Source organism: Protopterus annectens, chromosome 2.part1 (genome assembly GCF_019279795.1).
Source record: "Protopterus annectens isolate FY-2018-M chromosome 2.part1, PAN1.0, whole genome shotgun sequence".
In the NCBI taxonomy this organism is placed as follows: domain Eukaryota; kingdom Metazoa; phylum Chordata; order Ceratodontiformes; family Protopteridae; genus Protopterus; species Protopterus annectens.
Genome location: NC_056729.1, coordinates 44,616,010 through 44,760,188, shown reverse-complemented (window position 1 = coordinate 44,760,188; position 144,179 = coordinate 44,616,010).

Here is a 144,179-nt window from a genome sequence, read left to right as displayed (position 1 = left end):
TAACTGTGATACTCTGTGCCAGTTGGCTGTAGCCTCTTTGATTCTACCTTTGGCTGCTTCTTTCAGACTTCCCTTTTCCTGAATTACCCCTCTAAGATACTTGAAACATTAACCAGTTCCACCATTTTCTCATCTATCTCAGTTTTCAGCTTCTTATGATTTCCATATTTGCTGCCATGAAAACAATCTTGTCTGTACTCAGTTTCATCCCATATGCTTTCTGGTTGGCATTCCTTTACCCAATTATTTGTTAAAGTTTCTATTCAGAGTCTGCTTGTAATGCCACATCATCTGCATAAAACAGCTTTATTGATTTGCCCCATCTGACCTTTTGCAAATGTAATTCTTCACCGGTATGAACAGGAGCATGTTAATAGTTGAGCAATGATGCACATCCACTCACAATGGGATCCCCTTTGTGAGTATGAACACGGTTTATGCTTGAGTCATTGGGTCCTTTTCCTTATCCTGCACTAATTCTACCAGTGTTTCCAGGACTTTGGACCATTGCGGAGATGCCTAAATCAGCTTTCATGGACCATGTCATATGCATTCTCAAAATCTAGGAATGCCCAATTGGACTCTGTCCTCATATACATCTCCTTCCGTACTGTCTATTTGACTGCAGTTATTGGGTCAGCTGCATCCTGATGTGAATGCAAGCTCTTCACCTCCCATCTTACTTTCTGTTGTTCTGTGCATTTATGTATCAGTCATTTTCTCCATCACCTTCATGCACTGTGGCAGAAGCCTGATACCACTGCATTGCCTACAGTTGTGAATGTCCCCTTTGTTCTTGAATGCTGGCACAAGAATGCTTATTCAGCAATCATATGTGGTATTCCTTTCTCAACATATTGCTACGAGTACTGTCAGGAGCCATTTCTCCCCTAACATCTCCATTTCATCTTCCATGACATAATCATAGCCTGCTGCTCCACCAGACTTTATTTTCTGCAGTACTGTTCTTAATTCATCTAGAGTTCTTCTTTTTTCATCATAAACTGCATATGGGGCAGTACAGCATCGGTGGGGACCTCTTACTTCAGAACCTGCTGGAAGTAATCCTTCCATCTACCTTTGATGTCATATGGATGTGTGAGCAGGTTGCTGCTGGCATACATTATGAATGGTGTCTGTTGACTATCTTCTTTATCTTTCTATCATTTGTTTATGCCATCTGCTGAGTCACTTTGCAGAAGCTGGTGGAGGCCTGTAGATGCCTTGTTGTGTGCTATTACAACTGCTCTCTTAGTTTCCTTGTTAGCCAGTCAGTGATCCTTCTTAGCCCAGTCCATAATTTCTCTCCATGGCTGGCTTTTTGTGAAGTACTTTTCTACTACTTTTCCACTTTGTTTCCTTGATACAGAGGATGTCCACTCTTATCCTTACCATTATGTCATCCACTTCCAATTTGCATCCTGTCAGGGAACCTATATTCAGTGTAGCAATTCTTAGTTCATGTTTAGCACGTTGATTGGTTTTATGTCATCCTTTGCTCAACAGAGATATCCCAAGTAATCAAGCTGGGCAACAGGACACTGTCTGGCCAGTATAGGCCCACGGCATGGATTCCTGGCATACTTCATATGCTTACACATACCAATGCCCATATTTGACAACATTTGGTCACCATGTCCAAATCACTGTCTGACAATTTTTTCAAAGTTGTGTGACTAGCCCTGACGTGATGTGCAATTTGTAATCCATGTTCTCTTATTTAGAGGATACTCCACACCCAAGTCAATGCCTAAAGCAGTCAGTCTACACAAATGTTCCCCAATTAATATCATTTAAACTCTTTAGTGCTGCCCACAACACTATTCAATTTTGGGTGTGATCTGTTGGGATACCTGTCAAGTTTGAGGTGGAAATACCCAGCATGTTTTTGGGAAGTAGCAGTAATACCAGAGAGACAAGGGAAGAACATGAAAACTGTGTACAGGCATTGACTTGCTGAAGGATAGGCTCAAACTATGCCATTTGTGCTAGAGAGATGAAGACCTTAACCATTTTGCCAACCATACCTCTTATGTCTAACAAATGTCTGTCTTCACATTAATAAAACAGAATGCCTGAGAAACAGAGAAAGATGAAGGAGAAGTTCTCCTAATCAGAGAATGACATCATGCTGCTAACCTTCCATGAACATGGTTAGTAGAAGCTCATTACAGATAAGTGCAACTGAGCATTCTGCCAGTGGCCTGGCAGGACCTTGTTGCAGAGGTCATTGCTGTCAGTGGCCATAACCATACACGAGAGCAAATACAACATAGTGCCAGTGACATGGTTCTATTATGCCTGTTTGGTTCATAGGTTCATATGATGATACTAGGCTATTGGCCTGGAGGCCCTTATAAGCCTAGCCAAAAATTTCACCTATTTTCCCACAAAGTCAGCACCTGTTTTCCCTCTCCAGCAGGGACACAGGTGGGATCCCAGGGCTATATTGTCTGTTTCCCATCCAGTCTTCCAGGTTCCTCTTAAACAGGGCTAGTGAGGTACTCTGCTTGACATGGAGAGGGAGTCTATTCCACAGATGGGGGAGTCATTGGGACACAAATCTATACTGCCAACAAGTTCTATTAATGTCACAGACCAGGTTGAGGCCTTGCATGCAGGTTGCGTGAGTAGAGTTTGACTTACGGATATGCAGCAACTCCATCAAGGCTGAGTCTAAGACAGCCTTGTATGCAAGACACAGGTCACCTCTAAGCAGTCTGTATGAGACTGAGGACAATCCATCTTCCAATAAAGCAAAGGTCCATGGATGGAGGTAATTCCTAACTGACACAAAGACATTCCTTGTACACCTGTCATGGAGGGGGATGACAACTCTCTCATACCCAGTTGAGGACTTAACTCTGGGGCAAAACACCATGAGTGTCAATGAGCAATGTCCCCTATAAGTATTATATATACTGTATATATACATATATATATAAAATATTGTAGTACAGTACAGCCTACAAAGCAAAACTGTACCTATACTAAGTATGGCAATTTTGCTACCACCGTCATGTCAAGGCTTCAGTTGTAATATCAGTGTGCACAAGGTATGTGGCCTATACAGTCTGTATGCCATTCTGTTTTATTGCAGTAGCCTCACTGGTATTTGAAAGTATCAGAAAGTAACACTATAACACTTCCGTGTGTTTGTTTTCACACATGGTTCAGTGTCTGGGTTTTCCACCATGAATGCTGGCATGCCTGCCTAATGTCAGGGAAATTTCTGAGCCTGACAATGACAGCCTGCTGCTACAGTGGTAGTGTCAAACATGGTTATATTACCTCCACCTTTCCTACTGCTCCATTGGCTCTACAATGCACTTCTCAGTCTCAAGATTCCACAATAGGATAGGATACGGATTGGTTGACATATCAATGTAGGGTGCACCCCGTTCCCCTGTGGATCTGAGAGCAATGAGTGCTGGCAGCTCCCATGAGGGTGGGGAGGAGAGCTGGGGCTGGTGTAGTGGTGGCAGTTTATGTCACGGTTCATTCCCCACACCTGAGATGTCTTCATGGCCACCACGCAACAGATATACAGCACCATCATTCAAGAACAGTCTGATGCTACTACAGCCACTGCACAGCTGGTTGTTGTAGTACATGGCCTGCATGATGACATAAAAGAGGGATTTGCAAATTTTTGCACCTCAACGTGCCTATGTACAGCTGTACACCATGGATATCACCATTCTCAAGGCTTCCCTTCTCATGAGATGTCCACCATGGGATGGTCGGGAGATGATCTAGGCCCTGTAGCACAATCAACTACCAGTGCTTTGGGTGCACTGTGGATGCAGACAAGGATGGGGGTGTATGTGCTGAACCTACCATAGGCACATCTGATTGTTCACACTACCAACTGAGGATCCTGCCAACATTTCTCACAGAGCCTGGCTGACATGGATGGGGGCATGTACACTTAGCACAAATATGTTTTGAATTCTCACTGGATCTCTTCCACAGAACAAAGCTCAATGCAGCAACTTCTGGAGCTGTGTCCACAGACATACACCCACACATACATCCACCCATCACCACCAACCACCTTAGCCTGACTAAACCACACAGAAGACACCACCCCCTTCCTTAACAGTCTTTCCAGCTAACCACACTCATTAGGCCATGGCACACATACATTCACCCACCCCACAAAGTCTGTTTTCTGACATCCTCCCCTATGCACATGATAACAACTGTGCTCTGCCCTCAGTGCTTTCTTACCAGGGAAGTCTATGTCTGATGCACAGCATGGCCAATCTATGCACATATCATTGCTAATCTTTGCTATAGCTAATCTGACCCATAGCTGTGAACTTAAAGTTACCTTTTAGCCAGTGCTACGGTACTGTAACATGGTCATCTCATGCACCTGGGTCTGCCACAATCTCCTAACCAGACCCACATCTATTGCTGACTCTGGCACATCCTCTCCTTCCATGGCAATCCCCTGTTGTGATTTTTGAGTGCCAACATGTTGTAAATACTGCACACAAAATGAATATTTTGCGGCACACACATATACACACACACAATATAAATATATATATATCTATATCTATATATCTATATATATATATATATATATATATATATATATATATATATATATATATATAAATATATATATATATATATATATATATATATATATATATATATATATATATATGTCGACTTCTGTTCTTGGAAAACACACTTCTTCAAAGAACAGAGACCTGAGACCCACTTTAATGAAGATGCACTTAACCGAAAGTGGGCTTTCATGAAAATCAGTTAACCAAATCATGGTACAGCTGGAATAAGGAAATATATCTTTTTTCCCCACTGTAGTATGATCTCAAAGTTAGTATATATAAGTAGCGGAGGTGTGTCTGGCAAAGTGAAACACATTTTTGCAGGGGGAGCCCCCCAGCACCTCCATGTGGGGGAGTGCACCCCCACACAACACTACTTATATATATATATATATATATATATATATATATATATATATATATATATATATATATATATATATACTAACTCCAAGATTGCACTATAGTTGGGAAAAGGATATATTTCCTTATCCCCACTGTACCGTAATTTGGTTAACTGATTTTCACAAAAGTGCACTTTCTGTTACTTGCACTTTCATTAAAGTGGGTCTTGGCTCTCTGTTCTTGAAGAACATAAGTAGACCCATATATATGTGCCAAATGTGGGAGTCATGGGCAATAGCTGTGCGGTGCACTACTACATTGCATGTTAGACTCTATGCATTGTAGATCAACTGAGAGTCGACTCAGTGGAATCATCTGTAGTTGATATGCTGTTGTCCATGTGTCTTGGGTGGGGGTTTGACGTTAGTGTGAGTGCAGTCATTGGCTCCCACCACCTCTGAAAAATGGACTGTGTCATACAGCTCCTTCATGGTGATATTTCTTTTCTCTGTAGTGCATGGGACCCACATATGCTACCACATGAGCTGTGGCATGGCATCAAGAAAATGTTGAAATATCCATAAGGCAGATTTGCATTCACCTATACCCTCATTATAATGATTATAATGCTGCTCAGTTCTAGTTCATTATATACTCATATACATGCTATTCCATCTACAATATTTCATGGTGTAGCACTACACTAAGTATGTTTCTGAATTACCCTACCCTGCACGGTCACTCTCATTGCACAACTTCATATTTCACACTGCATTATTTGTTTCTGAATCCTAGCTTCAGTTTTTAGATTAATTATTTGAACAGAAATTAGATATTAAATATTGAGAATACATGATTTATTTATTCTTTGCTGACTGGGTTGATCGTAAAAGGCTATTAGTCTCTTTCCGGAAGAGATTGAGGTAGTATTTATGCTAGTTGGTGAAACTTGGCAAGAGCATCGAGAAACTTCTCCTACTGTTTTCCATATGGGACTCTCTTTGCTGTGGCACTCCCTATCTTCTGCTCTGGGTGTATAGTCAGCTTGGAAAAGTAGGAAGGTAGTTTCAGTCAACAGGGAGGTTGGATAAGATAGCAGCAAGGGTTTTTTAGATTATGGTGCTGTTATTCAGACAGCTGATGTATTAGAATAATTTGAGAAGGAGAAGTTGAGAGGAGAGTATGGTGTGACAGAGATGGGGGAAAAGGCAGTCGAATGTATTCAAAGGCAGGTTAAAGTGTTGGATGCAGTAAATACTGACTCTGAAGACTTGTTGTAACAATATTTATTTGAGTCAGAAGCTACAACACAAGGTTGTGTTGTTACATCCCTCCAGTCGGGAGGGTTGCAGGATGATATATTGTTGGACATGGTGGAGGAAAGTGAGCCAGAAAATGGAAAGGACATCTCATAGCAAGAAATGATGGAAAGGATACAGAAGGAAGAAGTGAAGCAGAGTGTGGATATGCAGGTGGGAAAAAATCATATGCCGATATGGTGAAAGAAGGGATGCATGGTAAGAGGAAAGTGAAAGAAAACAGTTGAAAGAAAAAAAGACTGTTTTAGGTTCAGACTGAAAAGAAGGAAGATGCAGAAATGGACAGATATAAGATATGGGATTAAATATTTAAGACACTTGGATTTAAACCAAATGAGGTAAGAGTGTTTGTTCATATTCAGAAGGAGACTTTTTATGACATTATTTTTGAGACTGGGCAGATAATGTAGAAATTTATAGAGGAATATGAGAAAAAGAAAACTTGTTCACTGTGGAACTTATATATACTCAAGCCCTTCTTTAGGGAAACTAAGAAAAAAATTAATATTAAATTCAGGACTGAAGTTGAAAAAGAGACTTTAAAAAAGCACTTATTAAATGTATGCAATGATGTATTGAATTTATCCACCGTGTATGATAATAGGGGTTTATTGACTGGGGTATGGCATTATAATGTGATATTGAAACTGGAAAACCATAGTATCATGCATATTCCAAGTATTATTAATGTTGAAGGAGACAGAGGTTGGTTAGATATTGAGGACAGTCAAAATGTGCTTTTTGTGTGGAAACATGCATCATTTAATTAATAAAATTGAGAAAAGAAGATGTTTTACATGTGGAGTATAGGACATGATGCAATGAATTCTGAACCAAAATGAAATAAATGTAAGAAAGCAGGGCATTTGTGGAGAATGTGAGGAAAAAGGAAATGAGGTGGATTTGGACATAATAGAGGAAGTAGTGGAACAAGGTAAAGAAAGATAAAGTTATAAAAAAGGAGTTAGAAGCAGTAGAAATGGAAAAAAGATAGTAGTGCTATGGATAGAGAACAAATAATAAATAAAAGATAGAGCAAAAGAAGATTTAAATATAGAAAATACTGAAGAAGAGTCAGAGTTAAGTGATAGTGATAATGTTAAATGGAATATAGATACACTTCTTTTTCTTTCTGCTGCTCCTGTTAGTAGTCGCCACAGCAGATCATCCATTTCCATTTCTTCCTGTCTTCTGCATCCTGCTCTGTCACACCAACCACCTGCATGTCCTCTCTCATGACATCCATGAATCTTATCTTAGGCCCTCCTCTTTTCCTGTTACCTGGCAGCTTCATCATTAGCATCTTTTCCCCAATATACTCTGCATCCCTCCTCAGCACATGTCCAAACCAACGTAATCTTGTCTTTCTGGCTTTGTCTCCAAACCTTCCAACCTGGGCTGACCCTCTAATATACTTATTCCTATTCCTGTCCACCCTCATCACACCCAGTGCAAATCTTAACATCTTTAACTATTCCATAGCCAGCTCTAACTCCTGCCTTTTTGTCAATGCCACTTTCTCCAACCCATATAAGATAGCTGGTCTCACTACCCTCTTGTAGATCTTCCTTTTCACACTTACTGGTACTCATCTGTCACAAATCACTCCTGACACTATTCTCCACCCATTCCATCCTGCCTGTACTCTCTTCTTCACCCCTCTTCCAGACTCACCATTACTCTGAACTGTTGATCCCAAGTATTTAAACTCATCCACCTTCACCACCTCTACTCCCTGCATCCTCACCATTCATCTATCCTCCCTCTCATTCACACACATATATTCTGTATTAGTCCTGCTGACCTTCATTCCTCTTCTCTCTAGAGCATATCTCCACCTCTCCAGGGTCTCCTTCACCTGTTCCCTACTCTCACTACAGATCACAATGTCATCTGCAAACATCATAGTCCTCTACTCTTTCCCATAACTTCATGCTGTGACTGATCAATTTAATCCCTCTGCAGTTACTACAGCTCTGCACATCACCCTTATTCTAAAAAATCGGTACCAAAACACTTTTTCTCCATTCCTGAGGCATCCTCTAACTTTCCAAGATTTCATTAAACAATCTAGTTAAAAACTCCTCTGCCATTTCACCTAAACACCTCCATGCTTCCATATGTATGTCATCTGGACCAACAGCCTTTCCATTCTTCATCCTCTTCATAGCTATCCTTACTTCCATATAGATAAACAAAAAAATACATTCTGTTGATAAAAGGGTGTGAGGAAGGAAAAGGAAGAATATAGAAGACCTTAAAAAAGAAAAAAAGAAAGGGAAAGGATGAAAATATATTACTTAAGATAGAGTTACATTAAAGTTCTATTATTAAATGTGAATAGTTTTAAGAAATTGGAGAGAAGAATAGAAATATTGGAGTGGTGTAAAAAGTTAGATAGTGATATTAATATACTAGAAGACATTAGATTGTTGACAAAATTAGAAAAAATGTCACACATAAGTGGAGTGGGGTAAAAATGCTATATGGGATTAGATGTTACAATTGTTACAACAGGTAAAATTACTGTTATTGATATAAGATGGGATGGATGGAACACGTTATTAGAATTATTGCAGTACATGCATATGCACTAAAAAATACAGAGATGAGATGTTTAGAAAAATAATCCAATATGTAACAGTTAATATGGAGATAATTGTAGCGGGGGGGGGTTAACTGTAACTTAAGAGAACAAAACAAGAAGACATATGATATCAAATTATTAAAAGACATTATAAAATATGGACAGTTAAAATTTTGAAATCTAGAGACTTGGATATATAGAACAGGAGAAAAAAGAAGAGAAATTGACTATTTTTTTGTGTCAGAAAGTTTAGTAATAGTTAAACAAGCGGTACTACTGACAGGATTTTCAGATTGTAGGGCAATTTGGATTATAGTAAAAGGAAATGTTGACTGTATAAAAATAGGGAAATGTATAAAAAGAATAAATTAAGTAAAATGGGATGCTACAAGGAACAAAGATGGTATGAGATTATGGTGAGATCATGTAGAGATTGGGGAATTTTATAATGACTGGTCAGAATAGAATATTTATTGTATAAACAAAGATATTTTTGAAAGGAAAAAAGAAGAAATTGCACCATATTTAAGTAAAATAATTAAAGAGAATAATAGTGTAATGAGAGAAATGAAAGATTCTTCAAATAAATGCATAATACACAGGAGGAGATTATGAATATAGTAGAAGAATATATTAGGGTATTATTTAATGGACAAAGAAGAAAGACATGGAAGGAATGGAAGATATGTACTTTTTCTGGCATGGACAATAAGGACTTAAAAAATAAAAATAAAAGAACTAGACAGGTGTTAAGAGTACTGACTTTAGATTCAGCTGCAAAACCAGATAGAATAGAATATAGGATGTATAAAAATGTGACTGTAGAGCAAAGAAAATGGTTTATAAAGGTGTTAAGTGAATGACTGAATAAAGGTTTTATGTATAAAGAGCTATGCATAGGTGTTATTAGATTTATATGGAAAAAAGAGAGAAAAGAGAAATACAGTACTGGAGACCAATTGTATTAAATAATCCAGATTATAAGATGTTTATGAAAATTTTACAAAAAAGAATGGAAGAAAAAGTACATAATGTAGAAATGAACATGTGTTCAGTATAAAAGGTAAAAGAGTTCAAGATTTGTTATTAATAATTAAGGAATTAGTAGATGATATAGTAATTAGAAAGATTCTGGCAAAAGTTATGATGGGTGATTTATACTAAACTTTTTATTCAATTCATGCTTCAGTATTATGGGATACTTTTGATGTATACAGTAGAAGCAAAAAGATTAAAAATGTGTGTATTTCAGCATATAATTATAATATGGTGAAGATTATGATAAATGAATGGTTTAGCAAAGATATATAGTTAGAGAAGGGTATTAGACAAGGTTGTCCATTGAGTGGTACATTATTTGCATTAGTAATGAATGCAATATCTACGTATATGACTAAGGAGATGGTTGTTATGAGTTATACTTCTAGTGATGGGATAAAAATGCCTATTTTATTAAATTACGGAGATGATATTGTTATTATAGCAAAATATACATCGAGTATGTCTGTACTGATAAAGCAAATGCAAGAGATTATTCAGGTAATATGTTTTGTATTAAAAAAGACAAGAGTCAAGGTTTAGGATCTGAGTAGAAGATTGGGGAATTAAATTTAGTATGATAGAAATTAAAATTCTGGACAGCCTTGGGGGGGCGTGGCCAAGATGGGCTCTGAATAGCAGCAATTCTCTTCAGCTCTGTCTGTTTAAAATTTGTATGACAGGATTTTTATAGTAAATCTTATTGGAGGAACTTACAGTCTGAAGTAATAAATTCCTCTCATCTAGTTCTATGACTACATATAACAATTCTGAAGAAATTTTGATTTTTTCCTGTCAAGAATATTTTGGATACTATATCTATCTTCACTGACAACAGAATGGCTACATCAAAAGCAGTACATCAAGAATCTTCTCTAAAGAAGGACTTACATTCTTTACTCATTACTGTACAAGAATTATCTACCAAAATAGATAAAATGGATTTAAAGATTGATATCTTTAAACAAGACTGCACTAAACAGATGGAAAAGATACACAAAGATCTGCAGTTACAAAAATCTCAAATTTCAGGTATTGAATTAGCACTAAATGACATTGACAGTAGAGTACATAAAGATGAGAATAATATAGACTTTCTAATAAAGCAAAATACATACCTACAATCCAAAGTGGATGATTTAGAAAACCGGTCTTGAAGAAACAACATTAGAATATTTGGCTTACCAGAAAACATAGAGGGAAACAATCTGTCAAAGTTCCTGACAACGTGGATACAAGAAGTACTAGACCTACCAGAAGCCTTGTCATATGGTATTGAAAGAGCGCACAGATCTTTTGCTTCATCTAAAACAAGTAAGAATAACTCTCCTAAGTCTGTAATTGTAAAATTCTTATCTTCATATGACAAAGAACTAGTGCTAAAAACAGCTTGGGCAAAAGCTCCTACTAAATTAAATGACAACATCATTAGTTTTGATAATGATTACTCTTCAAAAGTAATAGCAAAAAGAAAACTTTTCCTACCTTTAATCAAAGAACTCAAAAAGGCACAAATAAAAACTCATATTTTATTCCCAGCCAGATTAAACGTTTTTTTACAGGATGGTATCAAACTTTTGATGATTTAGATACAGCCCTTAATTTTGTTAACGCTAACAAAATAATTGAAAAGCTAGAAGATATGGAATGGGCAAGTGCAAGTCTTAAAAGATTAGCTGAAAATGACAACTGGAAGTCAGTCAAAAAAAAAGAAGCTAAAGAAATAAGGATTTGCTCCATTAATATGAAACTTTAAATCTAAACATAAGACTTTAAAGTAAATTCACAGTTGCAATCACATGTAAGTGTAATATTCTCTTCTCCCTTTTTTCTTTTTTTACTGTACTAAATATGTATGTGTGTTCATGTACTACATACTGTTAGCATAAATATGGTTATGTATGTTGAATGTGTTTAAAAATTTAATAAGAATACTATTGAAAATGTTCTTCTGGTATAAATGAAAGACAAGGGGAAATGAAAGCTGTTCATATGATCTTGTGTGAAATAGAGAGATCTGAATGTGGACGTTAATGTAATTACGAATAATGTTAAGCTTTCAGGGCTAGGATGTATGTAGAAACCATTCTGAATCTAATGTATTACTAATATCTATGCAAGATTAATGGGACTGCTTCTGTTTAATAATTATTACTTTAGCGATTGAACATACAATACGCGTATAGTCATTAAATGATGCATCTACATTTTAATATCTTGTTGATAACCCCTGAGAGACTCGTGCACTTTCCAGCTTTTTTTTTCACATACCAGTTTTGACAGTTGTTCCACTCGGACTCAAGAGACTAAAAAAAAAAAAAAAAATTCAAGCATTATTTGTTCCCGCTTTACTCAGAACAGCTTTGAAATCCAGCTCGAGAGGCTTCGTTCATTATAGGAAGAAGAAACATCCTGATGTCATCATTCTTGACTGTGCGACACAATTTTTATGAACTTTAACCTTATGGGTTAGTCGCACTGTCTTTTTAGAATGTTGAACTGCGGTTTCACCATAAATAAGTATATAAACACAAATAAACAGTTTAAACACTTTCATACATATAAACACATACATAAAACATATTAATACACAATAATCTTCATTTTGTAATCCCCTACCTGCATTTGTAAATATAGTTAATATAAAAACTACACTATATCAGATAACTTTATATACAGTGCTAAAGTGTACTAAATAACATAAATACATACTATGAAACATTCGTTGATTGTTAATGTATTTCACATAAACTTCATATATACAAAATTACTAAATGTCATATAAGAAAAAGAAATGCCAGCATATGTTTATGACAATCTTATCTGTAATTCTATGATTGTTAAACAGTTTATGAATAGTTTTAATTATGTTTCCTGTCTGTTGTAATTGCTTAACAATAATTGAACTTCAAGCACAGATATAGTAATTGGATATATTATATTAAATGTAATAGTAATTTAATGAATAGTTTAAAAGGGAAAGGGGGATAGAGGGAAGGAAACAGTGAAGAATATATACATTTTTTTTCTCTTTCTTACAGAAAATAACACTTTTTGACAGTAGCTGAGTTATTGTTGCTATTTGTTAGGAGGATAATTTGAGTGATATATGCTACTCGAATTAGGAGTATATAACTCCAGGAAGGGTTTTGCTAGACTTGTTATATTGATGTTTTGTTACAATGTTATGTTTTTCTTTTTTATGACGTTCACAATAGCAACATATTTTGAGACTCTTCAATATGTCTATGATTTGATAAGTATGTTTTCTAGCATTAGTGCTTACCAGAGAGGAATACAAGTGATTTACCTTGTATATATTTATAACACACAATATAAATGTTTCTTTTAAAGGGTATTTCAATAAATATTAATAGTCTAAATAATCCTTGTAAGAGAGGAAGCTTGCTCAAATATCTTAAAATACATAAATCACATCTTGTCTTTTTACAAGAAACACATCTAATATCCACAGATATTGATAAGTTAAATACCAGATATTATTCAATCTTAACAAGTTCAGAACACAGTGAAAAGAAAAAAGGAGTAGCTATTTTAGGGAATAAAACACTTCCCATGCCTAAAATACTAGAAATATACAAAGATAACAAAGGTATGTTTTGCTCAGTCACAATAGAACTAAATAAAAAAATATATACTTTAATAAACATTTATTGGATTCCAGGTATTGGTTCAAACACTGTCAAATTGCATTTAAATAAAATAGTCTTGCTAAAGGTAATTTAATTATAGCAGGTGATTTTAATTGTATATTAAGTGAAGTAGATACTAACTCCTCAGCAAAAAGAACAATTTCAACTTCAGCTAAATTACTATTGGACTTTATGCAATCTTTTATTTTAAAAGATATAAATAACTTTGCAGATGTAGATTCACTTCCATTCACTCACTATTCCCATAGACATAAAACAAACTCCAGAATAGATAGAATTCTAATATCAAAAGAATTAACAGATGATTTAATTAAAGTAAAGGTTATTTCATGTCCCTTATCTGATCACAACTCAATAACTTTTGAACTACTAATCAAAACAAACCACACTGTTATGATTAAAAGAATACCAGCATACATAACTAATTTGAAAGAATTTAAAGAATTTTTACTCTTAGAGATACAAGACTTTATCACATTAAATAATACTAATAATGTTTCTGAAGTTTATATTTGGGATGCCTTAAAAGCCTTCTTATATGGGAGAATTCTCTCGTGGTATAATAATAAAAAGAAATCCTGGGACAAAGAATTATTAGATCTACAAGGTAAATTAGACAAGCTAAAACTTAATTTAGATAGTAATACTGATAGACAAAACAAAGAGAAAGAAATAAGTAAACTAAATACAAAATACCTGGAGATCTTAAACCATAAAACAAAAATCAGAATAGAGAAATTTAAATTCATAACCTTCTCAACGAACCCTAGATCTTTAAATATCTTAGCAAATAAAACATAAAGACTTAATAAATTTAATCATATTAAGGAGATGTATTCCCCAAAAAAGAAGAAACTTGTGTCTAATATACACAATATTTTACTGGAATTCAAAGAATTCTTTTATAAGATAAATCAGAACTCCCAGATAATGGATTCAAAAGATTTGATTAAGACATTTATAATAAAGTATACTAAATATAGATTATCAAGAGATCAAACTAATAATATAGATAAACCTATTTCTTTACAATATATACAAAACCAGATAACAAAATTTAAATTACACAAAGTCCCCGGGAATGATGGCATTATCCCAGAATTATATAAATTATTACCTAAATCTGCTTTAAATATTCTGCATAAAGTATTTAATATTTCTGAAAGCAGCACATTCATACCCCCTTCTTGGAAATATACCTTTATCTCACCAATAATCAAATAAAACAGAGATCCTACTAAGTGTTCTTCATACAGACCAATCTCTTTATTAAACATAGATTATAAAATGTTTATGTCCATATACGCTGAGAGATTAAAAAGTTTTTTGCCATCACTAGTAAATGATGATCAAACAGGTTTTATTGTAAATAGAACTACTTATGACAATATAAGAAGAACAATAAATTTGATAGATTCAGCAAAAACCTCTAATAAAACTTTAACTTTAATAGGTTTAGATATAAATTGTGCCTTTGATTCAGTTAATTGGGACTATTTATTTATTTTGCTAGATGAGTTGAATTTCTCAGATAAGTTTATAAATCTTATAACAAACTTATATAAAGGGAGTCAGGCATATATCAAAATTGGCACTGTCATATCAGAAAACATTCCTATTACAAGAGGGACTAAACAGGGGTGGCCTTTATCCCCCCTTTTATTTACATTGATCATGGAACCATGGGCCAATTTGGTAAGAGATGATGAAAACATTGAAGGTTATAGGTTAAATTTAGATACTTCATCTAAAATTCAATTATTTGCTGATGATATTCTGATAACAGTAGGAGAAAACTACAGATCTATTCCTGCCATACTTGAAAATATTAATAAATTCCAAAAAATATCAGGTTTAAGTTTTAATAACAATAAAACTCAGATCATCCCTATTAATCTAAAACAAAACACAATTCAAAAAAAGTATAAAAATCTTATACCTCAAAATAATCAGATAACATATTTAGGAATTGTGATTACCAATAACATAAAATATATCATTCAATTAAATCTTAATAATTGTTTAAGTAAAATTGAAGATTCTATAAAAAAATTGAATAATTTAATCTTTTCCATGGATGAAAGGCTTTCTATTATAAAAATGACTATTCTTCCTAAAATGCTTTACATTATTCAATCACTTTTATTAATTCCCTCTAAAATGATAATTAAAAGATTTAATTCTTTGTTATTGAAATTTTTATGGTGTCCTAATAAATCCAGAATAGCTTTGCAACATCATATAAATGACTGGACAAATGGTGGTATAAGATTTCCTAACTTGGAACTATATTCTCTATCCTCAATCATTAACATAGTCTCTTTTCTAATTGATAACACATATTCTTCTAAATGGAAACAATATTTAATCTCGTTAGCATGGGACTCTTCTAACAAACTAAACATACAAAAAACACTAATGTTAAATAATCCTATTTTGTGGGTATTAAAAGATATCTTTACAGTACATTCATATAAATTAAATAAATCAAACTATTTGCTACTCATCCTTAAAACATTTAGGAACTTTATTTTTAAATACACTAATTACAAAACATGGATTTTCCTGCTTTTCCCAATTGCTTTTACTCAAGGAATATTAATCACGACTGATAATACAAAAATGCTATTATTCAAAGAGAAACATTTTGTTTATTGATCTCAATTAATAGACAAAGATAGGACAAAGTCTGTTGAGGAACTAACATTTGAATATGACTTCAACTCTAACTCATGGCTTTACATACAGGAATGTAAAAAATATATTATAAATAATTTGGATCTAATTCCCTTATATTTAATATATCCATTACCTAAAATAATTTTATTTATGACTACACTTATTCAAAATATAAACATTGACAAAAACAAATTAGAACACATAAACAAAATACTTAGAAATGATACAAATTTTCACACTGATAAATATTGGGAATATTTCAATAAAATGAATAACTATGCTCCTAAAGATCAAGACAAACAAAATATACTAGAATCAGCCTACTACACTACATCTTCCCTAAAGTGGAAGTTATACACCTGGAAATATATGCATAGGTCATTTATAACACCTCACATTCTAAATAAAATTAACAAGAACATCAATGGTTGTTGGAGATGCAAAGAAGTATTGAAAGCTGACTGGTCTCATATGTTCTATGACTGCAGTCTTCTAAAAAAATACTGGGAAGATATAAATAGTTTTCTTCAAGGTTTACTTACAGATAAATTCTTGATTTCTAAATCTTTAATTATATTTAACACTCCAATACATCAAAGTGTTAAAAAATCCAAATATACATTAATATGGAATATCTTAGCAGTAGCAAGGAAAATTATAACAATTAATTGGAAATCAGAAACTTCCCCTACGTTTCAAGAATTTAAAAATCTTACTGAAGTTTGCAGTCTGGAACTTTTGACCATTAAGTCAAGAACTAATAGAAATATGTCTAGAATTAATATGTGGGAAAATTTACTAAACTTGCTAGAAAATTATTGATTGTATATGAACAAATCAATAATTTAGTTTGACATTTATGTGAACATCATTTGTAAATAGTTATGTTGTTAGTTAGATATAGAACGATTGTGTTTTTTTTAAGATTGTTAAAAATGGAATACTCTATGTAATATATTTCTTTATTCAAATTTTAATAAAATTCTTTTTCAAAAAAAAAAAAGAAATTAAAATTCTTGGAATTAATTTTGGAAAACAAGAAGTGATAGAAATTAAATGGAAAGAGAAAACAGAGGAAATTTTGTTATCTAGAATTACTTATTTAGCTGGTGTTTTCAGTATTCCTTCGAAGTTAGAAAAAGAAATATATAATATTATTTTCACCTTTTTGGGGATCAAGATTTAACCAGTTAAGACAGGGGTTTTGTATATGAAAAAAGGTAAAGGAGGATTGGGATTAATTAACCCTATAGTGCATACAGCTTCTTTGAACTTATATAATATAATGAAATGTTTAATTGACAATAAAGGGTTCTTTATTAAGAAAACATCAAATTTGAAGTATAAAACACAATGGTTATTATTTTTCAGCTCAAAAAAAGAAGAATGTGTTGTAACAAGGAAATGGAAAATTATCAAGATAAGATTATCTTGTAAAAAATAAATGTGAAAGAAATTAAAAATGAAAGAAAAGAATGATATAATAAAATTATGGAAAATATTATGGGATATATATCCATGGAAAGATTTAAATATAGAAAAAAAAGAATGGTATAACTACAAGAATGACAAGCTGTAAGAGAAATATAGAGTGTCAAGATTTTTTATGGAGGTTGCGATACCCAAATTACTGGTAAAGGAAATTATTACATATAAAAGTATAAAAGATATAGTTTGTTTATATTGTGGTGATTTTGAAACTGGTATACAGGTTTTAGAATGTAAAAGAGTCAAAACATTATGGAAAAAAATTCTAGATAAGTATGTGGAGGAATTAAAAGACATGTGTGATTTAAATATGGATATGACTGAATTTGGGTTTTATAAAACAAAAGTATGGCACTAGGTGATTTGGTCATGTTGACTAATGTCACCAAAAATAGGTATGGGTAGTTACTGGTGATAAGTGGGTTGAGGACATGGCCTACTCTGACCCATGCCAGGGACCCGTGCTAATGATGGGAGGGATATATGTGCCCCTATTGGCCAGTGTGTGTGCCCGCCATAAAGCCCAGCAGCCCTAGGTCAATAAGCTACTGGCTGGCCTGTGTCTAGTCGCCCAGCCTGTGTTACCTGGGATAGCTCTGTTGAGCAAAAGCTGGATGTAAAATCAACCAAACTGCCAAACATGAACTGAGAATTGCTATGCTTAATGCAGGTTCACTTACAGGATACAGCTTGGAAGTAGATGACATGATGATATGGAGGAGGCTGGACATCCTATGTATCCAGGAGACAAGATGGAAGGGCAGTGCAGCAAAGCCACTTGGCTTGGGATCCAGAATCTACTACTCAGGTGGAGGGCAGGCTAGAAATGCTGTAGGAATTGTGGTGAGAGAGAGGCTTCAGAAGGCAGTAAGGGATATAATCAGAAATAATGACAGACTTATGGCAGTCAGACTCCAGTGTAATGATAGGGCAGTATTCATAATCTCAGCCTGTGCCCCATAGCAGGGTTGTGATAGTGAGGAAAAGAGTGCATTCAGAGAGCAGTTGCAGTACCTACTAGATAAAGCAGGACAACATGAATTGGTGTTAATAATGGGTGACTTGAATGCACATATTGGGACAGACAGAACAGGATATGAGGACTGGTTGGGTCCAGATGGATGGGGCAACAGGAATAAAGAAGGAGAAGCCATCCTAGACTTCTGTCTGGCAAATGGCTTGATAGTAGCCAACACATGGTTCAGAAATAGAGACAGTCACAAGATCACATACAAGAATAGTGAACATGTGACTCAGGTAGACTTCCTCCTAGTAAGGAAAAGGCACTGGGGCAGAATCCATGATTGCAAAGTCATCCCCAGTGAAACAGTTGGCCCACAGCATAAACCACTAGTTGCCACAATCAGCTGCAAGCAGTGGTCAGAGAAGGCTCTAAGGTCAGCAGAGACCAGGCTGGAGACCTGGAAGTTGACTGGGCGAAAGTACAACAGTTCAAGGAATTACTCAGGGCTATAGCACCCCAAGAAAAAAAAGGAAATAGGTGGAGTTGAAGAAGAATGGCAGCGCCTAAAAACAGCATGTGTTAGGACCACAGAAAAGATATGTGGCCAAGCCAGGTATGGAAATAAGGTACATGAGGAAAGCTGCTGGTGGAAAATGAGTGCAGGAAGAAGTGGGATATAGAAAAGACTGACCAGGCTAGGAAGTACTATTGGTTGGCTAAGAAGGAAGCTAAGAAAGAAGTTTCAATAGGAAAGAATAGGACATCGGAGGCATTGTGCCAACATCTGGAAAGGGACTAAGTAAGGGGCATAAAGAACTATATCAGGTTGCAAGACAAAGACAGAAAGATAAAGAAGATAGTCAGACACCCTTCTTAAAGGATTCCAGCAACAACCTGCTCACCACCCCAGAGGACATCAAAGGCAGATGGAAGGAGTATTTCCAGCAGCTTCTGAATGAAGAAAACCCCACAGAATCTGTACTGCCCTAGAAATATTGTACGATGAGAGAAGAAGAGGAGCTCACCCTAGAAGAAGTAAGAACAGCACTAAGGAAGATGAAGTCAGGGAAAGCAGCAGGCTCAGATGAGGTCACAGCAGATATGATAAAGATGCTGGGTGAGATAGGGGAGAAATGGCTCCTGATGGTACCAATAGCAGTGTGGAGAGAAAGGCGCATCCCAGATGACTGGAAAATAAGTATACTCGTGCTAGAGTACAAGAACAAAGGGGACATCCACAACTATGGGCCATACAAAGGCATCAAACTCCTATCACATTGCATGAAAGTTCTGGAGATGGTGATTGATAAACAGATATGCAGAGTAGTAAAATGTAAGATGTGAGATGAGCAGTTTGGATTCAGATCAGGATGCAGCACAATTGACCCGATGTTTGCATTGAGACAGATATTTGAGAAGAAGCTAGAGATGAGGAGGGAGTCCAAATGGGCATTCCTAGACTTGGAGAAAGCACATGACAAGGTCCCAAGAAAGCTGATCTGGGCAGTACTGCAATGGTTTGAAGTTCCAGAAACATTGGCAGAATTAGTGCAGGCTATGTACAAGGACACAATGACTCAAGTACAAACAGTGTACGGACTCACAGAGGGGTTCCCAGTGGGTGTGGGTGTACATCAGGGTTCAGCTCTGAGTCCACTGCTGTTCATACTGGTGATGGATTACATTAGCAAGCAGGCTGGAGGGGATGGATTAACAAAGCTGCTGTATGCAGATGATGTGGCATTACAGGCAGACTCTGAGCTAGAACTTCAGCAAATGACAGGAGAATGGAATGTAAATCTGAAGGCACATGGGATGAAACTAAGCATAGATAAGATGGTGGTAATGGCAGCAAATTGGGAAAATCAGAAGAAGCTGAGAATAGCGATAGAAGGGAAGATAGTGGAACAGGTAAACAGCTTCAAGTATTTGGGCGGAGTAGTTGAGGAGAAGGGTAGTCTGAATGAAGAGGTCAAAGCTAGAATCAGAGGTGCTGCAGTCAACTGGCATACAGTATCAGGTATACTCTATGACAGAAGAATGCCATAAAAGTTGAAAAGTAAGGTGTACAAGACAGTGGTGTGACCAGTACTACTGTATGGTACAAAAATCTCGGCAGTAAAGGCAGAACAGTTGAAGAAGCTAGAGGTGATGGAAATGAAGTGCCTGAGAAAGGTGATAGGATCCACACTGTGGGACAGATGAAGAAATGAGGACATAAGAGCAGAAGCCAAAGTAGCTCCAACTGCAGAAAAGATCAAAGAGAACAGATTACAGTAGTTTGGGCACATGTGTAGAAAACCAGAAGACAATCTGGTGAGGAAGATTTGGGACAGACAGGAAGAAGGTAAGAGGAAGCGAGGATGTCCAGCAAAGAAGTGGCTGGATTGTGTGAAAGAAGATCTGCGACAGTCAGGCATGAGTGTTGAAGAAGGCAAGAGTGTGGCACTGAATCGAGAGAGTTGGTGACAGTTAATAGGATCCCCCGACCCCATGTAGATAAATGGGAAAAAGGGGGCTGATCATGATGATGATGAAAGCAAAAGTAAAAAGGAGGTTGAAAAAATTGATAAAAATGTTTCATATATTATGGCAAATTTGGAATCAGAGATTGAAGGAAATCATGTTTAATGAAAAATGGGATTTAGTGATGATATGAAAAAAGATAAGGTTTTGGCTGTGGAAATTGGAGTGGGGGTCAAAACAGTAAACATTTAGTGATGTTTTTGTATGTATCACATAAAGAAACTGAAAAAGGAAAAATGTGGACTTACGGCTTAGAAATATTGTATATAACAAACACTAGAAACTATGTATATATAATGTAAATAACTTGGATGTAAATGATTATGATTGTTTATACGTATATTATGGCTGTTTTTACTAAAGGACCCCTACTATGTTTTGATCAGGGCCACTGTGTCTTTTATTCCCACCTGAGCTACCACCAACTCAGGCAGATGGGGCATCTGAAGGCTGATACATTGAGGAGTGTAGCATCCTCTTATACACTGCAGTGCAGTATCAGCAATCCATTTACCTTTTGTGGAAATAGACCCCATAATCTTCTGCACTAAAGGTGAGTTTGCAACCTGTTGCACCACTGACTCTGCTACATTGCCATTTGTGACTTGTGTTTCAACATTTAAGTTTCTTAGTAATATTTGATTCTCTGTACAACTGTAGTGTGATCTCAGAGATTTGGTATACTTAGGGGGTGTGTGGGGGGAGTAGTCCCCCATCTGGGTGGTTTAGGGATGACATGGTTTGGGTATTCTTTCTTTTTGGATAAGTGGTTTCTTACCCTGGGAAGATCTTAGTAGTTCTGGTCCTTCTATGAACTGAGTTCAATATTTTCAGCCTCGACAAAATGGGATTTGATATGTTGGCACTTTGACAAAGTAAGGTAAAACCATATATATATATATATATATATATATATATATATATATATATATATATATATATATATATATATATATACACACACACACTGTATATATATATATATATATATATATATATATATATATATATATATATATATATATATTATATATGGATCTACTTTAAATTCTCGAAAAGTCAAAATGTTGAGTTGCAAAATGGCGAGACGGAAATGACGAACGTTTACATTCATGAACATCTAGATCATTGTAAGATTTCACCACGAAAGGAGTCAGTTGGCCAGTGAGATGAATTTTGCCCATTTCTTCACTCTAGTGTGATCTCGGAGTTGGTATACTTAGTTGGGGGTTCAGGGCCACTTGGGTGTGTTTTCTTTGTTTAGGTTTGTTTTTACGTTTTGTTGGATGATTGTTTACTTACCAGGGGAAAATTTATGATGATCTGGACATTTGTGAATATAAACGTTCTCTGTTTCCATCTCACTGTTTTGCAACTCGACATTATGGTAATTTGTTGTTTTGATATATAGCCATCTCTCTCTCTCTCTCTCTCTCTCTCTCTATATATATATATATATATGTGTGTGTGTGTGTGTGTGTGTGTGTGTGTGTGTGTGTGTGTATCAGAATTTGCTTTTTTTTTTTTAGTCTCTGTTTGCTTTGTTTATTTCTCTTATATTGGGATTTGCAAGACTGGGTCTGAGAGTATGCTATCCATCTGGTGAGTGGCAGTAAGAATTTGAACCTTAGGAACCAACAAACATTGCTCAAAAGAAAATTAAATTAAGAGACAACAGACAAAAAACAGGCAAATCACTAAGTTCAGAACATTTTGTAGAAGTTAAAGTAATTCAGTAACATTTGTCCAAATGAGTTCCACAGGCTTGTTTCTTCTTAATTCACAAAAAAAACTGTATTTAAACAGAGAAAATGTCAAAGAATGCATAAGATGAATGCCTTCACCTACAAATTTCTGGTGATCTGAGGAATACCATGTAATATGTGTGAAAACCATCGTCTTGTGTCTTCTTGTATGTTTTTTTCTGTGGCATAAACCATTCCTGGATTAAGAAGAAACTGGCCTGTGGAAATCTTTTTGACAAAAGATATTGAATACTTCAACTTCTACGAACACCTCTCAACCAAATGTTTCCGAGTACACATGTATTGCCTCTGAAATAAGTTTCCTTATGAACTGTAAGGCTTTCAGTAAGGGCCACTTTTTATACTTCCAATTCATTCTTACTGGATGTGACACACTTCCAAAGGTAGCCCATTTGCATTCCCCATTTATCTGTTCTTTCACTGTCATTAGGGACTGTTGATGGCTGTCTCATTATATTCTGAATAAACAACATCTATTAAAGTAATTTTATGGGAGATGGAGCACACGAGGTCTTTGCAAAACAGATCTGCAGCTTGCTATCCCTTTGTAACTGCAGAAACAGGCACGCTGCATTAGTTACAGTCACTTCCTCTACCAGCAAGCTAAGTTTCTTGTACATTTTCGGGGGGGGGGTATAGATTGCCACCAGCTACTTTGTAAGTATTATGTAGGTTAAATCTTTTACTAGAAATGAGAGCATTTTTAGACCAGTATTCATAACGTATAAATATTTAACCTGAAATTGTATTTTAAGTTGTAAAGTCTTGATTATTCATGGACAGCAACCCATGTACACTGGTCATATAACTTGCTCAGAGTCACACAGTACGTACATGGAAACTGAGACACCCATGAATTCAGTATGAAGCTGACAACTCCTTCCCTTAACTGTCTGCATTAAACTGCCAGATATCAGCAAGTAGCAACATCTTTTGTGTGACAGTGGATGGTGCCATATGAACAGAAGTAGTTTGGAAGGAAAACAGGTTCTTCCCACGTAACAGCAAGAGGAAGAATGGCACTGTCAATCAAGAACATTGTCTCAAGTTATGATTTAATCATTTGTGACTGGAATTATGTTTCATTTTTATGAGGCATCCTGAATTTGAGAAATGAAATATTGCATAAACATTACTTTACAAGTGTGGTTTTGTAATCATGACTTCTATTTTTTTTTTAAATCCAGGTCATATCAAGGGGAAATATGATTGCCAGCAGGCAGTTTCAAGTGTCACTTAGAAAAACAGTTGGTGAGTATCTGTTATCATTTGTAGAAATCATTTGCAATGAACAGTATGATATGGAGAAGGAAGTCAAACCATTTTCATATAAGACACGTGGTTACAAGAGTGTCCTCCAGTAAGTGGTCTGGTCGTTTTGTGCCGGTACAGAAGTCTGCAGTTCTTACTCAGTCACCATTTCTCCATTACTCCAGGCTAATCCATCTCTTTCCCTCACTACTAATGACCTACTCCCAAACTAATCTATGCACATGATTTACTCGAGTATAATCCACTTCATTCCCTCCCTACTAATCTCCTCCTCCTAAACTAGTCCACCAGCTATCACAGCAACGTTATGGATACTATGCACTTTTCTGTCACTTGCATTTTACTCATTTTATCAGAGGACAAATATAAGGACTAATCATGACTGACCCACTCTAGTCTATGTCATGTTACTCAAATGTACTCTAAGAAAGTCATGTTACTCAAATATACTCTAAGAAAATACTATTTATCCTAAGAAGCTTATTTCAATACATGTATGAATGTAAACTGTAAATACTATACTTTTCTGTTTAGATATTAGATTTTATTCTTTAGACTGTAGATTTTCACTGTATTCTTCCATAAAAAACAATCTGTATCAGATGTGTAACCAAGTTATAAATGTGGAGCTTTTCACCCCGGGCCTCCACTAAAAGCAGGTTATGTAACCCAGACAGACTATCTCAGTAAACAAATGTCAAATAAATAAATGATTAATGCATTTCATATTCTTTAGGATGTTACTGCTCATTGGAATTAATTAACCCATTCGTTTCTAGAGTGTCAAGCTCAGTGTGTTCCCCTGCAAACCTGCAACACTATATGTTCAGCAGAAATCAGTGCTACAGTGGCTAGAATGGTGCCAGTCTTCCAAAGCCTTCAGCTTCCACCACACATGCACCCAGGCTGCTATCAGCTTGAGATCCTCTATGGAGAAAACAGCAGCCTGGGTGCCAAAAAGCTTCAGTACTTTCTTGCTGCCTGTGAGAGTTTTGCTCCAGGGCTTCAGAGGACCAATGTTCAGTTCCTGTCTTCCTTTTCTGGACAGATAAGTTCCCTTTGGGAAGCTTCTTCCAAACATTTTATTTATTTATTTTTGTATAGAAATTATACCAGGTCTCTTTAAGACTACTATTATTTAGCTTATGTTTACAGTTTTGGCAGGACTGTCTTGTCTGACAGGCTGTTTTAAGGAGTGACTGTTTATGCTTAAATTAGGCCACTAATTTGTAGAAAAAGTGTGCTGATTTTTTACTAAACTGTACTTTTATTGGGGATTGTATGTTTTAAAAGAAACATTAAGAGTTTTTGGTGCTAGTGTACATTTTTGTGACAACTTACCCATTTACCGACTTCTCTGACCAGCTTTTACTGGGGTTCAGGCTTCATTTTCAGAGGGAAAATGGAAATACTTATTGGTTCCACAGTTCTTCCTTCCACCATAACAAAAAAGAAGAAATCTGCAGAGGATCCCTTACCTACAGAGTGGGCTCAGTCAATTCCTCAGCCACTGGTGGATGACTCTGTGGTGGTCAGTAGTTAATACTTATTTATCTGGAACTCTCTGGTGTTTGTAGTCCTTTAACCACCTTGGTCAGGGGGTTAACCATGTACTCTGCCACTGTTCTGGTATTTTTAGCAGGCATGCAAGTTACAGGAGGAGGGAGTCCATCCCTGTGTAATCATGTGAAGAAACCTGTTCCCTGGTATAAGGTACCATCATCGAGTTGGTACCCTAATACAGATGTCCTTGGGGGGAAAAAGTTATACATTTATTTTTATCTAACATTTTGTCTGCTGATAAGGGAAATTTTACTAATTTGGCTAAATATTTATTGTAGGATTTAAAACTTCTGGAAAATGACTGGAATTTTTGTAAAAAAAATAAGTCAGTTTCCTCAGATTCTGAGGATTCCCTGTCAGAAGAACATGATATGGATAGGACATCTTCTGTGGGTTTTTTTCTACCCATATCCAAGATTTTGATTCTGTGAAAAATGTATTTATTTATTTAACATTTGTTTACCAGGAAAGTCTGACTTGGAACAAAGCCAATTTTCAGCAGTGACCCAGGGAGAAACATTCCAGACTTATGTCTTTGTAACATGGGAGGAACCAGAGTACCTAGAGAAAACCCACACAAACACTTGGAGGACATATAGACTGCACAGAAGGCACTCCAGCCGAGAATCAAACCAGAGAATCTCTTGCTGTGAGGCGACAGCAATACTGCTGCACCACTTCTGTATCTCCTGTAAATGAATTTTAATTTTCTGACACTGTGTGTAGAACGAATAATTTATTTCAGTGGGAGCAAGTTGACATTCTTGCATGCTTGAGTTAATATAATGACATTTTACAAGTGGATGCACTACTGCTAACTCCTATTCCTCCTGTTTTGCAAGTCCTGGAGGATGTTTTAGACTGTACCTGCAATATGCCTGACAGTCAACCTTCAGTACTTAAAACAGGAGACAGATTTTATAAGGGTCCTCAGTCTTAAAGTATTTTTTCTAATCCCATGTCAGACCCAGTTGTTTTTTCTGTTTCTAGTCCAGTTATTGCTGAAAACCTGATTAATGCTAACAGTTCTCTTGTGTGAAAGAATGGAAAGGCTTTTCGCATGTCTGGGAAGAGAATGTATTCCTCTACAACATTAGCCTTCAGAATTCTGAATTATCAGGCTCGTGTGTTGAAATATATATTGGTTTGTTCTGACACTCTGAGGAACATTTCTACCACATTTACATCTTCAGAAGGTAGGTCCTCTCTGAATTCTGTTATTACTCCTTTTTCACAGGTAACAAAGCATTCTTTAAAGAGTATGATAGTGCGAACTCTGTATCCAGGGCAGCAGGTAATGTTACTGTGATGAGGGATTTTGATTGGATACCTAATCAGAAGTTTTCTGAGCATGTTAAATCTGAAATCTTAAATTCTCCTTTGGATAAGGAGGTTGTATTTGGTCCTTCTGCTATCCAGGTACTCAAGCAATTTGATGAAAGAGGGAAATTATTCAGGAGAATTACAAAGATTATTCAGCCCTTCTGCTCAAAGTCTACAAGAACCTCTGGTTTCCTTTCCAGAAAATAAAACAAGTCATCCCAGCAGTCTTCTGGCAAACAGAATTTTAAGAAAAAGTGCAAAGAAGAATGTAACAAAAAGGAACCAACTTTCCAGAAAAGGGGAATAACCATTACTTTAGAATGAATATTGCTGGATTCTTCCCCCTTTCCCCTCCCTGTCACTCCTTCAAATATGTCCTAGAACATAGGTCTCTATATTTCTGTTTTGCATCAGATTGTCTCAGACAAATGGGTTCTTAATGTGCTCAAGGAGGTTACAGATGGCAATGGAAAAGCCTATGTCTTTTTGTTAAAACAGAAGTTTATTGACTTTTCCAATAATACTGAACAGGTAGATGCAAAAATATGGAATGGAGCAGAATTATACAAATTATATACATTACATACAAAGCCCAACATTCAAATATTTTACTCAAAAGCTTTTTTCAATGATTTCCATATAATTGAGTGATGCCATTGATATACCTTGCAAGTACCAACAAGCCAAAAAACCTAGAAACTACAGAAGAGTGAATCTTGAACATTACTGCTTCTCCTTTAAACTTTATTTTTGCTGGGGGTGAGCCTCCCCTGCATTCCCCAATTTAGGAGGCAAGTTCCTAATACTCCAACTCCAAGATCACCATACTTTGGAAAAAATGGAATATTTTGGGAAATGGCCATCTTTGACTTAATATATTTAAGTCTATATTTCTGGCCATTCAGTCTCAGTTTTTCAGGACTCACTCCAGCTGGTCCAAACACTTCAAATGGTTACCATTGCAAATATAATTAAATGTTAAAGGTGAAGATAAGAAGAAATTGTAAAATAATCAGCCATAACTACAGAGAAATTGCTTCCAATATGAGGGAGAACATGTAAGGGGTCACCACTTTTAAAATAATACATAATGTTCCCTAAGTGCTTTCTAAGAAGATTATCTAAAAATCCCCAAGGGTGGAGGTTACTTATATTTACAAAGCTTAGCACCCAGAAGTTTCCCAAGAGTAGTCAAAACCCAGGAGATCTCATACTGAGAGTGATTAGAACTCAGGCTTGACATCAAAAATCCAAAATTTCAAATCTAGTGAGGGAGATAACTCCAAGATATCCCATTGTGTGGAAATCAAAAGTGACCATTGCTTTCTGATAATATGGTAATCCCAAAATATATGCAGGTGATCTGTCCCCTGTTGACAACACCTCAAACATTTCTCATCTGTTTTCAGCCCCAACTTCAATTGTATAGAAGAGGTGAAGTATCATCTGACCAAAAGGTGGATCTGTTGATCCTAGTATGTAGGCCATCTACCTAACAGCTGTAAGACTTCCCATACTTGACTCCATTGTTGAAGGGTCACATTAACTGACGCCTGAGTTATCCAATGGCATAGAACCAGATGCTTTAAGACCAACACTTTACTAGTCCTCAAGTCCTTATAGATAAGCCCAATCCTACCCGAGCTACCACTGCCCCACTTCTTCCACAGGAGAACTAATGCCTTTTCTTGGGAGGAACAATTTACCGAAACCAAATCTGCCGTATCTGGCTTTCTGAAAACCAATCAGAGGATTCTAAGTAAAATGTTGTGCATAAGTTGACTAGGTTTCTCGGTAGACATGAAGTGCAGGGCTTCTAAGATATGTTCCCATAGCCCAGTGGTGCTGGGTCTCTTAATTCAACAATTTACATATAATGGGGTGATGTCAAATACTGTTACTGGACTCCCTCTCCCATAAGTGTTCACTAATCCTCATAGATCCATAAAATAGATAATCAAGACATTCTTGTGATATATCAAAGGGCAGGTCAGAACAGAGGTCATCAGGCTTAGGGATTGCTGCTGAAATCTCACCTGCTTTATGCAGAACAATACTGAACTTAGAGACAAGGGCATGGCTGGTGAGTTGGGGAACCCTATTCTCCCATGAAATCTTGGTAAGTGTGCCATGGATGCAGCCATACTATAGCCTGTACACCCTAAGACTGCACTGTCTATAAGATCTTGAATGTGAATCAAAAGGATATGTTCCAGAAGTATTAGAAGATTCCTAAGCAAGTATAAAATGTAAGGAATAATCATAATCTAGGACACTCTTGCCTTGCATAGTATGGACTGAAAATAAGCCACCTTGGAAATGAGCTGTAGGGTTTTCTCCAAGAGCTCCCTCATAATTAGCTTCAATCATGTTACAAAGATTGGGTCTGAAAATAGCCCCAAATACCTGACATTAGGATTGAGTGCAGTATCACCAGCAAATTATGAGCAGTTTGTGCCTCCAAATATTAGAAAGATATGATAGGATCCATCAACCACTGATTCCAAGTTAAGTACAGTCTTGATTTGCCATGCTAACTCCTCCATAACTAGTAAGAAGAGACTTGGTGAGATGGGGAAACCCTATCTCATGTATCTACCAATTTGTCCTGACTTAGACAAATTATCATTAAGCAAGACCATGAATGATGATTCATGACAGAGACGGCAGACCCAATGAGCAAATCTTGGCCAAAAATTCCTAAAGAAAAGAATTATAAAAAGGAAGTCCTAATCTGCAGTATCAAATTCTTTCTTAATATCCAACAGAATGATAGTGGATTGACTGTACATTCCCCATACTTGTGCACAAACCAGGACAGCTCTCTGCTCTTGACAAAATTCACTTGTCCCTTAGCTGTTAAGGTCCTCATCAGAGGTTCAAGTTGCCTAGCCAAAATCTTGGAAAATATTTTAAAATCAGCATTAATTAAAGATATGGGGCATAAATCTCTAAAGGCTGTCTCCTGACTCTTGTGTTTAGGGACTATTGTAATAATAGCTTAATTGCACTGGGTTGATGCATGTAATGCATGTGCTTCAGAGCTGAATATGTCATGCAGGGCATGTATAATGTCTTGCATATTCACGTACAGAATTTTATGGGGTAACCATCCATACTCAGAGCTTTATGCAGTTTGGATTGTGAAATCACTTCTTTGATTTTTAGCTATGAAATGGGACTTCTAACATATTAAAATACTATGCTCAATCTGTGCATCTGTGCAGCAGCAAAAGACCAGGAAACTAAAATAATGATTTGGACTGGGTGATAGACTTAAACATACTGTAAATCCCTGAAGACCCCTCTAAAATCTTCATCTAACTTAATAAGACAAGCAGGTGTACCCAAAAATGAAGGTAAGGAGGACATGCGTAACTTCTGTTTGAAGAACCAAGCACTGCATCAAGGACCCCCCCTCTTTTAAGCTAAAATCACCTCCATTGTTAAACCCCAGTTGTTTGACACTAATATTGTTAGGGGCAAATACAATATTAGGTGATGAACACTTTCTCAATTGTTCCACATTTTGTTCCTTTTAAAATAAAAGTGTAAAATATAGCCCTTTTTGTGTTTTTGAGATGACTTCAACCATAACCTTGTTAATCAATTTGGCTGGATACCTTCTCTATTTAAACATATTAGCCTTTTTCTTAGCACTTTTCCTTCTGCTTGGGAGGTCTCCATCAGAGTAATTCCCTTCTGAGGAATCTCTTCTGCATTTCTAATAGAGCAGCCCTCTCCTTCTAGAACCAGTCTAGCTTGTATATTGCCAGAATCCTTGTGTAGGGTTTTTTTGCCCTCCTCCTCTGACTCCATGATGTCAACCTGAATTTCTGCTTCCCACCCTTCCCACCAAGTAGTTTAACACATCTCCCTGGGTACCAGTATACACTGCAGAATGTTTTGAGCAGTCGTATTAAGCTTATCCATACACTTATTAAAGCCCTGTCTAAAATGTGCTCACCTCCAGGATCTAATTTTCTGCTCCGTGGGGACAAATTTAATCATAAGGGTGATTGGTACATGATCAGATAAGTAAATTTCTTGCATTAAAGGGGAGTGCATCATCTGTTCACCCTCTTTTCACACTATGTTCACACTCTTTTCACCTTCTATTCACCCCTTGGTCACACTCTATTCACCCTCAGTACACCCTCTGTTCACACTGTTCTCTTTTGGTTATTTCCCAAAACAGAATTAACACCTACATTCAGCTAATGGAATTAATGCTATTAAATATTTTTATTTATTTTGAAGGCCAATATTTCTGTCAAGTCACTGGTGTGGCCATGGGTCCATGTGGACCTTTGTTTACCAATATACTCATGGTCCAATGAGAATCAAAGTGCATTCTTAACAGTCCCTTTGCTTCTTCTTGGGCATTATATACAAGGTACCTGGACAATATATCCATTTGTTAGATAGATGAACAAGAAATGATATAAGACTTTATAGAGTATATTAATAGCACTACAACGTTTTTATCATTTTCCTATACAGTTACAGAAACAGAATGTTCCTTTTTGGGTGTTCTAATTAAGAAGTATATTAACAAAAATATATTTATTTCACATATTTACAGAAAGCCAAAATATTCTAATTCCTTCCTACATTATTCCAGCTGCCACCCCTTCCATCAAAAACAAAGGCGGTTATTAAGGCCAAATGGTCTGGGTGACCCGTATGACCTCCCAGGCCAAGGATTTCATTTTTGAATGCCATTTCTTACCAATATGTTTAACTAGAGAAGGTATACAGCCAACTCAATTAACAAGGTTATGGATGAAGTCATCTCAAAGAGACAAAAAGGGCTATATTTTCCACTTTTATTTCAAAAGGAGCAAAATGGGGATCAATTGAGAGAGTATTCATCACCTAATATAATATATGACCCTAAAAATATTAGTGGCAAACAATTGGGTTTTAACAACAGAGGTGATTTTGGCACAACTTTTATTAATACCTTTTTCCTCTGACAGCCCCTTAATTAATGACGTTTCAAATAAAAACTGGAGCTTAATAACTGCACAGCTGGATATTGTTGAAAATGTGGATTCCAAACCACTTATTGTATATAAGAAAGGAACCCCCTTTAAAAATCTCTTTGAGAATGTACCAGATAGACCTATTAACTATTTCCCCATGATGTCCATCTGTGGCTGTTGTAAATATTGCAAGTACATATATACTGGAGATTCTATTTATATTCAAAATTGCACCAGCAAAACGACAGGGAAATTTAACTGCAATGCCAAAGGGGTAGTTCATTTAGTTACCTGCCAAAACTGTTCAGCCTTTTACATAGGGAAAACTGAGAAGAAAATAAGGGAACATGTGCACGACCATATTTATGATAAAAATAAAAGCAGAACTTCTAATGCTCCATACAAACATATAGAATCAAATCCCTCCCACAGTTTCTTGTTCCTTGTGGTTGAACAGGTGCTACAACACCAGAGTTATTGTTAGAGAAGAGAGCTTTGGTGTCAACTTTTTCTAAATACTTCTATACCAACTGGTCTAAATGAATTGATTTCTATTTCATGTCTTTTAAAACATATATCATACTGTATGTAACACTTTTTAGATTTTTAGATATTTATTTAGTTCATTTTTTAATTTTTTATTCTTATTTCTTAAAGCACACTGATTATTTCAATTAGTCACAATGCTTATGCAATTAACACTAGATTTAATTTATTCTTCATCTAGCTTTAACATAGTTGGTTTGAAATGGTCATGTGTTTACTTAATTTTAGTATTTAAGAATGGTCTTATGATACATTTTCTATCCTGAGGAAGTCCTATTTTAGATGAAGGCACTAAATAAATTGTATTTTATCCTGGGAAGAGGACTGGAGTCCGTCTGTTGGTTGTCTTGTGGATTTAATTGTCCCAAATATACAGCTGCTACCACAGGCCTTAATTTACTTAAAATTGAGATTATCCATGCTAAGACACATGTTATTGTCTGTGCTTCTACTTATACTTATTGGTGTCAGTTCTTCTTTATCTTTATTCCCCTCAAAGATGTGAAAAGCAACTTGCATGTTTTCAGAAAACAATAAACTTTTAGTCTTGAAGAAACCAGTGCTGTGGCCTTTTCTTGCCCTATTATGAGCTTTTATCCATGGAAGTGTAAGAAAAAATTTAGTCCTCAGCTGCAGGCTTCAAAAAATAAGTTGCTAAAGCAAACCTTTTCAAAATATTTAGTGTCCTCTTAGTTACTTGTTTCCACTAAAAACGTGTTATCAGATTAAGCCAAGGGTCTTAATTCAGACAGTCACCTATACAAAACTAAGAGAAAACATATCAGTTCTACATATATTATGGTCTGTTTACTTTTGTACCCCACCCTGCACCTCAACAGCCCAAGATTACAGCATATTAACTTAAACATTCTTTTGTTTACTATTTTTTCACTTTTTGCATTGTAATGCCTACATTTCTGTGTCTTTCAAGCATTTTCCTTTGGAACAGTGGAAAAGGTTTCACTTGCAAAGTCTCTCAGTCTACTTTTGTTATATGATGAATGAGTAGCAAAGTCCCCTTCTGCTTCATTGCTCATTTCTTGTATTTCATTCTTAGCACTTTCTGCATGAAAAAAGTACTTTGATCCTCCCAGAAAAAATATTCTGAAGATAGTTGGATACAGCAGCTTGCATCTCATACATGCCTCTCGACATTCCCTGATTGCTAGAATAAATGTGTTTCTCTTCTGCCTGGTGTGTAGTGAATAACCATTTTTCCACAAATAATCTATTGTCTCCGACTTTCAGTACTTTACTCTTTTGCCACAGTTTTGTCAGGCTCAACTTTTTCTGCTAGTATGTTTGACTAATACAGGTCTTGGTTGCTTTCTCATGGTCAGATTTGGAGCATACTCATGATGTACACTTTCAAATAACCGCTTCTGTTGTGGAATACCACCCAGTTGCTTAGTGTAGTTTGCTTCTTCTAGTTTCTCTGATACAGCAGAAAATCTCAGATTTTCCCTCTGTGCTCTGTTCTCTGATTCTACCATTTTTGAAGCAGCTCTTCTTGAGCAGTTCATACTCAGTCTTTTCTTCATTTCAACCTCTGATGTTTACAGCTTAATCGCTTCATCTGAATATCTGTTTAAAGGTGAATTAAAACCAAAAAATTAAGGCTTAATAAGGCCATCCCGGGATAGTGGACTGGACAAAGTACATGTTGATTTACAAAGTCCATTGAAAGCATTGAAGAAATGGACAAATCCAGGTTCTGCAAAATAGAAATGGAAACAAAGTGCATCTTGTTGCTGGGTGTGATTCTCTCATGGCAGAGGGGCTATATACTGAAAGGCATAATAATGTGACAAGATTGCTGCCCTAAGGACTATGCAAACATTATAAAATAAGTAGCTGAGAACTGTTGGAAACATGAACCACAAAGCTTTGTATAAAATTATGAAGGTTATACATCAAGGGCTCACCCATTGCTAATAGTTCAAAAATATATGCAAGAAAAAACAGATATCATAGTCCATAAAAAATTGAACATTAAAACTGCTACACCTAGTGATTACAGTGCATTACATACAGAGTGACACAAAGTCATAAAATACCAGAATTTTAAAGCAGAAACAAGAATGATATAGAATAAAGATATCCAGACAGTTCCAATAGTAGTAAGAACAACAGGTCTAATAAACAATTTATAGTTGTACTTAAATACGCTACCAGTACATGTACCCCTGTATGAATTACAGAAGGAGGCAGTTCTGGGCATATTGCAGGTGCTGAGAACATCACTCATGCCTAACAACAAAGACTGAAACAGTACTAATTTCATGAACTCTAATAACTTTGGAATGGAGTCCATTCCCATCATGGTATTAGAAACCCAAAACAGTTAGAGAAATTAAACCCTGTGAGAACTTTCAGATAATGTAGCTGCTGTCCATCCTCCCAACAAAGAGTCCAGTGTGATGGACAGAGTGGGGAAACATGCATATGCCCCAGTCACTTTTGCCTTGAGGATACTGAACTATGTTATTCATATGAATTGTTTCCAAAGAGATTTACTGAAAACACTTTAGACTTTTTGTGAAAGCCACCCATGGCAGATTCAACAAAGCAATTTGAGGCTACAGTGGCAATAATGCTAAACATTGCCATGCTGCTAATGTGGCTGTTACATAATGCAGTTGATGGATCAGCCAGAGTAGTAGTCACAGGCATTACAATAAGGTGTCAATACTGACTCCACCTTTGTGACTGCGTGGACAGTTTTGGGCATTCTGTATTAACACCCCGTACGCCAGTTCCACTTTATTCATGCCAGGTGTGAAAGACAACTCACTGAGGAGTCAGACAGGGTCTAAGGCTTTATAGTTCAGGAAACCAAAGCATCAGCCCTTTGAATCCCCCTCAGGCAGGAGTGACCATGGCACAGGCAGACACCTTTAATGAACACTGACTGAGACGTCATGGACAGCCACAAAATCATGAAGTTCAGGGGGTCTTTTTCAGGTCAGCAATACCAATAGCCCCTGAAGCCTTGCCTGACTGTTTACCTCTAGTAACATTCAGGGACTACGTATCTCTCCATTTGCCTGTGGATGAGTGAGATAATAACCAGAGGCTATTCTATACCCTTTTCTCATCTCCCACCACCCCCCATCATAGCCACTCCCAGACACTTCACCCCAAAAATTTAAAGCAGGCAGAAGAAAAATACTTATTTTAAATTCCAAAGAAAAGCAAGGATATCAAGTCCATCCTAACTCTCAGTGGCCTAACATTGCATGTTAAAAAGTCTTTTTTCAAATGGTCACTATGAAAGCCATTTTGCTTTGTCTGAAAGCAAATAATTGGATGTAATCAATAGATATCCAATATGCCAGTCTCAATTCCAATATAGTCAAGCCATCCAGAAGATTTTTACACTTCTAGCTAAGAGCTAGTCATTTTCATTTCGTAGCCCTAGCCTTTGGCCTCACCACACCCCTCCTGTGTGTTCACCAATTGAATGGCAGTAGATGCAGTCCACTTTAGACCCAGTGAGATCAATATGTCCTCATATTTGGATGATTGGATCCTCAATGGTATGACCATGGAGTCTCCTGTCAAAGTCAGCGATTACGTGCTACAGCTCTACCCATCCTTAGTTATTTCTGTCAATTACAAATAGTCAGACCTTTAACCACAGCATTCTATACTGTTTTTCCTCTGCCATCTGGACACAGCAAGCTTCATTCATCTCCTAAACAGAATTTGGATTTGTAGAGAATGGATCCAACATTGTCTAAACCATTCCTGTTCTGTGCCTTTCTTGGCACTCTGAGTCCTAGGGTTGGGTTATTGCCAACATGATAGTCATGGTTCATAAGCAATTACTAGGCTAATGGCACAAAAGCCTTTACAAACCTAGCCAATAATACCCAGGATGTGGCAATATTATATCTTAATTCCCCAGATATGAGATGAAGTGTTATGGGTAGTGGGCCTTTGGGTGTTGGAGCCCCGAGTTATCTTACAGACTGCCTCTGCCCATAAGGAACATGGGCAGTACCCCAGGAGTGAATTTATGGTTTCCCATCCATTTATACAAATTCTTTTTGAAGATAGTGAGAGACAGGCTTTGTTTTATGAAGATGGGAAGAATATTCCTTAGACAAGATAGCCTTTGGGATATGAATCTGTCTCTCCCATGCATGTTTATAAGTGCAACTGCAATGGTTGCTGAGAGTTCAATGGGCTTAGATTTCTGATCATCCTGCAACATCTATAATCATTGCTCAGCTATGCAAGACTCATTTAAAATTATGGTTAACTACTCCAGCACTTTCCAAGGGGAGACCATTCATTATCCTTCTTTCTATTTCAACAGAAAACTTGAATGCCTCCTCTCTGAATGGGAAGATATTTAAAGGGGTGTATTGTCCATGGACTTTGAAATAAGAGAGAGACCAATATTCACATCAATATTCTGGAAATGAGTGTGGACCTCCATGCATTGCAGGAATTCTAGGACCTTCTTCCTGTGGGAGTGATATAGTGTGAAATTTGAATAAGGAGGAACCAAATCTTATCCCCTTTGCCAATTGAGGGTTTGGCAAAGGGTGATCATTACACATCACTTTCAGTTCATAACAAACATTCCAGAGAGATCCGGCTGCCTAGTCGAAAAGCTGATGAGATCCAGCCTCATGTCTCACAGATGGTCTCTCAATCCAGCAGTAGCCTGACAAATTCCCATCTGCTGGTGTCAGCTTTTCAGTGATATCTTTAAACCCCTGGTCATCATCAAGTGCAACAGCTACTTCACTCTGATCCCTCCAGAGGTAAATGTTTTAGATGGACAGTGATCTTCCAAATTTCTTAATGCCTTTCCTTCTCTTTTTTCTAATTTCAAGATTCCTATAGAAAGCAGCATCCAAGTTCACTGTGATCTTCATTGCTCCATTTTGGTCAAGGCAAATATGGTTTCCCTTGCTCAGGCTTCATCTAATGAAGAGTACATGGCTTTTTGATCCTCACACAGATCTTCTCTCATACCCATCCAGGCAGCTTCATATGGACTTAACTTACCTGTACTTAAGCACGCAGTTTTTCCACATCTCTTAATAGTCAAAGACCCTTTGTTAACTGAGAGAGTAATTCACTCCTCCTCTCCATCTCAGAAAGGATCTACTCATAAAGTGTAGTGAAATAAATGGAAATATTTTTCTATATGTGCAATGAATCAAAGCATTAAACCCTTTTTGGCTCCCACTTCTGTGATCCTTCAAGAAATGTCATTCCTGCTGAAGACATTTCTTTTCACTACTGTTACCTAATATGAAGTAGGTTTTACACTAGGACCCTAATAGGATTCCTGTGATGTAGAAAATGTATTAGAATCTGATATAGTTATAGATGTCTAAGGCTGTTCCTGTTCCTCCTGTATTGCCTGCTTTATAGAATGTTTTTTCTCACAGCTTCCAGGTTACCTGAAAGTCAGCATTCTGCTCCTAAGCACACAAATACCTGTTTTTTTAACCCTAAAGCAGAGCCAGCAGTAATCTTTTTCTTCTAATTATGCTGCTGGTAAATAGGCTACAGCTAATAACCCCATTCTTTGTGACAAAGATGAGAAAGCAATGGGTAAATTAGGGAAGAAAATGTATTCTTCAAGTACTCTCAGGATTTTAAACTCTCAAGCTCATATGTTAAAGTTTTTACTGTTATCTTTTGAGAATACGCAGAAGTTAATATCCTTCTTTCTTTAAATATAAAAGATTCATTAAATGTTTCTGTGACAACAATTTCTCAGGTGATTAAGCATAATTTAAAGTGTGCTTATGATGCTGTTGTCTCTTCATCCAGATCTGATACTTCTGGATCACGTCTGAGCAGATTTACTTGGCTTTCCTCTCAGCATCTTCCCGATTATGTTAAACCTGAGATTTTAAATTCTCATTTAGGCAAAGAGATACTGTTAGACTCTACAACAACTGAGATGTTTAAAAATTGTGGATGAAAGAAAAAGCTAATTCAAGGAATTACTACATTTTTTCAAACTTTCTTTCTCAGACCAAATAATAATTTTCCCCTGCCTCAGTTCCCTTTTCCAATAAGCAATTCAAGTAGCAAGGAAATAATAACATGGGTTTTAAGAAGCAATGGAAATATGCTCAAAATAAAAGGAAAGGCCTCAAAATATTGTTATCATATGCCCCAGTTAACATGACTCTCTACTTGTTCAAGTCCCCCTTCCTTCCTACCTCGGCAACCTTTCTATATCTCTGAGACATCATCTTCCATTTTGGAATTGGATAGTTTCAGACAGTTGAGTTCTGAAGGTAATCCAAGAAGTGTGTGCTTTACAATGGGAATTCATCCTTCCTTTTCAGGAGATTCCCCCTTGCTCAGAGAGACAGATTGTTCATTTCCACTCAGTCTTCACAAACTCAGCACCTCTGAATTTCCTAGACATAAGTTATTACTGAAAAATTTGTCTTGTTTCTAAACTAGAATAATCCATAAGCTTTGTACTTGAGCTTTCGTGTCTAAAATGTTTGTCAAGATTCCAAAGTTAAAGATGCTATCATTTCAAAATCTTGTACCTCTGATCCCTCCTCTAGTTTTCATGGTAAAACTGGATCTAAAAAATATCTGCTATCACATTTCCTATTCCCAGGCAATTCAGGCATGTCTTAATATTTGTTGTGTCAGGCTTGCATTATTACTTCTCTATCTTATGCTACTGGACTATCGGACTATCCAGTGTACCAAGAGTATTCACAAAATGCCAAGCTCCAATCATTGCTCATTGCAGACTTCAAGGCATTGACAGTTTTCCATATTTGGATGATTATTTTATATTTGCAGACACTTTTTCCAGTTGTCAAGCATTCCTATAACTTCTAAGGACTTCTACTTACTCTGACTTTTCAAATTAACTTGCAGAATCTTCTCTCATTCCTTAAAAGAGAATTATTTCCATGGAAAGAGCTTTTCTTTCTCCAGACAAAGTAGAGATTTTGCAACAGTTCTTCCCACATTTTTGAAGCATCTGTAAGGGAGTTTCTCAGGCTTCTAGGTTACATGGCATTGATGATACATGCGCTGCCCTTGGCCTGATTATACAGGAGGAAAATACAATGGTATCTCAGATCTCAAAATATACACCCTTTGACTTTTCACATTTCAGAGCTTGGATGTGTAAAAAAGGGTGATGGGCTGGTGATAGTGCAGATGGTGTGCAATCCATTTGTTCCATTTTCCCTTACAACCCACTCTCCAGTCAGTTACTACACGTGCTTCAGATATGGCTTGGGGAGTGGTTTCAAAACAGGTAAAAGTTTAAGCTCTGTGAAATCCTGTAGACAGAAACACATAAATGTGAAATAGACATTGGCAGTAATTAATGAACTGAAGTCCTCAAAGCATCTCTGGTTCCTCAGGACCTCCGCAAGTGTACACTGACAACACTAAAGTGACGTGGTACGTAAGCAAATATGGGAGTACCAGATCTTACCCTCTTTGCAGCCTGGCTATGATATCCTTGGAGGTAGTTCAATCTGACTTTACAGGCTTCATTCATTCCATCAAAGCACAACCTTATTGTAGACAAGATCAACAGGACCAGGGTAGACCCTCATGAATGGAAACCTCATGCAGGGGTCTTCCAAGATTTAATCCAGTTGTAAGGGATTCACCTCAGGCAGATCTGTTTGCCTGTTTTCAACTAAACAACTTCTGCTCCAGCACTCCTTGCAGACAGGTCTGGAAGACAGATGCCTTCTCATTTCCATAGATGGGAATATTCTTGTATACTTTTCCACTGATAACCAAGGTACTTCTAAAGATTCAAAAAGACTCTCCAAAAATTATGGTGATGACTTCCTTTTGGCCAAGGCAACAGTAGATCTTTCATTTAAATTTAGCCAATGGCAATTATCACAAGTGGCTTTTCCACATACTGGATTTACTCATACAAGACAGGGGGAGTTTGATACATCCCACACTGAAAATTCTTCACTTTTGCTGCCTGGATAATAAAATTTTAATACCTTGTAGGCACTTTTTTGAGGATGTTCAGCAGGTACAATAAGAGGAGAGAAAACCTACTAGAAAATCATATTTTTCTGGCAGACAGTAAGATGGTTCTTGACAATATTGTCCTGTGGCATATAATACTATTCTCTCAAGGTACATTTATCAGCCATTTGCAGTTGTCTACCTTTGGATGCTCTTATAAACAGTTTCTGAAAGAGGTTTTACATACTCAGCCACCTAAACAGCAGGTGACACCTCTTTGGAATCTAAATTTTTGCCTGAAAAGCTAGCTCATGAGGCTGATTTGAGGTTCTTAACATGGAAGATAGTTTTACACATTGTTCTGATATCTGCTAGGAGAATATCTGAGTTACAGACTCTTATGGTGAAACATCTCGTCCTCATTTTTCACAAGGATATGGTTTCTTTGAGGACAAATCATGCATTTATAATTAAAGTTGACTCAAAGTTTATTTTGAGCCAATTTATTAATCTCCCCAAAGGAGAAATACATCTTCATTTTCTGGATGTACACAGGCAGCTCAGATACTATCTAGCCAAAACTCAACCTTTTAGGCAAGCTGACCAGCTTTCTTCTTTTATGAAAATAAGAGGAAAGGACAACCAATGAAAAAGTTGACTATTTTAGATGGCTGTCTCATGCCACTGCTTTTTGCTATACTCACCAGAATAAGTCACTTCCAGGCAGGGTTATAGCCCACTCTACAAGTGCAGTACCATCTTCAGTGGCTTTCTGGAAAGGGATGGACTGTAGAAGTATTCTAGAGGTGATTATTTTTAAAAGCACATACAGAGGACCAAAGTACTACAAATAGGGTTTCTTTCCTGGGTCCAGGACAAGCTTTGCAAGGACCTTGCTCCACGGGCTCCAGGCATCTTAGTTATTTACCTCTTTTTCTTTCCTGAGTAAGCTATGGTAATCCACCTATATAGCTTAGGCTGCTGCAAAAGTGATCTATCCACAAAAAGGCTAAAACTACTGATGAAGGTCATACTGACTGGATAAAAGTGCTTATCTTAATAAAATGACTTGAATCTTGGAATTGCACTTGGAATTTGTCCCGCATATAGTTTTTTTAGCCTTTTTGTGGATTATCTGGTTGGTTTCATCTTATTCTTATCTGTTTTGCAAAAGTGATCTATGCGTTGAACATAGCACAGTTGTATAAGTAAACTTACCATTACAAGTGTTCTAATAGATCATGATTGCAGTATCTGTCCCTCCCTCCAGCATTGTTTTTTTTTTTGCAAATATTTTTTCTTACTGTTGCCAGGATGTAATTGTTACTTAATCATACACATTTTACACTATACAGATGTATACTTACAAGTGAAATGAATAACTGTTTCCAGAAATCAATATAGAACCCAAGTATGTCGGGGGCTTTGTCCCCACACACCCCCATTGTGGGGGGCTGTACCCCCACACCCCCCTTACTATCTATTCTAACTCCAGGATTGCTCTACAGTGGGGAATAGGCCATATATCACTGTCAACGAAATGAGTGTCAGTGAAATGAAATTTCACTGAATTGGTCCTGCTGACTTGACTGTCAGTAAAATGAACTGTTGACGAAATGAAGGTGATCCATATATATATATATATATATATATATATATATATATATATATATATATATATATATATAAATATATATAGAGAGAGAGACACACACACACACACACACACACACACACACACACACACACAGACACACACACACTTACAAGTGCAGGGACATTTGTGTTTCTGCATCTGTATATCTTTATGCCAATTAACAGTGAGTTGAATCTTGCAGACTGCTCTAGCCCATGTGAAAACCGGCATAAGTAAATTTTGCCACTTAGGTATTTTGATCCATTGGCATTCTGGGGTGTATCACAGAATAACTTGGCTGAGTGCTCTGCAGTATGCCACCTTGTTGTAATCTGGTTTAATATGGTAAGATTTTCTGTATGAAAACCAATAACCCAGACTAGTTCTTTAGTTTCATGTGGGATTCCTCTATTTTGGGTGGAGCAGTGGTGCAGCGGTTGACATTGTTGCCTCACAACAAGAGGTTCTCCAGTCTGATTCTCGAATAGGGTGCCTTCTGTGCAGAGTCCGCATGTCCTTCATGCATTTCTGTGAGTTTTCTCTGGGTGTTCCAGTTTCTTCCTACATTCAAAAGACATGTGTCTGGATTGTTTCTCCTTATGCCTCTGCTGAAAATAGGCTCTGTCCTAGTTGGACTTTCCCGGTCTATAAATAAATAAAATTAAAAGTCTGAAGAATGCTGCTAAGAAGACCAACATTTCTGGTTGACTGCATGAAGGAAAAAAGCAGGTTCACTGTCTCCTGCAGTGTAACAACTTACACTGGGTAAAGAGAGAAAGAAAAAACCCTCTATGGAAAATACTAATTATAATGCAAAATGTCTGTTCTTTTTATCCATCAACATTTTGATTTACACCTAACTACTTTATCAAACCTGTGATCAGCCACCACTACCCACAGAGCTTACTAGGCAAGTGGGAGATGGAATTAGATTGCCAGGCCTTTCTTTCATATCACACACACACACACACACACACACACACACACACACACACACACACACACACACACACACACACACACACACACTGCTTGCCCACGTGTGGACAATTTAAAGTCACAAATCCACCTACCACATGTCTTTGAGATGTGGAAGGAAACTGGAGTTCCTGGAGAAAACCCACATGAACACAGCAAAGACATGTAGACTCCACATAGAAGGCAACCGAGTTGAGAATCAGACTGGACCGCCATATATTTATAGTGATAATACCAAATATAATGTAAAATGACCATTTTTAGTATAAGTCATAGATTTATAATACTGCTGTATATTCCTCAGGTCACAAGAACATAATTTAATCTGTTTGTTCTTTTTCCTTTACAGATGCAAAGGGTACATTTCCTATTTTATTGAAAGTCAAACCGGCTTTGGCACCTACAGCTCATGTCTTGGTCTATGCTGTGTTACCTGTTGGCAAGGTTGTGGCAGACAGCCATAAATTTAAGGTTTCTAAGTGCTTCAAAAACAAGGTATGAAGCAAGTAGTATATTGTACTGAATTCCTGGTTGGAATGTTTCAAGGTGCTTTCAGTTTGGTATGTCTGTGTTTTACAGGATGTTTTCAAGTGATATAATATTTGCTTAAATTCGTAAAGTGATTTTTCAAATTGAAAGGTATTTATCCTATGGAACGATATACCTTCTGAGGGCACAGACTCTAGTGCCCACAACAATAATGCCAAGAAATTTAAAAAATACTCATTAGTGGACTACAAATGGCAGTTAGTCATTCATTCATTCTTTCTTTCTCCAGTACCCACTTTGCACTCTTCTGGGTCATGGAGGAACAGGGTCTTGTCCCAGCACTCAGTGGGAGCAGGTGAAAAACTAATCCTGAAGCCCACAGAGAATGTGAGCACATGTACACACACAACTGTTTGAAGGCTTACCAGTTTATCTATAGCATGTCTTTGAACCGTGGAAGATTACTGGAGCACTCAGTGAAAATCTTTGTGGATATAAGAAGGGCATGCATATTTTACCCAGCAGACATGCCAGCTAGGAAATAAACTAGGGGAAACAAGTTCCAAAATATAACTGTTAATTGTTACAACAATATGCATATTTCCTAGTATTTTGGGTGGAGTGTGTGAACTGACTTAGCTCTACAAAAATGTCGAGCAAAAATTAAAAAACAAATATTGGACAGTCTGCCTAAAGTGTAGTTTTCCAGACAGCCTGATGACCCTAAAAAGGCAAATAGATTGTATAAAGTTCCTCAATCGTTTAAGTTTTTATACACTCCTTTCCAACCTGACCCAGCAAGATATAGCTTTAATTAATCCTACCGCTGCTAAATATTTGGTTAACTCTAATGCTACAGTTTCGGACAAGGAAGGGAAATAATTGATAAGTATGTGGAAAATAGAGTATGCTTCTGCAACTTTGACTTTCTGAATTTTGAATTGTCAGGCTCATATGTTAAAATTTATTCTGACTAATTGTGAAAGTATGAGGACATTTTGTTTGCATTTCTTCTTGTGATGAAAATTGTGCTTTACGTGGTTTAATTTCATCTTTTTTGCAGGTCACATCTCATTGTTTAAAGAGCAAGTGTATGATTTAGTTGATACTTCTTCAAGGGCTATGGCCACTGGTACTGTTTTAAGAAGGTCTGCATGGCTGCATTTTCAGAGCAATCCAGATGATGTGAAAAATAAAATGTTATATTTTCCCTTGCATAGAAATTAACTTATTGTCCCTCTGCTGTAGAGCTTATCAAAAGGTGTGATAAGAGGGGGACGCCTCCTTTTCCAGATTTTCTAAGGGATTCTCTAATCCCTCATCCAATTTTGGCAAGAAACAAAGTAAACACTCTCAGAAAAATGCTGGCAAACAGAAGTTTAAGAAAAAATGGCAAGGGGGTTCCAAAACAAATACAAGAATCCCCTAAAACCTAGAACAGTCCAACAAGTCAGAATGACTATTTAAGGGACTGTGTACCTCTCACCACTACCCTTGCAGTTCATTTTCCCTTCCAGAAAGTCTGGATATCCACTTCTCCCTTTGACAAAGAGTAGTATCAGACAAATGGGTTCCACCAAGGTTACAGATGACAGAAGGAAGAAATTATTCCTTTCTAGTGGTAATTCTTCATCTACCAATCAGACTCCTTTCTTCCCCCTGTCCTTCCACACATGTTGCACAAGGGAGTGATAGATCCAGTTCCTCATGGTCAGAAATCTTTTTATTCAAGGTTGTTTTTTGGTGCCAAAGAAATAAAATGTTTGGAGACCAGTTCAGGATCTTTCTTTCCTAAACCAATTTATGATACTCCCAAGTTCAAAACGCTGTCACTTCACAACCGGTTACCCCTTCTTCTTCATTTAAGTTCCCTTGTAACACTAGATTTAAAAAATGCTTATCATCACATATCTGTTCATCTAGACTTCAGGTGTTTCTTAAAGTTTTGTTTATCTGGATCACATTATCAGTTCTCTCATTTACCTTTTGGACTACTCACTGCACCAAGAGTGTTCACAAAGTGTCTAGCTCTAGTTATAGCTCATTTCAGGCTAAAGGTTATCCACAGTTTTCCATACTTAGACAACTTGCTTATCTTTGAGAGTATTTTTCAAATTGTCAGCAATCTTTCACTTGGATGAGAGATCTCTTACACTAGCTGGAATTCTAAGAGAACTTTCAAAAGTCTTTTTTGCCCCCATCACACAGGATAGTGTTGCTGGTGTGTTTGCTAGACACCTTAATTCAAAGAGCTTTTTTATTTTTCCACAGGAAAAAATAGAGCTATATTTAGATTTATTTCTAGGATTTTCTACGCAGACTTAGATCACTTTGATTAATACCTCAAGATTTTAGGTCTCATGGCACTATGAGTCTCATGATACTCCTGACAAGACTCCATGTGAGAAAGATGCAATAATATCTAAAGTTTCTCTGGTTCTGGCATCAGCACCCATTATCTATTAAAATCACATTGGTGGAGACAGTAAATTTCCCTAAATCCAGGTACCACACCCCCTGCTCCAAAGCAGTCAGTCACCACAAACACCTCATTCTTTGCTTGAGAAGCAGATTCAGGAGGGATAAAAGTGCAAGGTGTTTAGGACACCAAGAACAGACACAAGCACACACATAAATATAAAAGAGATGTTTGCTATGATTGATGCACTCAACTCTCTGAATCATTTTTGGTCCCCTGGACCTTTTCAAGTTGTTACAGACAATACCACAGTTGTGTGATACATCATGAAGTAAGGGGAAACCAGGTTTTACCTCCTTTGCAGACTAATCATGCTAAAATGGACTAGAATGAAAGAATGCATTGTTATGGTAAGTACATAACTAGCATTTTCTCAGCCTGTCAGAAAATACTATGAGCTTTTACAGATAGAATTTCCAGAACATTCACCCATCTTTTAAGTGTAATCTGCTTTGGAAGATGTGTGTGTGTGTGTGTGTGTGTGTGTGTGTGTGTGTGTGTGTGTGTGTGTGTGTGTGTGTGTGTGTGTATGTGTGTCTCTGCTGCTTGCCTGCAAGGATAGAGCTTCACAGCACAGTCTCACTCTACAGGCATCCTACATCCTGTCAGAGCAAAAAATGTGTCATAGACAAGCTAAAATGGACCAGGGCAGACCATCAAGAATGAAACTGGATCTGGGGACTTCCAAGAATTGATCCATCTGTGGGGAGTTCCTTAAGTATGCCCTTTGCCTCCTCTCTGAAAAATCAGTTGGCAGAATTATGCACCAGGACTCCATGCAAGGGCTGGAAGGCAGATGCATTTTATTTTCCTTGGACAGGAATGTTCCTGTAGGCTTTTCCGCCTTTTCCTCTAATATCCCAGGTATTTTGAAGATTCAGAAGGAATTCCCCAAGATCATTCTGGTGACTGTCTTATGGCCCAGGCAACAGTGGTTCTCCCTTTTTTTGGAAATGGCCAGGGCGATTACCACAAGCTTACTTTCACACAAGAACAGGGGTGTTTGTTAGACCCTGACCCGTCAACTTTAACTGACAGCCTGGATGATAAGGTCTTAATTCCTTTTAGGCACCTATTTACTGAGGACCTGCAGCATGTACTAATGGGGCAAGAAATGCTGCTATTAGGACTGGGTAGTGGCATAGTGGTTAGTGTTTTCACCTCACAGCAAGAAGTTCTCTAGATAGATTCTTGTCTGGAGTTCTTTCTGTGCGGAGTCTGCATGTCCTTCGTGTGGGTTTCCTCCAGGTGGTCCTGTTTCCTCCCACATTACAAAGACATGCATTTGGAGTATTTCTTCCCAGGCCTCTGCTGAAAACTGGCTCATTCCAAATCGGACTTTCCCAGTAAACAAATGTTAAATAAATAAAATAAAAAATAAATATTAGAAAATCATATATTAGCAAAGGGAAAAGGTTTTCTAGTTAGTGACAACAACATAACCAACACCCATTCTGGGCTAGTGTTTTTCTGGTTTTACAACATTTTTGTAAGTTTCTAACCTTTGGCCTTTCTTACTCCTCCATCAACGTTCATTTATTGGCCATTTTAGCATGCCTGCATATGGATCCTTGTCTTTTAATGCATTGACTAGTCAAAATGTTTTTGAAAGGGATTTCGCAGGTGACCATTTGAAATGTTGTAACTTGCTAGAATAAGTACTGAAATAAAGAGACTGAATGTCTGAAAAATGTATTTACATATACTAAGTTAGAGATGACCATTTCTGATTGAGGATCATGGACAGGAGGCGCTCCACAAGTCTATGCAGTTTTAAACTGCATAGACTGCCCTGAAGGCTGCAGGTCGAACTGCAATGTGGGCAGTCAGGGAAGGGGAAGAGATGTTGTTTGAGTTTTGCTGCGGCCTGCAGGTAAGGATCTGGATTGGAGTGAGTTCATCGACGGCAGGGTCGGGTCAGGATTTACTTACTGGATGTATGGTGGCTGCAGTCTCAGCCGGGATTTACGTCTGGATGTATGGTGGTTTTATGGACAGAGATTTACTACAGGACCAGGTAAGTGTGTGTGTGGTTTTGCATTTACTACAGGACATGGGTGTGTGTGTGTGTGTGTGTGTGTGTGTGTGTAAATGCCTCAGGTGGGATGTACTGGTGATTAGACTCATGGTGGTGTGGTAGGGGAATACCAGGCTTGAACCCTGTACCTTGTATGCAGGTGTTAAAGACCTGAATTTATATTTGATCTGATCTATTCCTCATAATATCTGTGGTTTTAAATATTGCAATGCTTGAAATTTGATGGTGCAGTGGTAGCATTGATGCCTCATAGCTATAGGTTCTTGGGTTTGGTTCTTGGCTGGCGGGGGTCTGTATCTTCTCCCTGTGTTTGTGTGGGTTTGCTTTTGTGTCCTCCCATGTTACAAAGACATGTCTGCATTATTTCTTCCTGGGCCTCTGCTGAGAATTGTTTTTTTTTTGTTCCAAACCAAACTGTCCTGATTAACAAATGTTAAATAAAATTGACAGGCATTTGAATTTCAGACTTCAGGTTTCTGAATGTTTAACTCCTTGCATATTTGATGGTGCAGTGGTAGTATTGTTGCCTCACAGCTATAGGTTTTATGGTTTGATTCTTGGCTGGGGTGCCTTCTGTGTGGAGTTTGCATCTCCTCCCTGTGTTTGTGTGGATTTGCTCTGGTGCCCTGTCATTTTACAAAGCTCTGCTGAAAATTGTTTTTGTTCTGTCAGCAGTAAAATTGACAGGCATTTGAATTTCAGACTTCATGTTCTTCAGAATACATAGTAACACAACCTTTTTTTCTAGCAATTTTCTAAGTTTATAAGATGAATATTTTAAATTTGTTTTGGGACTGTATTCCCCATTATTGGCTTCGTCCAGGTTTTTGTGCTAAGGTTGACCGCTATGGCAAGAACTGAATTCACTGAATATGTTTGAGGGCTGTATCCCCTCATTACTGAGTTTGTCCAGGTGTTTTGTACTAAGAGGTTGACAGCTATGGTGAGAACTGAATTCACTAAATGATAGCCATTTAAGTTTCAGTCTTCCTCTCTTTTACAAAGCAGCTGATGTGGCGTAGTGGTATGTTACTCTGACTGTTTTGCTCAGGGACTTTGGCAGTAAAATGTATGGTGGTAACACAACATTTTATTCTAGCAACTTTCCAAGATTATACAAGCAATGTTTAATGTGTCCCTGGCCCCAAATTCATTTTGGCTTTTTCATTTTCTTGTGCTGTGAAGTTGAGATGCAGTTGAGTATTGAGTAGATTTTACAAGGAGCTGAGAGCTGCAGGGGAACAGAAGTTTAGTGCTTTGCCTTGTTAATATTATAGCACAACAGGTTGTGTACTTGCTTTTGATGCAGAAGGCTGTGGGTTCTACTCTCACAAAGGTAGATGAGAATGTTCTCCTTGGTGAAGATACTAACTATGAGTCTCTTATCAGTTTGCCATCCATTTCATCTTGCAATATTATTACTAGCTTATCATATTTTAATGTAATATAGGCAATTTATTCCTGAGGGGCAACAGACACTTTATTTTTCGATGAAACCATGAAATATAAAGGTGATTGCTAGCAGCAACCTCTTCATTAGTTACAGATTTCTTTAATGTGGAATTATTTAGATGACTTTTACTTCAGAGATTGTGCATATTTACTGATAATGGTGGACTGTAGAATTGTGCATATTTACTAATAATGGTGGACTGTGGAAGTCTGAGTAGACTTTTTTATGATAAATGTTCCCAACTGGGCAGTTTTGCCATTATGGGTGCATACATTTTGTTTCATTGCTTACTGGAAAAATGTTCAAAACAAATTTAAAACACCCTATAACAACTGTACTGTATTGTACAAGGAATATAATTTTAGTACAATGAGGAAGGTGTATCAAAGAGCACATGTATGTTTCATATGTGATAATCTTTATCTGCCACTGGCAAAATGTATTTTCTTTGAATGTGGGTTTCAATGCTGTTTCAATGAATGTGAGTTTCAAGGGCAGAGAAGGTTTAATGCTAAGTTTTCATTGTGAGACTGCATTGCTTTGTTTAGCAGATGACTTAGTGTTTGTGCTGTAAAATACAAAATAAAACTTTCAAATGAAGTCCAACTCATCATCCAGTATGCACATTAGTGTTTATGGTAAATGGGGTTCATTGGAATGGCTGCAGAGGCTCCATTCAACCATGATTTTGTCAGGGGAAGGGCAGCAAACTCAGACAGGCCCAGCTGAACTATACCTCCCAACTGTCCAGATTTTCAAAGAATGAATAGATTTTTGCTTCTTATTTTGGTTTGTTCTTCATAAAATTTGTAGTTTTCTGGCAAATCATTTAGGAATTAAGTCACTAAATAATGATACACTGAGTTTCAGACTTCATAACCTTCAGAAAAATGTATGTTAAAGTAAGAGCTGTTCTATCAACTGTCTCAATTTATACAAGAGCAATTTTTAGTACTGTTTATATGTGCCCCCAATATATTTGGCCTTGTTCAGATTTACTGCATTAACAGGCTGAGAGGTACATGCAAATAAATTGCTTTATAGAATTAAGCATAGCCAACCTCTCAACTGTCCCCGATTTTTGGCTCAAAATGTTGCTCTTCCCCTAATAATCCCTCCAAAATAGCAATTTTGGAAGAAAACATGGAGGGTTTACAATTAAGAAATAACTGTAATAATCAAAGTTATAGATTACTTAGTTGAAATGCATGTAGATTATTTTATTTTGTCAGCTGCTCAAGGTAGCAGTACTAATATTAAAGTGTCCCTTCCTTGGCAGGTTCCCATCTGTATTGTGTGTCTAATTTATATTTTTGCATCACATTTTTGGTCCATTTTTCATAAAATTGTGTGTTTTGGCAAATTAGTGACAAATCACTAAAGACTGAAGTTAGAAAATGACAGACATTTGAGTTTCAGATTTTATACCCTTTAGAAAATTCATACTAATGCAAGACCTTATTCTATTATCTTTCTAAGTTTATTAGAGCAGTATTTAAAAATTGGCCCCATGTAGTGACTCTGGATGTGTCCAAGCAAGGCAAGGAGTAGTTGTGTCTACCTTGGATGTGGAGGACACACTGCATAAGTACTACAGTGGCTTTTCATCTGTCCTTGATTTTTCAGAATGGTCTGGTTTCTGTCATAGGTTCATAGGTTCATAGGTTCATAGGTTCATACTAGGCTATCTGCCCAAGGGCATTTATAAGCCTAGCCCATAGTTATGTGGCTTTCACTTCCCCCTTTTGAATTTTAAAACTATGCCTATCATTTTGCTGTGCCTCTGTCAAGCAGTGGCGGCTGAAGTAATCTGGGGGGTATATCTGCTCTCTCCCATCCATTGGTCAAGATTCGTGCTCTGCCTCACATGTACAGGATTTTTTTTCCACAGCATAGGGAGTCTCTGGGTGATGAATCTGTCCCTTTTTGAGACCCTTTATCCTTTTGGTGAGGAACTTTGGGGCCTTTCAAGCTGCAGCAGGTGTCTGGTCAGATACATTCGAGCAGGGCATTGTACTCATCATAGGTCTAAATAAGTGAGTATACAGGGGGGGCCGACTCCCTTGATCTAGATGTGAATCCCTTCATGATCAGGTGGGTGATATAGAAGGAGGCTACTGTCAACCTGGGTCCCCAGATCTCTGATGACTTTTTCTGTGCTCAGTGGATTGCCACCTATATGGTAGCTAGGGGTAGCCTTGTTTTTCCCAAAGGGTATGACTATGCAACTTCAGGCCATGGCTCTGGCACCAGTTATCCATTTCTGTGAGGCCCTTCTGGAGGATATCTGTGTCAGATGTGTTTTCACTATGGCGCCCCCAGTGCAGTCATCTCTGCAAACTGTGTCGCATAACCCTCCTGTGTTTGCTTGTACTTCAAAAGTAGATGCCGAACAAGAGTGGACCCAGGGCTGAGCCCTGTGGGACACCACTTGTGACAGGCTTTGAGTCTGACATGGCTCCAGCAACTCTGACCCTGTGGGTTCTGTCACTTAGCCAGTTTGCAACCCATCTTGTGATGTATGGGTTTACATTCAAGCTGATGAGTTTTTCGATGATACCTGAGTGGGGTATTGTGTGCCGGCCTTTGCCAGGTCGAGGTAGGCCTCATCAATGGCCTTGGTGACTGTCTCGAAAAAGTCAACCAAGTTTAAGAGGCAGGATCTGCCTTTGACAAAGCCAAACTGAGTTGGATCCAAAGTCTGCAAGTTCCTATGTATTTATTTATGAGTTCCATTATGATCCTCTCCATGGCTTTGCAGATAAGGCTTGTCAAGCTAATGGGGTAATTTCCAGGTCTGTGGGAGCACCCCCTTTATGAAGTGGGACCACAGTCGTCGGCGCCCCTCCTTGGGAGTCGGTGATCCCTGAGGTGAGGTGAAATTAACAGCTAACAGCTGTAACTGTGGGTTTAATTCCTCATTGAGTTCATGAAGCACACAGCCGGGATACCATCTGGTCCCATGGATGCTGTGTTTTTGCCTTAGTGAGGGCAGTTCTCACCTGGGCGGAGATGTTTTCTCCTTTTGGGGAGGGGAGAAGTTTGCACTGAACCTGTCAGCCAGTATGTTCATATCTGGGAGTTTCGTCCTAGGTTTCTAACATAGCTAAAGAAGGCCTTATGATTCTCTTTAGAGTTTTTACTTATAATGATCAAAGGTGTCTTACCTTTCAAGGATTTTGCTCTATCTTGTAGTAGCTTCCTCCTTTTGTTGTAGAGCTTGTTTATGGCTGGGGTCCACCAGACTGGGCGCTTGCCTTTGGTACAGAGAGTCTTAGTTTTGTTTGGGATTGCCTGATCCATGCAGTCCTGTAGGTGCTGGTAGAAGGCATTTGTAAGTGATTCAGCGGTTTGAGTAATGTTTACCACTGGCTCATTTTGTTTCAGGTGGGGGCGGGATGAGGACCTTATGATCTGATCTCACCAGTGAGGGATGGTGACTAGTTGTTCCATGGCATTTGAGTTTATGAACTCCAGGAATCTTTGGGTTAGAGTGTTCGGGCTTGAGTAGTGTTCCCAGTCTATATTAGGGTAGTTAAAGTCACCTAGTATGATGGTGTTTGGAGATACATTTATCCCTCCAATGTTTTCAGGAAGGCCATGTGAGGTTCCTGAGTTTGAGATTCTTGGTGTTGTCCGGATTTGGGGCGCGGAGCATGATATGAGGTGAAACCTGTTAGTGCTGGGGTGCTCTCAGGAGCCTTGAACCAGGTTTCTGTCACAGCACAGACATCGATGTTCTCCATATTGAGAAGGGCCTCGAAAAGCGGCATCTTGAGATTGAGACTTCTGGCATTGAGCAGCATTAGGTGGTAGGTTTAGAATTTGAGCCTTGGTGACAGGTGCAAGCCGTCCCTTGCAGCAGAGCGCGGCGGTTCCAGCATGTCATCTGATCATCTTATCACTGTATTGTGGCATCATTCTAGGTGAAGGTAGGATACTGCTCAAGGTCAGGGTCATACCTGCCTGGGCTACATAATCGACAATGACTGAGTCACTTGTACCTGCTGTTGAGAGACCTGGACAGGCAGCTTACTGTGACCTTCTCTTTACTCAGTCTGGTGAGCGGGACGTCAGTGTGTCTGACTATGGAATCACCAATGACAAGTGTGTCTGGCATTTTGTTTGGCCTTAAGGGCTGTGACTGTTTGACACTCTGACTGTGTGGTCTATGTGTTGCATGTGTTGGGTCGTGAGGTGGTAGTTGTTTGGGTGTCTGCTTTGGTGGCCTCTGCTGTTTTGGTAAATTTTTGATCAGGGCCTCCGAGTATGTCTTTGTGTGAGTATGTGTATGATTTGAAATTGTGATGTGATGAAAAGCCACTGTAGTACTTATGCAGTGTGTCCTCCACATTTGGACACATCCAGAGTCACTACATGAGTCATATTTTTGTACTGTTGATTTATGCTTATTACTCAGATTTATGATTATTACTGTGTTTAAGTAGCAATGCTTTAATGACCATAAGGTAAGCTTGTCTGAGATCATAAGATGCAAGTAAGCTTTAATAAGCATATTGTTAAAGAATAAGCATACTGTTAAAGAATTGCCAACATTGAAAGCCTTTCTGTTGTTGCCATGCAGAGAATACTTGACTAGATAATGTATAAGCCTTGGGTATTAAAGGACAGGATTCCATTATTTTAAAAAGCTCATTACACTTGTTGGAGACTTCCAGTCATCTCTACAGACTTTACCCTTAAACTAAACAGAATGGCAATCATGTGTGGTCCATAACCTGTACAGTAATCCTTTAAGCAGTGTATCTTGAGCTTGTTTCTTGTTTGCTTTTCATTTTTTACTTTGATCATGTTTTCCCCATGAAACAAGTTGTCAGGCAGCAGATCATTTTTGGATAACTACAATGCAAGGAGAAGTGGTTTGAGTTGAGTGCTTCTGGTTTTTCTTATACTTGATTTTGACTGGCATTCCAGTAATGTATTTAAAAGTAATTTATTTTTCATGTCTCACAACCTTTATTCTTCTACACTTATTTTTGTCTTGATTGGACTTTCATAATGATGGTTTGCCACCCATTCAGCTGTCTTGACCATTTCCTGGAATATTACTTTTCTCTGAGCTATGGCAGTCTTGGAGTTGGTATAGAAGCAACATCAAACACAACCTCCTCTCCAACACTCAGCACGGTTTAAGGACCAACCACATTACTGCTACTGCCCTCCTCAACTTCCCCAACATACTAAACCATTGTAGAAATGAGGGCAACCTTGTTTCTTCACTTTTCCTTGACATTTCCAAAGCATTTGACACAGCGTCCCACCAAAAGCTCTTCTCTAAACATACAACACTAGGCCTCACTTACCTCTCTTTCTCCCGGTTTCACAGTTATTTATGCAATCATCAGCAGGCAACTAAATGGCAAAAAAAACATTCAGCATTTCAACCAGTCTCTCCTGGTGTTCCCCAAGTGTCAGTACTCGGTCCCCTTCTATTTAATATTTTCATAAATAAACTTCATATCTCTACAACACTTGCAATTGTACAATATGCCAGTGATTCAACCCTTATTGGCTCTGCCCCATCCATATAAATTACAGGAAATCACTCAAAAAAATCATTCGCTGACATTATAATGTGGCTAAAAAATTCTAACTTGCTGCTTAATGCCAAAAAAAAAAAAATGCTGTTTACTCCAAACAAGACTTTAATCAGAAACACAAATTTCATATCACCTATAGTAATAACAGAAAAATAGAAGCCATAAGCCAAATTAAACTACTCAGAATCATAATAGATGACAACCTCAAATTTGATCACCACATAGTTCATTCCATCAAGAAAACTCACCAAAAACTTGGCTCCCAATATAAAGCCAAACGCTACCTGACAGATCAAGCAAGGAACCTCCTTCCTCCTCTGTTATATGCTTCCCATATTTTTACAGATATCATCACTATGTATAAAACTAAACTAGCCTCCTGCTACTACAAAATAGCTATATTTGCAAACAACCAATCTTATAAAACATATCACTGCCTTTCATTAAAACAACTAAAGTGGCTTGAACTCCCATACCAGTTGACATACAACTATTCACTGTTCATCAACCTATTGTACTTTCCAGACAAATACCCAACATTACAAAATGCTCTGTTGTACTATTCACCCACTAGAGACCTTTGTGCTAGTGATAAACTTATACTACGTATCGCTAAGACATTCAACACTGCTCCACTCTTATAATGTGTCGAAGCTCTGGAATGAAATCCCCATACAGTTAAAACAGACAGAAGACTTAAATAGCTTCATAACTTTGCTTAAACAACACCTTTGCCAAAGCTGGCTCTGTTCTTCCTGATGAACTAGCTAGCTTTACTCAGATTACTTTTCTCTGAATCCGACTCTCTTACAGCCACTGATCTTCCCAGTCGTTTTGTACCTTATTGCTCCTCATATTGCAGTCATTTCCTGGACTCTTACTTTTCCTCTTCTCACATCGTACTGCTAACAACAATTCTTCCTCTGTCCGTTACTCTTCCTGCTCATTTCCATAACATCTCCTTTCATATCTCTTTTATCAGTTTTTATACTACATCCTTCTTGTCTGTCTACAAATTATTACTAAACTCAAAAACATCCCAGTATGAACTTTTTCCTGCATCATGCTATAAGTACATTAACTGTTACTGTATGTTCTTTCTCTATTGAATAATTAGCCAATTTATGTTAATTTCTCTCTTGATTTTTTTTGTGTTAAAATGCTATGTTCATGAAAGGAATATTTAAACACAATAAGCCCTTGGATAGATGTTATTAAAGCAATTATAAATGCACATAATGCATAACTTATATGTGGAGCTTTTCTTCCCAGACCTTTGCTGAAAATGGGTTTTGCCCAGTCCGACTTTTCACCGTCAACAAAGATAAATAAATAAATACATTTATATATAAGTTTAGGGGGTCTGGGGAGCTTGTTCATCACATTGGTAGTGAAGGGGGCTTGCTCTCCTGCAAAAAAAGAAGTTTGAAGGAGAAAAGTAATCTTTGAGATTCACTTTTTTCCTGGCTTTTCAGTCTTTCCTTTCGGCTTGTCATCACTCTGCATTTTGAGTGCTGGCATTTTAATAGGTAGTGACTTTTGTAAAAGAGACCTCCAAGAAAACTAGTGGCGCCTCCTTGGTATCTTAATTTTGTGTTAGCAAAGCTAACACTTTTGAAGCAACTCATCTGCCTGACTTGAGGTTCTTAACCTTGAAAACTGTTTTATTGATTGCTCTGTTCCCTGCAGAAGAGTATCTGAGTTGAAAACTCTTATGATGGGTCAACCCCATCTACTTTTCCACATGGACATGGTTTCTTTGAGAACTAATCCTTCTTTTATGCCTAAAGTGGTATCTGAGTTTACCTTAAGCCAAACTGTCCATCTCTATCTTTTCTTTCTTGAACTTAAAAATGAGGGAGTCCACAGACAATTCAGGTACTATCTTGACAGGACCAAATCTTTGAAGTCTTCAGATCAGTTATTCATTTCTTGTGAATGTAAGAAGAGAAGAGAAGACAACCTGGGTCAAAACAGACTGTTTCCAAATGGTTGCCTCGGGCTGGTACCTTTTGTCATTTTCACCACATCAAAACTATTCCAGGCAGGGTCAAGACCCACTCTACCAGGTTCTTGGCTTCTTCTTTGGCTTTTGGAAAAGATTGAAATCCAGAAGTATTCTAGAAGCAACAACATGGTCCTCTGCCTCTTTACACACCTTGATAAAGCACTACAAGCTAGATTCCTTCTCCAGGTCTTGGTCAGGCTTTGCTAGGACCATTCTCCAGATGCTCCTGGACCTTCTCCTTCCACCTTCCAGTTGCTCTAAGCTATGGTAATCTACCCATATATCTTAAGCTAATGCAGCAAGGATTGATATGAAGAACATAGTACTGTTGTGTAAGTAAAGTTACTATACAAGTAGATATTAGAATGATCCCTACTACAGTAGCCATTCACTCCCTCCATCCCCTTTTTTATTGGTGATTTTTATGTCTGGCTGTGGACATTCATTTTTTTTGTTGATCCTAGCAATGTCCTCCCTGGGCTCAGCCTCCATCTCACAGTTGACATGGAAGCTCTGCAGGGCTTGGTACTCAAACATGTGTTTTAAGTCAGCTCAGCTTGAGATGAGTAATGATTTGGGAGTGTGGAAAGGACCCCAAAGCTTTAGAAGCTGGCTGGTTCTTATACCTTATGCAGAATATAGCCCAAGTACCTTAAGCTACTGCAGCAATGATCATTCAAACATCTACTGTTATGGTATATTTACTTGCACAACTGCATTGATACAAATTATAATGTTTTAATAACCTGAGTGAATGACGATGGAATACTGATACAGTGAAATAATTTTGAAGAAGCCTTTTCGTTTTTGAGGAAGATGTTAAGGTTTTTTTTTTTTTTTTTTTTTGTGCAATCCTCTGACAACTGAGCTTACCCCACCACAGCAACTTTATTGTCCCTTTTATCTCTCATGAGAAAGGGCCCTACTGGTCATTTGTCACCCTCCTTCTAACATCCCTCACTCCTCAGAAAATATTGCTACCTCATTCACACACACCAAACCCAAACCATACTATCACTACTAAACAACCAAACTCCCCTCCTCCCCACACCTTCAACTACCTTCTCTTTTCTCCTGTACCTACCTCCAACATAAAAACTATTAACTAAACTTAAACCCACCAAATTAGCAGCAGACAACCTCCCAAGTACCTACAAATATCCATCTTGATTAACCCGATCTCTGTCAGGAAAGTTACGCTCCCATTGTGGAAAGTCTCACATATAATTCCCCCTCCACAAAACCCTCTGCAGAACAGAACTAACCAATATAGCCCATAGCTATTTCTCTCTCTCCACTCTCCAAAGATGAGAGCATATGCCCCTCACCCTACCTCCCACACTACCTCCTCCTTAACCCTATCCTCCTTTTCAGTACGGTTTTGGTTTCCCACCAAACCATAGCACCACTACTTCCTTACTCTCTCCTATAGCAACAATCAACAAACAAACTTCCTCTTTCTCTCCTCTCCTCTACCTATTTAAGGTCCCTACATGGTCCCATCTCTGTCTGGCCCAAACATCCTCAAAATCTCATCCTCTCTACAATCAGTCACTAACTGGTTTTAGAGTTACCTGTCTGACCGCCAACAATCCGCCCTATGCAGAAACTACCTGTGATCCATCCTTGGACCCCTACTTCTCTCTGTTTACACCATATCTCTAGCCTCTGCCCAAACATGGCACGCAAACTGCAAAAAGTCACACAGGAAGCCTTTCCTCTGTTGGAAACATGGTTATCCCATGCCCATTAATACTCAACAAAAAACAACTAACTACTATATTCATCTCCCACCAAACATACTCAAAACAACTCTCACTTCTTTAACATGTAGCAAAAAAAAGAACACCACTATATATACATTGAACACACAATTGCTATAGATAGAATAGGAAATAGACAATAAAAATTTGACATTCCATACATGCAGCAACAATATGTTCCCTGGGAGCAAGGACTGTGTGGAGTGGGAGTGTTGACATCATCCATAAGGAAGCTCAGAGTTTTTTTTTTCTTTGAGGCCCTACCTTCCCTGTGCAGGCTTACTGGCAAAATAGTTGGCATGCAGTGAACCTTTGCAATATAGTAACACCTCCAAGTCATGTGATCAGTTAACCCTCCTCCTTGTAGATGGTACTCTTTTGTGATCCCTGATCTCCTCAAGTGATTCTACCATGAGAGTGTGGCCTGAGCATATTCCCCTGCTCCAGAAGATAGGCGAACAGGCTTAGTTCTCAGTATTCCTCTCCTTACATATGACATTTCAAATGCTTCCCAACCCACTAGTTAAACTCGGGTCACCTGGCTTGTAGTCATAGCTTTATCCATATACATCAACAGACCTGAAAACAAGACCTAGGGATGAAACTGAAAACATAAAGCGTTAAGTTTAAGAAGCACTTTCTTGTAGGAGTTGTGGATTCTTAAAACTGCCGAGCAACAGAACTCCAAGGTGCAGGCATATTAAGGCAGTTGAAAAGTGCAAAACAATGCATCAGCAGTACAGTAGAGATTACACTGCACAATAGTTATATAGTGATTAACCCAGTGGCTCTGCCTACAGCATTCCTTAGGGAATAATATCTGATGGATAAAAGTGGCATTGGTCAATGAACAGTGTCTGTTTTCCTGATTTGCTTTGTTTTATGAATATTCTTTGTAGATAGTTATTACAGGAAAACTTATCCCTTGTTCTGAAGCTCACACAGAAATTATGTTTTCACTAAAAACATATGTGGACTTAAGAAAGTAAAGTATAAGAACTTATTTTTTCCATTTATTATTTGAATTCATTCTATCTTGTCACCATGCACCTTGATAATGTTAACAAAATTTTCTTTTTATATTATCATTTTATTAAGTCCTACTTATTTCGTACTGAGTTGTATACATGTAACTGGCAGTGAACATGGCCATATATGAAAAAATGTCTGTCTGTCTGTCTCTCTGAATCATATATATCATATCAGAAAATAAGTTAGTTTAGTAAGTAAAATTTATGCAGAATGTCTCAAAGCTTAAGCTAGCATAGGAGAGACTGTATTACTTAAAATATAAGGACATCTAGGGAAGATCACCTGATTGCTTCAGAAAGCTGGTTGTCCTCTACATTAAGTCCTCCTTTATTGTTAATTTTGGTGTATTGAAGCAGATATTTTTATGATTTAACTTATTAAACATAAATCTAAAGTTTAAGTCTAGAGACTGTGTAGTACTTTAATTAGAAAAGTTTTTGAAATGTCAGATAATGAGGCATCTGTAGTGGTAGAAGAAGACACTATGTTTGATTGCATGGCTGCAGGCTTGAGTGAACAGGTGACTGTTGAAAAAAAGTGCAGCCAAAATCGGTTTAAGTATGTTGAAATAGTTATGGATGCTATTCTCTATAAACTGAGACTTTTAGCTAACAAGCTAGTGATGTGCATAAAGTAATCAGCTAATGGTGAAGAAGCAAGTCATGAGTTATTGTTAGAGCAGTTAGACACCATTTTTTCTATCCAGCAACAATGCCATGAAATCAGAGAAATTGATATATTTTTTAAACAACTTTATTATCATGTTATTATGATAATGTTCATAGAGTGAGTTCACATCTATTATTTACAGTGAACAAATTAAAATGTCAGTGAGATTTTCCATTATTATATACATGCGTTATTTATGCAACCCCATCCTAATTCTGTACTTTATACATTACAGCATACTCATTTACTTTTTATTTTCTATCGTAGGTTCATAGGTTCATAGGTTCATAGGTTAGTACTAGGCTAACTGCCCTTGCGAGCCATTGTAAGCCTAGCCAATTATCCCTTATCAGCCTACTTATTTTAATCATATACTTCTGCATTATTTTACACACAGTTGCCATGTGCATCATTTGTGTTTATAAAATGTACTTTGTCCATCTTTTAATGGTCTTATCTCTTAAGACTTTTATTTCCTTTAGAATAACCAGTACTTCAGTTACTACTAGCTTAATATTTGACTTCCCCTCTCATATGATTACTTTCTTTTGGTTGCTGGTAAACAAAAAAATTTACAAAGGCCTTACTGAGCCTCAGAAATTCCAAATCAAAACCCCAACTCATAATTAACATAGTATGTTCCCCATAACTTACCTCAGGACATTCTGTAAGGGGTCCATAAACTCAGTTAACTCCAAACATTTCCATACAATTTGTTTCGTCTTTTACTTCCATCACATCTCCAACAATTGCTTTCTGTTTGAGGGAAAATCTTTTTGAAGCCTACTCAAAGTATAAAAGCATTTGTGTAAACATTTCCATGCAGGTATCCTAAATCTCCTAATCAAACACGCTACTATTGTTCTTTTGTAACTTTCATTCTAATCTTCCTTCTCAGTTTTTCTAATCTCCTTTTTATTGATTCTTATGTTTATCATACAGCATTTTATATGCCTTACTAATTGTCCCTTTCTTAGTACCATTTTCTATTGTTGATTGCAATAGAAATCTCAACAGAGCTGGTCATTTACTCATCACCCCCTTTGTCTATACCCTTACAGCAATACCTGAAATGGAAAGCAGTCTCTGATCAGTGAGTCAAATACCTTCTTGGCTTCATTCTACTGTAGCTCTTTTCCATTACAACATATTTGCTTCCAGCAGTATGATTCCTTTGTTAATCTCCTCCAGATACTTCCTGCCATCTCTTGCCTGATTTCTGCACCCTCAATTGTATATATTTCTATTTTAAAATCTTCTTTCACAGTGTCTCACTACTTAAGTCTTTATGTGTTATCTGCCAATTTATAACTATAGTAGTCTATATAATTATTGCTATTCTCCTTAAGGGCTTCCTTCCCAAACCCTAGTCTCTCTGCACCCCTTCTTCTTCCACCTTCTTCCACAATTATCTTTTTTTATTTTTACTTTGATGTATCAGGCAATCTTTATCTACCTTGTTCTATAGGAAGAATAAACTTATACCACATTACTCTTGTCCTGTTCCCATCCCAAATGAATTCCTTTACTGTGTTGTTATTTGTCATCCACAATTTTTCCTCTGATGGATAGATATATGAGTGTACAGGCTAGAGGAACTGAAAGCATTTTCACTGACTGCATCTTAAATCCATACCAATGACCATTATTTTTCTAGTATCTTATGTTTTAGTAGTGTATTAATTGTTCTCTTCCCATGTATCCTTTGTAAATTCTATTTCTTTGTCTAAAAATGTCAAACCCTGTACTTTCTGACTGCTGGATTCAAACCACGAACTTTCAGTATAAAAATCAGTAAACGGTCACTTTCTGTCAATTGTTTATGTTTACTTGTAAAACAAACAGTAAATCAAGAATATTAGCAACAAATTCTTATTACAATAAGCTGTAACGTGCATCAATGTAGCATAAACAAAATCATTAGTGAACCTTATACCCTTTTTTTTCTGTACAGCTTGCATATGAAGTATGTGAAACAACCACTTTCTCAACCTTGAGAATACACTGGGGACAGCAAATCATTGTAATGAGAAATGTTTTCTGTAACCATATGGTCTTATCAAATGTAAAGTTACACACAGTCTGTCTCTAAATCAGCCTGACACAACAAAAATGTTTTAACATAAGAAACCTGAGAATCTACACACTCTGCTTTCTACTAGACGCTGAGAGAAAATGCACTTGCTATTAACTGTATTTTTCCTTCTCTACAAAATGGAAACTGCATGTCAAAATGGAAGCTGTATATTGCATACATTTTAAGTCATTTCCAGAGAGAGAGAGAGAGAGAGAAACTGCACATATAATCTCCCTTAAATCCCCGAAAAGGGATTTACTTACATATGCATTATATCATTAGTAAAAACTACAATAATGTAGTTTGAATAAACATGCTTTGTGTTATTTCCAATGCACATACACACATACAAATTATTCAAGCACGGGCGTTAAAAGCCCTTCTAGCTTGCCAATATACCAAAACACTTGTTCCCATAATAAGTGTCCAGGTTGTTCTTAAAAATACCTAAACTAGTACTTGCTTTAATGTAATTTCATAGTCTGTTCCATGCATCAGCTACTCTGTCAGAGAACCAATTAGTACACTTCTCATTCCTATAGAATCTTCTACATAGGTTGTCTGATGATTTCCTAGTACTTTTGGATAACCCCAAACATTCCCAGAGGTAGTTGTCTCTAAATGCCCACTATACTTGAATAAGATCTCCTCTTAGATATCTATAAGAGACACTGTACAAGTTCAGATATTTTAGTCTTTCATAATAACTTAAATTTTCACATCCATGGATGCCCTTGATGTATTTCCACTGTACTCTTTCTAATTTACTCATGCTTGTTTTCTTATAGGGTTTCCATATTGTTATTACATACTCAAGTTTGGGTCTAATGTAACTAACAAACAATGACTTCATCATTTTTGATTTCCTAGACTTTATAAACCTTTTTATACAACCTATAGTTCTATAACTATCATTAAACAATTGGTTGTCATGATTAGAAAAATGCATAGCTGAATCTACCCATATACCCAGGTCTTTAAATGAGTCTACAGTTTCAATCACTGTGTGCTGTATTAAATATTCACCTTTCAATTTATGTCTCCCAAATCTCATATGCTTAGTTTTTGATGTACTTATCAGCATATTATTCTCCTGTGCTCAAATGGTCAATTTAGTCAACTTATTATAACTTATTTTGCAGACATGTCTTATCTGTAACACATGTAATCAGTTTACCCAATTTCACGTCCTCTACATATAGAGAGTAGAACACCTCAGATGAAAAAGTTAGGTCTGAAAGATACAGTCTAAACAAGTAAGGGCCTAGGACAGAACACTGTAGGAAACCCTGACTATAACCAAGGATTTCACATGTCCAGTTGCTTTATGATACTTGCCATATCCTATTTGTAAGCCATGCAGTTATCCATATTATCAAGAGTACATCAATACCTAGTTGTACTAATTTGTTGATCGGTATTTTGTGTATGACCCTGTCAAATGCTGAAGTTAAATTTATATAAATTACATCACAGCACAATGTTTCATTCACAGGTTGTAATAGATCTATTTTCAACATATGCATGCTGATATATGGTTTCAAGTCCCATCCTATCCAGTTCTGTCAATAACTTATCCAATATTACTTTCTCCATTATTTTTCCACAACAAGAAAGTAGATTGAATGGTCTATATGACTCTGGGTTTGTCCTACTCCCCTTTCCCTTGAACACAGGTTTAAAAAGCGCATGTCTCCAATTTTGAGGCATCTCCCCATATTTATATGACCTAGTGAATAATAGATATAATGGTACAGAAAGTTCTTGCTGCAGTGTTCTCAGGTCATTGATACTAATTCCATCTCTTCCCTGTGCTTTGTTTGGATCCAGTTTGTGCAGTTCTTTTTCAATATAATCTAATTTGATTCCAGTATCTAGTATTACCTGGATGTCACTAGGATAACTTATTACCCCTTTTGTGGAGAAAAACTGTTTTGCATAAGATGTTGTAAATGGGTCTATATTAGAACATTGAAGTTTCAAAACTTCGAATGTTCTAATATCGAACCCTATTCAGCGAAAGCTGAAAATATCGAAGTAACAGAAAACCAAATTTTTTCCTAGGGAAAGAATTTGGTTGTCCATTTCTGTTGCTTCTGTATTTTCAGCGCTGTGGTGGAAAGTTACGGGTCGGGTTCAGGTAAGTGTGCGATTGAGTGTGGGTTAGGTTAGTTAGGGTTAGGGTGCGGGTTAGGTATGTGTGCGAGTTTGTGGACGTGAGGGTTAGGGTGGGTTAGGTGAGTTAGGTTTAGGGCGTGGGTCAGGTAAGTGTGCGATTGTGTGGACATGAGGGTTAGGGCGGGGTAGGTGAGTTAGGGTTAGGGCGCAGGTGAGGTGAGTGTGCAATAGTGATGGACCATAGGGTTCAAGTTTGGGTTAAGGTAAGTGGATAGTTAGTCATGTGTCTATAGTTTAGTGTAGGGTTAGGTGTAAGATTTTAGGTGTATGTGTGTGGATTGCTGTTTGTTTGGTGTGCTTGTGTAGTATGTATGTGTTTTGGAACAGCAAATTAAAAAATTTGCTGTTCTGTATGTTCGACATTTTCAGCTTTCGCTGAATAGGTTCGATATTAGAACATTCGAAGTTTTGAAACTTTGATGTTCTAATATAGACCCATTGTAAATATATCTATAATCTGTTGTGTCTGAGAACACATTTTAGAATCTGCACACAGTTTATCAGTTTATGTGTCTTTACTCCTTCCATATCTTATGTATCTATAAAACAGTTTCCTATCATGCTTAATATCTTTGTAGAAATTTTCTTCAAATTTTTCTTGATCTTGTCTCACACTATGCTTAATCTGTTTGTCCAGCTTGTTTATTTCAGTTTTCAAAGATGTAGTTTGAACTCTCTTCAATTTCTTATATTATTTGTCTCTCAACTTAATCTGATATGTTGTTCTTATGGAAATATATCCTCCTGATGTTGTAGGCCTACATCCTGATGTTAAACATTTATTTTTTTTATTTTTTGCACTCAAACAATTTCTCTTTCAAACCTTTCCATATTCCATCTGCAGTTTTTCCACTGGACACCTCACTCCAATTAGTTTTACATAGTGACTGTTTTGCTTCTATATAATCTATAATTAACATTCTGTGCATTGGTTTAGATTTCAGATGTATACAGTCTGCAAAGAGATACTGTAATGATTAATATTATTATGAGTAATACAAGTATAATATGTTGTAAAATGGTTCCCCCTCATATTGTAAATAAATTTGTCTCCTTGGCCCTCTTCAAATGTAGTCTGGGCGATTGGATGGGTAACTGTAAGTTCACCCCAGGGGTTCCACGTGTCCCTCTTAGACAGGGGTGATAGGTGCTGATCATGGAAATAAGGGTATAACATGACTAGGCGTGTAAGGGTCCTAGGGTCATTATCCTAGTAACCTCCTATGATTCTATAATTTGCAATCCATTCTGCCCAGGAGGTGTAACCCAAGTTATGTGTCTTTGTCATGATGCTACTCAGGACCTGCAAATAAATATGTCTTAATACTCAAAGTTTTATTTGGTATATAAGCTGACCCCTTTAACCTACAAGTCCCATCTTCATACCACTCAACTGTACCTGATTTTCAGGGATGACCCTAATATTGTCTCAAATTTTAGCTCTGTCCCTCTTAAGCCCTCCTAAAATGGGTGACTTTTGAAGAAAAGATTGTGATTTGTACTTAATAAATAAAGACAATGACCAGATTTATAGGCTTCTTTAACTTTAGAAAATGTATATTGATTCACATTCTATTACTCCATCAATGTCTCAAGTTAATAGTACAGATATTTTAAAAGTGACCCTGATTGTCCCTAATTATTTCTTATTTGTCCCTGATTTTGTTGAGATTTGTCCCTGATTCGTTGAAAGCTATGCAAGTCCCTGATTCGTTGAAAGCTATGTAAGTAAGTAATAAATAGTTATTCTATTTGGGAGGGCATCATAAACATCATGGTAGTTTTTAGCTTAAAGTTATTAATAGACAAAGTACTATTGACTAACACTTCTAATAGTTTTGACAACTTATATACTTCCCATATATCTTTGGCAGCTCCATAGGCAGGTAAGATACTTGCTCCAGCAATTATATCATTGTCTTAGTCCATGGTCTTTAATGATTTTAAATCTAAGTTCTGATGAATATGTGAAGTTTCTGTGACCTGTAAATCAGTTTGAAAATCTTCTAGATTCAAGTCTGTTTTAACATTATGATTTTTAAAACTGCTTTATCAGTTCTTTAACATGGCTTATAGCTGCTTTTATATATCCTATGTAAAAAGATCCATACCAGTTTAGTGGTAAACATGTGTAAGCCCTCTTTTTATATAATTACCATGCTGACCTTGCTGTTCAAAAATTACCCTGAAGAAAACATTGCATACTATATTAATCTCTTTCTGTCAATCTTCTGTAAGGTTTGTTAATGTATAAACTGATAATCCTGTATGCTAACCCTCCAAAATTTGGTTTGCTGTAACAGTGAAATTACACTAACTATTCTCTATATTACCTGCATTTGATTATTTCAAATCACATATATAGCTAAACCATATTTCTCATTTCTAACAAATAAGACCATTTTCTGATGTCCATAAATTTAAATATTGTATAGTATTAGTGTTACTTTTCCCCCAAATAGTTCCATTTTATTGATTTTTTCCTTGCCATTGCACAGTCTATCAATCATTGATGTTATATCCTGAAAATGAACTGAAACTGATGCTAGAGGAATATTATTCCCTGCTAGTGGCCCATGAGCAAAAAATCGAACTTTGAGATAAATTAAAAGCATGTGCATCAGCAAACTGAAGTTTGGCAAATGCAGTATATGGTAGGTATCAATCCTCACATTTTATTACTTCCCATTGTGCTAATGTTGTAAATGATGAAGAAATGATAAACAATGGAAAATGCTAAGTGTAAATTTAAATATCTATCTAGATATATATATATATATATATATATATATATATATATATATATATATAGTTGTCCAACTAGGTTTTGTTTAATGTGCTATCCATGTTGTAATTTGTATAAAAAATAATTGTTGAGGAGATTACAAATACAGAACTACCACTATGTCTCCTTTTCTGTGTGTGTGTGTGTGTGTGTGTGTAATGTGTGTATGTGTATATGTATATATATATATATATATATATAAATATATATATATATATATATATATATATATATATATATATATATATATATATATATATATATATATATATATATATATATATATATATATATATATATATATATATATATATATATATATATATATATATATATATATATATATATATATATATATATATATATATATATATGATATATATATATACACATATAATTCTTTTCCCTCTCCCTCTCCCTCTCCCTCTCCCTATCTCTATCTCTATCTCTATCTATATCTATATATCTATCTATATGTACACAGTGATATGGGCCATGTGGAAGAGGTGTATGTTCCTGTCTGAAGAAAAGGAAATATCTGCCTTTGTCAGATGATATGTTTGCTATTTCTAAATTTAGAGGGCGATCAAGTGAGAAGTAATAGAAACGTGATAAAAAATATGAGAGATATAAATTCATTTTTAAAAATATTAATGTCATATTTCAATAGGAATTTTTGTGCATTCTGCATTGATAGTTGTCATCCTTCTATATGGAGATCTTCACATTTCAGATTTGCCCCTTTAAGCAGTTAGAAACATAATTATGTGTAATGTATAATTTGACACAAGGAAGTGGAAAATTTTTGGTAGAGAAGACAAATTAATATTTCAGTGATGGTTCATAATGTTCATATTACTGTTTTGACAGGCAGAGCTCAAGATTTCAAAATCTAAAGTTCTTCCTGGAGCCAAGCTGTCTCTCAGTATCCGGGCTTCAAAACATTCTGTATGTGCACTTCAGGCAGTGGATAACAAAATGCTTCTCATGAAACCTACAATTAAAATCACAGCAGAAATGGTAAGTTTGACATTTTTTTTCATTTAATAAAATACTTGAATCTTCAAGTGGAGTCTGTAAGTAATAAATTAGACCAGGACATCTAATAAGAAGGCAATATAATCTGATATTGTTCACAGTAAACAAAAATCTGTCTGTGCATGGTTCACTTGGTAAAGTTTAACTTTTTACAGGATGTCCAATAAGACAGTATTAAACTCTGACATGGTGTGTAGTAACCAATAAGCTGTGTGCATGTGGTTCTTTTGATAACACATCTTGGGAGTAATAATGCATTAGGTAAAAGGCAAGTACCTTTAGATCCTGACCATGTTGTATCAGATGCACACCTTCTACATTTCTTATTTTACTGTTTGAATTAATTACTCTTTCTAGTCTTGAGATTTAAGAATATCCATGAGAACGTCTTTAAAATTGTCTTTCGAAAATGTGTAGAAATCAGGCTACCTACTGCCTTTTTGATGACATTTTGCAGGGGACATGAAGAACAAAGTAACACTCATTTGCATACATCTGTGTGTGGTTTCATGCACACAAGCATTAACACTTATTTCACATATATCAAAATGTTGCAACTTTTCTTATAAAAACTTCTTTCTATTTAAACACCCTTATTAAATTATCACTTAAGACATAGGCACACATACCTTAACAGAAAAATTAACAAACCATATTAACATTTTTTCCTTTTATGTACATTATTCATCACATATATTTTCTTCTTTATAACTATCATCAGTCAGACATTACATAATTTGTTCACTTCCTGCCTTCCCCTAAATCTCACCCTTCCTCCTGAAGGTTACTCTGCATGTATTGTTCCCCAAATTTTTATTTACTATTTCATTTGCTCCTTCCCTTTTCTAAAGATCATTCTTCCAGATCTTTTATCCCTTTTACAATATTCAATACTTCAAATACAGTTTGTTACGATTTTAATTTTTCTTTTCTACTTTGGTTAAGATTTTCATTTTTGTTTTCTACTTATTACTTTTTTGGCAGCCAATAAAATTAAACTTAGTAAGCCCTTACCATACCTAGGCAATTCAGATCCCGCCTCCCAACTCAATAGAATCGTTTCCTTAGTTACAGCCATTTGCTTCTCCAATATTTCTGACAGAGTACTCTGAAGGGAATTTTTAAAATCTGCCAACTCATTGCACCCCCAAAACACACATTCCAAGTTACATCTTTGTTCCCCATCATACCTCCAACATTTGCTAGCTACCTGAGTAAAAATTCATTGAAGTCTGTTTGGGTATAATAATTCCTATGCAGAAACTTTCAAGCAAAAATCTTAAACCCCCCTGGACTTTACTGCAAACTTGGGAGCCATATGTATGTCCTCCAACTGTTCCCTTGTAAATTGATTTTGCTCTCAAACTTTTCTAACCTCCTGTGATTGATTGTGATAGTTCCAGTGCAGTGTTTTATATGGCTTATTATTTATCAGTTTTTAACAGCAGTTTCTGTTCTAGATTCAACTAAAAACTCTACCAGAGGGGCTGAGGCCAAGATGATTAGCAGTTAATAGCACTATTTTTAGCTCTGCTTCATTTTAACATCTCTGACAGGATTTTTACTAAAAAACTGAAATACAATGTTTCAAGACTTGATGGATTTATTTATAGTTGAATATCTGCTGAAAGAAAAAATAAGTTTGAAACTCTTTTAATTGCTTTTTCCTGTCAAGAAAACTAGAAAGAACTAATTGCCTCACAGTGAGCTACTCTAAGTGTATAGGACAGTGCCCTAAAAAAGATATACGGGCTATACTAAATAACATCAGTGATTTATCTGTAAAGACAGATAAATTAGAAAGTAAAATGGATGATTTTAAAGAAGAATGTAAAAAAACAAGTTGAACTGCTGAGTGAATCTCTTAAACAACAGTCATCACAAATCTTGAGTATAGAAGAGGCAATGTCTGATTTTGATGGAAGATTACTTGAAAATGAGAATAACACTGAATTTCATCTGAAACAAAACAACTTATTCCAGGATAAAATAAAGGACTTAAAGAACAGATCTAAAAAAAAAAAACATCAGGATTTACAAGATCCCTGAAAAAGAAGAGTGAGACAGTATGATTCAATTTCTTATTTCCTGTTTGCCTAGAGCTTTGAAACTGACTGAAGCTTTTTCCTTTGGCATTGAAAGGGCACATAGATCATTTTCTAATTCATCTTTAAAAAAACACCTTTGCCAAGGTCAGTGATAAGTATTTAGTCTTAAAAGCTGCATGGACTAATTATTCAGTTAAAATTAGAGGAACTACTATAACATTTGACAATGACTATTCTATATTAGTGATGTCCAAGAGAAAAGTATGTGTGCCACTTGTTAAAAGCTTAAAGAAAGACAATATCAAAGCACAAATCTTGTTTCCAGCAAAAATAAGGATTCACCTTCCAAAAGGAAAGAAGATTTTTAACACCTTGGAAAATGCAATGGACTTTATACAGCAAAATAAAATCCTAGAAAAAAAATAGAAGGGCTGGACTGGAATCTATCAGCTTCTTTGAAGAGAAATGCAACAAGAGATGGTTGGTTATATAGACAAAAACAGTAAAAAATGAATGACAAAGGAAAATCAATGTATTTCATGGTTCTGATTTCTTATTAATATAAATAAGTGCTTGAATACTTATAAGCATGTTCTGCATCTTACTTTTTACAAGGTAAATCATTTATTTATTTATTTCCCTACTTCATATGGTTGCTAGTTCCCCATTGAAATGTTAGAGATTTATTCTTTTTAGCTAAATCTGAAATTAAGGCCAATTATTTCCACTTAACTATTCATCTTATTAAAAGCTAATCATTGTTATGATGAAACTTATATCAGGTGGCAGACTTTCTGGAATCCTTGCTTAGTTGACTAATGTAGTATTAAACATAAAGAAGATGCAACAAATGTCACTAAAGAGGTATGTTAAGTAACATTCTTGGTTCTTAAAATGGTCCAGTAGTGTGCTTCTGATAGTATACTTGACATGCAATAACACCCAGGAAAGACGTGCTATGTTATAAAGAAAGTATAATACAGATTTTTACATATATAAAAGTTACTATTGGAATGATGTCAGATAATTAGAGTAACACTCACATTTTTACAAGTTAAACCTCGATCACACATAACTGTCATTTTAATGCAAGTTTATATGCTATGTCTCCTTTAAAAATGACAGTCTGCTTTAGATTAAGCATGTCATACAAATAGTGCCTGCTGAATCATTAAATATTATTTCTTTGAGTGCAATGGCGTTTTAGTGGTTGGGATACTTTAAGATGGTTTTTGTTGTTTTTGATGGTTTAGAAGGGTTTGAGGGATTTATGTGTGGTGTGGAGGTATCTTGAGTTCACTTGTGAATGTTTTTGCGTGAATTGTAGTAAATAAACTGTTCATTTTCAAACCCTTGTCATGAGGACCAACTTGAAGCAGCTTAATTAGAGTCATGATCATTTTTGTGATCCTGCAGGAGTTCTAAAATTCCAACAACTGTCCAGGTTGCTTCTTCATATCTAAGAGTAAATAATCATAATACCTTGAATCATATGCTAAGATGTCAATGAATACAAGTTAGAAAATAAGCAAAAGACAGTGAATTGCATTCAAAACCACCATCAATTATTAAATAGTTCTGAATGCTTAAAGTATACCAAAAGGATCATTTATATACTAGCCTATAGAATGACACTTCTGATAAAAAAAAATAGGATTGTGTTTCCTTGTTATTGGCTCTTTTTATTGATAACACAACTTAATATCTCAGAACAATTTATTACAGAATATTTGAATCTTAAAAATGAAAAATTTTTAAATGTTTGTTCAGATACTATTAGACATAACATATAAGGAAAATAGGATTGATTCTAACAGTAGTACTAGATTAAAGAGTATTAAATATATAAGGGTAAATATAAATGTTCAATTATATGATACTCTACACTAGGATTATAGCTAAAATATAAAACCTAGGAATATAGGAATAATATAAGACATAGTATACAGACAGAAACAGAAAGATAACAGAATAAGTAAATATGTATATAGTTAAAATATAAAAATGTCTACCAGGGTAGGAGGTTGGTATAATGGTTAAGGTATTCCCTTATAGGCACAAGGTGCAGGGTTTGATTTTCCCATGTGGATATTAGCTGGGCTTGGAATAGCCCTCAAGGACAGTTAGCCTGGTATTAATTTCTAAACTTATGATCCTATAAGCAACTATACACAGAGTAAATAAAATAGAAAAAATATAAAGTCATCTGACCTATAAATTAATAGATATGAAAATAACAACTGACTTCCTACCTATAATAGACCAGGGAGATAATGTGAGGTACAGGGAAAGATGACTGTAGAGATATTCAGTTTAGTCAACTTATAATAAAGATTCTGAACACCTACTTAACTTTTCTTATTCATAATGACTCACTGACAGGCTTTTATAAGATGATGCATACTAAAAATATGAGGCACATTAATACGAATCAGAAACATGAGCTAAGCATTGTTAGTCTAATGGAGACTTTGAGAGGTAGTTTGCCTTTTTCAACAAATTAGGAATATGAAATTCCATGGTAGAATATTTTAGGGTTATATCATTAATTATTTTTTTATTTGTTTCAAAAGTTTTTCCATAGCTGAAGAATTCATATTGCTATATATAAAGTATATAATAAGTTCTGTGCATAAATGTGCTTTCATTATACCTGTTTTTTTCTCACTTATATAAATGTCTGATTTTAAATGCACATCTCTTAATATTAATGGATTGAATATTCTTGTAATTGGGGGTTCTGTTCAAATACTTGCAATTACATAAAGTTCAAATAGTATTTCTACAAGAAACACATTTACTTAATAAATATGTAAATCAACTTTCATTAAAGAATTACTTGGTATTAGCAGGTTCTGGCATTCAAGCTAACATAGGAGACAACCTCATGTTATGGAAGAACTCACTAAAGTAAAATATACCTGTGTTGATAAACATTGTATGTTAAGCATTGTTATAACTGAATAGAACAGAAAACTATATACATTGGTCAACTCTTACTGAATTTCAGGGGCTGGAGCTAAAGATACAAAAAATTACTTAGACACTATAGTCTATTACATGAAAGGTGAAGTCATAATGGCTAGTGATTTTAATTGTATTTTATTAGACAAAATTCCACTGCAGATAGAAAGCTGAGAATCACATCTTCAGCCAAACACTTAACAAATGTTGTAAATTTAATGAATTTAAAGGATATATATGAGCTAAGGAAAACAAACCCACTTCAATTTATCTATTATTCATATAGATATGGAACACAAACAAATGTCGATAACATTTTTTTTCTCAATCTGTTATCACATATCAGAGAAGTTTCAATAGTTTGTGGCCATTATAAGACCATAATGCTATAATATTTAATATTATTTTAAAACTGACAATTTAATGCATCACAAGTAAATACCGGCATACATTATTAAAATAAAATTAAATTAAAATTAAAATTAAATTAAAATTCTAAAGACATGTATCTGGAGCATTCCTCCATGGGCATCCCCTGAAAATGGGCTGTGTCCCAGACAGACTTTCCCAGTAAACAAATGTTAAATAAATAAACAAATAATAAAATGATTCAAGGATTAGTATGTTAAAGAGATCAAACATTTCCTAGAAATAGATATGAATGGTGAAGTAATTGACATTTTCCTGTGGGATTCACTAAAGGATTACTTAAATGGAAGAAGCTGGTATATTAGTAAAACAAGAGAATGGGATAAAGAATACACTACAGGCCAAAACAGACACACACTAAAGTTAAATCTAAAGCCAAATGATACTGTTAGTCAGTCTGAACGTAAAAAAATTAAATACAAAATATATTGAAATTCTAAATCATAATGTATTAATAAACCTGGAAAAACTTAAACTTCGGGCATACTCAGCAAACCTTGTAAGCTTGCATAAACTTGCTCTTAGAGCAAAGAAAATGAATAAACTAAACCATATAAAAATTATAACACATATAAATAATAAAAAAGAAAGTAGACATATATTAAAGGTATTCTTGAGGGTTTTAAAATATTTTCTGAAACTATAAATAATAATGCAAATAACCTAGATAATGATAATATAGTTGAAACTTTTCTAAGGGAAAATATATTTAATAAATTAGCAAGTGAACAAGTAAAAAAATGATACACCATTCACTTTAACAGAAATAAAAGATCAAATAAAAAAGTTAAAAAATAATAAGGTGCTGTGCTTAGATGGTCTTATACCAGAGCTATATAAACACTACTGGATGATGGAGCTAAAATATTAGATAAGGTCTATAAATAAAATATATGAAATAAAAAAAAACTGCTGAAGCCTCTCATCATGGAAATATTTTGTTATATCACCTATTTTAAAACAAGATAAGCATCCTACAAAGTGTTCATCATACAGACCCATTCACTTTTAAATGTGGACTGTAAGATAGTAAACAAATCGAGTAGCAGCAAGACCAATGCGAACCAGTAAAACACAAAAGATTTATTAAGATTAAGCACTTTTCATTTGCTCTGTCAGCAAACTTCTTCAGGCAACATAAATAATTACATTGTGGGTATATATACATTTCTCTCTGGGTTAATTAGTTGATTAGTTAATTAACTCTAATTACAGAGCCATCTACTGACATTAATAAAATACTTATGTAAAAATACTAAACAGCATTCACAACCAGATGATAATAATAATAAATCTAAAAATAAAGGGAAATTATAATATTACTAATAGTTATGGTAATGGTATGAAAAAATTGTAGATATAGGAAATAGTAGATGTAGGAAAATCCATATATCTATATATATCTTATTTATATATACTAAATAACATATATCCATATGTATCTTTTTTTATGTGTGTAAAACTTTTTTTTGTATATGTAAATAGATTTCAGTGTGAACATTCAATATAAATAATTCAAACATTTATCAACATTCACTTTACAACTTCTCCTATCTAAAATATATATTTATATCTAATTCATGTTAAAACCAGATGTATATAAAAATGAATGATAATTAAAATAGTCTAAAGTTCTATGTTAATATATTTTCCTAAATTCATCTTTTTAAACTTTTAAGCTTTAACACACTGCTCAAACTACAGGTTTCATTTATACCTGGTAGATTATATGCATTAAGTCTAATCTGCCAGAATAATTCCAGCTCTTCAAGTTGCAATGGTGCAGGACCAACTCTTACATCGAGATCTGGTTGGTCTATAACTAAAAATCTAAACTGATGTCCAGGAAATTCTGCCACATGTTTAGCTAGGGCGTTGTCTTGTTTGTTCCTGCTGATGGCATATGAGTGTTCATACATACGGTCACGGAGTCTCCTCTCCGTCTTACCGATGTAAAAAGCCTGGCATCCCTGGCATTTAGCCAGGTACACTACCATTCTAGTGTTGCAATTGGCCCTACACTTCAGTCTGTATTGAACATTGTTTATTTGAAATCTGTTGGATTCAGTTACTAACTTGCAAAAATTGCAATTTTGGCATTTGTACATACCAGTAATTTTTGGTTGTTTTTTCCGGCGTTGTTCGTATAATGCCTTCAAATTTCTATTTGCTTAAGACTTGACTATTTGGATAAACAACAGCAAGCTATTCAGCATAGCTTGCCATCTTTAACAACTGACAATCTCACTACTGCTGGAATACGACGAGTATGTCCAACGGTGCAGGCATCCACTGAAGCGCCTAACAGGGAGGAGGCAGGTCCTAACACCAACCAAGTTAATCCTATAAGGTTACTGACTCAAATGGAGGATTTACATTTTACTAACCACTTGAATAGACCAACGCCTCTTAATGGACACAAAATAAATCCTTCAGTAAACCTTTTTAGGCAATCAAGCGAATGTAGCGCTAACTTTTAATCAATGCGTTCCTACACCATCGAGCGCTAATATGGGGACTCAGCAAGGGAACAACAACACAGCACTGAGTGTAAATTCGGGCATTCAGCAAGGGAATAATTATTCAATGTTTCCTGATCTCTCAACTTGGTTAGCGGAGAGATTTTCATTTACTATGACCTCTCCTGTCACGGAGCGACAGTCTGGTGGAGAAGGAGGTAATAACAATCCTGTTTTTGATATTGTTTCATATCTTAAAGTTTTTGACAACTATTAGTGAAGGTTAAAAAACTGCAATTGGAAATTTCCTATTTTAAAGAATGTTTGAAATGTAGAATAGTGCCTAAAGGATTAAGGCACCATCAATTTCCTACTGGACTGGTGCCTGATTCAGCCTTTCATCAAGAACTTTTGGTGCTTTTTGATCATCAAGGTTTTGAGTTGATTGAATGCATAGTTAAGCACTATTCTATATGGGTGGAGGATCTCAACAAACAAGTGGCAGAATTAGACGCTAAGATAAAACTTGACAATGACTTCACCAGGTACAAATATGAATATAGTCGTATCTTTACTAGTATTGATCAGTACCTGGTGAAACTTAAAAACAACAAGGCTAAAAAATTAGAACGAGACACTATAGTGTATAAGGAAGGTAAAGCTTATCCACTTCCTCCCACAGCCCAAGTATGGAAAACTGTTTCTGAAGGTAGTTCTACCTCTGGTTATAATAACCAGCCTACTGTGTTTCATTATACTAACCAGTTGCCTAATACTATGGTACAAGTAAATGAAGATGCTAACCAAACTGAAGGGCAAGGTTATACGGAAGTTAGGAGAAGTGAAAGACTGGCTAATGTTAACAATCAGCGTAATTCAAAAAACTTGAATTTTTCTGAGGGGAACCGAATTGGGATGAGACCCAAACAATGGTACAACAAGAATCAGAGGAAAATGAAACAGAGCTTGGAGAGAAACAAGACTTGACTTTAATGTCTTATGGCACTAATGAATTATATGACACCTTAGTGCAACATACGATTCCTTTGGTTAATGAGACTTGTGACTTTTCACCCTCTGAAGATGTTGAAAGTGTTTTTTCTAGTCTCCACTTAGGTCCACCTGACCTAGTGCCTATGAGAAGTAAACCTACAATTATTACCCATAGGACAAACGATTTTAAAGTGTACAATTTTTCTTCTACTGATATAGGTTCGGACATGGTGGATTTCTTTTCCAAAGGTAACACATATGTCCCTAAACAAAATTGTGATTTGGTGAGAACAATTATAGATTTAAAAACTTTCACGAGGAAACTGAACTTTAACCTGATGATGGGGTCTAATGTAACTACAGTCCAAGATGACCAGTTTAGAATTCCTAGTACTTTTAATCCACCTCTTCATCCACTTATTTCTGTGTTTGAACAAATGTGTGAACTAGATATTCGATTCAACATTAAACATAGAGGTAAAAGTCAGACTAAAGATCATATTTTACAGAAAGAGAGGGGATTCTTGGAATTTATTAAATTACACAATATTAGAGTCTGTAAGCCTGACAAAGAAGGGGGACTGGTAATTTTTGATAACATGGATTACTACAATAGAATGGTAGACTTGTTAGATGACCCCACCTACGAAGTTAGTTCTCGCTCGGATATCAATCATGCATATTCGGTAATAAAGAATAGTATATTAGACATGTTCATAGAGGGGCAAATTGAACAAAATATATTTAATTATATGTCTACACAATTTCCAAGGTACCCCTACCTTTTTGGAATTCCCAAAATACATAAAGATTTGGGGAATCCACCTATGAGACCTCTTGTCGATGGACGTGGGTCACCCACTTACCCATGTGCCAAGGTGATTGACTCTATTTTACAAAAAATTTGTTAAACTTGAGTCACAAATTTGCAAGGATTCTTGGTCATTTCTAGAGAAGTTAAATGACTTGGACTTCAACCCTAACTATAACTTCCTTACTGTAGACGTTAAAGACCTCTACACCAGTATACCTCAAGATACTGGTATAGAGTGGGTAACTCGAGTTATGGTTAAGAACAAGGCTACAACAGATGAAATCTCACTTGTGAAAGAGCTTTTGGAAATTGTTTTATATAACAATTTCTTCATGTTTGGAGACAACTTCTTTCTTCAGAAAATAGGTGTGGCAATGGGCTCCCCTTGTAGAGCTAGCATTGCTAATTTAATGATGGCCCATTGGGAGTCTGAGTATGTGTTCAAAAATGATAGTATTAAAAACAAATTAGTTTTTTACACACGGTATCTAGATGATATCTTTATCCTGCTTAATGGTAACCAAAAGTCGAGTGAAACAGTATTAAATATTTTTAACACCTCAACTGATTTCTTTCGTTTCACTTCTACCTTTGACACTGATAGGATAGCCTACTTAGACATTAATTTATCTAAAAATTTTACTCTGGAATGTTACCAGGCTAAAATACACAGGAAGGAAACAGAATACGTTTTTACACTTTACCAGCTGCCACCCTTTTTACCAAAAACATTCAGTAATTAAAGGTCAGTTAGTACGAGCAGCTCGTATAGTTTCTACTGAACAGGATTTCCAAGAGGAATGTCAACTCTTGGGAACGATGTTCACACAGAGAGGCTACCCTTTGGAACTAATTTCAGGATTGATTTTGGAAGTGAGTGACAAACGTACTAAAGGAATGCATAAACCTATTTTGTCTATGAAAAAGATAGTTAGCATGCAGGAGATTACATCAGAAAATATGGGAAATCCTGTAGTAACAGAATTGAGTGTCCTTGCCACACCTGATTCACCAGAAACAAAGTTCATTACAACCTATAATACATTTAGTTACCACTGTACAGGGATACTATGAAAAAACTGGGTTATTTTTGCAAGTAACCCTAGTATATTAAATAAATTGGGTGATTACCCGGGCACTATATTTAGGAAGGGTAGGAATTTGAAGGCATTATACGAACAACGCCGGAAAAAAACAACCAAAAATTACAGGTATGTACAAATGCCAAAATTGCAATTTTTGCAAGTTAGTAACTGAATCCAACAGATTTCAAATAAACAATGTTCAATACAGACTGAAGTGTAGGGCCAATTGCAACACTAGAATGGTAGTGTACCCGGCTAAATGCCAGGGATGCCAGGCTTTTCACATCGGTAAGACGAAGAGGAGACTCCATGACTGTATGTATGAACACTCATATGCCATCAGCAGGAACAAACAAGACAATGCCCTAGCTAAACATGTGGCAGAATTTCCTGGACATCAGTTTAGAGTTTTAGTTATAGACCAACCAGATCTCGATGTAAGAGGTGGTCCTGCACCATTGCAACTTGAAGAGCTGGAATTATTCTGGCAGATTAGACTTAATGCATATAATCTACCAGGTATAAATGAAACCTGTAGTTTGAGCAGTGTGTTAAAGCTTAAAAGTCTAAAAAGATGAATTTAGGAAAATATATTAACATAGAACTTTAGACTATTTTAATTATCATTCATTTTTATATACATCTGGTTTTAACATGAATTAGATATAAATATATATTTTAGATAGGAGAAGTTGTAAAGTGAATGTTGATAAATGTTTGAATTATTTATATTGAATGTTCACACTGAAATCTATTTCAGTACGGTTTTTACATATACAGAAAAAGTTTTACACAAATAAAAAAAGATACATATGGATATATGTTATTTAGTATATATAAATAAGATATATATAGATGTATGGATTTTCCTACATCTACTATTTCCTATATCTACAATTTTTTCATACCATTACCATAACTATTAGTAATATTATAATTTCCCTTTATTTTTAGATTTATTATTATTATCATCTGGTTGTGAATGCTGTTTGTATTTTTACGTATGTATTTTATTAATGTCAGTAGATGGCTCTGTAATTAGAGAAGTTGGCTGCTTCTGTAAGTTAATTAACTAATCAACTAATTAACCCAGAGCGAAATGTATATATACCCACAATGTGATTATTTATGTTGTCTGAAGAAGTTTGCTGACAGAGCAAACGAAAAGCGCTTAATCTTAATAAATCTTTTGTGTTTTACTGGTTCGCATTGGTCTTGCTGCTACTCGATTTGTTTACTAGTTTAGTTTTGTGTTTATATTATTGTGGACTGTAAGATGTTTGTGTCCATTTTAGCTAACAGAAATAATCTACTTATACCTACACTAATTATAGTATCATAGGAAGCTACTAGGCTATTGGCCCTGAGGCCCTTACAAGCCTAGCCAAAAATTTAGCCAGTGTTCCGACAAGTCAGCATCCAATGCCCCTGTCCAGCAGGGCACAAGGGGAATCCCAGGGGTTTATTTTCTGTTCCTCATCCAGTTATCTATGTCGTGCTTAAAAAGTGTTAATAAGGTACTCTCCTTGATGTGGAGAGGGAGTCTATTCCACAGAATGGGGAGTCTCTGGGATACAAATCTTTTCCACCAGCAAGTCCTACTGATGTCACAGACCATTTGAGGTTTTGCATGTGGGTTAATTGATTGGAGCTTGACTTGTGGATATGCAGCAGTCCCATCAAGGGAGGGTCTGAGATTGCTTTGTATGCAAGACAGAGGCCACCTCTGAGGAGTCTGTATGAGACTGAGTAGATGGACAGAACCTTTAGCCTATCTATGTAGGGTAGATGTTTGAGGCCCTGGACTCTCCTGGTGAGGAACTTCTTTGGTCTCTCCAGCTGCTGCTCATGCTTTGTGAGGTACATGCAGAAATTGACATTGTACTCAATAATGGGTCTTATAAGGGGATTATACAGGGATGGTATGATGCCCTTGTCCTTGGATGAGATACCCTTACTAATGAGGTGGGCCATGGAGAAAGCTTTCTGTACAACAGAAGCAATATGGTGGTCAAAAGTAAATTTGCTATCAACCTGGGTGCCCAAGTCCCTCACAACTGATTGCATGCTTAGGACATTGTTGTCAATGTGATAATTTGTGGGAATGTCACTCTCTCCAAAGAGGATGATGATGCATTTTTTGGCATTCAGTTTGATTGGCACCAGACATTTGTTTGGGTGAGACCCTCTTGGAGGATGTCCAGATCACTAGGGGAATTGAGGACGGTACTCAGTTTGCAGTCATCTGCAAACTTGGTTAGCCATACTTCACTGGTTTTGGCCTGCACCTCAGAAAAGTATATATGTATATCCCAAACAACAGAGACCCCAAGACCGATCCCTGGGGTACACTGCTCATTATGGGTCCACTGCTTGAGGTGGCTTCCCCTATTTTTGACTAGGTGGGTTTTATCAATGAGCCAGTTTGTACCTATCTGGTAACATACAGATTGATGCCTTATTGAAAGATTGTATCTATTATACCCGAGTGAGGAATAGTATCAATGGCTTTGGTGAGGTCAAGGTAGGTGGTGTGCACCATCTTCCCCTCGTCCGTGGCTTTGGCAACTGTCTCAAGGAAGTCAACCACATTTAACAGGCATGACCTACCCTTGATGAAACCAAACTGCATGGGACTGAGTATTTGGAGGTTGCCAATGTCCTTGTTAATCTGGTCCATGATAATCCACTCTATGGCCTTGCAAATCAGGTTAGTTAGGCTGATGGGTCTGTAATTTTCTGAATCGGTGGATTCTTCACCTTTGTGCAAAGGGATGACAGTGACTGTTTTCTACTCAGCTGAGATGAAGCCAGTACTCAGACTTAGGCTGAATATGGTGCCTAATGGTGCTGCAAGTTCTTGCCTGAGTTTATGTAGGATGCAGCCTGGGATGTTATCGGGTCCCATGGAGGCTGTAGTTTTTGCCTTTGAGAGGGCAGTGATGACTTGATCCCTAGAGATAAGAGGAGGAGGCAGGTGATGAGGATGTCATGATTTACGGATGGGGGGAAAGAAGGGTGAAGTTTTCACTGAATCTGTCTGCCAGCAAGTTGGCTATATCTACTGCATTTGTGTGTGTGTGTGGTGTCCTTGACCACCAGTTCAGTGCCGATCTGAGTGCTTCCTTTGAGACTGCAAACATATGTGAAGAAGGCCTTATGACTGTCTTTAGTATATGTGGCCATTCTGGACTTGAATTTTGCTTTGGAGGATTTCACTAGTGATCTTATTTGCTTGTTCAGGCTAAGGAGAGATTACTTCCAGCTAGGCACCAGCTCATTCTTGGTCCTGGACAGTAATTTCTTTCCTTTTATTATAGAGTTTGTTTATTGCAAATGTCCACCAGACAAGTTTATTCTTTCTTGAGGATGATTTTGAACTGTTAGATATTAATGATTTCATGTAGCTATATAAATGCTCGTATAATACTTTGATGTAGGTTTGAACATATGTGACAGTAATTATGGAGGGGGGAGGGAGCTGTGAAGCTGTTTATGCCTTCTCCCATGAGGTTGCAATCAGCTTTGGAGAAGTTTTTTTGTTTGACCCTAGCTAGGGGTAGTCAGGGGAGATGGTGACTTCGAAAGTGACCTCATTGTGGTTGGATCTTACCAGGGAGGATGACACTGTAAGGGTGCTGCAGTGGTTACTCCTGCTGGTTGATACCAAGTCCAATATATTTTCACCTCTTTTGGCGGTGTCGATCAGCTGGTGCAAGGCATTTGCATTCATGAAATCAAGGAATCTCTGGGCATTTGTGTTTTGGCATGAGTAGTTCTTCCAATCTGTGGTTGGATAGTTAAAGTCACCCAGGATCAGGGTAAAAGGTTTAATCTTGATAGATTCGAAGAGGTCCAGTTTGGTGGAGTGGGCATCAGTGATAAAACTGAGTTTATTTTAAATGGACAAGTATGGGATAATATAATAAGAATACATAAATTAATAGGGTATGCAAATAAAAATAAAAAATAACTTTTTATCATTAGTCTCGATATAGATAAGGCTTTGACTCAGTTAATTGGTTGCACCTGTTTAAAACACTTAAGGTGTATAATTTCCTCACCTGAGCTAATTACATTAATTTCTAAGTTATACAATAATTATTGTGGTTATGTTAAAATAGGTTCTTTTCTTTCTAATTCCTTTAAATTACAAAAAGGCATAAAACAGGCTGTCCATTATCACCTTTACTTTTTATATTAGCTATAGAATTATTTGCTAATAGTATTAGATCCAATAAGAACATACTTCTTCTTTTCCCATTAGGGGTTGCCACAGCAGATCATTGGTCCACTCAGTGATTGGTGCGGATGTTTTACAGTGTTGAGTTGCCAGCCCTTTGCCCAACCTTCACAGAATTGACACACATGATACACGGCCAATTTGAGAAAGTCCAATCCACCTACTGCATTTATTTCGAATGTGGGAGGAAACCAGAACACCCAGAGAAAACCCACGCAACCACAGGGAGGACATGCAGATTCTGCACAGAAGGCACCACAGCTGAGAATTGAACCAGAGAACCTCTTGCTGTGAGGTGATAATGCTAACCGCTGCACCACTGTAGCCACCCAGATCCAATAAGAACATTAACGGTATCAAAATAAAAGAAGATTTCAAATTAAAGATCCATTTCTTTGCTGATGATATTTTACTAACGATAGGAAATATAGAACATTAATTAGAACATATAATTAGTTCTATGACTAAGTTTGAAGAAATCGCAGACTTAAGCTTTAATCATAAAAAACAAGTACATTATTAATTAATAAAAATTAAAAATGTCTTACAAAAATATTCTAACTTCAGTTGGAATAGGAATCAAATAAAATACCATGGTATAACCATTTTGTCTAATAGTAAAGAAATGATACAAACAAAATTTTAAACTGTTTGTTGATTAAATTTTAAGTTTAGTCACAAACTGGAACAAATTCTTCTTTACCATGGAAGAATGATTAATGCTTCTTAAGATTGTAATTTTTCCTAAAATATTTGTCTTGCAATATTTAGCACTATCCCCACCAAAAACTGATGAAGAAGATAAATACAATTCTACTTAATTTTTTTTTGCATCCTAATAAAATGAGTTTCCTTTGATTGGCACAGAAAAGGTTGGGATAGTGGTTGGATAGGATTCCCTGATATTCAATTGTATGCTATTTCAACAACTGTAACAGTTATAGCATTGTGGATAAATTCATCTTATGATTCATAATCAAAACAAATATATCAAGAAATATTATTAGGAAATAATCAATATATTACAACCAGTCATAAACAAATAGTCCTTACTAGTTTTATCTGGTTATTAAAAGATTTTTGTGCAAATAAAATTACACCTACTTCTCAAATTCCCTATTTAAATAACATAATTCCCCCTTTCCAAAAGTTTACATATTCTAACAATTGTATCAAAGACTTAATATAGTCTTTTTCCAATTGCATATACAAATGACTGCTTAGAAACTCATAACTTCAATAAAATTCTAGTATTGAAACAGCAAAGTAATTTAATATATTGGTATCAATACTTAAATGGTATATATATATATATATATATATATATATATATATATATATATATATATATATATATATATATATATATATATATTCTGTCCAATCAAGATTGTGAGAATTGATACATTTTGTGAATATCTAGAGACTTTTTGAACAAATAGATAAGATATTTAACTTAGATAAGAAATCATTCCCCAAATTATTGGAATTCCTAATAAATATCAGTAGTAATAATTTTTGTCACAAATTTATAAAATTCTTAAGTTAGATTTCACAGATTTAGACAATTACTATTGGAACTTCTCCTCAAAAGTTAATTATGACTTCTCTGAAGAATACAATAAAATAACATTAAAATCTACAGATAAAACTACATCTTCATTATACTGGAAACTTTTCACTTGGAAATTGTTACACAGAGCTTTTATCACTCCTAACAAAATTACAATTATGTATAAATCAAATTGAATTAAATACTGGAGTTGTGATTCTGAAATAATAGATGATTGGATACATGAGGTATATGAATGTGAAGTCATCTCCCCTTTTTGGAAGTAAATTAATAACTGTATTCAAGCTCCATGGTCAGATAGATGTCATACTTCTAAATCTATAGTTTTATGCCTTTTTTTGGCAGGATTCAGCTGATAAACTTACTGAATTCCTGTGTTATATCAATAACACCACAGATTTCTTTAAGGTTTGCTCACACTTCATCTTTGCGAACTATTGATTATTTAGATGTGACTTTGTACAAGGATTTTACCAATAATTGCTTTCAGTCCAAATGTTTTCAGACTCATATTTGCACTGTGATAGTGGGCACCCCTTCTCTCAGAAGAAGGGGATAGTGAAGGGGCAATTAATTAGAGCCTCACAAATGTGTAGTGACACATTGGTGTTTCTTAAAGAGGTGAAATTTATTAGACAGCTTTTTATTCAAAGAAATTATCCATGTCCACTTATTGACGTTTTGGTTAATTAAATGGTTAAGGACCAGGATGTGAAATACAACGCTCTTTTGGGTTTAGGTAATGTAGTAACAGCCAACAAAGATAAGATTGAGGAAGATTTTGATGCTGCATTTATACATACTTATTCGGCAGCATCAACAGAAGTGGAGAGTATTATTAAGAAGTACTGGGGGATACTTATGGTTAATGTAGAAATGAAAAGATTTATTCCAAGAATGCCCAAGTTTATAAGGAGAAGAGCCATGAATTTAAAAGTCTTGTTTGAAAAAGGTGAGAAGGACATTATTTTGGTAAACAATAGGAGGTTAGGCACATATAAGTGTGGGTCATGTAACCAATGCACATATATGGCAGACAAGGAAGAAATTTATTTACCGGCTAGGAATTATGTTATGAAATTTTCTGGACACTATGCTTGTAATGCAGCTGGTGTGGCATATTTGGTGGTTTGTGAAACATGTTGGAGTTTTTATATTGGGAAGACTGAAAGGTCTTTGAAAAGAAGGGTGTATGAACATTCACATGACATTGCAAAAAAAAGGAGACCAGTGCACTCTATAAACACTCTAAGTTATTAAGTTAAAATTTTTTGTGGTGGAACAAGTGGCACATGATCCCAGGGGTGGTTGTTGGGAGGCCAAGTTAGAGTACAGAGAGTTATTTTGTAGATTAAATTAGATGCAGGAAAACCCACGGGATTAAACAACCACATTAGTATTAATAGTGTTCTTAGATTGGAGGCTGCTAAATTATGAATGCGGTTTAGGGCTTTGCACTTTTCTACATTTTTGTGTTACATGTACTTTTGTATTCATGTTTTAAGCTTGCTTGTTCAAGGTAGAAGTCATTAGTCATGTTTGTATTGCATTTTTGTATTGTTTGTTCAGTTTTTTGCATTTAAGAATTTTAATGTTAGAAGGTTTGGTTTTAAATATGGGAGGGTTGTCAGTTCAGTATTTTACATTGTATTGGCTGATATGAAGCTGCTGGTAATACAAAAGGTTGGGCTTTTCATGTCTTAATTGTTCTGAAGAAGCCTGGGAGTGTTCTGGGTGAAAACACTTAACCATTGTATTAATTTGGTCTATTTTGGATACAACTTGTATTTTAAATTGTACTTCTGCATTAAACTGTTTCTGCCATGGCTGTGGAGTCTCTACTGCGTTTTTCCTGTAGTTACTACTTCCAACTGAGGGTGGGTCTTGGAATGCATTCATACCTTCACCTAGGAGGGTATATTTGCCTCGGTGAAGTTTTTTTCAGTCTTATTTTGGTGGGGGGGAGGGGCTGTACTTAAGGAATTTCTTCTTAATCTGAACATTCTGATTATGGGAAAGTATGCCTTCAGATTTCCCTTTTGAAGACTTATCTTTTTCTGGCTTTTTTGTTAGAATGAAAGTGTTTTTTGTGTTTTTTGCAGTAAGAACAAAATTAATTTCCTATTGCACTGAAAATGCATTATGTTTTGTTATAGTTGGATATGCGTAATATTGCAGTTACTCCTGCTGTGTTGCCTGCTGTCAAGAATGTTGTTCTCACTTCAGCTATATGACCTGATAGTCAGTCTCCTACCCCTAGTAGGTCTAACAGGCTATACAGGGAATCTCAGACTCATAAGCATTTGTTTTCTTATCCTAAAACAGACCCAGCAGTAGTTTATCTATCTAAAACAACTTCTGCTGAATAGTTTGATGCTGCTAACGTCTTTCAAGGATGGGAAAGCACTGGATAAGTTTGGGGAAGAAAATGTACTCCTCTAGTAACTTAACATTCAGAGTTTGAAATGATCTAGATCTTTTGATAAAGTTTTTACCTTTTTATTTAGTTTGCGAACGTGCAAAAGATTAGCAAGCATATTTTAAAGTGCGCTCTTGCTGCTGTTTCTTCCCCATGAGCTGCTGTTTCTGGGTTAGTATCAAGAATATTGGCTTAGTTTGCTCTCTAAATGTTCCTTAAATATTGACTGATATTTTAAATTCTCCCTTACATAAACTAGCTCCTTTTAGCCCTTTTGCAGCTGAGGTGAAAATGAAGTGTGTTGAAAGGGGAAAATTGATTCAAGGAGTTACTCAGATTTCTCAGCTCTTCTTTTTCAAATCCTCATCTCCTTTTTTTAATAGGTTACATGGAGACAACAAACATGTTTAAAAAAAAAACTTCAGAAAGTCAGGGAAGGTTCACTCTCTACCTGTTCAGGTCCTTCCCCACATCCCACCCTGGCAAACTCTCCATCTATTTAAGGGGTCTTCTTCCTTTAGGAACCAGGTTGTTACACACAGATTGGTTTAATTATAAGCCAGCTAGAAGCTGGAGTACACTTGACTGTGTGACTGTCTCCTTTCTTTCCAGGGGATTCTTTCTTGCCTAGTGAACCTTGCCTTTCTCCTCCCCCCATTTGACACCAGATGTTGGCCTCATTGTACTTGGGCAAAGGCCTTCATTCAAAGGTTTTCTGGTACCAAAAAGGGAAGGATCCTGGAAGTCTGTATTGGACATTTCCTAATTCCCACCAGTCTTTTATACCGCTGCTCCCTCCTATAGCTTTCATGGTAAAGCTATATTTAAAGAATGCCCGTCATTGCATTCCCAGTGGTGAGCAGTTTGGGCATTTGTTAGGACTGGCTCTGTGTGGGTTATCCTCTCAGTTCTCTGTCTCACCCTTTGGATTTTTCTGCACTAAGAGCAGTCATGAAGCATCTAGCTCCAGTCATTACTTACTGCTGACTTTATGGACACTTGTTTTATCTTTGTAATCTTTATTTCTAGCTGTTAAGACTATGTAGCAGCTATTCAGAACCTTCTACTCAGTCTGGATTTTAAAATTAACTCCAGAAATCGTCTATAAAACCTTCTCACAAAAATGTATCCTGGGATGTTTGTTAGGTTTTGCCCTGGAAAGAGACTTTTTTTTCTCAAGATACAAATGTGTCTGCTGTTATTCTTGAGTTTCTCTGATCAAATGCATGTACCTGCTATGAATTTCTCTGGACTTTGGGGTACATGGCATCGAGAGTTATCATGCTTCTCCTGGCTAGACTTCATGTAAAGAAAGTACTATGATACCTCAGATAAGTCTGGATTCATCATCTGTACCCTTTGTCCTTTCAAATTCCAGTTCTGGGATTTGAAAGAGGAAGATTATGTGGTGGGTAGACCAGTTCTTTTGCAATCCACATGCTTTATTCTCCCTTTTGCCACCCCACCCACACACATACACTCATACACACTCTGCCAGTACTGGTGCATTGGACTTGGGGTGGAGTGCATTTTCCAAAGGGGTAAAACTGTAAGCTGTGTGCAGTCCTCAAGACAGACAGTAGCTCTTTAGTGTCATAGAGATGTTGCAAGTGATCATGCTTAGCAGGCATTAAATAATCTCTAGTCACCAGGACCTCTGTAAATTTACACAGACAGTACCTTAGTGATGTGGTACATAAACTAACATGGGGGTACAAGTTCTTTGCAGACTTGCTACAATAGCCTGAGAGATAGCAATTCTGCTCAGTTTGACTCTTTTGGCTTCATACATTCATTCCATCATAGCAAACCTGACTGCAGACAAGCTCAGCAGAACACAAACAGCCCCCCCCCCCATGTAAGGAATCTTTTCCTGGGGTCCTTCAAGAATTAATCCAAGTGTGGGGAACATCTGAAATAGTTCTGTTTGCATCCATTCTAAACAGATAGATAAAGAAATTCTGCTCCAGGACTCCTTGTTAACAGGCCAGGAAGACAAATATTTTTCTCATTCCCATGGATGGGGATGTTCTCATATGCTTTTCCACTCTTTCCACTGATATTCATGGTTCTTCTAAAGATCCAGAAGGACTTTCCAAAATAGTGGTGGTGACTCACTTTTGGCCCAGGCAACAGTGGTTCTAACTTCTTTACAATTTGGCCAAGAGCAGTTGCCACATGTTTCCCCACAGACTGGATTTGCCTGCATAAGACAGGTGTTTGATATACCTCAGCCTGAAGACTTATCATTTCACAGCTTGGATGATAGAATTTTGAAATCCTTTCAGTATCTTTTTTCTAAGGATGTACATCAGGTACTAAAGGAGGTGAAAAAATGGTACTAGAAAATTATATACATGCAAGTTCAAAAGATGTTCTACTTGGTGCCATTCCAAGAACCAGGACCCTTTTAGGCCTTGCTGACTTCTAGTTCTTGCTTATTTGCATTTGTTACAGTCATTTGACCTTTCTTATTGTGCTATCAAGGTTCTTTTATCATACATTTCTGCTTGTCTGCCCTTAGATCCCCCTTTTTAACCATTCTTAAGTTAAACAGTTTTTTAAAGGGGTGTTGCATATGCATTCACCTTGGAAACAGGTGGCTCCTTCTTGGTATCTTAACCTTGTAATTGAAAAACTTACTTTTTCCATTTAAACCAGCTGATGAGGATGAACAGAGGCTCTTACGTCTGCTAGGATAGTATCTGTGTTATAAGCACTAATGGTGAGTTGATACTGCTTCATTTTTCACTCGGATGGGGTTTCTTTAAGAGCTAATCCTTCTTTTATACCTAAAGTATACTCAGAGTTTACTTTAAGTCAGACTTTTAATCTCCTTGTCTTCCCTCCTGAACTTAGGAACAAGAAAGAAAAGGTTTGTTACACTCTAGACATCCACATGCAGCTCAGATACTACCTAGACAAAACTTAGGTCTTCAGGGAAGTTGATCATCCGTTTGTCTCCTGTGAAGGTAAGAGGAAAGGACAGCCAATGCCAAGGCCGACTATTTATTGCACTCACCATAATAAGCCACTTCCAGGGAAGGTTAGTGTTCATTTCACAAGGACTTTGGCTTCTTTGGTGGTTTTCTGGAAAGGTTGGACTCTAGATGTTTTCTAGAGGCAGCAGTGTGGTTGTCTGTACATACCTTTACAAAGCTCTACAAACAGTATTCCTTCTCCAGGTCCACACAGGGTTTACTAGGACATTCACCACGGGCTCCAGGAATCTTCATTTGTTGTCCTTCTCCCCATAGTTTCTAAACCATGGAAGTCTACCCAACTGTCTTATGCTACTGTGACAATGAGCTATATTTTGAACATAGTAGGGTTAACACCTGTCCCACTTTACGAGGGACAGTCCCTCTTTGAGCAGTTGTGTCCTGCAAAAAAACTGAAAAAATGGCAAATGTCCTGAGATTTTTTAGGACAAATGTATTTCTTATATTTTCTTTAGTAGTTGCATAAGGCAATTATATTTTATTGGACACACCTAAATGTTATAAGAAACAGAATAAGCAACTCAAATGATACAAGAATAAGCTTTTATTTTGTTAAAAAGTGAAGTTCTTTCCTTTGTACTTGCTGTGGGTATGTTTTGTCCTGCAAAATCTGATGTTTCTACAAAAAATGTCCCACTCTGGGCATTTGAAAAGGTGGCAACCCTAGAACATAGTACAGTTGTGCAAGTAAACTTACCACAACAGTAGGTGTTCTGATATAATTTACTGATGGTCTGGTTTCCTAGCATTATTATTTCATCGGTCTTGCCTCCTTTTATTCTAGACACAAATGCACTGAAAAGATTTGCTCTCTAACTGTCTTGTTATGAAGCTTCCCTCGAGCTTCAGACAGTTAGAGCTTGTAGAAGGCACCCAAAATATTTGAAAGCTGGCCAGCTACAAGTAGTAGGATCAACATAGCTTAGCCTACTGCTACAGGAGCTATTAGAACATCTACTCTTATAGTAAGTTTACCTGCACAACAGTTCTGTTCAGTTCTACAGATGAAGATTATGTAAGCAACTAATAATGGAGTGCCATCAAAAGACATCAATACTGTTTTGTTATTTCGGCAACTCTCTTCCACAGGTGATGTCTCCATATAAATATTTACCTGTGTTATTTTTGGGACATATAAAGTAATGCTCTTGTGTGGTACAACATCTGTACTTGAAGCCATACACATACACACACACACACACACACACACACACACACACACACACACACACACACACACACACACACACACACACACACACACAAAAACTGTCATTCTCTTCTGCCTTTTTCCTGTAAAGTGGTGTCATCAAAAAGAGCTAGTGAGGAAAGAATTATCAACAACTGTAAATGTATGTTTGAGCTATAAACCAAATGTTCAGTCTTACTCACTGAGGCATAGACCAGCTTCTTAGCTTAACTGTTGCCCATGAGAATTATATTAAAATCTTCTATAAAAACTAAACTCTCCTCTAGCTCACAAACTAGGTAGCAGATAACTTGCCACCCTTACCGTATCTTCTTGCCAAACTCTCCCTTGTACATCACAGCCTAGATGGCAGGTAAGCTGCTACTTTCATCTGTAATATCCTTCTTGGTAAAGGTCCTCCTTTACTCAAAGACTACATGGAAATGGATTATTACATCTCTCTAACATATCTTACTTGTTAACTTTAGGTGGCATCTGGGCTGATGCTCTTTTGTTCTGCAGTCCCTTCCTTCACTCATGGTCTAGGTGCCAAATAAGTAATTTAACATCTTTGTCTCACTTGTTTATGTATGAGCTATCAAAGAACTCATTTTCAGCTCACAGTTCATTGAAAATTAAATATCAAAAACAGTGAGCTAAACAATGTGAAACATGAAAAACTTGAATGCTTGCAAAGTTAATTTTCTCATTGTAAATCTATTGTTTACATCATATTTGTTTACTAGACGTATTATGAAATGTATATTATAGTCTGTTGAAATTTAAATGTGGACTCTACTATGCTTACATTGTTCTGTGGGCCCAGGTTTTGGTTGAAACGGACCAATAGACCAGCTTACTTACCTGGATAAGCAGCAAATAAATAAATAAATAAGTAAATAAATAAATCTTTATTGCTAATGTGTTCCTTCTTGCTCAAAGGACTCAGATAAGGTGGTTCGGCAATGTATGGATTCCTTCTAGTTTTTTTTTTCTTTTTATAGCAGGTATACTAGACACAGCCCACAGAAATAAAGTCATGGGGCAAACCTAAGACATGTTGGAGGGATTATATTTTTTTCTGGCTTTCCTGAGAACATCTGGGGAGCCCTTACAATGGGTTGGAGACTGTTGTTGGGGCTTATGCCCTTCTCAGCTTGCTAACACAGTGGCTGTCATGAGGACAGATAATTTAGAAAATTACTGAATGAATAAAAGAAAGCAATGCCTTAGGACCAGATATTTCAGATTATAAACTGGGACTCCAGTTTGGGTATAACTTTGTTTAAGATAAGAGATGGTCCTCTTGGTAAGTTCACATACACTGCAGGCACTTAAAAGCAAAGGCTGGCTCTACATCTCACCTCTCAGTTATGTGACAGACACGGCAAGTTGAAGTCCCTGATGAAGTGCACAGTGCAAAAAGAGGATTATCAGAAGCCTCTCAGACAGTAAAAATAAAAGAAGTACTGGAATGAGTGTTGTATCTTTCAGCTTTTTAATGATTGGCAGTAGATTTTTGTTGCCAGCCCTGATGCACAACCTTCAAATGTCTCCACACAGAAGACGCTTTAGCTGAGAATCGAACAGATATAGCTTACTGTGGTGCGACAACGCTACTACCACCACACCACCCCGCAAAAGAAGTACTGGAATGATTATGGTAGGTTAATGTGTACTGTAGATGAATGCTATGATTATCAAACAAACATTAAAAGTCACTTGTTATAGCTTTCATTCAACCTAATTTTAGGGCACAGCTAAGGATTTTGGTGCTCTTCATGAGGATCAGTGTTGCCCTCATAGCTACAAGGATCTCTCCCACTGGCTGAGTCTGATGTCCACCTTCATTTTAAGAGCTGAGCCCTCTTCCCCCAAGGTCAGGGTGACATCATCTTACCTCACATGTCTTCACTTACCTACTATAAAGGTGGCATCTTCCCACTCCATTTTCAGTTTTTTTTCTTGCCATGTAACATTATCAATAACAGAGTGCACTGCAGTCCAACATCATTTCAGGCCCGTGACTAAAGAGCAAGGAGCCAGTAAGTATTCATACGGTGACATATTTATGCCCTTTGATTTGTTTTTGAGTGATTATCTTATGTTGTGTTTTGAAGCAGATGTCTGGGCAGCATGCCACCATATGCAGAGTTGTAGGGTATGCATGCCACCATATGCAGAGTTGTAGGGTATGCATGCCACCATATGCAGAGTTGTAGGGTATGCATGCCACCATATGCAGAGTTGTAGGGTATGCATGCCACCATAGAGTTGTAGGGTATGCATGCCACCATATGCAGAGTTGTAGGGTATGCATGCCACCATATGCAGAGTTGTAGGGTATGCATGCCACCATATGCAGAGTTGTAGGGTATATTTGTGTCAGAAAAGGTAGACTGGCTTGCCTGCAGCCATCAGATATCACATAAGGATTACCGCAATCAGTGTTTGTATTATTTAGTTCCTAATTGTGATGGGGAAAATTGCAGCATTTGTAAGGGTTTTCTTCCAAAGACTTTGAAGGGAAGGCAAGATGCCCTCTAGGTGCACCAGTCCAAAAAAAGACTAGTGGCCCACAATGTTTGCCAATCTACAGCAGCAATAAGGCAGCATAAATATCTTGCTAGAAGGAAGAAGCAGGATAAGAAGAAGTGCATCTGAAAAGAAAGGGAGAAGGAGACCCTGGAGAAGTCTAGCTCCTCAAGAATCCCTATGGCCAAGGTCATCAGCTCCTTGGAAGCATTTAAACAGCCTCCAGCCTTGATGCCTGCCATTGCCAAGGCCTCTGAAGTTTTCCTTTTGAGGCTGTCGCATGTTTCTGCCTTCTAGAATGTCCCACTGGACTGATGACCAGGCCCAATAGTCTGTAATGAACACCAGTCTCTGGACATCTAAACCAGATGCCCCTTAATTACTAGGGAAGGAGAGTGAAGAATCTTCACAATTATAGTGAAATATGGTGTCTGTTCTCTCAAGTCAGAACTCAGAGATGCCCCACTAAGGTTCACATCTCCCTGGTTTCTACCTGTTCCCACAAGATCAAGATATCTGAGTTCAAGGCACATGTCATGGTTAAACTGCTGTCTCCAGGCTGTCCCTGGCCCTTACCAGCCTTTCTCTCTCAGGACTGGGCTTTCTCAGAGTTTCTTTCAGTTCTTATCTAGCCTGCAGCAGATCTTGAACAGTGTGTTGTGTCTGGATTCCCCCAACCCACCCAAGAGGAAGAGGGAGCTCTCGTTACTGTGAGAAGCAGACAGCTGTGATTCTGAAGTTGAAGTGGAATCTCCCACTACCAACCCAATTAAAGTTGTAAGGTTAGATCTGTCTGGTTGTTCAGCTGCATTGAAATCTCTGACATTGGCTCCACCTACCTTGGAGCTGATTATCAGCAAAAATAAGGCACCTAAATGCATGATTGGAAGAACCTCTTCCAACAGTGAGCTCTTGATCATAATCTCAGTCTTCCATGAGATCTTTCAGTTCCTTCAGGAGTTCTGATTTAGAACTGGATTGTATGATGAAGGCTTTCATTAAGATGCAGATTGATATGGGTGTTTTCCTGCCCACTCTGCTCACAGGGTGTAACTAGTTTGTCCCTCATCTCCCTTACTTGCTCCTTCCTTGGTCTGACCCAATGAAATCAGGGATGACCCCCACCTGGAGCCAGTGTATAAAGTGCTGAGTGCATCCTTGCCATTGACTCCAAAGTCTTCTGATCTGAGCCAGTCAACTCTGAGGCATTCTAACATGAGTACCTCTTGAGACTGACATTTTTTTAATTTTATTTATTTCACATTTGTTTACTGGGAAAGTCCGACTTGGAACGAAGCCAATTTTCAGCAGAGTCCCGGGGAGAAACGTTCCAGACGCATGTCTTTGTACCATGGGAGGAAACCGGAGTACACAGAGAAAACCCGCAGGAATGGAGGGAGGACATGCAGACTCCACACAGAAGGCACTCCAGCCGAGAATCCAACCGGAGAACCTCTTGCTGTGAGCCGACAATGTAACCGCTGCACCACTGCGCTGTCCAAGATCCCTTTTCATTGCTGACACTTGGTACCATCTTTGGACCCACTGAATATGATGCCTTTTTTTGAAACCATGGTACTGATCCACTTCTTAGGTCAGTCAGCTCTGTCAGGTTTAGGAATCCCTTGGTCGAGGCCACTTATCTCTTCTACAGAAGGAACAGCACTGATGGTTAACTGAGGCACCTCAGATCATGCAGATGTAGGTTTATCCTTTTAGGTTATGGGGTAGATCATAGCATCTCCACCGGGAGTTGTTAGCCTTTCCCTTGAGCATCCTTCCAGCTCTGTCTTGACCCTCTCATACATTCCAGAGTCAGAGCCAAACCAATGTCCTCAAACAAACTGCCCAGATGCAGAAACAGTCTTCTGGTGACTCAGATTCCTTACCACCTGAGGTACTGAAGAAGGACGGGTGAGAGGAGCTCCTTCAACTACCTAAATGATTCAGTCACTTTGGATGCTCACTCAAATAATAGAGATGGAGCTCCAGAGAAGGGATCTCCAGTCCTTTCCAGAGGACCTCAACTTCACTGATATTTTGGGATTTATGTGCCAGATGGAAAATTGACCCACAGACTCACCCTCTCAAGAGGAATAGGTCCTTTTTGAGGCATGTAGTTTTAGTTGTCAAGTGGTCCCTCTGGTGGAACACCTAACTGACCTGGCCACCAAGAGGGGATGAGAGGAGTATGATTCTTATGAAAGTATCTCAAGAAAGACTGACAAGATTCTTTACACCCCAAGGATAGAATGTTTTGGTTCAAGAATCCTTTTGTGGTTTCCAACTTCATGGCAGTGGCAACCAAAAATGTGCTGACAGAAGATATAGCCTCTGCCCATCCAATGAGCAGGGAGTCTAGGGTGATGAACAGGATAGGGAAGCAAGAATATGCTTCAGGCATCTTTGCTTTACAAGCCTTGAACTATGTTACACACATAAATCCATTTCAGACAGATTTGGTGGAGTAAGCCTTGGCTTGTCTGAAAAGACCACCCACACCTGACTGCAGAAAACAGCTAGGGGCAACCACTGGGCACTATGCTCAATATTACTAATCTCTCTATGTGGCTTGTGCATAACACAGCCAATAGAGCAACGAGAGTGGTAGACACAGTCATCATGATAAGGTGTGATGCATGGCCTCTCCTCTATGATTTTGTGGACATCTCCAATTATCCTTTACTAATGCCCCTTATGATGAATCATCCTTATTTGGTCCACCAGTTAAAGGGAAAATGCAGATATGTGAACAAGATGGGAAGAACTTGTTTGAAATAGGCATTTTGCTTGAGACCCTACAGTGATCTTATAGCAGGAACCAAAAGGGGTTCAATTTGCTAGAGTTTAGAAAATCCCAGCATCACCCCTTTGAGTCCACCCCTGAAAGGGGTAGCCATGGAAGAGGTGACCCCTTAATGGAAGCAGTCCCAGAGGTCATAGAAGTCTGCAGAAACAGGGATATCTCAAACTCTTTTCTAATAGGCAGCCTAACCAAGCTAAAAAGGCTGCTTGACTGATCCCATCTGGAGACAACTGGGGTTGTTTATCCCTCTACTTCCCATGTGGATGGCCAGCACACAAGATCCCTGTGTCAGACAGATAATATCCAGAGGGTACTGCACACCCTTTTCCCATACTCCTCCTGTTCCCAATTGGGCACACAGAGACTTACCACTCTACTAGTAAGAGGTTGTCAGAAGGAAGATCTTATCTTTTCTTCAAAGGGAACCATCAAAGAGGTCCCACCAAACCACGCAGGGTCAGGATATTATTCCATTTTTTTGTTTCAAAGTAAAACAGGGACCTTAGGTCAATATTGCACATAAGAAGACTCTGCCAGTATGTCAAAAAGCTCTGCTTCAGGGTGGTCATGGTGAAAGCAATTTTGCCTACAGACAAATATTGGATGTGTTTGATCCAGCACCACATAAAAATAGTAAAATCATTCAGAACATTTTTATCCTTCTGCATGGGGGGGGTGGGGGTAGTAACATAATTTAAGAGACCTGTCTTTCATTCTCACCACAACCCCCTGGTCATCCATCAAGTGCATAGCCATATTAGCAGTGATCTTTGGGCTTCTTGGGATCAGAGTATTCCATTACCCAGATGGCTGGCTGCTAGCTGCAATGTCAGAGAAATTACTAGTCAAGGCCTGGGGATACTTGCTCCCGGTATGACTGCTCTTGAGAATTTCAGTCAACTACAAGAAGTTGCAACTACAGCCTACCAATTAATGCAGTTAATTGGGTGCACATAGACACCAAGTCCAGCACCATGGAAAGAGTTCAACCCTTAAAACTTGCAGTTTGAAACCTACTTTGATTCTTGTCTCCTCCAGCAGTTCTAATTTTGAGGGTCCTAGGTTTCATGGCCTCTTCTGTTCTCATGGTTAATCTAGACCTGTTCCATAGGAGGCTTCTACAGTGGTTGCTCAGAACACAATGGTTTCAGCTGGAGAACTTGCTGTCAGCACCCATTTGAATTACCAATATTTGCAAGAGTCAGTTGCATTGGTGTTTAACCTCCCTGCTGTTATCACAGGGGAGGCCTTTCCATTTGCCCACTCCATCAGTAATAATGACCATGGATGCCACCTCCTCGAAGTTGGAGGGGGCCCTTATCAGAAGGATGGTCTAATGTACATGGCCATAAGAAAAGGCCAATTCTCACATCAATACCATAAAGATGAGGGCTAGTGTTGCAGGAACTCCAGGACAGTTTGCTTCCAGAGGTGATTTCCATCCAAATGGACAAGACAACATTGGGTACATCAACAAGCAGTGAGGAACCAGATCTTACCTCATATGTTGAGAATCTATGAGAGTGTGGCAATGAGGAGTCAGTTTGCATCACTTTTTGGCAGCAATGCACATTCCCAGAATACCCAACTGTTTTTTGACAGGCTCAGCAGATATGTTCTCATGTCTGAATGGTGGACACTCAATCCAGAGGTGGTGTATCATCTCTTTCCCCACTGGGATTGTTCTTGCTGCAGTCTCTTTACCTCTCCAACCAATATCAAGTGCAGTAACTACTTTGCCCTAATTCCTCCAAAAGGGTTGTCTACAAGAGACTTTGTGTTGGACAGTGTCCAGCAGGGCTTCATTATGCTTGCCCTTCTCTTCCCTTTATGTCCAGGTTCATACAGAAGACAAGCAGATGCAAAGCAACAGTGATCCTCATTGCCCCAATTTGGCCATGGCAAATTTGGTTACCTCTACGCAAGCTTCACATCAGAGAACCCCCTAATTCTGAAATTAGATCTCAGAGAGAATCTTCTCTCTCACCTCTCTGAGTCATCTCACCTGGACCTCCTCAATATAAAACTAACTGCACAGTTTCTCCAATTCTGATACTGGCCAGAGGTCACACACTGTCTGAAGAGACAGTTCACATTCTTTCTGCCTCCCAGAAGGAGTTTGCCCATAGAGTGTATAGAAGGAAGTGGAAGTGTTTTGCAGTTTGGGCAGCTGCTCAGAGAATTAACCCCTTCAATGCCCCTATTCCTCAAGTGCTTCTGTTCTTTTCATAGCTTTTTCATCAGGGTCTAGTAACCTAACATCCAAGGTTGAACTTGATATTTCCAACCTCCACCAAGGCTCTGACTTTCTATTTACTAGACTGTCATAAGTCTTGCAAGGCCTTTTTGAAGCGTATGTTCCTGCATTTTCCTCCAAGCAGGGAAAACATCCTGCTGTGGGACCTCAATTTTGCATTAGAATCCTTGACATATTCCTTATTTTGCACCAGTGTCTTATGTTTCCTTAAAATTCTTATCATGGAAGACCTTATTCCTTGTGGTGATTACCTCAGCCAGGAGAATTTCTGAGTTATGCACACTGTTATCATCTCTACCTTACTTGTTTTTTCCACAAGGACAAGAGTACTGTTGTACAGTAATCCCTCCTTTCTTCCCAAGGTGGCATCCAAATCTAATTTGAATCAGCCAATCCATCTGCCTGTGTTCTTTTCCAAGGACTCCAACAAGGGTGAATACTTACTTCACGTTTTTAGATGTACACAGAAAATTGCATTTGTATCTGCATAGAACCAAGACCATCAGAAAGGCCCTCAACTCTTTGTTTCCTTTGGTCCTATTAGACTTGGCTCCAATTTTCCAAAGTTACATTGTCCTGATGTATCTTGCATTGTATTACATTTGTTTATTTTGTTGGCAGTCAACCTTCACCCATTAGACCAAAGGCTCATTCTATTCTAGTGGCCACTTCCATCACAGTTTTCAAGAGCTCTTCCTTGCATGAACTTTGTGCAGCTGTTACACCGGCTTCCTCGCATACCTTCGCTAAGCATTATGAGAAGGGTATGCTTTCTAGGTCTAGAAATTCTTTTGGGGCCACTATCCTCAAGGGTCTCCTGCTATCATACCACCCAAGCAGTCACAAGCTGGGTATTCTGACTCACAGATGAATGGGATGAATAAGATACGGTAGTTATGTACTTACCATAATGCTGTTTCCTTTCATCCATGTCTGTCATCCTTTTCCCGGTCTCCCTTGCATTCCAGTTTGAGAGATGTGAAGAGCCTATTTTCTTTGGAGGGTTATAGCAGTGCTCTCTGTTGGGCAACAATCTCAGTCTGAAAAAATTTCACAACATGTTGCATTACGTGATGTAAAGCTAAAACAGCGGTTTTGTTGTTTTTGATCTGGCAAGTGGCTTGGGGACCCACAAGTCATATCGAACGGATGAGTATGAAAGGGTCCAGCACATAACTACTGAATTCTGTGCATTGGGATACCACATACAGTTTCTTTTTTGCAATTTGGCTTATCACAGATTTCACAAAATAGCTTTTTGCAGTCTCTAAGGTATTTATATCTATTTCTTAATTGGACGACTGCATGATTCAGGCTACTTCACAACAAAAAAACTTAAAGACTGGAAATACTAAAAATATTGAGAGAAGCTAAATGGTTAAACCACACCTAGCTGAATAGAATGGATTCTTCTGTAGTGCCAAAGGAGAAACTAACAGCCAAAGCAAGTGCAGTTGTCAGTGGTTCTTAAGCACCTGCCCAAGCTGTTTTCCTCAGGTTTAGTTTATGTTTCTGTGAAGGTGCATCTCTCAGCTCTTTTTGACTGCTTGTTCATCTCCTGTTGGTGTCTAGACCCTATGTCAAACAATTCCTAATAGACATCCTGCTCCTGAGACCCTGAAGAAGAAAGTAACTCAGCCTGGGACCTTAACTGTGGGTCAGAAAAACTGACCTTATTGCCCCTAATATTTCTCTCTTGGAAAACTGCTTTCCTAATTGCTGTTGCCTACTCTAGCAGAGTCTCAAAACTACAGGCCCTCGGGTCTATATCAGTTTGTCGAATAATCTATTCAGCGAATGACTATTTGTCGAACCCACTTAAGCAAAAAGTCATTTTAGCGAACATTCGCTTCAGCAACTTTTTTCACAGGAAAAGGAAGTATTTAGCCATCATCGGGAATGATGTCTCCCTTTCCCCACTGTAATGTGATTTCGGAATTGGTATATTTAGTTAGAGGGGTATGTGGGGTGAACCCCCCCACTTTGCTGAGTTTTAAAATGTGTAGTGTTTGTTACAGTCAGTAGCTGACCCGATAGATTTTTCCCATGTGAAAAATTTTGCTGAAATGATTGTTCATTAAAATGAGTTTTCGCTTAAGTGGATTCAACGAATAGTCATTTGCTGAATAGACTATTCGACAAATTGATATATACCCCAGGTCCTCATGTATAAAGTCTTTTTTGCAGCTTCATAAAGATGGGGAAAACCTGGTTTATGTTACAAATGAACACACAAATAACTCTGAACCAAGCTATCGAGTTCACAATTTTCATTTCCTAATCCGCAGTAGAGGGGTGAAGGATCCTATAATTCCTAAATGTGCATAAGCAATTCTACTACTTGGATAGAAATTAAGACTTTAAAAAAATCAGACCAGCTGTTTGTCCTTATGCAGAAAACAAAGAAGGATTAAAAAAAATGTTCAAAGTGGCTAGCACACTGCATTAAGACTGGCTGTAAGACCAGTGGCAGGGCATTACAAGGAAAGGTCATACCCCATTCCACAAGGTGCACTGCAGCTTCCACTGCCTTCCTGAAAGGGGTTAATGCTCCAGACATCTTAGAAGCAGCTACTTGGTCCTCTGTTCCCACATTTTTAAAGCAGTACCAACTAGATAAGATATCTAAGGCAGTGCTGTTGCCATGTCATCCTGAAGGGCATTCTCCCATTCTTATCTGAGCAGTAAGGGCCAGCTTTGGGAGTCTTTCATATGACTGCAACAGTGATATATACATAGAATACAGTACAGTAGCACAGGCAACTTGCTGTGGCTGTAAATGTTTGAATGTAGTCACTGTTGCAGTCCTATCTCCCTCCCTTCATCCTTTTTACTGCACTGGAACAGGGAAGACTTGGAAGGGGTACCCTTATATCCCTTTCCTCTTCACAGTTATATGTCTGATCCCTACCCGGGCTTAAATTCTCCAGGTTGCATATGATGTCCCTGGGGCAATCCTAACTAGTAGTCATTGATGTGGACATGATTGTGCTTTGTTTGAGAACAAGAAAGAACCAAAGATGGCACAGGTAAATGTCATCTATATACCAAGTATGTGAAGACATCTCAGGTAAGGCAACATCAGTCTAACTATGGGGGAAGGACAGTCTGAGAGTCAGGCCAGATGTCTGACTCAGCCAGGGGTGGAGATCCCTATGGTTATGATTGCACCAGTGACTACACTCAAACAGCTACCTATGATAAGTGACCCATAAAAATCAAGGCTTGCAGTGGATGATAAATAATCAATGAAGAAATGCCAGTTGATGCCTGATGGAAGACAGTAAGTGGTGCTGTCTCTAGACGAGCAGAGGTAATAGTAAACTGGTTACAGTTTGTCATTCATTTTTTATGAAATATTTTGATATATATATATATATATATATATATATATATATATATATATATATATATATATATATATATATATATATATATATATATTTGTCAGGAAGGATGTAAAAAGAACTAATAGCTTGCTTTGTGTTGCAGCAATACTAAGTGTTTTATGAAATAATTTAATGATTTAATGCATGTGATGACTGATTTGTTAATCAGTAAATATCTTGCAATGATGTTTACACATACAAACTGCATGACTCAGGAGGCATTCTTCAAAATACTTTATCATGCATTATGTTCAGTTTGTTACTTAATATCTTACAGTGTTTTTATAAATATAAACAAAATCTGAATATCTTTCTGGAAGAGAAATGTGGTACTGCATTTGGACTAAACTTAATAAAAAAGGTAATGCATGACTACCTTCAGCTAGTGAAATCGCTAGTTTTTTTCCTCTCCATTTAGTGCTGAAGCCACACTAGAATGTGTATGGCATTTAATCAACTTGCATGTGATTATGGAAATCAGAAAGAAAAATACGTAGTACCCCTCGAAGTCTCAGAAAACCCAGTATGCAACCTATGTTAAAGGAATGAGTGTAATGTTTTTATTGCGCTTATTCAGAACCACCCTCTGTAACCACTCCCTTGCTCCAAACAATCCAAACATATATATATATTTATGTATGTATAAAATATATATAAATAATATAAATATAAATACTGAATGTCTTTAATGCTTTTCTTTATGCTCTGCTAGGATTGCTTGTTTTGTGTTTCAATAAAGGATAATCCATTTTTAACTCAGCTGTGCACTACCTACTATTTTATTACTTTATAGGACATATTTTAAAGTTCGAATTTTATTAGTGAACTGGGTGCATAACATATTTCAAGGAGTGAACCTCACACCTTCCACAATGGAAAGTTTCTGCTTGGTTTGTTTTAATTATGAAAATCACATTCAACTCAGTAAGTCACAGTAAGCTCTAAAATCCACTTATGTTAGAAGTCTGTGCTGACATTCTGTCTGGTTCCATATAAAACTTAAGAGGTGGAGTTTTCAATAGAAAATATTTGCAGTCTTTATGAAGTACTCACTAAATTTGTGTGGCACAATTTCACATGGGATCAGCCATCCTGTTGTAAGCTATTTAGACCATGGACTGAATTGGTGCAAATGTTTTCTAATTATTTTTATAGGTATACAGAAGACTTCCAGCCCAGGATCTTTCTGGATATCCACATCAGGTAGAGGAATATGAGTACAGCCTATGCAACCAGAAGGGAACATTTTCTGGAGCACATGTGCAGAGTTCATTTGGTACTTTTAATGTGTTCAAGGTAAGTGCTCTTCCAGCAGTAGGATAAAAGAGAACGTTAACTTGTAACTGAAGTTACTGGTTCTACTAACTATGCTTTTCTTACTTACAGTATCTATGTAAATAAGAGCAATATAACTATAACTGGAGTGGATGACATTGTTAATAACTAGAAAATATTAAAAAGGCAAAAAGCAACAATATGACCATACATTGTGGAAGAAAGTACAGTAAACTACCTCAAGTCCTGGTGCATTTTAATAAAGTCAGAATAAGAGAAGTCTTAAAACTGTCCCTGAATACTCTTATATCAACTCATGCTAACTTGCTTACCCTTGCTAAACTGTATACAAAACATTTTATCGTTTTCCAGGAGCTCTGTTCCAACTTCCGAATAATACTCTATGTTAACCATGTTATCTCTTGAAGTGCATTTCTTAGCTCACTTCATAAGCTTTTATTCATTATTTCATTCATTTATTCATTCATTCTCTGATTACTCCCATACTCTAGTTCACAGTTAGGGAGCGTTTAAGCCTCTATCAGCAGTCAGTGGGTTCATGGGTAGAAAATGGGACATGGCTTTTTACCTAATGATTAGAGGCTGTGTGAAAGTAGCATAACCATGAGAAACGCCAGGAAGGTGAACAACAGGTTACTTCTGAGGTAAAATGGCATGTGCTTTAAGTAACAAAGCCGTTATGTTTACTGTATCATGTAGAAGTAAACTTTTAAAGTGAGGGTTGTAGTTTCATGGTTAAGGTTAGGAATGGAGTTTTAGGTTAGCATTTGGGATACAAAGTAAAGGTTAGGGATGTGGTTTTAGGAATAGAGTTTGTGGATTAGAATTATACAGATAACATTTTAGTGTTTGGTATCAGGTTTAGTGTTATTATTACAGTTTACGGTTAGGATTACACTACATTTTAATGGCATTGGTTACTCACAACAATTGGGTATATCATACATTCTCATTCCAAAAAGTAAAATACTCAAATGAGTTAGAATTACTAGTTATAAGTAACCAACTCTAATAAATAAGTCCTGAATATGGCATCAGACCATCAAAGGACACATATACACATACACACACACACACACACACACACACACACACACACACACACACACACACACACACACACACAGACACACACACACACACACACACACACACACACACACACACACACACACACACACAAACACACACACACAATCACACACTGATTCACTCATTGATGCATGGCAAATTGGACGATCACTTGTTCATCTACTAACTTTGCCAAAGGATGTGGGATGAAATCATATTATCCATTGAAAACCAGCATGAAACCAAAGAGGACATACAGTGTCCATACAGAAGACACTCCTGTCAGGAACTCGACTGAAAAATTCAAAATCATGAAATCCTTGATTTCTACTTCTGTCTTTAAATTTGTATCTGTAATAATTATGTCTGCTTTCTGAGCTCCTTGGAATTTGTGCCCTATAATACGTGGATTTTTCCTAAACAAATAATTTTGATTTCTAGATATGTTCCATTCCTGTCCAGTTCTACCAGAGTTGTACAAATTAATGTCTCAGTTACTGATTGCACTTTTCGATCATTACTGTTCCTGCATTTATGCATGTACTAATCATTCCTCTCTAACCGAAACTGAAACTGTTGCTGTCAGTTAACCCACTTGAACTATATTGGTTAAAACTCTCTTGATTTAAATTTACCATTTGCTATGATTAACATTGCTGCGCATTGCTGTCACACTTACATTTGTCTGTATTTGTAGATAGTACCACGATTACTTATTGTATGTAGGCTCTACAGTATTGGCACCTCATCTTATTATATCCTTTAGCCACCTCCTGTATCATCACCGTTTTCTAGTCCAGTCCATTGTAACTTTCTGTCTCATACCTACCTATAAACAATGGGCTCATCCTTGGGGTTTTAACTCTGATCGTGAAAAAATTACTTCTTCCATTTGAACCAGCTCATCAGACTGATTTGCGAAACAGTGACAACTATTGCTCTAACTTCTGCAAGAAAATTATATGAGTTGCAAGCTCTTAGGCTGAGTTAAATCTATCTACTTTTTCATAAGGACAAGGTGCCTTTGAGAAGGAATTTTTTATGCCTAAAGTGGTTTCAGAGTTTATCTTGATTCAGATCACTAATTTCCCTTTATTCTTTCCAAAACCTTTTTACTTGGATTAAATTGTTTGATGATTTTATCAGCCATGGTCTGGTATCTCCTATTCTTTTTATTTTATATACAAAGAAATGTTTATTTTCCTTTCCTAGCATTTTTTGTTCTCTCAGACCAAATTGTTACCGTTCTGGTCTCCAATGCCCCACATCCACACCAGGTGTACCAGCCATTCTCCTATCCCCAGATGACTTTTGGTGTTGGGGGTGTTGTTAGGGCCAGTCATAGATCTGAAAGACATGCTGGGGGGGTCGGCCATCTGTGCTTCCTTCCCATGTTTTTTTTTTTATTATATGCCTTACCCACTTGCCCCCCGTGCTAGCTGGTCAATTCCAAGAGCAACACCCTTCTTTGGACCATGGTTCCCTTAGGGAGTATCACCAGTGAGTGCCTTCCCCCAGGATGGGAACACCCATCCATCCTTGCTGCTCCATCAGTCACTCAAGATGCTAATTGAACACAAGCTGGAGTAACTTCCTTTCCTAGCATTTATGTTTTTTTTCAGTGTACAGCTTCCCTTCTTTAATTGCTTTAATGGGGCTCTTCTTGAGGCCTAAAACAGTTTGGGCACATGAAAACTGCCCTGAAGCTTTGAAGACTGGTCGGTGGTCAAATCCTTAGCAGGATGAAACTCACACTGCAGCAGTGATCATTCAAACGACTACTGTTATATGTTTACTCACCCAATTGTACTTTCCTAAGCTTAGCTTACTGGTGAAGCAAACAGACATCCTATCTCTGCACCACTGAGTTTTCCTTCCCAGTTTCAAAACTTTTACAAATAAGGAAGGTATACAGGAATGTATGTAAAGTTTTTAAATGTCACAGTGTTCATACCACAGTACAAAATCAAATAACAATGATTCCTAACAAAGATTTTTTAATATACAGTTTCCACATATTGCAGTTCATTAGATATGTATTACAGTGCACTAACTTCAGAGACAGGAATACAGTTGTGAGTAACACAGGACTCAAAACTTTTTCATTTAATTCTTATAGAGGGCGGGACTGAAAGTAATTACAAACGGCAAAATGAAGAAGCCTGTGGTTTGTCCTCCTCCTAATTTGAAAGCCCCATCAGCATCTGGTAAGTGTTCTGAATTAAATAAGATTGATGGAAGAGTGCATGAAGTAAGACACAATGAAATTCAGCATATATAATTATATAACGAGACTGTTGTGAGACTCTAGAAAGTAGTAATTATGAGTTCTTTCATTCTGTTTGTGCCACAGTCCACAAAGTAAGCATGTTAAACAACGTCTTAAGGTATTGGGCCGGATTCATGAAGGCTTGCACGGAGTCTAAGAGTAGTGTAAGACTCCATGCAGCCTTCGCGATCCAGGAACAGCCCAAAGTCCGTGTAAGAGTCAAGCTAAAACGGCTCTTACACGGAGTGGGCGTGGATAAGCTAATCACCTCACTTGCAGCCGAATAGCATGCAAATGAGGCTGATTAGCGATCCAGGAAGCCCAGAACAGCCCGTGTAAGAGCCGTTTTAGCTGCAGAAATGTACTCAGTTGACAACTGAGTACGTTTCTGCAAACACGGCAATGGAGCCATGTCAGCTCCAAATAAAGGGTGCATATGTGACAGGCAGCATGCCAATGGCCAAATATGTGGCCATTGGCAAGGTAACCTGATGCAAATATATTAAAAATATAATTTTTTTTCGGCGATTGCCGATGTGTAAACCCAGCGCAGCCCCGCACAAACGGGCTGCGCTGCATAGAACATAAAAACGAAGGTTTTAAACCTACAAATGTAGGTTTTATGCAATACATGGAATGTCAATGCAGGGACCAGCAGAGCAAAACCAACATGGCCACCGTGTAGTGGTTGCTAAGGGGGGAAGCTGAGTCTAAGAGATGTAACTAAGCATTAGTAGGCAATCTGATGCAAATGAGTGTAAGGATACTGAATTCCACTGTCACATAGCAAATGAGCACATTCTGAGTAGTGTAAGAGTTACATAAGGGGGAGGAACAGAGTAGGAGATAGGTGACATCACAGGGGGGAATGGTAGAAAGAAATGCAGTTCATTGGAGGTTAGAGCTACATGACAGATGTCAGACAGATATCAAGGAAAGAGGTGTGCCACTAAGTAAACATGAGAAAGTCAAGAAATGGAAGGTGTACACTGTTGCCTACACCAAAGTTTCTTGTTGGACGTGTATGCGCACGTGTGCGCACGGCCGCAGTAAGGCAGTGTGCCGCGTGTAAGGCAGTGTCTTGGCGTGTAAGGCAGACTGAGCATGTGGGAGCGTGTTGGGAGATGTTTAACACCGTTTGCGTGGCGTGCAGCGTTTAAAACCGAATAAGCAGGTTCTGAACTGTGTCAGTATGTGTGCCCGCGTGTAAGCCACTGTGAGCGTGTTTCTGCTGGTTTGCACACGGCTCCACCCTGAGGAAACAGAAAGGAAAAAGGAAGCAACAGATGTAGTAGGAAGTTAGCAGGGAATACTGCTGGAGCTAGCAGGTGAAAACAATTAGATGCAGGCAATTACACAGGCAGAATACTAGCCCAGCCCAGCACTTAAAACTCTGCAAACAGCAGTACAGAATGTTTCTCTCAAGAGACACTGCAAGACAGGAGTTAAGTTATCAGAAGTGAAAACTGAAAAAGCTGAACGCAGAGCAGAAATGTTAGGGGCTGCCATAGCTGTCATAATGAGACATAGGCGACTTGCTGAGGGTGGTGACAATGCAGATGGTGCCAGACAACCCGCAGTGAGGAGACGGAGAAGAGTGTACAGGCCCAGGGTCACCTACCACGGGTTACATGAGCTGGAGATAGTAGAGCGCTATAGAGTGGACAGAGACCTCCTGCAGCAAATAGTGGAGCTGTGCAGGCCACGCCTCACACACAGAACCAACAGAGGGGAACCCATCCCAGTGGAAACCAAGGTATGTGTTGGCCTAAGAATACTAGCAACAGGTACCTTCCAGAGACCAACTGGTGATATGATGGGGATATCACAGGCATCAGCTTCCAGGGTACTGCACCAGTTCCTGGATGCCATGTCAGCACATGTCGGTGATCATGTATATTTCCCCAATGCCCGTGAGGTATTGGCCAGCAATATCGTCTCTTCCAGCAAATAGCGGAATACCCTGAGGTAGTGGGTGCAATAGACTGCACGCCATACGCATCAAAGCACCAGCCGGTGAGCGGGTAGGGCATACATCAACCGCAAGGGCTTCCCCTCCATCAACTGACAGGTCATGTGTGATGCCCAGGGCATAATAATGAATGTATGTGCTGGCTGTCCTGGGAGCTACCACGATTCCCACATCTGGCATTTGACGAGCTGTACCAGACATTTGCCAATGGGGACATCCCGCATGGACACCTAGTGGGGGATGCAGGTTATGCACTGGAGCCGTGGCTGATGACACCCATCAGAAATGCACACACACCTGAACAGGAACGCCATAATGAGGCACACGCACAAACACGTAATGTAATAGAGCGTGTGTTTGGGCTGCTCAAGTCATGGTTCCGGTGTCTGGACACATCTGGTGGAGCCTTGCAGTTCACACCAACTACATGTACCCAAATTGTCATGGTATGTGCTATGCTACATAATATGATCTTGCGAAAACAGCTGCAGCAGGACCAGCATAGGGCTGGGCCAAACAGCCCCCCACCATTGCCAAGGCCATCACAGGCAGAGCGTGACTCGGAGGAGGAACAACCTGAGCCTGCCCCAGAAGGCAGAAGGAGGTGTGCCCAGTATGCCCTGGCCTTGGCAAAGAGGCAACGCATAGCACATACATTGGCTCAGTAGGAACCTTGGGAATGATACCCCTCTCTGACTCACTCATATAATAACAGGGATGCCTAACGTGACACAACCTGCTCTCAAACATGTACAGGGAAGTGTAATATGCGCATCTGACAGAGGCAGCCCTGCAGCACCACCTGAGGCATGAATGCTATGTGTTAAGTAATGTAACACCAAGTACTATATGCACACCTGAGGACCCTGACTAACATCCCACCCTCACCAAGCATCATGCCACAACATGACAACGAGATGATCAAGTGCAACAATTGACTGAAGTATCGCAGTTAGTCAAAGGGGACCCAATGTGTGCCAGTCTGGGATGACATGCTGAGCATGACATGATGCACCACCTGCTAGGACTGGCGTGCACCTATCAGTGCAGGCCGTATGGATACTGGCAAAGGCTGTTGTCACCCACAGTGTGCCCTGAATAGGTAAGGCTCAAAACACAAACCTATCTCCATAGGTACCAGAAGGGATAAGAATAAGATAAGGGATAGGTTGAAACAGCAAGATGCATGCAGTCTAAACTCACCCAGTATGGAGAATGTTGATAACTGTGCTGTAACAGAAAACTGAGGCAAGGCTCACAACAGCACCCTAACACTACCAGGTTACACCTCATACTGTGCTGTACAGCCTCAAAACTTGGAACAAGCTACAAAAGGAGGGTGACTAGCAAGAATTGTCAAGGATAACCACACCCCCATGTCGGTACCACCACAAAAAGCAGCATGGACTAGCCATGCTCAAGTAACAGTGGCTAAAACTGCCCCCCAGTTTATAGCCTGCTACAGACTACTGTCCCAACACCAGGAACTGCATCCGGCCTATGCTGGAATACATGAATATATCAAGTCCTCCAAACCACATTATATTGGGTGACTGCAAATACCCAGACATAGACTGGGAGCATTATACTAGCTCCAACAGTGTAGGACAAAAGTTCATAGAATCCACAAACCAAAAGGCCCAGGAACAACGTACCACTCCCACAAGAGGTAAGCATACTGGATGTGATAATCAGCAACATGGGTACTGGATGTCAAGATGAGAAGTGTATTGCTCACTGGTAAAACCAGACCATAGAGTAATCACACTGGATATACAAATCCTGACCACAGTCCCTGGCCGGAAAACCACAGTGGAAAACATGTGCTAAGCAATATTTGCACTCCTCCAAACTGATGTGGAATCCATTAAAGGTCCGTGCAGGTGCAAAATATGGGCCAAACCTCAGAACTTGTAATACAGCCATTCCATGAACACTGCCAGGAATGCTTGGATTATGCAGTCCTAAATTAAAACAAGACACAGTGCCTAAATCTGGCATGGTGGACACCAGCCATAACCAAAACATGCAAGAGAATGAGGAAGCTACTACATGATAGAGCAAACATGAACAATGAAGTAATCACTGATCAGTAGTATGGCAATAAAATCTGTCCACACATGCAATCCACTAAGGCCAGCCACAACAAGTGGAATCTGTGAATCCTGAGGCAATGTTACACCTGCCCCAAGTACACAGACAACCCCCAACTCCACCCAAGAAATACAAATATATGTGAGAGATGCAACCATCCATCCAAACTGGAGGCTGAGCTCCCTCAACTCAATACTCCCAAAACAAGTCAGTAGGAGAAGGTAACCACACACACCACAAACACAGTCCCACATAGACCTATCACAACTGCAAACCAAACACATAAACACAGAAAAACATTCCCGGAGGCAGAAATTACAAACACAGCACACCAACAGAGGCCTCTAAAGCAGACACCCAATCAAACAGCCTCCAAACATAGCACATGCAACACATAGCACACAAAGCTGGTGTGCCAAACAGTCACAGGCCAGAAGGAGAAACAACATGCCTGATACAGTCGTAATAGGTGACTCCATAGTCAGACACACTGCTGTCCTGCACACCAGACTGAACAAGGGAAAGGGTACAGTAAGCTGCCTGTAGGCTGCCACAATATGCCACATAACAGAAATATGTAGGTCACTCCAAAGCAAGTAGAAATATGATGCAGTCATAGTCCATGCTGGTGTGAATGACCTGAGATGTACCGCCCTAGACTACATGTAAAGAGATATAGATGAGCTATCTGATTATGTAGTCCAGGCCGGTATGACACTCACCGTTCGCAGCATCCTACCCTTACCAAGAATAATGCCACAGTACAAACACGGAATGATCAGTCATAGCAAGTGGCACACTTACTGGTGTCATTCCAAGGGGATCCAATGTCTGTCTGCTTGGGATGTCATGCTTGACAAGCCACGCAGCTGTCCTTGGGATGGCCTGCACCTGTTAACCCTGGGCGTCTGAATATTGGATAAGGCCTTTGCCACCTCCATAGAGCCTTTTGTAGGCAAGGCTGAAAAGACTGACCCACCACCCTAGAAAACATAAGTGGGAAGAAACATAAGGGAAATGCTGACCAATGCCAGATGTGTACACCCCAATATGCATGCTCCCGAGGCCATCCCCAGAATGGAGAACATTGATGTCTGTGCAGTGACAGAAACCTGCTGCAAGCCTCCTGACAGCACACCAGCACTACCAGGTTATACCAGGTATCATGTGTCATGGCCCCAAAACCTGGAACAAAACATAAAAGGAGGGTGAGTATCCATAGTCAGCACAGACACCCATACGTCCAGGTAACTGAGAATGCACAAGGCAGTGGAGTTCACCCATGTGCAACTAACTGTAGGCAAGACTGCTGTGCAGTCTGTAGCATGCTACAGACCGCACTCTCACACAATAACCCCACCCAGCCGTCCTGAAGACACTGGACAGTATGAATGTCCCACCAAATACCAAACAAGGTACCACAAATTACCACATAGGTGGTAAACCATTATGTATGGAAGGAGTAACCAGGGACCTAGGGACACAAGTGGACAGTAACCTGTTATGTGACACCCACATTGCCAATGTGGCTAGGAAGACTGTCTACATTTGACACCGTATCAGGAAAGGAGTCACATCTACGGCAACAGAGGTCATTGTGCCCCTATACTTTTCTCTAATCACACCCATAATCTAGTACAATGCCTCATATGGGATGTACCTTACCTGACACCTGCAGCAGTTAGAAAGACCTCAAAGGTACCTCACCAAGAGGATAAAGGGTCTCAAATATATGCCATATGCCGCCTGGCTGTAGACACCCCAGCTGAATCCAGTCACATACTGCCCACACAGAGGCATTGCATGCCTGTTGTAGGAGGCCATGCCCAACACAGGAGTAATGGACATGCTCCACCCCAGAAAACACAAATCCATTGGAGCTGTGAGAGTGAGAGATGTCAATCTCAACAAATAATGAAATGGGATGTGCTGGTGGGACAGATACATAATCCAGAGGCTCCCCACACCCTGGACTAGAATCCCACTCCATGTTAGGCAGAGCCCCTCACTGACACTCTTCAACAGGAATCTTGCCAAGTGGATGGATGATTGTAGAGTTACACTGGGGGTCTTCACTGTGTCATGTCCAGACAGAGGCACAGCAAAGCAAATCATAAATGGCCATAATATTCACATAGCAAGGGGTGGCAAAAGCCACACACACTCTGGCTAGGCTAACAAATGCCCAGGGTGGATAGCCTAGTATGAACCTATGAACCTATGTAGATACAAATTGTACAGGACACTAAGGATAATCCCAAGGCTTTCACAACTGATGGTAGGAACCATGTTGGGAATTCACAGATATGCCCTGAATCACACAAATATCACAAACACACACACATATTGCCAACATACATCCTGACATGTGCAGTGCACCCCCCCCCCCCCCGAATGCAGAATATCTATCCCAGCAGACTGCTGGCCCCCTGACATTGCAGATGCTGAGGTAACAGCCAACATCTACAAAGCAAAACACACAGCAGCAATGGTATGAGATGGTGTCCTGGGCTTAGTGCAACATGGACTCCAAGATGAATGGAATGCCAAACCACACTACTGCTCAATGTCAGCCTTACCACAGAATATGTACCCAAAGAGCAGTGTACAACAACAGTGGTCCTTCTCAACAAAGGTGTTGCCTGAATGGATACTGAACACTACTACCCCAGAATCCTGAGAAGCTCGGTTTGCACAGCTATGGAAAGGATCAGCATGTACCACAGACATAAAGATGTTGGGGACCTACTGACACCGGACCCAACCCAGTGTGGCCTTCTCAAGTGCAGATCCTGCCCCTAACCATGTTTGACTCAATTGAAACAGTCATTAAGGTCATTGATGAGGGCAATGTGCTCCACACAGTGTATCTGGACCTTGCAAAGGCTTCTATACAATACCCTACATGTTCAGTATAGATAGGCTCACCAGCGTAAATATAAACCCACATGTCAGTAGAGGGGTTGCAAACCAGACCAAGGACAGAACAGACATGGTTAAACATGCTGCAGCCATGTCAGACTACAAACCAGATATAACTGGCATCCCACAAGGCTTTGTCCTGGGACCTCCCTCTTCTGGTATATATGTCCCATAGGTACAGGCAAACATGGAAGGACTGTGTCCGAACATGTTTGCAGAGGACTACAAACTGCTCACCACATATGATCCACCAGCTGACACAAGCATCCCACAAAAGGGCCACATAGAAACAGACAACTGGTGCCATAGCCATGTCAGCAAGCTAAGTGCAGAAACGTGTATAGTCAACCCCCGTGGATATACAGTAAGTGCCCACCAATTACCACATAGGTGTTAACCCATTATGTAGTTAACATGTAATGAGAGACCTGGGGACACAAGGTGATAAATATCCTGCATTGGACAAACATGTGCTGTAGTGTTTACAGAAACATACCATATACCCACCTAATCATGAAGGCTGTCAGATCTAGATAAGGGAGGTCATTGTGGCTCTGCAGCCATCCTTCATCAGCGGTACAATTGACTACAATAGCCCCTGTGGGATGTACCTCAGCAGACACCTCCATCAACCGTAAAGTCCCCACCAGTACCTCATCAGGAGTATCAAACAGCTTGCACAGATGCCATGTGTTGCCTGTGTTGCTGGCATCAATAAACATGCTGCACCTTGTACAATCTGAATGGCAGTGAGCTATGCACATGAGAGACCTGAACCCCAGCACTGACTTACATAGGACAAGCTGTACTGCGTGATCCATAACACAGAAGCCACTCCCACCCATGAGTGAACCCCAGCTCAGGCAACCCATAATGTCACTCTACAATCTTCCTCAATAGGAATCCTGATGAGTGGACGGAGATGGTAGATTTATCCTGGGTATCACTGTCATGTCACAGGTAGACAGAGGCACAGTATACTAACCATGACATATGTCATGGCAAACACCACTTACAATGTGTGTTGAAGGACAAACACACTCTCCAACTAGCATTAGACATGGACTAGGGCACATCGCTAGTGTTTGCAATTGTACACCTATGTTTTGGAATACACTACCAATGTTGGACAAGCCTGGTTTAAGTAGTTCATATCTGAACAGAATGCAACATGGTCAGATGTACACAACTGGCCCCTAACCAGGCTGTTGTGCCCACTATCGAAATGTAAAGCAGTGATAGCAGTAAAGCCCAGGATACTGTCCACCACAGTCAAAGTACTACCAGTACACTATACAGTACTACAGTGTTAGGTCAGTGTGAAAGGATGTTGACAACTGTATGCAAAGTATCCCATGCAAACACTGCAGGCACAGTATAATCCTGTTGTGTTCACACGCAAAGCAGTTGTACAGTAACTACACAACATGACACACAACACACAACCATAAACGGGTGATAGTTGTTGAAGTTCACACTCATCCACAAATGTGGTGGGCTTCAGAGTCCAACATATGGAATGCTCACACTGGGCATGCTCACACACTTTGACAACATGCCATGGGAAGGCTGAACTGGGCATGCTCACACACTTAGGCCAAATCTCGGTTTAGCAGTTGGACACACATATCTGGTATTGTTATGTGTTATTCCAGGAACCAACCACATTACAGCAGTCTGCCCAGTGCACACAGTTAAATGACTACAGAGACATACGTGATATAGTGGATCCCTCCCATATGCAAACATCTTCCACAGATGCACAAGCTGTTCATACAAACAGGGAATGCTATGGCAATAAAGATATGCAAACAGTCTATCAGCAACAAATAATGTGCATTTGACAATTAAACATATGGATGTAGAGGTCAACACTAGGCTGTTTGCCCTAGGGAATGACAGCTTAGCCATAGTGTGCTTGGTGTCTGCCTCCCCACAGGATGCACATTCCCCTGTCTAAACACAGATGATGTCAGCACCCTATAAGTACAGCAGGAGAAACGAAGCTAAGCCAGTAATCCGAATAGCGTGCTCTGCTAATGCGTCCGTCTGAAGTGTCATAACATAGTTAGGTAGGGGTTTCAAATCCTGCAAATGCTCAGTGTGTGTGTTTGTGTGAGTGGGGTTGGTGTGTGTGTAAGTCTGTGGGGGAGAAATGTCCCTTTTGGCAACTAGGAAAAGACACTACAGGATGCACATTCCCTTTCTAAACACCGATGATGTCAGCACCCTATAAGTACAGCAGGAGAAAAGAAACCTCCCAGTAATGCGAATAGCGCGCTCTGCTAATGCGTCCGTCTCAAGTGTCATAACATAGTTAGGTAGGGGTTTGAATCCTGCGAATGGCAAGTGTGTGTGTTTGTCTGAGGGGGTTTTGTGTGTGTGAGAGAAATGTCCCTTTTGGCAAATCCACTACAGGATGCACATTCCCTTTCTAAACACCGATGATGTCAGCACCCTATAAGTAAAGCAGGAGAAAAAAAACCTCCCAGTAACGCAAATAGCACGCTCTGCAAATGTGTCCGTCTCAAGTGTCATAACATAGTTAGGTAGGGGTTTGAATCCTGCGAATGGCAAGTGTGTGTGTTTGTCTGAGGTGGGTTTGTGTGTCTGAAGGAAATGTCCCTTTTGGCAAATAGGAAAACACACTACAGGATGCACATTCCCTTTCTAAACACCGATGATGTCAGCACCCTATAAGTACAGCAGGAGAAAATAAACCTCCCAGTAATGCAAATAGCGTGCTCTGCTAATGCGTCTGTCTCAAGTGTCATAACATAGTCAGATAGGGGTTTGAATCCTGCAATTGGCAAGTGTGTGTTTTTGGCTGAGGGGGGTTAGTGTGTGTGAGGAACAATGTACCTTTTGGCAACTAGGTGAACAGACTACAGGATGCTCATTCCCTTTTCTAAACACTGATGATGTCAGCACTCTATAAGTATAGCAGGAGAAGGGACAACTCCTAGTAATGCTAATAGTGTGCTCTGCTAATGCGTCTGTCTCAAGTGTCATAACATAGTTAGGTAGGGGTTTGAATCCTGTGAATGACAAGTGTGTGTATCTGTCTGAGGGGGGTTAGTGTGTGTGAAGGTTATGTCCATTTTGGCAACTAGGTGAACAGACTACAGGATGCCCATTCCCTTTTCTAAACACTGATGATGTCAGCACTCTATAAGTATAGCAGGAGAAGAAAAAACTCCCAGTAATGCAAATAGCGTGCTCTGCTAATGCGTCCGTCTCAAGTGTCATAACATAATCAGATAGGGGTTTGAATCCTGCAATTGACAAGTGTGTGTTTTTGGCTGAGGGGGGTTAATGTGTGTGAGGGAAATGTCCTCTCTGGCAACTAGGTGAACAGACTACAGGATGCACATTCCCCTTTCTAAACACTGTTCAGCAGACGGCCATGGCTCTGGCACAAGTTGTCTGTTGCTATGATGCCCCTTTGGAAGATGCTTGTGTCAGCTGGAGAGTCGATTATGGTGGCCAGTTTGCAGTCATCTGCATATTTGGACAGCCACAGTCCGTCCATGTTGGCCTGTACCTCCAATAAATATATACCAAACAAGAGGGTCCCAGGACTGAGCCTTGTGGGACACAACCCGTAACTGTTGTGGGGTCTGGCATGGCTCCAGCAATGCTAACAATGTGGGTTCTGTCCTTGAGCCACTGTGCAATCCATCTAGTGACATAGGGGTTTATATTTAAGCTGGTGAGCTTCTCTAGAATGCCCAAGTGGGGTATTGTTGCGAAGGCTTTTGCAAGGTCCAGGTAGGCTGTGTGAACCACCTTCCCCTCGTCAATGGCCTTGGTGACTGTTTCAAAGAAATCAACCGCGTTGAACCCGGTAGTGCTGGTGTGCTCTCAGTAGCCCTGAACCAGGCATCTGTTACTGCACAGATATCGATGTTTTCCATGCCAAGGAGAGTTTTGGGTGCATGCATCTGGAGGTTTAGACTTCTGGCGTTGGGTAGCATTGCTCTTAGTGTCTTATCCCTTGTGATACCTATGAAGGTGGGTTTGTCATTTGAGCCCTGCCTAACATAGGCACTATGGGGGTAGCAAGAGCCTTTGCCAATATCTAAAAGGCCAGGGGTGACAGGTGCAGGCCGTCCCTAGCAAAGCAGGTAATTCAACAGAAGATGAATGTGTGAAGGTGTAGTGCCTGTGATTAGTTAGCAGTAGCATATATGACTGCTCACGTGGACACATGCCAGGCAGGTCATATGCACTGTGTCACAGGCAATGTACATGTGAACAGGACAAACAGTGACATCCTGTCAAGTGGGACATGGACATACATATAGTAGGCTATGCAGATGGCACTAGGAGTCCACAGAAGCTCTATAACTATGCATTGCAGGTGTGATCAGTATTCCAGGGTAATTGCAAGCAAACATGCATGCAAACAAAGCTACAGTAAACAGGGCTGCATGTAGTCCATTGTACAACAAACAAGCTGTACCAGTTCCAGTAGGTAACACTGCAAATATGCAGGCACTATGCACATGTACATGGAAATACACGGGTCAGATGGCTAGGGTCCAGTCTCAGTGCACACAAGTGTACAGACCATGCATGTACTGTCAGGATGTACAATAACTGGATAGAAACCCATGTGCTCATACCTGCAGTAATACACATGTCAAATAACAGACACTGAGCCTTCACTCAGTGGTTCCATACTTAGTAGGATGTATGCTCCTGGCCTGCCACCACAGTATCCCTGACATATATGGGGACTCTCTCCTCCTGTGACAGTTAGTTATGTGTGTTGGGGCTGTCTAGCATGGTATGAGATGTGAGCATGCAGTGCTAGGGTGCTCCTGTGTGTCCTGTACCAGTCGTGTAGTACTGCACACATATCAACATCCTCAAACATCCGCAATGCAGAGTCTAGTGTGGGCAACATGCCACTTGCAATTTACATGTCCATCATTGTGTATTACTACATTCATTACCCTATCCCTGTGCTACCTATGTATGTAGCCTTCTGTTGACATCATTACCACCAGTATGCCAACATGTGCAGATGATACACTATGGTACTTACCATGGGTGTAGACAACAGGACATGACAATCACACACTTACTGCATCAGGCATGCTGTGATATACCCACAATTAATTCAGCACACAGTACTGTTAACAACATGATACTATTACTACACATCTATGTGGTCACCCTGTGCATCAGCAACATGTTAACCTGTACCTGCACAGTTGTTACAGATTGCAGGAGGTGGCACAGTTTCATCATATGCACAGGGTGTGAACCTGGTATGCCTGAGTCAGCCACCCATACCACCAATTGACATGTATGTGTATGCGTGTTGGTGAGGGACAGCAGTAGAAGGTGGGGCAATGTTGATGCAGTGTGTGCATGTATGCGGTAGCCCTAGGTGTTGTCAATTTGCATGTGTGTATGGATGCACACAGTTCCACCTCATGGCTGCCATATACTGGTGTTTGTGGACAGCCACAGACTGTACCTGCCAGGTCATACAGATCAGTGTCTCTGGCCATGGACACGGTACCTGTGCCTTGCAGGGGTGCTACAGACCATATCCAGTACCAACCCAGACTGGGTACTGTCATCAGAAGCAGGTGTTCGTTGACTGGACACAGATCCCTGTCGGGCCTGGCCAGAGCCACGTGCACGTGGTCTCCTGGGGCGGTCTGATGACAGCACAGACCCAGCATTGCTGGGGCTGCTGCTGGCACTACGGGGGCGGCCGCGGCCCTGTTGTCGTCTGCGACGACTGCCAGCTGCTGCTGTTGCTGGCATACGGCCATGTTGATGCCTCAACCGCCCACCATCGCCCTGGCTCATGGACATGTAGTTGTGGAACCGGTCTAATATGTCCCCACAACGTCTGTCTATGACATCGGTGAAATCACGGATGGCAGCCGCAATGTCACGCATACTGTCAGTCATGGCTGTGCGACATGCTGCCTGCTCCCTCAGACCCTGTCTGGTGTACCGTTCCATACGTGACTGTGCCTGCATGACAGTCCGAAACATAGCTGAGGTTGTAAGACTCTGTGGGCACGTCTGACAGGGGCAGTACGCCCATGGATGCTCCCACGAGAACCCCTGGACATCTGTCTGTGTGGTACCATCTCTGGGCCATGCCCATGGCTGCTGTGTGGGGAGGCATGTGCCACAGATACCACATTACCCTGGTCAATGCCCACTGTATGCTGTCCATCACCTAGGGACAGTGGTGACAAAGGGTGTATTGGCAGGATAACTGTGCGCATTGATGGGGTCGACAGCTGTGTACTGTCAATCGGCTGACCAATGGCGGACCCTGGCATACCTTCCTGTGCCATTACACCGATGTCATCATTATCAGTACCCACGGCACCTGACTCAGGTTCCCTGCTACATGACACCAGAGCAGCAACAGAACCTGTGGGAAGGAAACAGGAAAAACAGTTTACAATGTCTACACATTACCAGTGATGCCCACATGCACAGGTGCACACATGCACACATGCACACATGCACACATGCATACATGCACAGGTGCACAGGTGCGCACATGCACACATGCACACATGCACAGGTGCACAGGTGCACACGTGCACACATGCACACATGCACAGGTGCACACATGCACACATGCGCACATGCACACATGCACACATGCACAGGTGCACACATGCACACATGCACACATGCACAGGTGCACAGGTGCACACATGCACAGGTGCACAGGTGCACACATGCACATGCACACATGCACACATGCACAGGTGCACAGGTGCACATGCACATGCACAGGTGCACACATGCACACATGCACAGGTGCACACATGCACACATGCACATGCACACATGCACAGGTGCACACATGCACACATGCACAGGTGCACAGGTGCACACATGCACACATGCACACATGCACAGGTGCACACATGCACACATGCACACATGCGCACATGCACAGGTGCACAGGTGCACACATGCACACATGCACACATGCACACATGCACACATGCACACAGTTTCACGCAATTGTACAGTACTCAGTATGCGTGATATCAACACACAGACACAGACACACCTACATGCATACAAAGAGCACTACTAAGTGAGCCAAATAGTACTATTACTATCAACACTATTACAGGAATTGTTAATACACACTCACCAGCATGGATAGGTTGCATTGCTGTTATACCAGAGGGTCCTGCAGACGTGAAGAAACTAATGTCAGTGGGCACAACTGTGCCATTGTTACTGAGTATGATACAGGTCAGGAGTACAACAGTCGCCTTTCACAGGTCAGCAGCTAATATTGAGGATATCACACTTGCACATTAAATACTATGGTGACAGCTACAAACCAAGGACACACCTCACACATGCATTAACTACCAGTGTACACAACAGTCAACTATACATATGACATATTACCTGCACGTTCACTGTCTTGCTGCTGTGTGGCTCCAGCCTCCATCATAATGCATGTCTGCTGCTGTTGTTGTTGCCGGTGGGCTGGAGCCACTACACTCATGAGTAGTCCCTCCAGTCTGGTGAGTGGGGGATGTGTAGCCACCCCACCACCTGTGGTGACCTGTTGCCTGTGGATATCTGATGCACGCTGACGGACATGTCTGATTAAATCACTGTAGTGATGTCGTACCTGCTCATATGTCCTATTATGCGTGCCTATGTCATTTACCCGACGGACAAGGTCTTGCCACAGTGCAGCCCTCTCCTGCTGATTCTGGCTGGTGTGGGAAAAGAGTATTGCATAATCCCGCACCAGGCTCTGGTGTATCTCCTCATCCTCAGTTGTGGAGTAGGTGGGATTCCGCGGGTGTGCCATGTACCTGAGAAAGAAAATAACCTGGTATCAGCAATATATGTCAGCAGAATTTGGCACACATACTACACATGCTACCCGACTGTTATGATACAACATATCTCACATATGTAGCATCTGTCTGTCTATTGGTGGATACACATGTAGATGGCCAGGTATCAGTGCTCGGCCAGCAACAGTACCTGGCAGACTCCATATGACATACTACCAAACCCCAGCAGTCAGAACACTGATTCAGGTCAAGAGCACCTCCTCACTCTGGGGGTTTGTATCTAGGTACTGTATGGCCTACATCGGCAACTACTGTGAGCTGACCACACACTGATTGCCCTGGATATACATATCCCACCTCCACCACCAGCACAAACGACTATAGTGCATAACATTACAGATACAAACTTTACACTTTGTAACAGTGATATGGTATCCTTTCAGCCCACTGGGCCAGTGGCAGATACAACCCACAATGCTGACCCCTACACAATTGCTTTCTACAGACATCTCCGAGAATGCATGGATCATGCAATCCCATATATGACCAAGACACTCTCCACAAAGGGACAGCATCCTGTCTGGTGGACCCCAGCCATAGACAGATTGTATTACAGAAGATGGAAGCTACTGCAAGACAGAGCATAATTCACTAAAGGGAGGGCATGTCTGAGCAGCACTGGTAAGGATCTATTTTCCATCATACAAACTACATGGGCAACTTTGAGAGGGAAATCAAGAGTGACACTACAGATAACCAGAAGGCCTTCTTCAGTTATGTTAGCAACCTGGTCAGGAGCCATCCTCTATGCCCATAGGTAGTACACAACAAATATTTCACTGACACCACGGATATCGACAACATTGTGGCAGACAGGTTCAGTGCAGGTGTCACCCCGCCCTCTCCCCTGAAATAAGGCATAGTTATCCCAGCTGACTGTAACCTCCCTGTCATTACAGATGTCCAGGTGAGAGACACCCGCAGGACAGCAGAATACACAACATGGATGGGACCTGATGGTATCCCCAGTTGCATGCTACATAACCTCTGACAGGAGCTAAACACACACATAGAAGTGCTATGTAACACTAGCCTGACTACAGGATATGTACCTGTACACTGGCGCACAGCAGCAGTGGTTCCACTCCATGAAGGAGGCACCTCACCATACCAATACAATACAACACAATACATTACATTACAATACAATACTATACAATATGCTATTGCCCTGTGTCTACAGCAGCGTACTGTTCTGCTACCCTGACCATTGTGACACATGTGGTGTGATGGTACCTGCTGCTGTCACACAGTTACACAGGGTGACTCATATGGCATATTACCTATCTGACTAACATTCAGCAGGGGTATGTGTGACATGTACTCATGGGGAGTCTTGCTTCTTAACACTGTGTGGTTTATTGCAGGGTATGTCTTATCTGTGGGTAGGAACTCTTACCTCCACATGTGCACACTATTGCAGTGGCACGGACGACACACAGCAGACATTTAGGTTGTGGATGGTGGGAGGTGTTACTATGGTTGTTGGACATCTGTCATGGGTGTGACCTCCATATGTAAATCTGGGAGTGGTAACCTCTATGTGGGTAGCATATGTGTACTCTGTGGTGTTGTCAGTCACTGTGCATTGGTAATGTGTTTGAGTGCATTGTCACAGTGTTGTACATGTCACTGTGTCCTTCTCCATATCTGTAGCTGTCATGTGAGTTCCATACCATGGCATCCATTATGTGGTGTGGAGGGTACACCGACCTACATGTCCATACCTGACTCACCATGTCCGCTGACACATACCATGTGCAGGTATTCCAGGGATAGTGTGCCACTGTGACTATCATTGGGGCCACTATTGTACACATTTCTGACCCTGCTCACCCCTGACACATGCAGTGGTGGGCAGCCAATCACATATCTGGTGGTTACTGGTGTAAGTGATCTGGAATGTGGTATGGTACTCCGGATTTGACACTGGTGTTCACTCCATGCCTTTGTCACCAGGCACCTGTTGCAATACATCTGTACACATGTGCCTCACTCATAATTTATATACATCTCTCTCTCTCTCTCTCTATATATATATATATATATATATATGTATATAGATATATCTATATATATATATATATATATATATATATATATATATATGTATATATATACATATACACATATATATATTGATGTATATGTATTGCTATGGATGTGGGGGGGGGGACAGAGGGGGTGTGAGTGACAGAGGGGTGGGGCAGGCTGTGTTGCAGGTCATCATATACAATCATACCTGTAGGTAGTCAGATCAGTCTGTCTATGTATATGTATCTACATATATCTATATCTGTATGTGTGCATTACATAGATATGTTTGTACAATACTCTATCTACATCTGTCTATGTATTCCTACATCTCTCTCTATGTATGTATACATATATGCATATCATATATATATATATATATATATATATATATATATATATATATATATATATATATATATACATATATATATATATATATACACATACATATGTTGACATACATACATATCCATATGTTAGACAGGTATATCAACATATTTGTCTACCATACTGTATACACACACTAACATACTGCTAAACATACATAACTGTGTAACCTACTTTGTACATGGCACTACAACCTACAATCAAACAACATTGATATGTGCACATAGATGCTCTCACATACAAATGTATGTACAGCCTTCACTGATAGTTGCTGTATGTCCCCTGCCCTTTACACATCTTCATATACATATGGATACAGACCAATGACACATATGGAGGGTTCACAGTATGTAGACCTTTATAGTATTACTTTACATTACCTGTGTTTGTCACAGCTGCTTGTGTTGCTGTCTGGTTCTCTGTCCTGCTGCTCCACTTCCCAGTTGTCAGCTTTCAGGTAGCTGTTGCTGAACAATTTGTTTCTGTCTGCTTAATTGCAGTTTTCTCTGTCTCTGTCTCTGTCTCTCTCTCTCTCTCTGTCTCTCACGTCCTTCTCAGGGTGCAATGAAAGTATTGCATGCGTGGACATGGAGTACAGCATACTTTTGTAGGTATCTGCATATGCCCATGTGATGGCCTCTGCACCAATTGTTAGGCAGCATTTGCTAATTGCATGCAGCCAGTTGTGTACTGATTGCAGTTCTCACTGTGATTTCAGAACAGTGCTATAAAAAGGTGTGTGAGATAGGCGTAGCCCTTTCAGATGTTAAGGGCAGGGACCATGCTGTTATGCTGTGGACAATGTTCTGTGAGTGTAAAGGTTGGTATCTCTCTCATATTTCCAGGTGTGTTGTAGATTAACATTCCTCCATTAATTTCTCCAGTTTCCTGTACTAACTGTGTATGTACACTGACAACTACAACTACTACTACTGTTAATGTGTGTGTGTGTGTGTGTGTGTGCTTTCTTTTCACTTTTGCTTGCACTCTGTTGCTAAGGCTTCAATAGTTGCCCTTTACAGTCACTACTTGTATGCCTGCTAGGTGTCTTGACTGTAGTGTGCTGCTGTAGCTTTCCTATTTTCCATGTACATTCACACCTTGGAATGCTTGCTATATCTGCTAGGGTGTTACAGCATGCAGTGTGGTCTGGCCATGGTGTGGGCCTTGACATCTATTAGGGTATTTGAGTATGCTGCTGAGCAGGCCCCAGAGACTTTCATGTTCATCTGTTATGTGCCTCATGGAATGGTACATATCAGTGGGGTACACCCATTAAAATGTCTGGTATGCTGCAGTTGTGACTGTGGGTTAGCATGAGCATATGTATTACTACACTTTTTCTGCCATGCAAGTGGTGAATACTTTCGGACTCCATAGTTACCATTGCATGTGTTACACCTTTCTGCCTACTGTTTGTACATTTCACATGGGGTCTGTGGGGCATCCCTGTAAGTCATTCACTGTTGCTATGTCTAGGCTCTTAACTATTCAAATATGGTGGTGTTGGACCCGTCATGTGTACAGATATTTGCAGGTTGTCCACATTTCTGCCTCATAATTTGGTCAATATCTCATGCACACCTTTTTCTGGCAAGTCACTCTGGGCTCACGTCAGAATATGGTGACAAACATTCAAGTTCCAGACTGCATACCCTTCCAAACATCCCACAAAGTGTAGACCCTGTTACTTTCTGAACTGTCTGCGTTTGTTGTAACATCATTTGTAATGTGTCCCTGGTTTTGGGCCTTTGCTCCACATATTTTATTACTTGGTCCAGATGTGTTCCTGTAAGGGGTTGTGGGGTATGGGCAGTGCTTATCCTGCTGTGAGTATGTGTGTGTCTTGCAAGGTGCTATGGTGACATTATTACCTACTAGCTTCCAACTAGCATGGCTGTTTCTGTTCACACACTACTATTATGGAAATCCACCAGTTTTGTTTGTAATTCTAAATGTCATGCTTTGTGTACTACACATCTATATTCCCTTTACATTCATTCCTACTGTTACATGATATATTTACTTTAGCACAATGTTCTTGTATAAGAGTCATGGCTTAGTGGTAAGTCATGCAGACTACAGTTGCCAAGGTCCTGGCTTCGGGACTCACAGTGGGATTTTATTTTTCTTTTGAACTGAGTACAGGACCTGTCAATCAAAGTGACTAAGGCACTTTTAAGCAGTTGTAACCGGGCTAGCGCTGGTTTGCGCGGAGCTCACGCATGCGCACTGGCGGTTAGCTACACGCACAAGCGCACACCTGATTACAGCCACTTAAACGTGCTTACTCTTGCGCACACCCGCGCTATTTTCCTTGAAAGAAAAGAAAAATGGGGAGACAGGAAAGTGGTGAAAAAGGGGTCACAAAGAGGGTAAGACAGTAGGGAAACAAGCTTGGGATGTGCAGGAGGGATGTAGGTAAGGCCCATAGCTTCCCATTTCTTCATCAGCAACAGCTGTGCATATATATGTAATTTGGTGTGACATTTGAAACCTTCCACCCCTGAGAGAGGTGTCAGGACAACAATAATACTTGTTGTACAGCCAATTGGAATTGATAGGTTCCATGTCCAGTAGACATGTGTGCGGAATGGGCAGCTATGTATGGGGTGTAATTTTTTTGTGGGTACAGAGTGCCCTTTTTATTTATTTTTTTTCAGGTGAGAGTGGTATGTCAGGTGAAGGTAGTCGGTACAGCTGGGGAGGTAGGTTGGGTAGGTTAACAGACAAGACAAACAAGATGCATACAGGGGCGGTGTATGACACATGTGGGGGGGTTGCACAATTGACGGGGACGGAGGTTTGGATATCCAGAGCCCATGAGCCCACAGATGGCAACAGTGGAACTGATATCCCCACCCATAGGCAGTTGCCACTGTTCCTTCACTGCCCAGGACAGGGCTGTGCTGGGGGCTGTGTAGGCAGGGCAACGGGCATGCCCGTTAGTTGTGCCACCCGTGCCTCGAGCTGGCGTAGGGGCTCAAGGACAGAGTCCCGAATCTCCCTACGCACCACAGTCCGGATGCTACGGAGGGTGAGTGGTGGATCTCCTCCGCCACACTTGCAGAGGGGGGCCCCATCCTGCAGCGCTTCCACCCGCAGGTGGCACAGGGCCACTGGAGGAGGGTCCGGACTCGGCACTAGTGCCAGGTGCACTCGCCAGCTGAGGTGGGAGAGGTGGGTCCGCTGGAACCCGCCTTCCTGTCACTCTATGTTTTGCATTATGTCATGACAGTTTGGGTTAGTGACATATAATACCATTCACAATTAGTTGTAACAGCATGCATTAGTATTCCCATTAACCAAACACCCAGATATTCACACCATTGAACAGCGTGCATAACACATGCATAATTTGAACAGAAATACACAGTCCAACAACATGCAGGGTTAATTGATGGCAACAGGCCATCAGGTGTGGATGTATGAACAGGGCAGATGCATCAACAGACATGCAAATATATATGACCCAACAGGACAAACGTCCAGGGGTGTTAATTGTGATTGCACATACCATTTTCACGTGGAATGGGTTATATGTAGTTATAGGTTGGGGTGAAGAAAGTAATATTAACACCTTCAATAACAATACATATGCTGTACATTTCTAATAGCTACAGTTATATACACACTACTGTTCTAACTACAGTTTCCTATATGTTAACTATTTCAACTTGGTGATAGGACTGTTAATGCAACATCAATATACATTTTATGGTTCTTCATACACATTCATATCTAGCTTTGTTCAGCTACATCTAGGCTACATTTGCTTTATATGGCTGTAGACAAGTGTGGATGTATGGTATATCAGACAAACATCCTATCTGCATATTGCAGACTGAGAGCAACATATCCTGATTTTGGGATACACATTCCAGATGCAGCAACACTTTGAACAGATTTAGCTGTTTGGTTTTGAATCTCACATGCATTTCATTCTGTCTTGACTGCAGTATACTTTATTCAGGGGTTATTACTACTGTATTGCTGGATTCATGGCACTTTCTCACACTCTCTCACTTGCTTTCATTTTACTATTCAGGATGGTACTTCTAGGCTTTATTGACATGTTTTAACAGTAGTTATTACAATCCTTTCCAGCAGTCTCACTTCTGTCATGTTTCAGTATTTCCACAGGGATATATTTCACACATGTGATTTATCATCTTCTGCAGCTATACTTTTCAGCCTGCTGCAGGTTGTGTACTATTTTCTTACAGGCAGGGCATTTTTATTTCAGGATATATGTCAGACAGTTTCATGTTTAGCTTACACTTACAGGCTGCAAACTATTGTGATCAAGCAATACTTGCATACACTTTCACACTGTTACTTGCAGATTTTATTCCTTACTGACTACACTGCACTCTTATGCTGACTGTCATACTTTTATATTTCTTTACAGTTACTGGTAGTGGATTACTGACCTGCCTGGTGGCGCAACCGCACCAGCCTATCGCCATAGGCTCTGCGGTTCGCAGAACGGACACCTGCAGCTGTAATATAAATGAAGTAATATTGGAATACACATATCCATAATATCAGCTAGTTTAACTTTTTACATACATAATTAAATGTTACTTACTCAGTGGTGGGGCGTTGGGTGTTTGCCGGGCCTCCTGGATCCAAAGGTTCAGTTGGTCCTGCTTGCGTCTCTTCAGGTCCGCATGGTGGTGACGGACCTGCTCACCTGTCCTTGGAATCCCTGTGGCACTGGTGAGTTCATGAGCCAACCGGTCCCACGCCTCAGCCCTGTATGCTCCCCAGAGGACCTGGCCCTGCATGAGTTGGGCCTCATGATTGTGGACTAGGAGCCAGGCCATGTACCTGGACTCCTCAACACCCCACCTCTGTGCTCAAAAGCGACTACCCTCTCCTACTCCTGACATTCTGCCTGCAGGTCTGTCCTACAATCGTTTATGCTGTGTATTCCCGCCTATGGGGCTTATATAGTCCATTTTTCCCGCACATATCTGTGATTGGCCATTTTGGAATTGTATCAACTTCAGTAAACCTGCATTGTCATGCTCTAGTTTGTATTCATTCCTATATATGAGCTATTATTGCATTTCTAGGTACTGCTGTCATGGCTTAGTGGTTCTGTACCTTGACTATGGTGTATAGTATCCTGGGTTGAACCTGGCCACTGCTTTTTATTTTTCATGACTGTCTAGACATGCTGGGGGGTGTGTGTGTGTAAAGGCAGTTTTGGTACGGCTTGCTCAACGCGTTGCCGGTCGGTTAGCTTGTTTGCGCGGTGCGCAGCTCCGCGCAAACGGGGTATGCTGGTTTAAGCCTCATTTGGCTATCGGCACGCATATTACGCTCAGCTCACCTAGGGGCACTTAGATTCAGCGTGTTAAACCACTGCTCAGCTACGGGCACTCATTTTGCACCAGTTAAACCACTGCTCACGTACGGGCAGATGCACTCACCCTGTTAAACTTTAGCTCAGCTATGGGCACATCTGGCATTTTTTATTCTTTTGTTCCCTCACATTTCTTCAATATAAATGGGCTATTTCATTACATTTTACATAAAATGTGGTTTTATGTGTACATATTTGTCAGGGACTTGTTTCGTGCTTATTTTGCTAAAAATAAAAATTGGTGTTGTGGGGACTCGAACCATGTATGCCTGCTCTTCAGCCAACATCTCTACCGCTACGCTATTGCTTCTTGGCTTACTTTGCATATTTAGTTCTTATATGCTTTCCCACTGACTGCTAACTGTAGCTGCGCTATGGGCACGCCCGCGCAAACGAGCGCACTCACGGTTAAACATCTTTACAATTTAAAAAAAATATATAACATGTTCATTTATATTTCTTTTATGTTTATAGTCTGTAGGGGCATGTGTTGTGTTGTGTTTATTCACATTTCCGTGGACTCTGTTGTGGGTGTCTACTTTGGGCACTTTTACACTTCTGGGGGCGTGTCCGCTTGCAGGGCTCGGCCTACGGACACACCCCTACTGTCTTACACAGACCGTGTTAGACTTAGGTGTGATTCAGCATGCTCTCATGAATATGCAAAGCATGCTGACATCACTCCGTTTAACTGCAGCCTCCGTGTAAGAGTTATAACTCTTACACGGAGGCTTTGTGAATCCTGGGGATTGTCTTAAAAGTATATAAACTAATACTATGCTGGTACATGAAATGACAATTTAACCAATGTGATATGTCTGATTTTCCTTATAAAATGACAAATCAGCCCAGGTGATAGCCCCATTTTCATATTTCTCTACATATGCCCCCCCAACGTTTGTCTAGATACCCTGCCATCATGTCTGATACTATTTTTCCCTTGTACTAAATTTTATATACAGATGAAACATGTTCTTCTACTGTTATAATTCTATGAAACATCCTCAACCCAGATTTTGGCATCAAGGCTTCCAGAGCTTTTCTACGACTAACAAGCCCTCTCTCCTGCAGGTCTTTAGGGATTAATAGCCCACTAATGCTCTTCTGTTGCTTGACAAATAAGCTCCCTTCAGAGAAAATCCTTCCACATTACTTATAAACTTGTTTAGAGTTCATTTTTGTGAAAAACAAATACCTTTAAAGTAGGAAAAAGTATAGTCCTTGACTGTTATGAGACTAGTATGTACTTTTAAATGGGAGCACACTTTTTTACTTTTGAAGTAAATTTGTTAAAAGTTGCTTAAAATTACTTTTTCTGTGCCGAATTTTACTTTTGGTGTTGGGAGAAGTGTTTAAAGTGCTTTTTCTTTTTGAAAAAGATGCTTTTTTGCTACTTTCTTGTTTTACTGACTACTGCTGCTTAGCACCTTTTCTGGCTTGACCTTGGAACAAACTACCGATCCTTCAGTTAGACCTTCCTTGAGCTGCAAAATGAAAAAGATAACTAAGCAGCCATTGCAATCACAGCATGCTGCTAATTTGCCACAGGTGGTGGTGGGTGACTCTGCTGTGGCCAAAGCTGGTTCCTTAGAGTACTCATTTTTTTTCTTTGGATCGCTCTGATGTTGTCCATACAGCCAGCTCGGACTGTCTAAGGCTGTTGTGGTTCCCTCAGTGGGCAAGGGAAAGCAACTCTTGTTGATCATGGGAGAAGGGAAAGTACTCCTGCTTAGGCAGAATGTTGTGGCCAACCCTGGGAAGGCTGTTGCTTGTCAGTGCTGTATTTGATTGCTCTAACTTTCCTGTCACAAATAACAAAAATTGAACATTTAGCTTCTGCTGTGTCAATTTCTCTGGACAAGAGTAATTTATTACACTTGGCTCAGGTTCTTGTGTAGGCTATTGACCCTTTTTGTAGATGGTTTCTACTAGCTGAAGAGGTTCAAAAAATGGAATCTCTAGGAGAATTTGAAGGGACAAATGCTGTATTTTCTCCTTGGGTTTCTGATTTACCTTTCTGGCCTATTGCCTCCCTTCTTGAGGGAAGAAAGCTCTGAAGCTTTTGGTCCTCTAACTGCCTTTTATTTGGAGATCAGCTCAAGCTCCTGGGAGTTAGATGGCATAGAAGATACCCACAGGCTTTGAAAAGCTGATCGGGATGGTCATATCATTGGCAGTATACAACGCAAATAGCTTAGGCTACTGCAACAGTGATCTATTAGAACATCTACTGCTAGGGTATGTTTACTTACACAAGACTGAAACAGGGAACAAACGAGTCTAGACCCAATCTTTTCAGGAAAGGAATAAAATGTCTTAACAGGGATGTTAAATAACTTTTCAAGTACCAAAACTGAAACTATAATATTAAACCACTCCACCTTTACTAATGACTATGCCCACTTCTAGTATTCCACTATAACTGATATAACAAAAACCTTTCCAACAGTTTACTCCTCCACTAACAAAGAACAGAAACCTTCGTCCCCTAATTCATACTCACTAGCTTCTTAAACAGTAGCATTTAACTCCAGTAAAATTTCAGTAAAACAGACCAAGTTCCTTCTACTCAGACATAAGAATTCATGATTTAAATCCCACCTTCCCAAGGCTTACAGCTGGAAAAAATAGCTAAACCCCCTTACTCAAAACTGTATCCTTATTCTCTCCTCAGGCATTGTCCCACCAGAATTCGAGCATGCAGTTATAATCCAACTGCCTAAAGTAATTATTCCTAATGAGCTGAAGGATTACAACTCTATTCCTAACCAATGTCCTATTATCAAAATATTTGAAAAACTCTTAAGCAAAAAATAAAAAAAACTACTTAACCACATTAGCAGCTATAAGCTGTGAAAAAACTCATGTGAGCCAAAAATGGTTACTACTTTCGTTTAATCCAATATTAAACTTCTTCAGACAACAGATAGAGTTCATCACTTTCTTTAAATAAGACCTAAAAACATTTCATTGGCTAAGAAATTATTTAAAGTGGTTAAGACAACTATTTAAAGTGATAATTCCTTAAAAACATTTTCAATGGAAAATTTGTCACTATTTATAAGAACATAAGACACCATCTCTACCATAATAAAGTTGAAATATAAATACATATACAACACATAAGTACATATTTCTTAAAATTCCTTATAATTTAAAATCTACTAAATATTTATTCATATATACAAAAAAACCTTGCTATTCGATCTTTATAATTTCTTTCTAAAGCCTTTAATTTTAATACTGCAGAAATTGAGGTACGTTCATTTATACCTGGCCATGAGTCTGCTTGCAGCTGAAGCTGCCCTTTTAATTCCTTTAATTCTAGTTGCAGTCCCCATGGTTGTTTGTCATTTATAAGTACATGGTCAATGATAATAAAGTAGAACTTATGGCTTGGAAATTCCATAATATGTTTAGATAAAGCATTATTTATGTTGAATTTTCTTATGGCATATTCATGCTCATAAATGTTTTGGCTAATCTTTCTCTCTGTTTTTCCTATATAAAATGTGATGCATGAACTACAATGTGCCAGGCAGACCATTGCTTTAGAGTTGCAATTGTACTTTCCTTTTAACTCGTAGTTATAATTTCTTATAGTGAAATTATCTGTTTCTCTTATTTTGTTACACCATGTACATGCACTACATTTAAACATTCCACATTTATTATTACATGCAATAGCTTGTCCTTTCTTTAACAAATCTTTAAAGCTCAAGCCTTTTTGGTATACAAGTGGTTTGTCGCCAGAATGTTGTCTAACATAAGGGTCATCTAACAAGATGGTCCAGTTTTTCTGGAATATGGAAATTAAGAACCTATGATCCACACTAAAAGTAATAATTGAAGCTTTTGTATAGTCTGGTTTTTGACAGTATCGTGTCACGTTACTCTCATTTCTATCTTGCATAGGAGAAAGGGAAAATTCTTCCTCTGTGCTAAACTAATAAGTTGATCATTATTACTTAAAATGGGTTTTAAAAAAACTCTCCTTCTATTGATTTGTACTTCTTGAACTAAATCATCTAGTAGGTAACATGTAGGCGACAAACCAGTCATTGTATAGAAAAAAGACTTGAGCTTTAAAGATTTGTTAAAGAAGGGACAATAAATGTGGAATGTTTAAATGTGGTGCATGTACATGGTGTAACAAAATAAGAGAAACAGATAATTTCACTATAAGAAATTATAACTACGAGTTAAAAAGGAAATTACAATAAAATGATTGCACATCTAATGTACAAAAAATTAATTTTGTGGTGCCTGTACATTATTAATAAACCTCAAAAAATCATTGGTATCCTTTGCACGTTCTCTTACAAAAAACAAAAGGGGCTTAATTTGAGATTCCAAGTACACTGGTTCATAGCTTCATAGGTGTGTACTAGGCTAACGGCCCTGAAGCCTATATAAGTCTAGCCCAAGAAGATTCCCTGGCATTATGCCACACAAAGTTATTTCCCAGTGCCCCTGTCAAGCAAGGCCACTGAAGTGATCCCCAGGGTGAACTTCCTATGACAAAATTTCTAAAAGAGAACCACACCCAGAAACTATAGGCATTCTCAGGGGATTCACTCTAGATTTTTGAATCTTGGATAAAATATAGAACCATTGTGGTTTGGGATCTTCTACTAACAGATATTGCAAAATCGTCTCAGGTAAAAACCCATTATTCTTTGCTTCAATCAAAAATCTGTGAACAAGATTTTTTAAATCTTTTCTTGGGTCATAAGGCAATTTATATTATGATATCGCATCATTTAATTGTTTCATAACTTCATTATCATAGTCAACTGAGTCCCAAAGGACTACTGCGACCCCTTTTGTCAGCCTTAGCCTCAACAGTATGCTCATTATTTTTCAAATTACATAAAGCCTGTTTTTGTTTTTTTATACAAATTATTACCAACATTTCAAAAAATAGAGTTCTGAAGTACATGTAAATCATGTATCACCTTTTGTTCGAATGTCTTGACTAATGGATGGTGTGGAGGTTGAAACATATGTTTTTAAGCTTAAAAGAGGTATTAGCAGTATTCATTTCTTGCTTCTGACTGTATTAAAATTTTAAATTTAAATTTTGGCAGAACCGCTTTAAATCCTTAACTGCAGAATATTGTGAGACATAAAAGGAAGGAATAAATACCAATCCTTTATTCAATACATTCATCTCATCAGTAGAAAAAGCAAACAAGGACAAACTAACAACTTAACTGATCCTCATTTAAATCATAACCAGTCCACTGGTCAATCTTATGCAGAAATTCAGTCCAATTTTCTGTTTCCTGGATCACTATTTCTGCATAATTTTCTTGAACACTTCTTCCATGGTACCTTCTCTTGTGCTTATGTCTCACTCTTCTAAAGGTCCCCTCGATCGTTTATTTACTGGTGAAAAAGCTTCAGCACCTTCTCCCATATGTGTCTCGGTATCAGTATTTGAATAGTTAGAAGAAAGCTCTGAGCCACTTGTTTCAGTTTGGCTAGCATTTCCTGGCCTCCTTAATATTAAATGTAGTCATTTACATTTACATCTTACATTCTTTTATCTTTTTTATCTACAAACTGATATATATATATATATATATAGTCTACCTATATATATATATATATATATATATATAGATAAAATAATACCCAAATTGTAATATGGCCTTTCTTTTCTCATTAAACATTCACTTTACAATATTCATAGAAAACATACTGCTGAGAATAAAATCTGCAGGTTCATTCTATTAGCAAATCAGAAGATGCACCATTACAGTGCTTTACAGGGTGACTTTTTCCTAAGTACTCTAAGGTGCAGGGTTTTAAGTCACAATCACTTCATCCGTCTAAGAGTGAAACTCCCTTTATAAGGCAACCCTTACAAACTCAAAAGTACACAGGATATCAATTTCTTATTGGTATTCCCTCCAATTAAAACTGTTGTTGGTGAGAGAGCCTTCTCTAGACTGGGATCTGCTACCTGGAACCACCTGCTTCAAAGATGCTCCTACAGAATCTACCTACAACTGCTACCATGACAATAGTAAAATGACATACCACCACATATTACTAACAGCAGAATATGTTTAAGAAACTTTTCTCATTCTCAGAATATGGCATTTTTCTATGTGTATAATTCACAAATATATATGAGTATATGTTTATGTATTTTTATGTATGATTGTACTGTTTTTATGCATATTTTGGCTTGTATTTTTTTTCTTTGTACTTCTCCCAATACATTCTGACTGGATTTTGTTAATCTTACACTATCTTCATTGAATTTATCATTATGTACTGAGTTTTACTGCGGTGGTGGTGCTGCGGTAGTGTTGTCGCCTCACAGTAAGACGTTGTCCTGTTTGATTCTCAGCAAAAGCATCTTCTGTGTGGAGACATGCATGAATGGGCGTACCTTCGTTGAAGGTTGTGCATCAGAGCTGGCAACTCAGCATGTAAAAAATCTACTGCCAATCATTAGCGGATCGGAGTTCCACTGTGGCGACCCCTAACCGGGAAAAGCCGAAAGACACAACAACTGGGTTTTACCATTTAATTATTTGTGTATGATATTGTTAATTAGATAGATGCTAATGTATTTTCTGTTCTTTGAGCTCAGATCATAACTAAAAAGGTACTGCTGACCAAAAACACTTACCGTTTGAACAAATAGTAATGAAAAAATGAAATAATCTTCTGCTTGCAATCAGATAATTATTAACTTTACAACTAAGTCATTAAACAATTTTGTGTCTAACATTTAACAAATGTACCACTAAACTTTCCGTTTAACTCTGTATAACTGCATCTGGTTCTGGAGCAGTCCATTCATTTAAATCTAGACATTTCACTAGTAGTTGTTTTTATTTTTACTTTATTTTTATCACTACCCATCACTGTCCTTTTAAAAGCTGATCTACTGTATCTCAGGGAGATCTGTTGATAGGGTCACCATCAGCAACCTACCAAGACATTTCATGATTAGATTCTGAGAACTCCTAGATGCTTTATCCACTTATTTCAGTTATCTCTGTCTGCCAAAAATCATTGGTTTCCTGCAAAACCTGTCTAACTCATACCTGTCAACCTTTTAGTGGAAAAAAATCTGGACAAAGCCTGACATAATGAGGGCAAAGCCTCAAAAATAGAGAGACATTTTAAATATTGCTCTTATAAACTTAGAAACTTGCTAGAATAAAAGGTTTGTGTTACGGTACATTTTCTGAAGAATATGAAGTCTGAAATTCTAATTCATGTCATTATTTAGTGACCTTAATCCTTATATAAAACCAGTGACCTGTCAGAAAAAACACATTTTTTATGAGGAACAGACCAAGAATATTGTGCAAAATCTGGACATTTTGCAAAATCTGTACAGTTGAGGGGTATGGTCTTACTAAGTTACGCCTCCCTTCAGCTTAGAAAGATGCAAGTGGCAAAACCTCAGTTATCCTAAAGTAACACTGTGCATATTTTCTTCACTTGACATGCATTTCAGGCTGTCCTCTCACTTTGTCTCCTGTTTATAGTCTGAAGTAAATAGCTGTTTGGATAAAATATAGATGTGCTTCATCTGCTGCCTGTGTACTAAAATATGAACATGACTTTATAAATAAAATGTAAAATAACGCTTTAGCATGCTTTAAATACTACATAGTGTACTTAACATGGTGATCATATATATATATATATATATATATATATATATATATATATATATATCAGTGTTATGCAATACAGTTTTATTGGTTCTATTATAAATACTTGAGTACTAGTAGTGCAAAGTACATCTGCTTGCTGACACTTGCACAAAAAAGGAAGTGCTCTGATTCCCCACTTCTCTGATACTCTGATGTCCATTTTTCACATAATCCTCCTAACACCTTATCCTATGAACTGCATAGCCCTACCAGGACCTAAATCCCAAACCTAAAACTCCCACTCTGCCAGTTCTGGCAGTTTATACAGAGGAATGTGGCTGTAAGCTGTAGTTCTTGTGGTACATGGTTTGATTCCCTCAGCCGCCATTTATCGTTTGTGTGACCTTGAGCAAGTCGCTTAACCAGACAGTGCTTAGGGGCAACTCAGAATTTGAGCTGGGCTCAAATGGGTCTCCTGGACTGCAAGCCTGGTAACTACCTGTGATATGATGATAACCCTGCTCCTTGGCTGCTTACCACAACCCTCCATTCACCCTACCTAATTCTAAAGTCCCTGATTGTTCCCTAAATCTAAAATGCTAACATCCTTCCTAAACTTAAATTCTCTGATCACTCTCTAACTCCATAAATCTAAATTACCCAATTGTTCCCTAAAACTCTCCCTGCTCTCTATTCCTAAAACTTGCTTCTCTCTCTCTCCCTACTCCCAAATCCTAAAACTTCCTCCTATTCCCTCCTAACGGCTGCTTGTCTGCACTCACATTGATTTTGAGCATGAGCAGCAGCCTAGTCAAGCTACATGACACCTGAGTCCCTCTCTTCACGACAATGGTTTTTGAGATTTTGTGATGTGACTGTCTGTAAACCCATTTTTATTGTTAGCTCATGCTGATTGCCAATGCATAGTTATGTAATGCGGAGTGTTTCTCCCCAGCCCTCCTCTGAAAAGAGGCTTTGCCCAGTTGGAACTTTCTCTAATCAAAGGAAAAGAAAGAAAGAAAGAAAGAAAGAAAGAAAGAAAGAAAGAAGAGTACAACCCTACTCTCTTTAATTTATATATATGAGTCTACTCTTTACTATGAATAATCGGGTCTATATTAGATCAGCGAACGCTTAAACAAGCGAACGCTGATTGATCGACCTTATTTTAGCAAAAGTTAAAAATATCGAAGCAACAGAAACTCAAATTTTTTCCTAGGGAAAGAATTTGGTTGTCTGTTTCTGTTGCTTCGGTATTTTCAGTGCTGTGGTGAAAAGTTACGAGTCGGATTCAGGTAAGTGTGCGATTGTGTGGATGTGAGTGTTAGGGTGGGTTAGGTGAGTTTGGGTTAGGGCTTGGGTTAGGTATGTGTGTGATTGTGTGGACTTGAGGGTTAGGGCAGGTTTAGGTGAGTTAGGGTTAGGGAGCGGGTGAGGTGAGTGTGCGATAGTGACGGACCTTAGGATTAGGGTTTGGGTTAAGGTAAGTGGATAGTTAGTGGTATCTGCATAGTTTAGTGTAGGGTTAGGTGTCAGATTTTAGGTGTATGTGTGTTGATTTCTGTTTGTTTGGTGTGCTTGTGCTGTGTGTATGTGTTTTGGATCAGTGATTTTTTTCCTTAGGAAAAAAATTGCTGATCTGACAGTTCGAGATTGTAAGCTTTTGCTTACATAAGGTCGATCAATCAGTGTTCGCTGATCTAATATAGACCCGAATAATCATATAGGAAACTAAGTTATTTTTAACTACTTAACCCTTATTTAAGCCATGCCTACATACTGGAAATTATTAATATACAACCAAACACCCTAATACTGGGTGATTTCAACTACCCTGCCATTAACTGGGAAAACTACTTTTGTACCTACACCTTTGCCCAACAGTTCTTGCAATTCATAAATTCCAATGCCCTGGATCAGCTAATCCATAGTCCCACCAGGGGCTCCAATATCCTAGACCTGGTCATTACCAACATGGGAAATCGATGCTCCACACCTATGGTCACCCCCTCGTTGGTCAGGTCAGACCATAAGCTAATCTCCCTTAACATCCACATCCCATGCCCACCGCCCAGTAAGGAAACCTCCATTAAAAACTTCTCTAAAGCCAACTTCATGCTACTCAAGTCAGAAGTTACAAACTTCATGACACCCATGCAGGTGGGAACTGAAAGTTCGACTGCTGAGTCCTACACTAAGGCACTGTACGAGCACACCCACTCATGCATGAATCGTGCCATCCCAAATAGAACCGAGTCTCTCCTCCAAAAAAAGGAAGCCAATCTGGTGGTCCCCTGCCATAAACAAACTTTACAACAAAAGGAAGAAACTGTTGCAGAAAAGAGGAAAATCCCAAGATGCAAAAACTCCCTTACCAGCCTCAGTAAGAACCTGAGATCCCTCATAAAATTCTACAAAGCTAGTTACGAAAATAAAATTACCAAAGATTCCAAAGAAAACCACAAGGCATTCTATAACTATGTCAAGAATCTAAATGGCAATGCTCAGATCTGCTCTGAAATACAACAAAATGGCATTAAATATACTGATCCCAAGGATATTGCCAATATCCTGGCAGATCGATTAAGTGCCAACTTCACCCCCCTCTCACCACCTAAATGGCCCATCTCAATACCAGAAGATTGCCAAATTCCAGTAATAATGGCCACACAGGTAAAAAATGCACTCTCCAAAGCTAAGAATACAGCATCCATGGGACCAGATGACATCCTGGGCTGTGTACTACATGAACTACAAAATTAACTGGCACCTCACATAAGTGTCATGTTTAATCATACCCTCACTTCAGGCTTTGTGCCCACTGAATGGCGGACAGCTACAGCTATCTCACTCCACAAGGGAGGATCCACCTTGGATCCCAGGAACTACTGCCCCATCAGTCTGATGAGCCTGATCTGCAAGGCCATGGAACGTATTATCATGGAACTTATAATCAAAGACATTGGCAACCTTAAAACACTGGACCCCACCCAGTTTGGGTTCGTGAAGGGCTGATCTTGTCTCCTGAACCTGATTGACTTCTTCGAATCAGTCTCCAGAGCCGTGGATGAGGGTAAGGCAGTCCACACGGCCTATCTGGACCTCAACAAGGCCTTTGACACCATCCCCCACTCTGGAATCAGAGATAAACTTTCTAAGCTGGGTATTAATCCCTACGTCACTCGATGGGTTGCCAACTGGCTTACTGACAAAACCCACACTGTAAAAGTAGCTGACTCCAAATCCAGCTCCAGACAAGTGACAAGTGGTGTACTATAGGGTTCAGTCCTAGGACCTCTCTTGTTTGGCATCTACTTCTCTGAAGTACAGGCCAACACTAATGGATTCTGGCTAACAAAGTTCGCAGATGACTGCAAACTGGGAGCCATTATTGAATCCTCAAATGATGTGGATACTCTACAAAAGGGCCTTACAGAAACAGATGCTTGGTGCCAGAGCCATGGACTCAAGCTCAATGCCAAGAAATGTATAGTTATCCCCTTTGGGAAAAAACATGTACCCATGAATTACCACATACGTGGCACTACACTAAACACTGAAAGTGTGATAAGAGACTTAGGAACACAGGTGGACAGTGGTCTCACCTTCAATAACCACATTGCCACAACAGTCAGGAAATCCTTCTATGTGGCACACCTCATCACTAAGGGCTTTTCATCAAGAAAAAAAGAAGGTCATTGTCCCACTGTACCCATCCCTCATTAGACCCATTATAGAATACAATGCCCCATTTGGTATGTACCTCTCAAGACATCTGCAACAACTGGAAAGGCCGCAGAAATACCTCACTAAAAGAATCACAGGCCTAAAGCAGATGCCCTTTGCTGACTGCCTTAAAACACTCCAGCTATACTCTGTCAGTATATTGTCTACTCTGAGGCAATCTCTGCTTGACATACAAGGCCATGTCAAACCCAGAGCTGTTGGACATGCTACACTTAAAGAAATCCCAATCCCTCAGAGCCACATGCTCCAGGGATCTAAACCTTGTCATCACAATAAATAAAACATGCTGGAGGGATAGGTTCCTGACCTCGAGACTCCCCAGACTCTGGAATAGACTGCCCATACATGTCAAGCAGAGCACCTCTTTGGCCCTCTTCAAAAGGAACCTTGATGATTGGATGGGAGAAAGGAAATTCACCTCGGGGATCATGTCAGTCGCCCTGCTAGACAGGGGTCCAGGAAAGTAAATATTGTGGGAAGAAATAGTCAGGGAATTGTTATGGCTAGGCTTGTATAGGCCCTAGGGCCTATAGCCTAGTACCAACCTATGAACCTATGAACCTATGAACCTATCAACTGCAATAAGGCTACATACTATTTTTATAGATTACTATTCTGTAACTTTCTAAACCTATATGCAAATTGAATCAAAGACTTCTAAACAGTAGAAAGAACGTTTCTTACAAATTATTACTAAGCTTCTCAACATTCACCCAAGATACACCCTCCAAGCTGTAGTATTATTATAGTTTACTTCTTTGTACCTTTACAAACAATTATGCAGTTTAAGTCAAAAACTTCCAAACAATAAAATAAATTTTTCTTACCTCTGCAGTATTACCTCGGCAGTAATTTCACAGAGTGAAATTTGTGCATTCAGTTCTTCCACTTATACACACTGTGGGATTGTTACAGTTTTCATTTCTCTCACTAATTCTTTATTTCTTGACAAACATTCTCACATCTACACAAAATGGAATTTTGGCTTTTCTATTATCTTTCTAGTTCAAAAAGTACACTCTCTTTCTGTTTTTTTGTTTCATCCCCTCCCCAGTTACAGTTATTTCTTCTCCATTTTTAGAGACCTCTCCTGTTTTAGAATTTCCATCTACTTAGGGTAAACATTTCAAAAATACACTCCCTGACTGGGATGTATGCTTTTCAGTTCTCCCCATCATTCAGTTAATGAAATTTATGCTTTTCCACTATCCTACTTATTTTAAACACTTCAGAATGCATTTGGTCAATTTTTATTTCCAATGTACTAGAAACCATTCTGTATGTATTATCTGTAGTCTGCTCTCTGCTGATCTGCCACAAGGATCTTCTCAGACACTTTTTCTTTATTATCGTTTTGCAAGAAATTCTTAAAATAATCAGTTTTGTCTCTTGAAAGTATCCTTTTGTTTCCCCTCTGAAGAAGAAGAAAAGAAGAATTATTCCTACTCATCGGAACCAAATATTTCCAAAAATAATCTCAGTTGCAGTCTTTTATATTCGTTTTCACTTTCCATTCTGGGAAAGCTGTTTTCAGCATGTTAATCAGACAGCTACACCAGATGTCCTACAACATTTATTCCTGATTACACAAATCATGAACTATCTGCATTTGGAGGTTCTTGGACAGTGCCATTTCTGAGACTTGCATGACAGCTATTGTAAATAAAATGTATATAGTTTTATGTCTATTGCAACTACTGATATGTTCTCTATTGATGGAGCTGATACCATGGAAGCCAGAAAAGAGTTTGGTTGCCGTTAAGAACATGATGCCCTGGAGCAAGGATCCCCCAGTGGATGCCATGGTTTTTGCAGCACCCATAATGAAGGAACTCTGAGGAGAATACCTCTGCCCATCCATCTAACAGGCAGTCCACGGACTTGGACAGGTTTGGGAGATGGACATATGCTTCAGAGACTTTTGCACTTTGAGTGCTGAACTACTTTGTCCACATGACACGTTTTCAAGGGGACTTGATGAAGGAGATGACCTAGTCCCTCTCAGGTAAGTTACTGTTGGACATCATGAAATTAGCTAATTCCCAGTTATCTACCCTGCAATTTAAGTCAAATGTATCCATGTGCCTGCTCTCCAATGCAACTGATGGTGCTATCACTGTAGCAGACACTAGCATAGTCATCCACTGGTATGTCTGGATGTACTATGCAGAAGGCTTCAAGCTGTCTTTCATCCTAATGACCCTTTTGACTCTCTTCAGACTCAAGATAAAAGAAACTTTAACCAGATTTAATCAGGAAGGCAAGACCCTGTTTGCTGTGGAATCTGCTTTTCCACCCCCTCAGAGGACTTTTTCTAGGAAGAAAAATGGGGGGAGGGTGGTTAACTAAATCTCAGGGATTCATACAAAATTATCCCGTGAACAGGCTCTACTAGGATAGCGAGATGAGTAACTTTAAAGGATGTCACCCTAGAGGTAGAGATGGACTAAGAATGAAGGGCTTTTTAGCCCTTTAATC